We start from the raw sequence: 118845 nt of genomic DNA, 5'->3' as shown, positions 1-118845 counted from the left end.
AGTTGTAGAATTGGAGCTCCAAAAGACAGTATTGAACTTCCTGACCTTTTAGAAAAGGAAGGAGAGAAATATAAAGAGGAGCGCGCAGCTCTACAACCTCTACAAGAAACATCAACTACGTACAAGGCAGAAACAACAGATACAGCTCTTCAACAAGAGGAAGCAGTAGAGGTAGAACCTCAAAAGGAGATAGAGGTCCAACATGAAGAGCCTCAACTCCAGACACCTGAAATGACACCAGAGTGTTCAGAAGACAGTGTACGGAGACATGACGTCTACCTTGCAACCATTGCACACCCAGAAGCAAGGATAAGCCAGCACCAAGCTTTCATCGTTGGTACAGAGTTCCAGAAACGTAAGATACATCGTACGGAGCTCCCTGCTGCTCCGAAGTATTGGAACCAGCTTCAAACCACCCTCATAGGCTTGGTTTCAAAGCTGCAGCAGAAAAGGAAATAATAGACCTTCGGAAGCAAGACACCTTCAAATCGATGCCAGACAGCACTGTACGGAGTTTTGTCATTCCACTAATGTGGGTATTTACCTACAAATTTGACGATAATGGCTACCTTGTCAAATACAAGGCTAGACTTGTTGTAAGAGGGGACCTACAAAGCTATTCAATACATGATGAGACGTACGCAGCAACACTTGCTTCAAAGACCTTTTGAGCTTTAATGGCTATTACAGCCTACTTCGATTTGGATACTGAACAATTAGATGCAGTCACGCCTTTAGAAATGGCCGAATTGATGAGGAGCTCTACGTACGGTGTGCTGACAGTTTTGAGGAGCAAGGACAATGCTGGAAACTCAACAGGGCCTTATATGGACTCCGACGGTCACCACTCCTATGGTTCCGCGACTTTTCAGATACACTGAAGAAGCTAGGCCTCGTACAGGTCCCAGAAGCCCAGTGCCTATTCGTCTCATCTACAATCATTGTGTTCTTCTATGTAGATGATATCTGCATTCTAAGCCACCCCTACCATAAGTGTAATGGTGGGTGCACCAGATATGAGAATCTAGCCACCCAAGGAAGGGATGAATTTACTAAGACAACACACTGTCTTAGGAAACAGAGCCAAAGGGTTGTAGCTTAGACTATTCCACAACGCAGCAATCAGGTGTATGATGTGGTGAAGTGGTTTAGACAAGTTGCAACAAATGTTGAGTCTGAGAACTCAGGGGTAAGTCAGAGGTTAGCACCTCACTGACTTTTCAAAAACAGAGAATAACAAGATCAATGCTTGGAAGCTTGTAAAAGACGTGGAAGTATGTGCTAGTCGATTTACTGTATTGCCTGCTTGCCCTTTCTTAAGGAAAGGGCAATCCTATTTATGCCAAAGGAGTGTAGTTCTCTCATTTTCCATGACTTTCCATGACTAACCAGGCTTGGTAAATGTATTAGAAATCAAGTGCGACCCACAACTAGCTTGCTAATCATGTAGTGAACGTAAGAGAATCCCATAGAACCATCTCTTGGGTTCCTAGCCTATAGGAAGTGAAAAGGAGGTCCAAGGTCAGAGTACCTATAGACAAATTATGTCATAACTTAACCAATCTTGTGGGTAACTAAGGAGCGATGACGTGTAATGAATCATAGAGGGTTGTAGAAGCTTCTAGAGCTATCGTTCATGTTCCTAGGCCTCTAGTTGGTAGAGATATGCCATGTGGTAGTATTGACCCACCCCCTTAAGGAGGAGATTTTCTTAATAACTTGTTCAATGAGTGTCCAAATGATATGCCGTGATGTATGTAGCATAAACAGATGTAGTAGAAGAGTTTGCAGCAATCGTTGAGTAGTATTGCTTCTGTTGTTGGTGTGATAAGCCAAGATATGTATGGTGACTTGTAGGTTTGAGGAGGAGATTTCTAAGTTTGCTCTTGAGTTTGATAGCAAACTGAGTGCAACGAATGTCAGTATGACAATAAGGCAGAAGCAACAGAGTTCCGTATGAAACTCATGGAAGCCTATGAATTCTGCGAAATAGGAGAACTTGAATGGTTCTTAGGAATAAGAATTATAAGAGACCGGACAGAGAGAACACTCTGGCTATACCAGAACTCATACATCGACAAAATAACGACTACGTACGGAGTAACGCCATTGTCGAAAACAGTTAAGGTTCCAATGGTTAATGACAATCTCACTCCATACGATGGGCAAGCAGAGAAACAGCAAATCCACCTATATCAACAGAAAGTAGGATCTACCAACTACACTGCAGTGGTTACAAGACCAGATATATCCCGTACAGTGCAGAAACTATCCGAATACCTTGTTAACCCAGGACCATGTAATGGTGGGTGCACCAGATGTGAGAATCTAGCCACCCAAGGAAGGGATGAATTTACTAAGACAACACACTGTCTTAGAAAACAGAGCCAAAGGGTCGTAGCTTAGACTATTTCACAACGCAGCAATCAGGTGTGTGATGTAGTGAAGTGGTTCAGACAAGTTGCAACAAATGTTGAGTCTGGGAACTCAGGGGTAAGTCAGAGGTTAACACCTCACTGACTTTTCAGAAACAAGGAGTAACAAGATCAATGCTTGGAAGCTTGGAAAAGACGTGGAAGTATGTGATAGTCGATTTACTGTATTGTCTGCTTGCCCTTTCTTAAGGAAAGGGTAATCCTATTTATGCTAAAGGAGTATAGTTCTCTCATTTTCCAAGACTTTCCATGACTTACCAGGCTTGTAACTGTAGTCAACGTAAGAGAATCCCATAGAACCATATCCTAGGTTCCTAGCCTATAGGAAGTAAAAGGAGGTCCAAGGTCAGAGTACCCCTATAGACAAATTATGTCATAGACAAATTATGTCATAACTTAACCAATCTTGTGGGTAACTAAAGAGCGATGACGTGTAATGAATCATAGAGGTTTGTAGGAGCTTTTAGAGCTATCGTTGATGCTCCTAGGCCTCTAGTTGGTAGAGATATGTCATGTGGTAGTATGAGTGATGTCATGTAATGAATCATAGAGGGTTGTAGAGATATGCTATGTGGTAATATCAGCCCAGTAACTAAGGAGCGATGACGTGTAATGAATCATAGATGGTTGTAGCAATCATTGAGTAGTATTGCTCTTGTTGTTGGTGTGATAAGCCAGAATATGTATAGTGACTTGTAGGTTTGAGGAGGAGATTTCCAAGTTTGCTCTTGAGTTTGATAGCAAACTGAGTGCAACGAATGTCAGTATGACAGACCAGAGCACATGGCAGCAGTGGATCAACTTATACTCTATCTAAAGGAGACGAAACATCTAGCCCTCCAGTATGGACCAAAGATCAATACACCACGCTTCCAATGCTCTAGTGATGCTTTGTACGCAGATTGCGAAGCTACAAGAAAGAGTACAGAAGGGTATCTCTTCACACTCTTTGGAGGAGCAATTGACTGGCGCTGTACAAAGCAGAAAACCATATCAATCTCAACTACAGAAGCTGAGCTTCTACCTCTATCACATAGTGCAAAACAGCTCTATTGGTGGCAGCAATTTTTCTCAACTATCAAACTTGATCTTAATGAGAAGTTCACCCTACAATGTGACAATATGCAGACCGTACTGCCCTTACTCAAAGAGTCCCCGAAGCTAGTTACAAAGCTCAAGCATATTGATATTCACTCCCACTGGCTAAGACAGGAGGTAGAGAGACGCAATCGCGATATCAAGTGAATAGCTATGTACGAGATGCCAGCAGATGGGTTTACAAAAGCCCTACCACGACAAAGACACGAGGAGTTTATTAACCATTTAAACCTTGTGGACATAAAGCACCTCCTATAGGAGTGCTTACTTAAGAGCACAACTCCGTACGAAGCAGTGGCTACCTTTGTACCTCGGAAACGAGCCCCCTAGATCACAAGATCTAGATTTCTACTTCACCAACTGAAAAGTGAGGCAATACAAGAACAGGAGACTGATGAGCTCCGTATGAACATAGAACTCTCAGAATCACCAAGCCGCCTACAGTTACACCCAGTTTCACTATGCGTTCTTATTTCAACTTTCCCAATGGAATACCTTGGGACCTAACAAATATACACTCTTTTTCGACAGTTTCATAGATCTGTACGAGCTAGATACAACACTATGCATGCGGATTTCATCATATTTTTTTTTGAAATAGAAAACCCATTTCAACAAAAGGGGGGAAATCAGAGGTAACAAGGGAAATCCCTGACTTTTACCATATAAAAACAGGAAAATCCCTGACTTTTCATACATTTACACTTACGTACGGAACTGTCACAAGAATGGCACAAGAATCACCAAGAAATCCATTGCCATTTCTGTCTATCTATACAAGAAAAACCCAAGCACCACAAGTCCGTACATCCAAATCCCTACTTAAACAGCATTCCTACCACCATTTCTCTGCGCAGCCTCAAGCGCCAACTTCCGCGCATGGGCCCGAGTCCCAGCACGTTCTCCAGGACGAGGAGTGTCATCCTTCAGAGGAGGGGTGGGCTCCCGATCATCTTGGGACGAATCTATAAGTGTTAGCTCGTACGGACTCATAAGAATGCTAGAAGGTGCATAAGTCAACAGGGAAGGGAAGTACTCATGAAGAGAGCAGGCTGCGGCCTGGTGTTTCATGACACAGGAAGCAAAGGCACCACCCTGCACATTCCCAAAGGATATGCATACTGTAAAGAAGGGAATCTGCCGAGATCCCTCTTCTACGTACGCAGCATCACACTGCTCACAACCCATTGATCTCACCTGGGAGACCTGAGCGACATTCTCTCCCGCTGCCTGGATGTAGAACCCTGCAATTTCTTGCAGGTGTTCAAGGCGAACATTCCCAGGGGTCCCGTACGGGACAGTCGTGTAAACCCGAGTTGCCAACATAGGCAGAGGACGGGGCAGGGACTCCCGGGCAGCAGGAGGAAGGTAAATGTGGATGTTGGCATCCACAAAGACCTCACTTAGGTCTTCCACAAAGACCTGTCCAACAGCAGGCATCTTGTCTCGTACGGACTTGCCGACAAGAAGAGAGAAGTATGGTGGGGTGTGGGGATTCGTGGGAAAGGATAGGGTATGTGTGGTAGGCAGGGGCAGATGGAAGAAAGACGGAAGATCCGAACTGAAGTGGTCAATGTGTTTTCTGATTGGAAATGAGTCACTAGGCGTAGATGTGAATCATCAGGCGTACGTGACTCACATACTATTATCACCAGCCCAGGTATAACCACCCCTTTTTTTTCCCGAGTTCCTCATATTACAATTTGAGGCTCCTATGGGGATATGTGGGGTGGGGTGTGTTGTAATAGTCACATGATCTCATGTGATCTCCGTACGGATTATCTGTTGTAATACGGTCACGTGACCCAACTCAACTTCACCGTAATTTCAGGCAGCTACAATTAGACAGAACAATACACAGGTTACTCAACAGTTATGAGCCCGGAGCAACTCCAAGACGCATTTTGAAGCCTATAGAAACCCGTACGGACCTAATACCCCTCCTAGGAGTCGAAAAAACCATCATTATGGCGACCCTACAGAAGGCTGGGGTGGTCCCCACGAGCCCTAGAGACTGGGACGAGTGGATAGAGACTATCAAAACTGCTTCAATGAAGGCAGGAGTATGGGGGTATATCGATCCATCAATCGAGGACCCTCCTACACTCCTACAGCCCGTTCGACCTATTCCTGAGTTTGTACGGAGTGCCACGCAAGCTGGTGGTGGTGTTACTGCTCAAACAAGACCTGGAGTGTCAACAAGAGCTTCAGGTAGCCAGACCATCCAACCTTCAGTAGAAGGCCAACAGCAATTAACGCCAATTACGTACGCATCTCTTACAGAAGATCAGAAGGAACAGCTTCGAAACCTACAAGCTGATTTCCAATATGAGCGCAAGGTGTGGGAAAAGCAGGAGGAAGCAATTCAGGGGCTTTGCTCTAAGATCCAAGAAACCATCAAACGCGACTTCCTACCCTATACCTACAATTGCGATACTCCGTACGATATGCTTAGAAAGCTACGAGACCGATTCGCACCTACTCAAAGAGCTAGAATCGGAGAATGGAGACTAGAATGGCAAAAGGCTGCGAAAATGCAAAGAGGCAAGGACCTTGAAGACTGGCTCCTAAACTGGGAGAATCTATACACTCAAGGCCGTACGCTACAGGCAACAGAGGTTATTGACCCTCACGACGCTATCTATACCTTCCTTGATGCAATAGGACCTTGCGAATTCCGAGGACCATGGAAACACAAGCTAGAGAAGCAGACAAAGTCGTACGAATTTGAGGAGGTCCTACGACAGTATAGAACCAACCGTAGGCAATAGAGATTCACCCAGAAACCTAGGGGGGAACATGGAGTTTTCGCACTACAAAAGGATGACAATAGCGACCTACAGCCAACGCTCCAAGGCCGTACGAACAACGTACAACAAGGTCAGCAAGGTCAGAGAGGCAGAAAACAGAAAAATCAGGCTCGACTAGACTGCCCTTGCGGAACAACACACAAGTGGCGGGACTGCCTCTATGTGATGAAGTCAAAGCGTACGAGGCAATGGCGCCCAAATAAAGAGATTGAAGCTAAAGTAGAGGCCTATATAAGTGACAAACCAGGATTCCAGTACGTTATCCAAAAGGCAGAAGAACAGAACAATTTTAACAACCCGAATGGAGTACAATCCCGTATGAATACAGATCCACCTATGTCTTTCACTACAGTCTTCCAAGTCTCCCAAGGACTAAAGCTGAAAACCTCAGCCTATGAGCTCTCTAAAAGCATAATTCTCGACTCTGGAGCTACAATTCACGTCTGCAATGACCTTACGAGGTTCTACAATATCCAAGAATGTCAAGATAATAGCTACCTCTTAGCTGGAGACCAAAGGGTGAATATTGAAGCGTTTGGGTCTGTAGATATTACAGTCCAAAACGGGGAGGATAAGAAGTCTCTACGGACTATCACCCTTACAGATACAGCTCTCGTTTCATCCTTCCACAGTTCAGTCGCTTCTCTTAGATGATTCATCCAAAAGGGAGTTCATTGGAATACCGCCGCACAAGGACTTACGTACGGAGATCAACCATTCTGCAATACTCCAATGCTTCATGGACAATGGGTTCTTGAATACATCAAAAATGAGCCTACCCGAGCTGTTTATAGCACTCAGGATCAACAGGACAACGTTGTCCTATCTTCGTACGGACCTCGTAAGGACCTAAAAGGCACTTCAAAGGAATGGCATAACCGCATGGGACACCTAAACCAAAATGCCATTAGAAAACTCCAAGAGAAGACCGCCGGAGTTATCGTCACAGACCTAGACTCGTACGATACTCAGTGCGAAGTATGCCGACTTACGCATGCTACAAGGCAGCTTTCTAGAAGATCTACACCACGCTCAAAAGTGCCATATGAGAAGGTCCACCTTGACCTAATCCAAATGCCAGAGGCATACGATGGCAGCACACAAGCCTTACACTTCCTATGTGATAATTGCCACATGAACCACGTCTATACTATAAAGGATAAAACACAAGGAACGCTCCTACAGAAGATTAAGGACTTTGTGAGCTACGTACGGAGAAGATGGGGGTTCCAAATCCGCATATTACACCTAGATGGTGAAGCCTCACTTGGAAATGAATGGGAGGGTTGGATTAAGGACGAAGGATATGAAATCCACATCTCTCCACCCTATACAGCAGAGCCGAATGGAGGAATAGAGAGGTCAGGCCGTACGATAATCACACGATCATGCGCACTTAAAGAATCAGCCAACTTACCAGAAGGAATGTGGCCTGAGATTTTCAAAACAGCAGGGTACCTCATAAACCACTCACCATCGTCAGTCATAAACGATGAGACCCCGTACGGACTTCTACTCCAGTCCTTACCTACAGAGAGCCAAAAGCCAGAGCTACTTAAGCCATTACTCTCTCATATTCGCGCTTATGGCTGTAGAGCCTATGCCCTTATTCTAAACAAGCCAAAGCTTGAGAGGATACAGAGGAACGCCCAAATAGGCTACCTAGTTGGCTATAACTCTACAAACATATTCCGCATTTGGGTTCCGCAACTTAAAAGGGTTATAGTTACAAGAGACGTTACCTTTGATGAGACAAAGGCTTATGACCCTTCGTATGAGGCTCAGCTTGTCCAAACAGAGCTCGAAAAGACAGTTCAGGTCATTGAAATACCAGATATTCAAGATCAAGAAGATGACGAGTTTGAGGGGGAACAACAGCCTCAGAACGGGACAACAATTCCGTACAAATCAGAGGCAACAAACACCTCCTCTCCTCAAGAAGAGCCGCCTACTCAGAAGGACCACGGAGCTACAGAGCTACAGGAACAACTTCAAACGCCTGAAATGACACCGGAATGCCCTGAGAACACTGTACAAAGACACGACGTCTACCTAGCTACAATAGCGATACCAGAAGCAAAGCTAAGCTTACACCAAGCTTTCCTAGTAGGAACGGAGTTTAATCGACAGAGCATACACCGTACGGACCTACCAGCTGCTCCAAAGTTCTGGAATCAACTCCAAACTCATCCACATCGAATAGGATTCCAAGCTGCAGCTGCAAAGGAAATAGAAGACCTTCGAAAGCAAGGAACGTTCACATCTGTCAACGACAGCTCCGTACGGAACTTTGTGATACCCCTTATGTGGGTTTTCACATACAAATTCAATGACAATGGCTACCTTCTTAAATATAAGGCTAGACTTGTTGTAAGAGGCGACCTACAACGCTATTCTATCCATGATGAGACGTACGCAGCTACGCTTGCTTCGAAAACCTTCCGAGCCTTAATGGCAATCACAGCCTACTTTGATTTGGATACACAACAATTAGATGCTATAAACGCATTCACAAACAGCCGTATTGACGAGGAGGTCTACGTACGGTGTGCAGACGGCTACCAGGAGCAAGGAAAATGCTGGAAACTTAACAGGGCACTCTATGGACTTCGAAGGTCCCCCTTACTCTGGTTTCGAGACTTCTCAGAGACACTCAAGGCTCTAGGCCTCGTACAGGTCCCAGAAGCACAGTGCCTCTTTGTATCTTCAAAGATTATTGTCTTCTTCTATGTTGACGATATTTGCATCCTTAGCCATCCTAGCCACAAAATGGAGGCAACACAGTTCCGTACGAGACTGATGGAAGCGTATGAGTTTCGAGAAATAGGAGAACTTCAATGGTTCTTAGGCATAAGAATTGTGAGGGACCGCACCCAGAAAGCCCTATGGCTGTGCCAGGACTCCTATATCGACAAGATCACAACTACGTATGGAGTAGCCTCTATTCGATCCACCCGAACGCCAATGGTTACAGACAACCTAACCCAATTTGACGGTCAGGCAGATAAGCAACAAATCCATCTTTACCAACAGAAAGTAGGATCAGCAAACTATGCAGCAGTCGTAACGAGACCTGATATAGCCCGTACGACACAGAAACTATGAATTTCTCATCAATCCAGGCCCAGACCACATGGCTGCAGTCGACAGACTTCTACTCTACCTTAAGGATACTAAGACCCTAGCTCTTCAGTTTGGACCTAATATTCAAGAGGCTCGCTTTCAATGCTCTAGTGACGCTTCGTACGCAGACTGCAAATCAACAAGAAAGAGCACAGAGGGTTATTTGTTTACCTTATTTGGAGGGGCAATAGACTGGCGCTGCTCAAAGCAGAAGACTGTGTCAACCTCTACAACAGAGGCAGAGCTTCTAGCTTTGTCCCACAGTGCGAAACAGCTCTATTGGTGGCAGCGTTTCTTCAACACAATCAAACTCGATCTAAACGAGCAATACTCACTTAATTGTGATAATTTGCAGACCGTACGGATCTTACTTAAGGAGTCTCCAAAGCTAGTTACAAAGCTGAAGCATATTGACGTCCACTCACATTGGTTAAGACAGGAGGTTGAGCATCGGAACCTCAATATCAAATGGATAGCTACGTACGAAATGCCAGCAGATGGATTCACCAAAGCCCTACCACACCAGAAGCATAAGGAGTTCATTAAGCATCTTAACCTAGTGGACATTAAGCACCTCCTTTAGGAGTGTGCTACTATGAAAACAACTCCGTACGAAGCATTGGCAACCTTCTAAACTCGGACAGCAGCCCTCTAGATCGCTATCAACTAGCTAGATCTACAAATCTATTTCAGACGGCAGGTATTAGGACAACTCGAGTACTCGAAGCTATATAGCTCCGTACGAAGCTAGTACTCTCCAAATCAGCAGCCCCTATTACCATACGCTACGTTTTACTACGCATTCTTATTTCATAAAATCGTCAAGTTTCTCATAAAGATATTTTGAAGGGAAACCTTCTAACACTCATTTTTGCACAAGTAGTACTCCGTACGATACAGATACTACACTATGCACCAATATTTCACAGTCATTTTTCGAAATTTTAATTCCATTTCAAAAAAGGGGGAAGAAAGATGAAAACAGGAGAAATCCCCAACTTTTACTATACAAATCCAGGAAATTCTCACACTTCCTACTACGTACGGACATGTCACAACTAGAAAAGAAGAATCAAAGCGAAATCCATTGCCATTTATGACTATCTAAGCACCCAAGGTGCACAAACCAGATATCCACCAGTTAATCCACCACAACAGGGTTCTTAGCAGCCGTAGCTGCGGCCTCGCGGGCCAACTGGGCGGCGTGGGCATGGGTGCCAGCTCTCTTGCCAGCCTTTGGTGGCTGGGGGGGTGCTGGGGTGGCCGGGCACCAGGTCTTCGCGGTGCCTATCCAGAAAGTCAATTCAAGCTACGTACAATACTAGGAAAGGAAGACTTACTAAAGGAGCAACCCGCCGCGTTGTGCTTGAGCACACAAGAGCCACAGGCGCCGCCCTGAAGGGCGCCGGAGACGACACAGAAGAGGAAGAAGGGGCGCGCACGGTTACTACCGTTCGCGTGCACACACTGGTCGCACTCCAGGGAGGCGGTACGGCCTGAAGCTTGGATATACCAAGCCGCAAGCTCTTGGGGGTGTGTAACCACCACCTCGCCTGGGCCCTCGTAGCCCCGCTCCAATTCCACCTCCATAAGAACCTCATCCTCCGAGGAGGGAGCAGAGCCTAAGTCGTAGGCGGAGAGGGAGTCGTGTAAGTCCTCACAGACTTGAACCATCTTGAGGTTGCCCTCAGTAACTTTGCCAACGACTGGCATCTTGATTGATTAATTGAATGATTGATTGTGGGGGGTGGTGGGTGTCAGGGTGGAGGGGTCGGGTTCGGCGTGGTTGTGTAGGAAGAATGGAGCCGACGGGCCCGAAGCCGAAGCTCTATACCCGTACGGTCTTGCCGGGTAGCTTGGGGAGCAACCTTTCTCCTAATTCCCCTTTAATTTACTACTGTAGAGCTGGGATACGTGGGGGGTGTGTTGTAATACGGTCACGTGACCCAACTCAACTTCACCGTAATTTCAGGCAGCTACAATTAGACAGAACAATACACAGGTTACTCAACATTATCGGTAAAGCCAAGTATAGGTTACATAGTTAGGAATACATACATTTATTACTCAACAAAATATAAAGGCAAAATACGGCAGTCTTAACTGAATTTCTACAACTTTGACAAGACAGGCTTTATGATGGGTGTAATTTGCCTAGCCATGGTTGTTACATGCGCCAACTGACGTGGTAGAGGCAAGGCAGTCTAGCTAGGCAATTGAGAATGGGCTATAGCAATTGCTTATATTAATAGCGAAGATTAGAGTGTGCTGTTTTTGGTAGTTTAAGGGAACACTTTTCTTGCGAATTGGTACATAGATGGTGGCATTCCACAGGACTAGGTTATTAAACCTACAAGTAACAGATGGACAAATAATGATTTGGGTCTAGAATGGATACAACACTTTAATAAGCACACTACTACTTAATCAAAGGGTCTCTATCAAATGCTAGTCCTTAATAGGCATAAGAGCTATGAATCAGCTGAATTCCAAGCGTATTGCAAGGCAGACAACATTATTACTCTTTGTTTACCTCCTCACTCTTCTCATCTAACTTAGCCACTTGATGTTAGATGTTTTAGTGTGTTAAAGCAGCCCTATAGTTGTTAGATTAAGACCTTTATTGAGACTTATATCAATCATATTACTAAGGTTGAGTTCTTTCTAGCCTTCAAAGCAGTGTACATACAATTAATGACAGCCTAAAATGCACAGGCTAGATTCCGTAGGGCTGGGCTAGTGCCCTTTGATCCATAGGCTGTGATTTCAAAGCTTAATGTAAGGTTGCGGACTCCAACTCCTTGTCGACTTATGTTAGATGCTCTCTTACGTAGAACTTTGGTTAAACATATTGCTTGTTACTAAGGAAGCTCATTACTAAGGAAGCTCGTTACTAAGGAAGCTCGTTACTAAGGAAGCTCGTTACTAAGGAAGCTCGTTACTAAGGAAGCTCGCTAACCCTGATTTTTACAACAGTTAATGCATTAGCAAAGGGTATAGAGCTATTAGCTTACTAATTAACTCTTGTGACTACTAAAGTCTATACTCTTCACAAGGCAAACGAAGCCCTTAGCAAATGCCGTAGGGCTAAAAAGGATCATATCTGCCAAGGAGGTGCACTTACTATAGAGGATAGTAATTCTGTGTGGACGCTGTCATGGTGGCCAGATCCGTATCCAAACGGTGTTCTTAGCGAAGCCGTGGTGGCAAGTTCACGGTGGTCAAAGTAGAGGTGCGACTATTCCAAAGCTGCACCAACCACCAACCAGCCCCAGACGTCCACTGCCTCCTCCAGCCTATCGCTCCAGGCGTTGATCCTATCCCGAATCCAATGTCAGCTCCCAGCTCCCAGCCCTCGCCGTATCCTCTAGTGTATGTGTTTATGGCTGGAAGTTACATATCCAGCCAAGTCCGCTGGCCCAAGATTGCTCTGTCAGGGGTGATATTCAAGGTATTGCTGAGCTATTGTGTTTGTTTCGTATCACCAGTCTTCGGTAAGGATGTGGTTCTTAGTCGGAGACAGAAGAGCATCGAAAGCCTGTTGGTACGGAGTCGATTTCAGCTGTCCATATGGCAAGTGCCTATTGGATTTTGATTTGCTGCAAATGTCGCACTCTCTTACTACCGTTTCCACCTGCTTCCTCATACATGGGAAGTAGTAGTGTCGGGTGATTCGTTCGAAGGTGCATGTTACTCCCTGATGGCCGTGTGCTGGTAGCGAGTGTTGTTCTTGCACTAGCGGGCATCTCATTTTGTTGGGACATACACTAATCCTTTGAATCGGATCAATCCTTGTTCATCGATGGTGAAGTCGCCTTCAGTTTTTATGAAGACTCGCTTTACACATTCGTCTGTTGCATAAACTTTCTTGAGACTTTCTTCCAACTCCGAGTTCTCCACAGTGGCAATCGTGGCTAGCAACTCATTGCATTGCATTCCTGCATCTGTCTTCTTCAATATGGCTCTAGGTCTTTCCTCTTTAGGCACAGAGGTTTCTTGCATAAGATTGACTTGACAGAGAAGGCAGGGGATTAAACACAAAGGCTTTCCAAGTAACATGTTACAGTATTGTAAAGAATACTATATTGAGTTGAGCATGAAGCTCCTATCTAAGGAAATACTATCTACTTATATAGTGGCGTCGTGCCAAAGGGATATCTGTGGATAACATGGATAACATAATATCCATGATATCCAATGTTATTCATCACCTGATATTCCGTGGATCCCTGTGGATAACATGGATAACATAATATCCATGATATCCAATGTTATCCATCACGTGAGGTTGCAGCCGTAAGCGCTAGCCATAGCACTAGCACTTAGCCATAACAATGATGTCTAGGCTTAAAGGAACAAGCCCAGCTGCCTTAAATCCTGCCTAAACGTTGCTTTTTTGTTAAAGTGTGAGAGCTTCACACTAGGATTTAAGATACTAGCAAATGCGAAGATAGATCCAGTATTTGTGTATAGCTTGTTATAATACTTCCTAATCTTCTTCTCTGCAGCATCGATTGCTAAAGTCATCTTTGCTGCCCATGGATATGTCTTATGCCGTAGCCGGTGCCGAGTTCCTTCAAGCGTTGATAAGAGTTTTTGATATACTCCAAGTGTATAGCAGACAGTAGGTCCGGCTGACGATCCAATGTTTGTTGTAAAGAAGTTGAATGGCCTTGTAAGATCAATGATGTATTCGATGTGCTTCCATTCTAGCTCGCTAAGTCTGAACATGTGAGCACCATGATCGCCTCGAGTATATTGATTGATTGTTGACTTGAGTTGCTGTGCTCGCAGAAGCATATGGCATGTCGAATCCCATCGAGTTGATACATCTTGAATAAGTCGAAGAAGCCTCTGAGATGATTGACCCCGGTTCATGTTTGCCTTTTGCAAAGTCATAAACCTGTTCCTTCGAGTTTGACTTGAATTAACAAAGATAGTGAGCTTCCGGAGCTATGAGATATTAGAAAAGACTACCAGAAGTTTACCAGAACTAACAAGAGAATATATACCTTTCCAAGTGTAAATCCAATACCCTTGTCCTTCTGCAACTTTGCAAGGCCCTCCATCTGATTCTCTTCTTCCCAGTTCATTAAGATCTCTTGATTTGTTGGCGTAATCCGGATTCGACCAAGGAGAGCACTAAGGGCAAGTTGAATAACGTGAGCTAGGCAGGGTATGTGTTGTACTTTTCCTCCAATGAAATGCTCGTTGTCTGCAATACTATCAAGCATTATTTCCACATCTCTCATCATTGAAGTGTTGTTTGACGCATTATCAGTCGTAATGGATATAATTCGTCCTTCTAAATGCTGCCTTGTGATAACTTTTTCAAGTATTCCACATAACTCAGCACCAGTATGCTCTGTATATATAGGTTCAAACCCAATCAAGACCTCTTGCATTTTCCAATGACGGTCGATAAATGATGCAATAACACCCATAAATGAAAGTCGAGTAACACTTGACCAACAGTCGAGCGATAATGCAATCTTTGAACCAGGAACAACATCTTGTAGCATCTCTTCTTCGATTTGTGTGAGCTTTGTTGTTAAGAGGTTTCGAATAGTTGTTGCTGAGGGTAGTGGATAGTGAGGATTCTGTAAGATAGCAAGCCTTTTCCATTCAGGATCCTCGACTGAGCGGAACGAGCTATGAGTTGAGATAACTGTGTATAGAACTTGTTCGTAAAATGCCTCTTGTGTGAGAATATGATCCTATTATAGATATTAGCCTATATAATTCTGGTAATAATCTGGTAATCCTTACCTGTTGAGGTCGCATCTGATTGATTCGCATTTGATAGAGACTATCCTTACCCATCCGTGACTTCTTTTTGCAAATGTCTGATGCAAGATGTGTTGCCATAGACTTTGGGCCAGCAGACTTGATTGCAGGATGCGTAAGGGCCTTCGAACAATAGGTACAAATGACACATGGTTCTCCAGAAAGCCGGTCTGCTCCTTGGTGATAAATTCTCCAGTATTGAGAACTCCGGTTGGTTGAATCCCATGCAATCTTCGTAAGGAGTTTTGTAGTATGATCTGAGTGTTGTTCATACCATCGTGATAGCTTCCACCACTCAATGAATACATCGTGTGTATCCTTAGTCCATTTGATGAATTGGTTTAATTTGCCAGTATATTCGAGGCCCGCAGGGATTTGATTTAATGAAGGTAGTCGTTGAGAAGAGGGAAGAGAGTCTGAGAATATATTAGAAATAGGATTGTCAGAGTCAAACAACTCTGAATATTGCGATGACATTTGGCAAGTAGCAAATTGTTTGATTATCAGAAGATTACCAGAAGTCTGGCTACGATGAAATACTTAAATCTCTATAGCCCCTATTCGCGTCGGAAAATCAAATACTCCATTTCTCTCCTCTACTCTAACTCCAGAAACAACATATCCTGTGCAGCTGATACCTTAGCCCACTTTTCCTTATCAAATTTCTTAGAGTAGACAAGTAAGAACGCCTCTTTGAAGCTAAAACTATGAGTGGAGACTTGTAACCATCCGTTGTCGACAAGATTGTAAGACTTTGGGTACCACTGCGCAGGTCCTGGTAATTGGGCCCACTTTCCAAACTTCCAAGCTGTAAAGTTTGTCCAAACTGCCTGCTCGTACAAACATAAATATTTATGTGGTGGGATAACGTTGTGAAAAGTGCTATAATAAACAATTAGTATCTCTAGAAGATTGCTAGAATGATCAGAGACGTACCCTTCTTCTACATAAATCCATGGCATATATTCAAAGAGATGCTCAGGCTTCTTTCTCAGCTTTCCAGCCTTTCTCGTATATGAGCGGATACAGCTATCCCAGAAATGTTGCCACTTGCGGAAATTGGACTCTTCATGGGCCTATCAACCGTTAGTATTACCAGAAGATTACCAGAAGATTACCAGACTATGAGGTACCAACATCAATGCGTGCTTGAGTTAAGAGAGCCTGGATGCTAGCGATCTCTTCATCAGAAAGCTCATCTGGTAGAACAGCCTCGTCATTTAAAATATCGTCGCGCCGTAACATAAGCTCCAACTCTAAATCGTCTTCAACCTCAGTATCCTCCCATTCGCTGTTATGATCGTCATCGATTGGGATACTGGTGATACCCTCAAATGCAGCAAGCTCAGACAGAAGTTGTGGCGGAGTAGATGGTGGGGCTTGTGGAGAAGAAGAAGGGGCGCTAGTATTCTTGACTTTCTGATTCGCAATGCAAGATGCATGGGTGCCCTTTTCAGTCCTGTTTATAGTTAGATTAAGGCTACCAGAGATTACCAGAAGGAACTTACCGAACACGAATACGCTCAACCTTCAATTCATTCTGTAGACGTGTCTTGTCTTCAGCAGAGGCAGCGATATACTTTGCAGACTTGTATAACTTCTTTAAGTAGTAGCTCAGATCGCCATGGTCAGCCTTGAGTGCTAAATGAACAGCCTTCTCATCTTCAGTAAGGTTGGAGACGCGGTTGCGAGCTTTGATAGTATTCAAATTAGTGGAGAGTTCTTCAGGTGCCTTGCGTTTCGCCATGCTAAACACGTGATTAGCAGAAGATCATCAGAAGTTCTGACTGTAGAATCAAGATAATAAACTTACTTGAGGTCCTAGTGAAGAGGTAAAGCGCAAAAGAGAAGAAGAATGTGTAGATCGGAACGTAACCAAGGAAGGTGGTTGGTTGTAAGGTTGTTGTTTTTTTAAAGTTGCAAACAATTATATTCGTCAAGGAATATTCACCTGCAAATAATTACTGTTCTAAACAACACTACAACGCGTACCTTCAAATAAAACACATACCTTTCAACCTCTACCTCTTTCTTTACTCTTTCTACAACATCCTTGCTACAAACTCACTGTAAGTACATATATCTTTTGATCTACTTCTTTGTCTTGTGTATACTTCACTAACTCATCTTAATGTTAGCAAATGGCTCGTATTAAGCAAACTGCTAGGAGATCAACTGGCGGCACAGCACCAAGGATGCCACTTGGATTACAGGCTGGCTCTAGGCTTGGTGGAAAGGGAAAGGGAAAGGAAAAGGCTGTGCGCACAGCAAGAAAAGCTCCAGTTCGCTCATCTCAAGCTTGCAACAATCATGCTCAGAAGGCCATGCGCCGTGCAAAGTCTGGTAAGAGGATTACCAGAGGATTACCAGAACTCTCTAATAAACATATAGGCACCAAGGCTCTCCGCGATATCAGAAGACAGCAACTTGATACTCGCCTGATTATTCCAAAGCTCTCATTCCAGCGTCTTGTTAGGGAAATCGCACAAGACTTCAAGTCCAATCTTCGCTTCCAGCAATCTGCTATCCTAGCTCTCCAGGAAGCTGCCGAATGCTTCCTCATTCGAGAATTTGAGAGTATGATACTTGAACATAGTGACAGGGACATACTAACAGTTATAGTGACAAATCTCCTTGCTATTCATGCGAAGAGAGTGACAATTCAGGCAAAGGATATGGTATTGGTTCGGCGTTTGCGGGATATGATGTTTAATCATGGAGCTGTAGGCTTAATCGATGGAAATGTCTCTCACCCAGGAATGAAGGTTAGATAAGTTCTGGCAACCTTCTGGTAACCTGGTACCTAAAGGCAAAGGTTATAGTGTGGAATAGGATATCAACGACATGGGAATGGAGTTATTGAGTTATGGCGTTTTACGATATCGATATCAATGTGAAGTCACGATCACACCCCCTTTTCAATGACTAATCAAACACGTGATATAACTGGGTTGCCAAGACCTATACTAGGTACCCGGCAAGTGAGTAATCCTCATTCAACAATACTCGGGATATGAGTGAGTAACTCAGCTGGGTGAGTAGAAATTCTACTACTCGACTCATGAGTACCCAGTGCGCAGCCTACCGATGATTTGGACAGCCGTCAGCGCAGGTTGAAGATCATTTAAGTAAACGCACCCGTCTTCTAATAAAAAGTCAACTACTACCTCTAGCGATATATTGTCCTGAAGCCACGGAAGGAACTAACCAAGATTCATCCCGGGATCCATCAGGTACGGCATCCGTACCCCAGAATGACATCATCACCTCAAATGCCAAGAATATTTCCACCAGCCCTTGTGATAACTTTCTCACCCCGAAGGTTTTTGAGAAGCTGAAGCGGAGTGTCTCTTGCAAGTCTGACGATACTTGGCCTTTGTCTAATGACGAGAACGTGCTATGCGGCAGCACTATCAAAGGAAACAGTGATCTTCTGAGGGATGGCGGTGACCTGGGTGTCAGATTCTCAAACGACATCACTGATCATGCAATACGGATACAGCTTCCTCGGACAAAGAATTTAAACTACCACGATCTAACTATAGCCGTGCCTATAACTTTAAGTCCCAGCTCGGCTCATAAATTGAGTCATCAAGCAACGGCTGATTTTAAAAAAAGTCTGATCATTTGTAAAACAAAGAGTAAGAGTAATCAGACTCATCATCAGAGCTCCAAAGACAGCCCAATATCACCGCTAGATATAGGCTCGGACTGGGACCTTATGGGAAGTGACGATGACAGCGGATGTATCTTTTCTCTTAGCCCACAAGCAAGCAATGATACGATGGGTAGCAGCTCTGACACAGAATTGTTCAGTAAAACTACTAAATAATTTAAAATATAAGGGAAAGGGTGGTTTACAACGGCTTAGATAGGCGGTTTGAGGCTGGGGCTGAGGACAGTTTTTGTTGCGGGCAAAGGGTATTTAATTCTAGGAGACACTTTAGTCGAGCGACGAAAACATCAAATAATTTGGGCCTTTTAAAATTAAGAATGAATTCCACACTATTTACAAATCTTATGTGCTCTGAAGACTGAAAATTCGGCCATGTACACATCAGCCTTTATATCGTAACTATCCGCCTTTGTTGTCTTACGGGTCAACAGTGGCTGCTTTACTCTTGTCAGTGGAAAATCTGTGATTGATGCTGAACTTCCTACCTGTCTTAATTCATCGATTGAATGCGCAGATTCAGCACTTTGAACAAATTTCGAGGCATCATTGTCTAGTGGCCAAAGGATGGGGTCGCGAGTATTCATAGGTCCGGTATATATAGCGACTTTACTCATAAGTTCCATTGTCACATAACCGACTCCTCTAATATCCTTGATCGAGTCGCGATTTGACACGAGTCTGCGACAGCATTCTTGGCCCGCTACTTACTGTTAGTTGACACCCATGACATAGATTGACGGCCTACCTATTCTTATAGATCCCCTAGTACTTATAAGGATGTTCTTGCATGTTACTTCGCCATGCTCCAGACCCTTTGATGCAAGGTATTCAAGGCCGTTAAGGATCTGATTATATATTAAGATGTGGAAGGCAGCCCAGGGTTAGACTCACTTGTCGAAGTATTACAGCAAGCTGTGACTCGGTAGGATAGGTTACAAGTGTAGCATAGTGGCTGAGACAGATAGGCAGCTTTTCGCCACTGGCGAGTTCATGCTCAAAGACAGCATATTGAGATCCTTCAAAGCTGAAGCTTTCTAAAAACTTCAGAAAATTCTCGTTTCGAATTCAACTCAGCATGTCTAGTTTCTTCTCCGCATCTGGACCAGAGAATTTTCTCACAGCAACTAAGAGGCTGTCCTTTTGAGTCGCAATTATAACTGGTTCATTTAATGACAGGTTAAATCGCATTTGAAGGCGCTCCCAGGGTGACGAATCCTCAGGTTGAATTGCTTCCGGAGCACGGAATCTGCTTCTACCCCGACCGCTCTCCCCTGATCGCCGACGACTCCTCTTCATTAGCTTATTTGGCGGGGGATCATTGTCGGATGACTCTTCTGTGGTGCTTCGTCTTTTTGTATCCTCTTCGTCAGCTTGTTTGGCGGGAGGGGATGCCGTGCCATTCGACCCGTTTTCGTCAGAGTCAAGGGTGGCTCTAAGAAACCCAAACCGGGTGTTACTCCTTTTCAAGCTCATATTTGCAATAACTTAGTGCGGGCGCAGTTTTTTCAATGGTTGAAAGAGCTACAAGGCTTTTAATACTGATATAGAAGAGCCAAATATTGCACGAAGCCAGTTTTGGCTGCTGCACTCAGATAACCCATGTGAAAAGCGGGAATATTCCCAGAGCATAGACTACCATACCTCAACATGAAAGCGCAAGTACATGCGGAAGACATAAGGTTTGAGACAGAGCGGCGCCTCTTCTGCAAAGGCTCCGCCCTTGTCAAGCTTGAAAGCCTAAATTGGGAAGAGAGTAAAATTCGCCAACATGACCCGAAGAATGTACTATGGCTTAAAAAGATTTTTGAGGAGGATGGATGCCGTTCGCTAAAGGTGGGAAACCACATACCTGCTATTGTCGATCAACACCATCTCGACACTGCCATAGAGAATGCGAAACAGAAAGAACTGTGGAATGCGGGTGTTTTGCCAAGTATTTACGCCACGATCGACTCAGAAAACGGATACCCAGAGCTTGAGTTTCCAGGCGGAATTATCTGTCTCCATGGATTCCATAGAATACAAGCGGGGAAAGCATTGCGCCCGGCTGAGAAATGGTGGATAGTGGATCTATACCTTTCAGGAATCAGCTACGAGATGAGGACAATTCTAGACGAAGAGTATTCTAATGAAGATAGGCCTTGTGATGGTCAAATATATCGCAAAATCCGTGAATACCAGTATCTGCCCTTGAAAGCCGATGCCCTAGTATTACCAGCTACCCGTTTAAGCTTCGAAATGCGTTGGTGGTCTCGTTTTAATGAAAGTAGACAGAAGAGACTCCACAGCCTCTTCGGACACCGCTTGGTTGCCACTGGATTTGATGCTCTTACTAAGATTCCGGCTCTCTTTGACGCTGGAATGAAGGTCACTACAATGAATACAGTGCTGGCAACGAGGTGCTATGAGGTAAGTCGAATGCTATCCCAGCCAATTCTTTACTTATATTACATGTAGGAAATATATCATTACCTTAATCATATTTTCACAGCTTTCGTTGGGTTTTTTAACGGGATTGAAAACAGGATTCAGAGACTAGATAAGGCCACCGTTAAGGCTATCGAACGCAGGGCACCTGCAGTATCAACCTCGGATTCTCAGGAGCTATCCATTGCTATTTTTAATGGCACCATCTTCAGTGGCTTCAGCAGCCAAGAACGCAGCATTATATGGGGTAACATCCTCAAGTTTAGAGGCATTATACCTTCTCTATCAACCTTTTTTGAAGACATGCACTTGTTGGAAGCTTGCGTTAACTGCATCAGGTGGCTAGTTACAGTTACTACGGATCCGACGGATCGGACAAATCAGACAGTATTCACAGCACTAGACAGTGCGTTCCAATCCCAAGAAGGCACCCAATGCACTCAGGTAGTCCAGACAACTGAAACTACCTTCCGTTTAGTCAAGGGAAGCCGGACATACTGTATGAAGCTTGGGTATTTGCAAATAATTGCTTTTGCAATGAAAGACTACAGACATTTACCAAAGCAGTCTGTGAGAAAAAATCTGATAGAAATTGCAAGGCCAAAGGCCGATAGTGAAGTGCTCCAAAAGGGTGCTTCCTTTGCGAATCAATTAGGATTTAGCATCCCTCAGATAGAGAGGCTAAAAGGGATGGAGCCTTTAACATTCTCGGAGGTGGAAGCACTAGTTCCCGTACCTAAAACAGCTGTGGTTAAAATTAAGCGCAGGTCTGGGATGCCACATACTGATAGCTTTGAGGAAGACAGACGGCATATATTTTTACATAACCTATTCCAAAGCGACGAGGAAGACAAAGGTATCACGTCGTTTTTTATTCTCAAGTCTTGGTTCAATGCTTTTTTTGGTACATGGGCGATACCAGTTCCAAACACTGACAGCAACATGCCACCACCAAAAGATGAAGAGGTTGAAAAGGAGAGTGTTAATTTACGAAGGACTCAGCTACGACCATTAGGTCCGCAGCATAGTGCGCGCATAATGAAAGATACTAAGTTGGGCAAGCCAAAAAATGGCGTCAAACACAGCTCAGCTCTAAAGATGGAGATAGATGCCCCCCCTGGTAAGATAACTCGTCCATTGTGGCCGCTAAAAGCAATGTCTAACATTTCTAGACTGTACGCCTAGAGAGCTCATACGCTTTGTAGAACAAGACGGTAATGTGACTGAAACCCTAGACCAGTTACTAGAATCTAATGGAGTATTCCAACTCTGGGTTGATAGTGGCGACCCTAATTCTCTTGTTAAGCAAGAAGTCATAGAGCTCAAAGATAAAGGAAAGAGAACTTGTGATAAACACAAGAGACACATAGCAGCTGACGAATGCTACCACGTGGCGACTATGGCGGGCAATAACAATACGCTTTTCGTAATCTCAGAAATAAAACCTGAGGAAGACAAACATCGGGGCGAAGACTTTGACACATCAGCTATGGATGGGGTAGAACTCGAACGCGAGGAAATCAAGCCAGAGAAACAAGCCCATCTAGATTTATACGGCATTCCTGAACATGTACCTACCCAAGAAGTAGAGGATACCTCCGAGCCAGCTTTACACAAAACCACTCTAAAAGTAGAGCGAGCGAAGGCGAAGCGTAAAACTCCTTACACACGTAAGGACATAAAGCCACAAAAACAAGATCGAATGGATCTATATAGCTTTCTGAAGGATGTACCTACCCAAAAGGTAAAAGATGACGACCAGTTAGCATTATACAACATTCCTATATACGAGTCTGCGCTAGAAATAAAACCGAGAGACGAGGAAAGTCTAAGTGTAATTGTCCAGAAACGCCAGGAAATTAAGCCAGAGGAGCAAGACCGCCTGGATTTATACAGCCCCAAGCACGTACCTACCCAAGAAATAGATGATACCTCTGAGCCAGCTTTACACACTACTATAAAAGTAGAACGAAAGAAGGGGAAGAATGAGACTAAAACTCCTTACACACATACGGACATAAAGCCACAAAAACAAGACCAAATAGATCTATGCGGCATTCCTGAGTATATTCCTACCCAGGAGGTAAAGGTAGAAGATGACGACCAGTTAGCATTACACAACATTCCTACATACGAGTCTACGCTAGAAATAAAACCAAGAGACAAGGAAAGTCCAAGTGTAATTGTCCAGAAACGCCAGGAAATTAAGCCAGAGGAACAAGACCGTCTGGATTTATCCAGCATTCCCCTATATAGGCCTACTAAGGGTGTGAAGTTAGAGGATGATACCCAGCTAGCTTTACACGACATTCCAGCATTTCAAGGGCAGCCTAGTGAAGAGGAAGTTGGATCGGACTGCCTACTTGATATAGAAAGTGAGAACGCGGCTAATGCTCAGATTCTTGCTCAAAACACCGTTATAATTCACGTAAAAAAATCCTTTAAAAATTCACACTGGGTATCTAAGCCAGCTAAAGACTTACCGTTCGACCAACTAGACTCAATAGTAGTGCCTACTGAAGACCCACAAAACGTAGTCAGAGAAAAAATGCTTTTATATAAAGAAGAGGGGCTACTACCTCACAATGGTATGGGTCGAAAAGTAAACGAAGAAGATTGTTATGCAGTTGCTATGGAGGCTGACGATCATACGTTGTACATGATAGAGGAAGAGTATTGACTAGATATAGAAAGCATGATTTGAAAGGGATAACCCAGCAACTAACAAGCATGTCCTAGACCTTCTGCATTTATCTAACTCTACACTTAGCTATCCTGCGCTAGTGTTATATTATTGGATGTATACGTGATATAGTGCTGCCTAATAATTTCTAGGCCTGTGTCGCATACCTCTGAAGATGTGTCGCATCCATATACGCAATACTTAGTCGTAGTGCCGTAATATCAAAATTCCGTACCATAATACGTTTACAGTATTAGCTTCTGCACTTGCCACTTAGTTTTGACGTTTGGCCACTACTTTTAATGCCAGCCTTTATGACTGCATGAGAGCATGACCCAATTGGAGCCGTAGTACCCATGCTGTTGCGCGTGATATCTGGACCTGGATCCGGAAATTCAAGATCAATGGATTCGAGGGTACTGCAGCCTTTGCCAACATTAGCGACAAAGGTGTCTGGTCGGGAGTTAAACGCTGTATCCACAGGGCTGGATCTTGACCCTGCACTTATGGTGACACTTGCGCAGTTCATATACATCTCGCGGTTGCCAACCGTATTAAACCACGTCCAGGAAAACACAGCTGGACCGGTGGGAGTATCACTGGGGACCGTAAAAGGAAAGTCAGAAATGAGAGGGCAGTTGCCAATGTAGGAATGTATGACCGTGAATGTTATGCCACCATCTGTGGACAGACTGGCTTGGCAAGATCCACCCTTGTGGGTAATACTTCCAATGACGGTGAACTTCTGTAATGTGTAACGCTGACTTCTAAACGATAGAAGACACAGAGGTTCTCTTGCGTAAAGGTTTACTTATCAGAGGAGGCAGGGGATCAGACACAAAGGCTTCAAGTAACACGTTACTAGTATATAACAAATACTGTATTGAGTTGAGCACGAAGCTCCTATCTAAGGAAATACTATCTACTTATATAGTGGCGTCGTGCCTCATGGGTAATCTGGATAGTTGGCGGATAGCTAGATATTCAGGATAGTTCGTGGATAGCTCAACTATCCAATATCCACTAGTTTCTGCAACTATCCATTAGCCCCGTCACATGGCAGCCTACCCCGCTTCCCACTGTGACTCACACGTCACGTTATGTGACTCACACGTCACGTTACTAGGCCCTGGCCCTGTAACCATGACATCATGTTACTATAGCCGTAACATAATGACCCAGCAGCCCAAGTCGCAACAGAAGCACCTTCAGGAGTTTTTAGATCGGGTAGATAGCCTTTACAAGGATAATCATTATTAGTGCCTAAAGGTGAGGTCATACTATAATCAATGTTGCTTGTGAAGTGGTTATACTTGCTACGGAGTGGTGGTGGATATAATAACTCCATATGGCCTAAGGTTATAGTGGCAACTACAACCAAGGGTAAAAGGGTGGAGAACAACATGTCAGAAAGCCAGCAATATCCAGAATGTTTAAAATCATGGAAGTTTTCAAATATGACCATGAATATTAGTAGCAGTGCATTTTAAACTATGGGCTAGGGAAACGTTTGTATCAGCTTCTACTAGTTACAGTTATAGGCTACAAATAAGGCATTTTTGAAAGCAGGAGCCACTTCTGAATGCTGACTAGCCTATAGATCATTTCTATAACATACTAGGAGGCGCCAACGGTTATGCACCATGAAAAACCTTACTCAAAATGCAGATAATCAAGAATATCACCCTTTTCTTCGCTGGAATAGCTCTGTCCGTCGCCCAGCCTGGGGTTGCTCCCCAGCATAAAAACGGAGAAGCTATCGTGGTGAATAAATGCGACGTTCCTGTGTTTTATGCATCTATAGGTGATTCCGGAACTGTTCACTCTCCCTCCAGGCGGAATTTATCGGGAACGATTTAGGTTAAGGTACCTTGGCGAAGATCATGATGGAGAAGCGATATACGGCGGCATCAGTATTAAGCTCTCACCTAATCAGACAATCGCTGGTGATAAGCAAGCCTTTTTCCAGAGCACAATTACGCAGTTTGAGTACACATACCATCCTCTAAACGCGCCTGGTCTTTGGTACAGTGTCTCAAATGTAAATGGCTATGTCTTTGATTCAGATAATGGCTGGAATGGGATACTGCCCTGGCCTTTTCAGAAGGACGGCCTGATCGTTGAAGGGACAAGTAGCGATTGCGCTACTATAACCTGCCCCGGTGGTAACCCGAATGGCAATTCTACATGCATTCAAGCCTATACACATTCTAAAGATGACTGGTCATCTCATGGATGTAGAAATAGTAATTCTATTGCTTTGACACTGTGTGCAAATTTAAACTTCTCAAAGAATGTTGATACTGCTAAGATTCCCCCTGACGGCTCGCAAAGCTGTCCGTAGAGGGTTTTAGTAGCTATTTTTTATAATTTAGTTCTGGATAATAAGTTATGACTTACTTCAAAAGTGGCTGTTATCTAGAACAAGTATAAGATGTAAGGCTTAATATAGAATACTAATTATTCTCTGGTACCATTTACGGATGCCAATTATGGCAGCCATTATAGCACCCATTAATGCCATATAAATTAAAGCCACTGTGTGACGATAAATCGAAATAATCTGTAACGCAAAATGATAATGCTTTGTGGGTGCTTCTCCATATCAAAAATTACTTCTGACGGTCGTGGAATAAACACAGAAGAACTGCGTAGGTATAATTGGTCTGGCACGCCATCACCACCAGAAAGAAGAAGTCAAAGCACCAGATACTGTTATTTAGCAACTCCGGGGAGAGATATTATTATGGAGCCAAGCGCTAGATCGCTACTTTACACTCTGGAGATAATTGATCAAATAATTACTAAGCCCTTAATTTAACAAATATAACATTTCAGTCAGTGCTGCCCAAAGAAATACCTGAGACCACAAAGAGACTTGCCCCTGACCCAACAACAAAGCTGCTATGAGGCCCTGAAGTGGTCGACCCCATCTGACTCTTGCTTTATATACCGCCTAAACTAGCTTATTGCAAAATCTATAAGAATTCCCTATTTTCTCCAGGAACGCTATCTATTTTTTTGCTTTTCGATAAAGCATTACTCTCTTATACCTCTAACAACGATACATAAGGGAATCATGTCGCTAAGCGATGCTATTGCAAAGCGTGAACAGAGACTGCTAAAAAGGAAATCTTTAGACGATTGTTACGATATCAAGTGCGCCTTGCAGCTCGAGTGGGGGTTCAGGGGTGTGGGGAGCTTTCCGGGGTTGGAGCGAAGTTTTCAGTTGTGGAGTGAATTCTCAGAACTGGTCTCGCTAAAGAGAATTCACTCCACAATAGCTGTATATAGATCGAGCCACTGCTCGAGTGCTCCTCTTCTCTTTCCTTTCTTCTCTAGATTGAGTTTAATTCATAATACCTAACTGGCGCCCTATGCCTTGGTGAACCGTGACAATGATCAACTGCCTGCACTTAAACCAAGGAGCAAGGAAACAGAAAGGATTATTGTAGAGAAAAAAATCTCTGATCTTGATAAAGAGATTCAGAAAGATAATTTAGAGATAAAAAAGTTAGAAATAGAAGATGCAGAAAAGCAGAAAAAGTTAGCAGAAAAAGCCGCAGAGAGAGCTGCAGAAGAAGTTGCGAAAGAAGCAGCAGCAAATGCTGCGGAAGAAGAAGCGAGAAAGGCCGCAGAAGAAAAGGCAGCAAAAGAAGCCGCAGATAAGAAAAATCAACAGATGGCCGCAGAAGAAGAAGCAGCGAAAAAGACCGCAGAAGAAGAAGCAGCAAAAGACGCAGATAATGAAAATCCACAGATGACCGAGGAAGAAAAAGCAGCAAAAAAAGCCGCAGACGAAGAAGCAGCAAAAAAGGCCGCAGAAGAAAAGGCAGCAAAAGATGCAGATAATGAAAATCCACAGATGACCGAGGAAGAAAAAGCAGCAAAAAAAGCCGCAGAAGAAGAAGCAGCGAAAAAGGCCGCAGAAGACAAGGCAGCCAAGGAGCCGCCTTCCGATAACGAGAATGACGATATAGTTAGTAGACTTCGAAAGGGGCAGCCTATCAGCAAATTAAAGAAGCCTATTTCCATATCAGTAGAGGCTCTTTTGTCACCAAAGCAGCATGTTGTTGGCCATAAGAACGGGTTTGGGAAACCAGTTATTATTCTTGATAACAAATTTCCCCATGCAAGAATTTGCAGAATCAGAACGGCATTGCACATGACAAGAGTAGTCCCAACATTATGCTGCAGAGACGTGGTGGAGAGCTAAAACCTAACTCTGTGGAGAAATGGGGAGTTGACGACCTTGCCGCGGTTAAACTGATTGCAATAGATGTCCCACTTGATTATGCTTCATCTCCAGTAAACCTGGTCAAGCTAATTCCTAAGATGACGGGTACAGAAAAGGATGCATTCAAAGCAAATAATGAGACAATTCCCAGACAGCCGGATGTACAACTCTACTGCGAATGGAATGAGCCGTTGATATTAGACACCGGTGAAGAAATTTTCTCAAGTTGGGAAAGTAGGGCAACGTGTCGTCTTATTTGGAAGAAGAATGCAGATGCTTACTTGCTTTATGTCGCCAAATTCATTGAAGAATGGTATCAAAAGGTTTCTGGTGGGCAGTATGCAGACAAACCAATGCCAACTATAGAGATATTTCGGGCAGGACGTTCAATGTCGCCGGGGACGGAGGCGACACCTACACCTAAGAATACACCAAGACAAACACCTGAGCCCAAAGTAACACCAGTCCCGTTCAGAATGAAGCCTCCGCCGGGTACAGGAAATAAGTCTCCAAGTATTCTGTCGAGTGATGACGACAAAGAAACTGAAGAAGAAGATGAGGAAGAAGAGGAAGAAGAAGAGGAAGAAAGAGAGCAGGAGCTTCGGGAAAAACGCATCCGGGAAATTGAAGGCCAATACCGAGCTAAACACAATATATCGCCAAAAGCTAGACTAACGCCGAAGCAAGAAAAAGCTATAATAAAGAAATTCACTAGCACTTACGGCGCAATTGAGCAAGAAGAGGAAGAAACAGAGCAGGAGTTTCAGGAAAAACGCATTCGGGAAATTGAAGGCCAATACCGAGCTAAACACAATATATCGCCAAAAGCTAGACTAACGCCGAAGCAAGAAAAAGCTATAATAAAGAAATTCACTAGCACTTACGGCGCAATTGAGCAAGAAGAGGAAGAAACAGAGCAGGAGTTTCAGGAAAAACGCATTCGGGAAATTGAAGGCCAATACCGAGCTAAACACAATATATCGCCAAAAGATAGACTAATGCCAAAACAAGAAAAAGCTATAAAGAAGAAATTTACTAGCACTTACGGCGTAATTTAATAGTAAGACTTTGTTTTTGCTTTTATGTTTGGAGTTTCAAGAGGCTTAGTTTATTCTTTCTGCTTTGTTTCAGTCTGATCATCAGTCTGCCGTACTAATTCTACTCTCCATTATTTCGTTTAAATCTGTCATTAACCCCTTAGATTGGTTGATTCATTGTTTTTGCTAGCAGTTTAAGTTGTCGAAACTTCTGACAAGTTTTGGTCATATCTGTTCCGGCCCAGTCGCGAATAATTCATATTCGCGAATGGGCCAGCCCAACCACGAATATGAACCTCCGCGAGCGGGCCGGCCTATTCGCGAATGGGCCGGCCCAACCGCGAATGATGCCCAACCTATGCGGGGTAATATAGTATAGATATTGTAGATAGATCTATTATATCAACTTCATCAATATGAAAGACCCTACTATTGCACAGATTAATCCATTTCCTCAGGATGTGCGCACTGCTTTTCAAACCTATATTCATAGCTTTAGCTATAGTAATAGAGAGCGGATAGACTACTTAAAATACCGTCAATTACTCCTCTATCTTCAGAACCCATCGATGAAACCTGCAAATCCTATTGAATCACGACTTAAGCATCGTGCGCAAACAGAGTTTATGCTTCTACATAATAAGCTCTACTAATTATAAGCCTACTACTAGGTTTCAAAACCCACGATGTGTAATTCTTGAGAGCGATGCATTTGATACTATTATCAACGAACACCTACAACTCCTACACGCAGGCCGTACAAAAACATGGAATATCATACAACAAAAGTTCTATGGACTAAAGAGAGAAGAAGTAGAGTTCATTATAAAGCGGTGTAAGAACTGTACTCTAAATCGACCATCTACTACAAAAGCTCCTTTAGTCCCTATTATAAGTGAGCGAGCGTAGGAGCGGGTTCAAATTAATCTAATTGATATGCGCCATGAGCCTTCAGGGCAATATAAATAGATTCTGCATATAAAAGATCATTTCTCAAAGTATACACAGCTATACCCATTAAAGAGCAAGCACGCAGGGCCAATTGCAGACTGCTTTGCTCAATTTATCGCAGCTTTCTTACCTCCAAAGATTATGCAAGCTGATAACGGAAAGGAATTCAAGGGAGCCCTACTTATCCTACTACGCAAGTATGGAATTCAAGTGATAAATGGAGCGCCACGGTCACCACAGACACAAGGCCTAGTTGAGCAAGCCAATGGGGTTGTTGAAGCAAAGCTACGAGCATGGAAAATGGATCATGGATCTATGGAGTGGAAGGATGGGCTACTCGAGGTTATGCTTGCAATGAATACTCAAATCCACTCGACAATTGGATGTGCACCAGCTGAGCTACTATTCCGAGATAGGAGCTCTCATATTAACTGGCTTAATAGCCAGGCGCGGAAGGATCTCTCAATTGGAGTTGAGCAGGAAGACCCAACGATGGCAACCAATTCTTGAGAGTGAGCTCCAGCAAGAGCGAGAGCTCTCGATCAATTCTGAGCTGGCACCCTCGATCAATTCTGAGCTACTTCTCTCGCTCAATTCTGAGCTGGCGCTCCTACCCAATTCCGAGCGAGCATTCTCACTCAATTCTAAGCTAGCGCTCTCACCCAATTCCGAGCGAGCATTCTCACTCAATTCTAAGCTAGCGCTCTCACCCAATTCCGAGCGAGCACTCTCACTCTCACTCAATTCTGAGCTGGCAGAATCGATCAATTCCGAGCAAGCGCAAGAGCAGCTTCATTCTGAGCTCCGGCGTGGGAGCCGGAGTCGAGTAGCAGCCCAGCCTAGAACTAAGCTTAGAGCTCCCATTGATTCTATAATTGAGCGGGCTACAGTAGCAACTCAAAAGGCAAGGGTTCTTATGATACAAAAGTATAGTAAGAGGCATAATATCCAACACTTCGATATTGGAGCTATAGTCTCTATCAAGGTTCCTCGAGAGGATAGAACCTCAACTGATAATAAGAGGCTCTTTGCACACATTTTAGAAGAGCCCTATCCACACCGGTATCAGGTTATAACACTCTCTGGTATTATACAACGCCTTATACCTACAAAATCACTTCAAGCTGTAGAGCAAGCTCTTTGGTCTGATATTACTATTCCTACTTCTACAAAGCAAGTAACACTTGCACTTGCAGCTAGAGAGGCTTCTACAAGTGCACGGGTTGGAATATCATGTCAATGTAAGAGTCAATGCAATTCAAAGAGGTGTCGGTGTTATAAGAAAGTAAAGGGGTGTAGCGTACACTGTCATAATGATGACCACGACTGTGGTAATTTATCAGGTCTAGCTACTCGTACGGAAATAGCTTTAGTTGAGAGGCCACGAAGGAAGCGAGCAAGAGCAGACACTGTTGGTAATAGTATATAGATTCTTAATTACTACTTTACTATTACTATTATTCGCGACTGGGCCGGAACATATCTAATACGAGCCATGCTATCGCCCTTGCTGCCATACTGGAATGCTGAGGCTTGTAGCTTAGATAATATTTAATTAGTTCTCTAAGTTAGCCTATTAATATCCAAATTTGCTTACAAAGTTTATGCAACTCCTAAGCTCAGCAGATTTTGACATCCAAGCTAGGCAGCTTGTTTTGCACCCTCCATTGTAAGCCACGAGTACTTTTTGGCTCCTCTAGCTTAATTTGGTCTATAAGTACAAATTGCAGGTATGACTTGCTACCAATCTGCAGTAGGCGACGCTATTGGCTTGTCAACATTGAAATACTACAAGAGTATTAATACGACGCTGAACAGTTTTTTTTGTCAAATCTACATGATTCCAACGATGCAAATCACTTTAGCATATGCCATCGCCTTAGGCAGCTTCCTTCTCATTCCAGTTCTTATAAATTTACTTCCTTTTCCCTCACTTGTTATACCACCAAAATGGCGTTATGTCCATAAGGGAATAAGGTACCTGGCATACCCTTACTATATTTACCGGCATCGATTTATAGGCCCTTGGACAAGAGCAGATATTCTGGTCCACCTTGTATACATAGCTGCCAACTCCTTCTGTCTTGTGTTCCAGCCTCCCGTTCCGACTATTATGCAGGCTGGCCTACGAGCTGGTAATCTTTCACTAATAAACTTGATCCCTTTATTTCTAGGCCCGCATATAAGTTTTCTTGCTGATATATTTGGTGTCTCATTGACTGCCTTTCGCGCAGTACATCGCTCCGCTGGGCTAATGTCATGCGCAATGGTAATTTTTCATGCAGTTGCCATGGTTTTGTCACCTAAAAAGTTCATATTACGCGGTATGAAGGGGGTTTCTGCAGTAGTTGTAAGTCTGCCTCAATGGTTAGGTGTTGTGTTGCTCACTATACGCTATAGGGCGGGTCCTCACTTGTGTTGATTAGTTTACTGTCTTGGCATCCTCTCCGCAGGCGATGTTACGAGATGTTTCTCTGGTTGCACCAGACACTGGCAGCTGTACTTGTTGTCTCTGCTCTCCTGCATGTTCCGTCAGAACTGGTTCCTAGGATATACATCTACGTCGGCCTAGGAATCTTTGCAACAACCCTAACAGCCGAAGCGCTGCTTTTGGGATGCCGCAATGGAATATTCATAGGAATATTTACGAATGTCAGGTGGGCAAGATTGCCCAGAGTTGGAGAGATATTTAAATATCCAGTTGGCACCATTTCAGATGGCGACAAAAATCCGGTCCAGTTTATGATACATTGCCTGGAGCCATTGCAAATAGATGCGGGGCAATACATTAATGTCTGGCTTGGCTTACTTGGAATTATGCAGACCCATCCATTTGTAGTAGCATCCTGGACAGGTAACCAGCAGACAAAGTTAATGCTCATCATTGAGCCTCGCCGTGGTTGGACTAAACGGCTTCACTCGAAGGCCATAGCTGTGAGTGGGCAGACTACAGGACTAGGACGAGTCCTATTTACTGGGCCACATGGTGCTTCCATACCAGTGGGAGATTACGAGTATCTCTTCATGGTCGCAAGTGGTTACGGCATTGTAGCACAGTTGCCGCTGTTGGAACGACTGGTCCATGGTGTGCTTGCGCGTAAAGCTCGAGCCCTTCGAATATGCCTCGTTTGGGAATTTGAAGACGCAGGTGAGTTTGCCTTACAATTTGATTACTTGTCTCACTCTATGTATTAGATCTCTATGATGCAGTGGTTCCGATATTTAACTGGGTTTTGGATGAGCCTCAGAAATTAGGCAAAAATTGCGTACGTTTAACAGTATGTATTTGTGCTTTATCTTACTAAGTCTGCTAGGCACTTACAATCTCACTCTACTCAAAGCAATAGGGAGGTGGTAAACTTGGCCAGAGAGCAATAATTCATGACACATGCCTCCCACTTAAAAGTGCACTTGATGCCGAAATATCGCTGATGGACGCTATAAAAATGGGAGAAAATAAGGCCGCACAAAGAGCGATGGAGAAAAGAGCTCAGAAGATAGAAAGGGGACGAGAAGAAATCATGAAGAAGAGAGCAGGGCAAATTAGAAGAGGGCAAGGCGACGTCACGAATGAGGTTCGACAACCAGATGAGGAAATTGACGAGTTAGAAACCTTAGCAGTGCGTACGAAATCACCTAGAATGCTTATTACAGGTAAGTCTGCAATGCCATAAGGTAGCTTTTTGCTTACAGCATATAGTATCTGCGTCGACAAAGATTCGCGATGAGCTGAGATTGAAGCTACGTACGTCTCTTAGCAAAGACATTACTTTAAGAGAGCTAGATTATCAGCCGTCAGATTAACGCTAGCCTATCGTCAGTTTCTGTAAAATTGTAATCCATTAACAGAGTAAGGCTGTTTTTGAAGCCGTGAATTCCACAATGAGGCGCCAAAACGGGCTGCGGGGCATTAGATAGTAATAACTCGCAATAAAACAAATCAAGTCTCCTGATCGTTATGTCATAATCGCATAACCGCTAAACACTAAAAAAAACATGGTATTAGAAGTTGACATTAGCTCCGTACCAGATTATGTGGCGCATGTGGAGCTGCGTCCATTGATTGATATATTTCGCCAGAAAAAGAGAATTGTAATCATTGCAGGAGCTGGAATCTCGGCGTCCGCAGGAAGTAGGTAGCCCCTCCCTTCTATCTACAGTCACTAATCAATGTAGTCGCTAGATTCCAAGATTTACCAGTGAAAGGCAGAGACGTGTTTAGCATGAACTCATACAATGACGATGCATCTACAACGCTTCTTAACGAGACAATGTGCAGAATGTACAGCAGTATAAGGTCTGCAAGCCCAACTTAGTTTCACCACGTTATTGAGGAGCTTGCTAAAGAAGGCCGCTTGCAACGTTTGTACACTCAAAATATTGACGGATTAGACACGCAGCTACCGTCCTTAGGAACTAAGATACCACTGCCAGAAAAGAAGCCATGGCCTACAACGATTCAGCTACATGGAGACCTAAGGACTGTTAAATGTCAAGGAAATCCAACACATCTAGGCTCGTTTAACCCAGAACTTTTCAAGGAGGGAGCTCTGCCATGTTGCGCTATATGCAAAAACAATGCAGAAGAAAGAACCAGGCATATTCCTCTCATGAGACCTAGAGTTTGGCTCTATGATGACTATGACTATGCAGATACGACAGCTATTGCCATGGTTAGTGCCTCAGATCTTAGATCAAAACCTGATGCGGTGATTGTTGTAGGAACTGCACTTAAAGTCGAGTCAAGAAGAAAATTTGCAATAGATATGTGCGCAGCAGTTCGAAAATGCGGTGGTTTAAGTCCCTGGATTAACCTTGAGCCTCCTTCACAGCCACTTAAATGCTTCGACATAGTCATAAAAGGCGACTCTGACTCCATAGCAGTGCATGTGTCTAGCTGGTGGTTGAAGGATTGTCGCCCTCACCCCGTCGCGCCACCATACCCAAATGAACCCAACACCACCACAACCTCCTCGCACCATCGTGCCCTCGCCCGTCGTGTTTCGTCGTGAGTCGATTCCCGGACTCGGTAAGCCCCCTATGATACCCCCCCCATCTCCAAAAAATCGTACCATTCCTTACAGTCATCGCAGCCGTCTCACCCCAACGCCCCCCAAGCGAAAGACGAGCGCAGATATAAAAATGGCCACCGCCGAGGTCCTTACCACCACCCACGCGATGCACACTCCCTCCGTTGACCCCCCCACCCTCGCGCTCTACCCAGGAGGCGCCATCGATGCCACCTCGAGCGCCCGAGGTGCTGGAGAGCAGCGGCTAAGCTGGGGATGAGAAGTGGCGCACGCGGCAGGTCGCTGGTGGCGCCGTAGTGGGCGCTCGAGGTGGCATCGATGGCGCCTCCTGGGTAGAGCGCGAGGGTGGGGGGGGTCAATGGTCTTCCGCAGTCTTGATCTCATCGATATCGCCGAACATGCGACGGATTTCCTTACAGAATCCTTTCCAACCGCCAAACATGCCTTGGGTAGTTGCCATGCTTCCATTGGTACTTTCATATTTGAAATAATCCTTGAGGAATGGTTCGACCCATCGCAGGGCTTCGCCCCTAAGGTAGGACGCAGTCCACAGGGCATAGCTCTCCTGGGTGGGAAACTTCTCGTCATTGAAGTGCTGGTACAGTTCGACCTGTAGCAAAAACACCTCGAGTTCCTTTCGGTTGCCGGAGTAAGTGTCGGGCAACTTGAAGCGTAGAGTTTCCTTGAGTTCGTTGACGGTGGGTGCGTCGGGCATCTCTTCATTCTCAGGCTTAGACCTCTGAGACGAAGTTGGCGAGGTGGGGGTTTTCCCCTTCGAACTGACGACAGACATGTTGCTTTGTGTATGAGCCAGTGCCTCGTAGAAGTGGTGCTCAAAGTGTAACGCTGACTTCTAAACGATAGAAGACACAGAGGTTCTCTTGCGTAAAGGTTTACTTATCAGAGGAGGCAGGGGATCAGACACAAAGGCTTCAAGTAACACGTTACTAGTATATAACAAATACTGTATTGAGTTGAGCACGAAGCTCCTATCTAAGGAAATACTATCTACTTATATAGTGGCGTCATGCCTAGTGGACTCCTGGGAACTCACTCGAGTCCTCGGAGTCCTGGACTCTTAGGATTCTTCTCATCATCCTGCGAGTCCGTCACGTGATACTTTCGGAACTACTATTCCCCGCTGCCCCTCCAGGTACCAGGGCCGGTCTCATGCGACCTCCCTCCTTCCTGTCCTGTAGTTGGCCAGCCTTCTTGTTCCGTCGTAACAGCTAGCCCCATAACCATGATGTCACATTATCATAGCCATAACACTTTTATTGTTGAAGATGGTAAGTGCACATTGAATGCTGTAATGTGCCTTTTATCAAGAGCCTAGTAATTAGCTTTAAGGCTTCCTTTTCATTAGAGGCATGGCTGACATGCGTTAGTGGATCATTAAATCTACTTAGAGTGGCAAGCGATTGTATTTGCCCCTCATTAGGTATTACTTTTAGTATTAGCCTGTAATTAGAGTTGACAATTGATCTCATCTTAATCATCATTTTCATCTATTATAGGGGGTTGTAAGATGGGTCTTCTTCTTTAGACAATAATAGTGTCTTGGTTAATGGGTCTTACGTTAGGATTTGGTGATTCCCTGTCATTTTCGTGTGTAATTGCTATGGGATCTCCTATAGTTGCTTTAGGGAGTTTGGCTTCAACTGTAATAGTTGTAGGTGATAGGGGCTATGCGGCTTCACCATTAGCATTTTGTTTCTAGGGTTCTGAGTCAGAATCATCACTCTTAACAGCAGTAAGGATCGCTAATGTAGAGTCTTCTTAAAAGACAACTGCTGATGCTTAAGTCACTCTACTGTCTAGGTCGTAAATCCAATATATTGTATTACCTTCATATCTAATAAGAATTCTAATATTAGATTGATTTCTGAATTTGGTGCTCTGTACCTGTTTTTCTTTATGAATATGGTAGTGAGCATTACAGCTAATAACTCTCATATGTAAGAGATTGGGCCGTCCCTTGCTTAGAGTGAAGATGCTCTAGCAGGGTGGCTTTTGAATTAAGAGTAGCTATGTAGTTCGTAATATAGACTGCAGTTTTGATAATCTCTAGCTAAATAGCCTTTAATTGTTCATTAGTAAGAAAAGCAACAACTAGGTGCGCTTTCCGTTCTATAATTTCGATAATCATAGTTGTAGTCTTCTTAATAATTGTGTGGTTAGTCCTTTCTAAGACTCCGTCTTGTTTAGGGGTATATGGAACTGTAAATTGGATTAATATCCCTTTTCTATAGCAGTAAGCTTTAAGAGCCTTCACCCTGTATTCATATTATGGCTACAGTAGTGTGACGTCAGTTTTAGGGCTAGTAGGACTAGGCTCTAGTAACGTGACCTATGAGTCATGAGGCTAGTAGGGCTAGGCTGTAGTGTGACTAGGCTAGTGGATAGTTGTAGAAACTAGTGGATATTAGATAGTTGAGCCATCTATTAGCTATCTCTACAACCCTCTATGATTCATTACATGACATCACTCCTTAGTTACTGGGCTAATACTACACATGACATATCTCTATCAACTAGAGGCCTAGGAACATGAACGATAGCTCCAAAAGCTTCTACAACCATCTATGATTCATTACACGTCATCGCTCCTTAGTTACCCACAAGATTGGTTAAGTTATGACATAATCTGTCTATAGGGGTACTCTGACCTTGGACCTCCTTTCATTTCCTATAGGCTAGGAACCTAGGAGATGGTTCTATGGGATTCTCTTACATCGACTACAGTAACAAGCCTGGTTAGTCATGGAAAGTCTTGGAAAATGAGAGAACTACACTCCTTTAGCATAAATAGGATTGCCCTTTCCTTAAGAAAGGGCAAGCAGACAATACAGTAAATCGGCTATCACATACTTCCACATCTTTTCCAAGCTTCCAAGCATTAATCTTGTTATTCTTTGTTTCTGAAAAGTCAGTGAGGTGCTAACCTCTGGCTTACCCCTGAGTTCTCAGACTCAACATTTGTTACAACTTGTCTAAACCACTTCACTACATCATACACCTGATTGCTGTGTTGTGGAATAGTCTAAGCTACAACCCTTTGGCTCTGTTTCCTAAGACAGTGTGTTGTCTTAGTAAAATCATCCCTTCCTTGGGTGGCTAGATTCTCACATCTGGTGCACCCACCATTACAAAAGAAGTCTATGGTGCTTGCTATCGTAATCAATTTGGTACTCGTTCTTGAGATCTAGATATGTAATTAGATTTGATTTAATTGGTCTAATAATCTTAAATGAATGTACTTTGTGACAAATGTTTCATAAGGGTATCGTTATTTGAAGCGTTATCAAGCATTATTGTAATGGTGGGTGCACCAGATGTGAGAATCTAGCCACCCAAGGAAGACTATTCAATTGACCAGCGATATAGTTGCTAGAACCTAAGTTTAATGTTTAATCTTACTTATTAATTTGATGTCACTTGAGCATGCTTCTAGACAGTTTCATTTGTTGTGGACAAGATAGACATAGACCAGCATTATAAACGATTGTAAGAGCAGCATTTCGGGTCGATGCTAAAGGACCGGTCAGTCGGCTTGGAGTCTATCTTGTAGAGGAGTTATACGGTAAGATGGTTTGGTTTCAGAGAATAGTGTCGGATGAAAATAATATTGCTACAGCCTAATAACGGCACCAGAAATGGCTCTGGTCACTGACAGAGGCAAAAAACCCAAAGTATTTTAACATTCTTTTGATCAACCTAGATACGTAGTGTCAAACCTTATAACTCGCTGGTATACTCCGAAAAAGGGCCCTTTATCAAAACAGGAAGATAAATTCAGATCGCACCCTTTGCTGTTGCTGTATGATCCCATGGAGCCTTCTGTCTCGATCACGCCGCATCCCCACATACCAGCGTCCCAGCTCTTCTGACAAAGTTGAGCGTTATTTACAAGTGTATCTCTACGCTGACGCTCCACCAGGCCCGTATTATATTTTGTTCAAGGAGACTATATTTGGTATATTATTTAGCACGCAGTTTCATTCCCGTCAGTGCAGTAGATTATCCGCCACCCCTTCAAAATACCCAACTTCCAAAGTATTACATTATTTCACACCACCCCCAACACCTGCGGTCCGCCTCCTCTCATTTTCCATTTCTGCAGCGCCCATATCAGCCAGGCCGTACCAGGAGATCACAGAGATGCCGAGTATAGCAGCAAGCACGGAGAAGGTCATGGCTACTATGCCCTTAGCGGTGAATCTGGTGTCATATATTAGCAGATACTCCACAAGGATTGAGGCCAATTAAACTGACAAAGGGACTTACCCTTCAGGAAGGGGATTGGGGGGCTGGTTCTGACCCGAGAGGTCGAGCAAATCCACGATTTTCCCAGCTGCATTGCCCTTGATAGGGGTCTTCGAAGCATCACAGACCCTGAGGTGATCAGCAGGGATAGTGAGGGACTTCTGCATTTCAGCAGGAGCCTCTATCATCGTCGCAATAAGGCCAGAGTCAACGTGCCACTCAATATGACAATGGAAAAGCCAGACTCCGGGATTATCAGCCTTAAAGCGAAGCACAATATTCCCATTCGGACGCACTACAAAGGTATCCCTGCGAACCGGGGTGGCTGGGAGCTCAGATTCGGCAGTGGGGTTCTCAGTCGTGTTAAAGTATCCCGCTTCCTCATTGGTACGCCAGACGGCCTGAAATGCGTGGCCGTGGAGATGGAAGGGGTGTTTGCCGGGGTCGTTGTTGTTGATGATTATTTCGATGACTTCGTCTTTGGCGAGGACGAAGGGGTGGGAGTATTCGCCGTAGATGGCGGGGTTGGTGGCGTGCTCGCCGGAGGACAGGACGGTGTATAGGGTTGGTACCTTGGGTGAGGTGTACGTGATGTTGTTGAAGAATGCACTGGGGTTGTGTTAGTGTCTGGTAATGAGCTTGGGGAGGTCAGGATTTACTAGTTGGCGCCATCGTCGAGATTGTCCATGACAACCTCCAGAGCTATGGATTGGTTGGGGTTTGTGTATAGTTCCTGCTTGTCGTATGGAACCAGAGTGAAGTCGTCATATTCATTATCAAAGTCGTCGAGGAGGACAGCTGGGAGGAACGCAGCTTTCTCATCGTAAGTAAGCCACCCGGTAACATTATAGTCCAAGTCCGGCGAAAAGGCATCGAAAAGAGACTTTATAATCGTTAGTAAGGCTCATTCTAAAGTTTTATAGTGTCATGCGTACTGTGTCCATGCTTCCAACAAATGCATAGTTAGTAGAAGTCTCATTTTTTGTAGTAATGAGGAAGCTACAGCGTTGCGCGGCGGAGAGATAAATCAGCTCGGCCTCCGCTTTCTCAGTGTAGACTCCATCGACCTCAACAATGGTCATATTGTGCCCCTCGAACCATATGTACTGCCCAGCAAAAGCACCTATGTTAACCACACGAAACAAGTACGTCTTTCCTGGAGTGATCTTCACTTTCAGATCTTGGGTATCATTGAAGAGCGCAGAGTCTGGTACCGGCTCGGCGCCCGTTGGGTTGGCACGGTTCATGAAGACGGGAATTAAGTCTTGCATCTGGTCGTGGTACCAATCTGATACTGACAGTACATACTCCTCGTCGTATTCGTCCTTGTATGGCGACTCTGGATCGTGTATTATGAGTGGTGCGCGGAGACCATCGGGGTATTGGCCTTTCGCATGTGAGTGGTACCAGTAAGTCCCTGGTTGAGTAATCTGTGGAAGTTTAGCTATGGACTAATTTGTAAAGAGAATGTATATACAGTAAAGTTGTAAGTAAACTTGTGGCCATCAGGAATGCCACATTGGGAAACCTGCATAGGGCCATCCATATGCGTAGTGCCATTCATATACAATCCGTGGAAGTGAAGTGTGGTCGTCTGGTTTCCTAGTTGATTCTCAACGTTGACAATGATAGTATCATTGACATTGGCCGTGATGATTGGCAACGGCCAAGCCCCATTGATGCCAATTGTTGGTCTGTCAAATTGGCCATCGGGATTTGCAGTGACCCAAGTGATGTTGAAGTCATAGGTAACAGTTGCTGCTTGAACTAGAGGTGGCAACGCAACGAGCAACGCTGGTAAAGCAGATAATTGACGCCACGAAGAAATCATCTTTCTGTTCAAGATTTCTCTCAGTAATTTTAATGCTGTGTATCCGTTAAGATGGCATCTGCTCCAACGAAGAAATCGTTTTCAGCACGGTGATAGCCTTGGGTGGGGGGGAGGGAAGAGGCTTTGGCGATATGGCTGCAAAATGACGATTTCTCAAGGTGTTGCAGTGCAATTCTCCTTATTTTGTGTTGCAAAAACCGAGGGAGATGGCTCACAACTAGGCGTCATAGCGGGTGGACTTGTGAGTGTATGGTTTTGAAAAATGGAGCCAAGAATTATTGAAAACACCTGCCTAGATAAGTACAGTATATTGGAAGCTCGGCAAGCAATGCGAAGCCTTCTTTTAGCGCACGCCACCATTTTTTTGTGAGGAATGCTATAGGCCAGGTGACTTATTTCCCATCCGAGCTGACATGGTACTACATTGGATATGGTTAAAGTGGGATACGAGGTTATGGCGGCTGTGGGCCAGCGATTGCGGAGACGCCACCATTCAGAAAACATGCGTGGTAGGAATGAAAGCCAATAGCGGCCAGCATGAGTTAGAGTTGTTGGTTTTTCTATGTCCGACCATTTGCTAAGACGGCTTACGGACGAACTGCACTTTGCGGTCAAGTGTGTCTTACTGCCACATGGGCCCGATGCCAAAGCCACACTGTGAAAATGCCATCCCGCGTGCTATGGCACACTTTTGAGCTAACGAAAAGCGCTGTGGCGGAGAAAGGACGATGCAGGATGCGGAACCAGACTCGAGCTCAAGAGCAGGTTCAAAGCAAACTCGGAAAAAACGTCCATCCTAATGGCTAGTCAAACCATTTATTTAACGTCCAATACAATCCGGAACCTCCGGTCACACATGAAGAGAAGCCTTTAGCTTAGCACGCTTATCATCGGCGATGACAGGCCGCGGCAAATGATGTGCGGGGCCAGTGGGGACAGGATTCGTTTCATTCAGAGAAGATCAACAAGGGGCCGTATGTATTATCAGCGGATCTGATTATAATCCCTGTGCTGTCCAACGCCGCTTTTCCCTTTTCGATGCAGGCGACCGTCAGTTCGCTAAGATCTTCGCTCGAGGATATTCTACTTTTCTCAGGGTTTTCCAGCAGACTTCTCCGGTCAAACTCTGATCCTCTTCTCGACCGCCTTCTACATCTGGTTAGACGATGAGCTCCTGGCGTGTGGTCTCAAGGGTCCGACTATCGGCACCCTTGCTCGTTTACCCTAGATATCCCGGATATCCACGTAGAGAAGACATACTTACATCCACAAACCAGCCACCCCCTATGGCTTAGTGCTGTATTAAGATACCCTCGTCCACTACCTGCCAAGCACGCAGAAAAAGGTTTAATGACAGTCCGCAGTATCATGTCTTGATACTTTTTCTTGATCAGATTCAAGCTCTTTTGCTCTCGCCCATTCTCCTCATTGCTACGACATATAATTTGCCTGTTGGCATTGATTGTCATATCTTTCTAGTCAAGTCTCTTATTGACTCGGATTTCAGTCATGACGGTCAACGTATTTGCCGTGCCGGTGTTTTTCATAGTCTTCAGAGAATCTCTCGAGGCTGTTATAATCATCTCAGTTCTACTAGCCTTTTTGAAGCAGACTCTTGACGGCCCGGAAGGCGATATTGTCACACACAAAAGGCTTGTCAGACAGGTATGTCCTAGCACCGGTGTTCACACTACATAACCTCGCATACTTACCTTATTCTCAGGTATGGGCTGGGGGTGCTGCTGGCCTTCTGATCTGTTTAATCATCGGCGGTGGTATCGTCGGCGCCTTCTATGGCCTTGGTCGAGACAAATGGAGCAGCGCGGAATACTACTGGGAGGGATCGTTCTCCCTAGTTGCTGCAATAATCATCACTCTAATGGGCGCCGCACTCCTGCGCGTCTCGAAGATGCAGGATAAATGGCGTGTCAAGCTAGCAAAGTCTACTCAAGAGAAAGCCGACAGGGAAACTGGGAAGGGCTCGTTCAAGCGATGGGCGCAGAAGTATGCTATGTTCGTGCTGCCATTCGTTACTGTTCTTCGAGAGGGTCTAGAAGCGATTATCTTCGTTGCTGGTGTCTCTTTCTCGTCTCCCGCATCATCGGTTCCTCTACCGGTGTTTGTTGGTCTTGGTGCCGGTGCTGCTGTTGGATATATCATTTACAAGTAAGATACTAATCCCCCGAAGCAATCTCTGATAGATCTGACGGGCTCTAGGGGCGGTGCAACGTCGAAACTCCAATTCTTTTTGATTGCCTCAACATGTTTTCTATACCTCGTTGCCGCTGGCCTGTTTTCCAAGGCTGTCTGGTATTTTGAAGCACAAAAGTGGAATGATGCCGTTGGTGGTGATGCTGCGGAAGTGGGTGCTGGCCCAGGATCTTATGATATTTCAAAGAGTGTCTGGCACGTCAACGTAAGTAGTCACAATCCATCATTCTACCCTACACTCTAACAACATCCAGTACGGCAACCCAGAGCTAAACGGCGGTGGCGGCTGGGGGATCTTCAACGCCATCTTCGGATGGCAGAACTCGGCCACTTACGGATCTGTTATATCGTACAATGTGTACTGGATCTTTGTTATTCTGATGTTTCTGTCTATGAGATACCATGAGGTTGTAGGACACTGGCCGTTGATGAAGGCTAAGAAAGTATATGCTGATGAGGCTGGGGTATACGTCGACGAGGTGACGCAAGCGGGTTCCCTCAGCAGCGGACCTGTTGCCAATTGCTCAAATAGCCTTGAGAGGACCTCTGGGACGAGAGCTGGCACTGCGCAGGATATTCTTCCCTGAAATGTGCCAACGCTGGGAAAGATAACTCAAAGGCGACGAAGCGATACAGTTGAGTTGGTAAAGGTTATATTTTGTGCATCAATCCTGGACCGTCTCATAATAAGACACATTGGACGAACTTGAAGCTGGATACTATTAATCACGTCTTAAAAAACACAATCAAATTGATTTGAATAAATTATAATATCAGTTTACATTTTATATTGGCACTTCTCAATGAGCCATGAGTGCAAAGTTACTGTCACAGAATAACCCCTATTAAAATTCCCAAAGGAAGCACTGGTTCCCAGTAAAGAATACTAACAGTTCCCATTGAACATAAAGATCTCTGCGATAGCACCAGCACGTCAAAAACAATAATGAGGTGTCTTGGCTTGCCTCTCTGATTTCACGTCTCTTATGTGGCGTCCAACAAGTTCATTGTATCCCAGCACAAGAAAATAACGCAAACGGGGCGTGTATGCCAATCTCAAGGTTATCGAAGTTGCAGGTAAAGATTAGCCGAGCCGGTCCAAGCCGCAGAGCGAAGATCTCGATCCTATGGAAAAGTAAGACGGTGCCTGTATTCGACCGTAGTCGGTGATATATTGGAGGAAAGAGGGGCAAGCATGATGGGATGCAAGTCTGAGAATTCATTCGGCATAAAGCGGAGAAAAATCTTTATCAGATGGCTAGACTGGAGGAAATCTGCCGGATCTATCTATGGAAAGGAAATATTTCACATGGAGTTGTGTGGGTACATTAGGTAAAAGTGAGTCTTTGATGGATGTCAATCTAATCTTATCAGATCATCAGCTGAGCCGATTGGCTAATCCTTCAAGACTTAGCCGCAACCATCTTTCCAGATTAAAGAAACTTTCCATGTGCTTCTTTCTCAACTTCCCCAGGATCCCTTTGCTAGTCAAAATATAAGAGCCGACAAGGTGGCGTCCGGTACCGGAAGTAATTTGTTTTTACTGTAGCGGTGCCCAGGCTTGGCATTAATAGTGGACATGGTCTGCGAGTTAGGTCTGTGCGGTTTTCGTTTCTCATCCTTCCATTCCAGCTCTGATATGGTCGAGATTTTATGTTTACTCTTTTCAGTTTCTGTTTTCCTATAGACACTAGTGATCCTGATCAGCATGAAATTTCCTTTAATACATGCACACTTCTTCCTGTATACAGTATAATTGCCCTTTTCGAACACATGGACTCCACGTTTACTCTTCGGCCTTAAAACATTATTCGACTCTGCAAGATGAAGATATTTCTTCTACTTCTCGGTGCACTACTTTCCTACGGTGTGGCAGGGGACGATCAGAGTCCCTCACGTACTCTCTGTGTTGATGGCATCCGGACTGCTGTCACCTTGTTCACATTTGCCGATGCCTCATCGTACTATGTAAATATTTGCGCTGGGAACTTAACAACTCTCTCAATATGGGCCGCCGCAAAAACATACTGTACGCCTCTTGAGATCGAAGCTGGAAGCCGCTCGTTCAGCGATTATTGCCTCCAATATGCCGGGTTCGAACTTGCCTCCTACGCTGAGACAGAGAGGAACTTCACTGATGAGTATATGAAAAACCTGAAAGTAGTTGAGTATGAAGATATTGCTAAAGCAAAACTTTGGAACGAGACTATAGTCATCTCTAAACCTCTATGGGAGACTTCGAAGAGGACCATCGTATGTTCCCATGATCCGCATTTGTTCCCACGAGATTATTAAACATACATAGTCTGCCTTCAACAATCAATATGCTACCCACACAAGATATGGGTATGTCAATCATCCTAGGTAGTAGATCTCAGAAACTGACTTCAACGCAGTTGGTCCGCGTATGGATTCTGGGGCGGCCTCCTCCTCCTAGGGATGACCAGCCGCTTTTTATCTTTTGTCGTCGAATCTCGCACAGGACGAAAGTCACGCGATATTGAGAATACCACACTTCCCCATTCATCCGTGGCCCCGCGTTCCAAACTTGCGTCATTCTTAGCCGAAAAGTATTACTGGTTCAGGGCCAATTTGATTATTCCTGCGGCCTTTAACTCTTACCACCAACGACTCTTTTGGCAGTGCACGATTCCGACAAGGATAGAATTTGTAATAGTTATAGCATACTATGTTGTCAGTTTCATCCTATGTGCTGTCTCATATGAAATCTTCACCCCGAATCTTTAGTAAGTTTACCTGTCATTTGGAGATGAGCAATCACTGACTCATTCACAGCTACTCTTACTCGGGGCAGCTTCAGCGTTATATCGCAGACCGTACTGGAACAATCGCTTATGCGAATCTCCCTGTATTATGGATGTTCTCCGGGCGAAACAACGTCTTCCTCTGGGCAACCGGTTGGAGCTTCTCGACGTTCAACATCTTTCACCGACATATTGCGAGGATTGCAACGATACAGGCAATTGTTCACTCTGTGGCGTATTCGATTCTTCAAGCTAATTGTATGCTATCGATTCATTGTTTAATACTACAGTGCTGATAATATTTCAAGCTGGGTCACTAAAAAAGTCGTGGACAAAGGAGTATTGGTTTATGGGTGGCATGGCGAGTTTTATTTATCCTGGTTCGTTGATCTGGAGAGCCAAGCTAATAAAAGCATAGGCCACTGTAACCATGAGTCTCCTGCTGGCTTTCTCCTCAATATTCATACGCCAAATGTGCTACGAGGTCTTCCTTATCATCCACATCTGTCTCTCTGTCGCCACAATCGTGGGTTTGTTTTAGTATGAAGGCCACCTCGATGAGATGCACCATGCTGACTGCTCCTAGCCATACTAAGATTTTAGATAAAGCTTACGATGGTTACTTATGGCCTCTAGTAGCGATATGGGTACTTGACCGGCTTGTCAGGATCGTCCGACAAGTATACTGCAATATCCATGTCAGTCGATCTCTGGATATCTTCCGCACCATGTCCACAGCAACATATAGCAAAGAGGCCGATTTGATTAGACTCGAAGTCGTCCCGGGCTCGGAGAGCCTCAAGCCGAAACCAAATCAGCATTACTACCTTTACCAACCACTAAAATGGAGAGGGTGGGAGAATCATCCTTTCACTCTGGCTGGCTGGGAAACAATTGAATGCGATAAACCAAATATTTCAAATATCGAATTTTTGCCAACGACTAAAACAAGTACTGATGACGACTTCTTGCCAGCAAGCGCATCATTAGATTCCTCCTCCAACTCTGAATCCGTGTTAACTAATTCCGCCCAATCGCAGCCTCAAGGCCGCTACAAATTTCTCTTCTATATCCGCCCCTCCACAGGTTGGACCAAACGCCTCCGTGACGAATGCATCAAAAACCCCTCCGGGCCGCTCGAAACTCGCGTACTCCTAGAAGGCCCTTACGGCGAGACCACGCCCTTGCATCACTTTGAGAACATCGTCCTTCTCGCGGGTGGAACGGGCATTGCTGGTGCTCTGCCGTATCTTAATGAGCATATTGCTCGTTTGGCACAAGGCACAACGGTTACGCATAGCATCACTCTCGTCTGGGCTGCCAAGCAAGCGGCTATGCTCCATGACTTGGCGGCGAGGGAGTTAGCAGCGGTGTTAAAACGAGAGGATATTAAAGTCTCATTCCATGCTACCTCGAATCGCAAGTTTGGTCGTGTGGGTGGAAACGTAAATGATACGGCTAAGGAAGTAAGGGATGATTTGGCAGTGGAGGTGCGTGTTGATTACAGTAGACCGGATATCAGAGGCAAGGTGCTAGAAGTCATTCAGGAGGTTAGGGAGGCAGGGAGCCAAGGCGGGCGGATCGCGGTGCTTGTTTGTGGCCCGGCTGGGATGGCGGATGAAGCAAGGGGCGCGGTGCATGTGGCGTTAAAGAGCGGGATGAGAGGGGTGGAGTATATCGAGGAGTCTTTCGGGTGGTAAGGTAGTGGTAAACACAGCGCCTTCTCGTCGTCGGGATTATACTGCTATTCGCAAAATCGTAAGACATCTATATCTAACTAATCAGCTTATTACCACTGGCTTAGAATAGGCACGCAATTATCACCCGGCAACTTGTCGAGCCCTATACAGTCAGCGCGAACAAACAGGGCATCGGCACACGTACATCCGTCCACCTCCTCGTTGACAGTGCGAGACTTTGAGCAGGCGTCCGCCGCGGTGATCGACTGCTCCGAGAGCACGGCGCAGGGCCCGGGCTGGCAGTTAGTATCCATAGCCTGTTGCAGCGACGTATCCTTCCAGCCAAAGACGTAATCGCCATGTGTCCCGTAGACTGTCGGGTCGCCAAAACTCCAGATGAAAAGCTGGCTGCCATCATCAGGCCAAAGGGATCTGTCGTTGTAGGGCGTCGTGTCCCAGATGACCTCGTAGAAGAGCTGTGGGAGCTTGACGGGGTGTGAAGCTGGGCAAGGGCCGTTGCTCTCGAATGTACCACTAGACGGGTAGGCGACATGCGAAGTATGGTCTGTGCTGTCAAGATGTACCCCATCCCAGCATCTAATTTGTTAGCTACGAAACTCAAGAGAAGGCATACTCACGTTGAAAATCGAATGTTGGACATGATACCAGCAGGACACGGCTCTACGAGGGGCATCGTTGCTATGGTGGTTGTCAAGTTTTTGGCTATGGATGTGAAGTTTGCGCAGCAGTTGGAAGTGGAGCTGGCGCCTGGAGGGGATATCAAGGTGGCGCCGCCATTTGGGGCCACGACTGTCAAGGGGGTATATGCGGCCGGAGACTATACGACGCCGATCAAGAGTGTCATGCAAGCGATGTATATGGGGACATTCGCGGGGTGGGGATTGCGCATGACTTAGGCCGAAGGACCGAAGTTGTAGGTGGACGAGGGACGAATGAAGGTATTGACTTGGTTGTTGATTTTATAGGCCATTGAGAGTGGTAAGTTGCGATGAGTTCACGGTAGATAGTTTCGAGAACAATATCTAGCATATTAGTCCCCACAGGAGAAAACAATTTTGATTCCACATCACCATATTCAGTGCCCGTAATTCCATTCATGTTATCTTTTGATTCGTATTTCTCTTCTTAGTTTCTACAAGTAACCCTATGCAATCCGCACATGAACTCTTTCATCCAAAACATGGTATGATATCCAACAGCACTTACAATAACCAACCCACTGGCAATACCAGTATGCATATAAACCCGATGCCCTCTTATCAAATCTATGCAACCCACCCATCAGACCCAACCATGAACCACACCGCTACACCAACGAGAGCACACATGCCTGCCGTCAGCATACCAGCCGCCGCTCTCCCCGCAGTTGTCACCTCGATCGACCCTCGAACCTTGGCCGCAGTATCCACCGAGTCACCATAATCACCTAACGATGTGCCACCCGTCTTGTTAGTAACTAGGTCCCTTGCACCAGTCACCAGCAGCGCACCCATGACATCCATGGCACCCATCTGCTGGCCGACTCCCTCACGGCCGTCCGTGGCACCCTCATACCAGCGCAGGCCGCATTCGGCCCCGACAGGCCCAGGTATGCATTGATTGGCAGCGGCGACGGCGGACGATTGGAGGAGACCCATGATTTTTGGGGCGAGGCTGGGAATGAGGCGGGAGGTGGCGCCAAGCCAGCGGGAGAGGTAGGCCTTGAAGGACATCTGATCGATGTTGCAGAGGGGCTCGCCTGGAGTGGCCTCACAAGGCTCGTACATGATACCTGTGTCTTTCCAGAAGAACTGGGTGCTTGCCTTGTTGAGGATGCGAGTAGAGCGCTCGAGCCACTTCTCGGAGTTGTTGGTCTGCGTGTATGTGTTAGCGGGGATGTTCGTTGGAAACGGATGGGGATGAGGCAGAACATACAAATTTATACATATTCGCAGCGCCGTGCAGCCAGATGCCTGCGTTATAGGACCACTGGGTGTGATCTAGCTCTGTGCAATTCAAGAGATCGCTGCTACCATCAAACACGTCTCCCTTGTCGTTGATGAGACCGATCGACTCGACCCAATCCCACGTCTTCTCCGCCCACTCCGCATATGTCGAGTTGCCGGTGTAGACCGCGAGCCTGCTCGCAATGTTGAACATGGCACCGTTGCTGATAGAGTTCTTATAGTCGTACCCCTTGTTGAAGACATAGACCTGCCACTTCAGGCCGCCGCCGCACGTTTCCGTGTCCCAGCGACCCGACTGCAAGCTAAAGACGGCTTGTGCTAGCGCGAGCCACTGCGGCTGGTCCTTGGGGGGGTTCTGAAAGTTGCGCTCAGCGGCCATCATAGCTGTCATACCCCAGAAACCTTGATCGTCGTTACCCATAGATTTGGATGCGTTGATGGGCATGTAGTTGCGGTCGTCGCCGGCCTGGTGCACCAAGGCTTGCTCGACAATGTCGTTATAGGTCGTGTCGTTTGTGTAGTACCAGTAGTCTATCATGGCTCCGAACATAGCTCCTGCTTCCCACCAGTAGTATGGATCCGGCAGGTAGCCTGGTGTGTCGCCGGGCTTGTTACCGGTGTAGAATGACATCAACTTCTTTGCCACCTCGCCCGTGGCAGATTTGATGGAAGCTGGAAGGACCGTTAGCACTGCGCAAGATATCGGAGACGTAGCAAAGAGCAGTACCAGGAGAGGCGGGGTCAAATTCGATGGCAGCGGCCAGTTGAGCGCCACCAAGGCAAGCTGCTGCCGCAAAGCGCGCGACGCTCCATAATCTCATGATGGGCGGATGCGCGAGTATATATGTTCAGAAGAGCTAAAAGGTACAGAAAGATCGAGGCCGTATGGGTCGGAAGATTCGAGTTCGCAGGCAGCTTCGATCAACACAGCATTGTCGTCACAGTACAGACTTGGGGTAAATGTCGGAAAGATATCGTACACCGAGCGAGTTCACGTAGTCGCAGGAGCAAGAGCCCACAGGAGACGGGGCATAAAGGAATGGGAAAACACAGGGAAAGACAGGAACGAGCGAGAGATGGTGAGATGACGTTGGTATAGCAATATGAAGTAACAGAGAGTAAGAGAGAGAGGTCCAAGTCCAAACCTGACGACTGACGACGACGACACAAACACACCCTTCGATCGCCAAGGCGCCGCGGCATTGCTGGGCTGGTGGTTGTGCCGCGTATGGGTAGGGCATCGCAAATAGCGATACGGCCTTGTATGGGCAGCACATTTGCGGTGCCCAGAGGCACAAGATGAACCATGGGAGCATTGTGCACGTACTGGAGTAAGGGGATGGGGTTGACGTTTGATGATGAGTGTGCAGGAATAGCGAGTGGATACGTGCCGTTGGTGGGAGTAATTGGAGTAATTGGTCTCACGGAGAGTAGCCAAGAAGGCCAAGAGATAGGGTGGACATTCGCCGGCCGAGACGGGTTAGAAGAAAGGGTTGTCTATGAAGAGAAGAAAGAGAAGAAGATGAGTTTTAGTAAATGCGTGGTTGTTATATTCTTTTGCAGAGTCGATTAGTGATACGATGTTGATCGATTGACGTCTGGAGAAGATCCGTGAGTGTCGGTGACAGGAAACTGGACTCGCTGTGGGAAGAAAAGATGTGCGGTGGCGACTTCCATAAACGCTCGCTTGGCGCTAATTGCCCAAAGCTGGGCAGTTCCATATCTGCGCCCACGGTAGCCAAGATCAAGAAAGATGATCACCGAGTCGTCGTGGGCAGCGAGGCTGAGCTACGATCCACCACTATCTTGTGAACTGAGGACATTAGAGGAGGCTGAGCCTCCTCTAATGTCCTCTAATGTATTTAGTTGGCGCTTAGTGCGTGTCCCCAACACGAATAAGGGCATGGGCATCGCTTCAGTGGAAACTGCGTTGAAGCTGAGAGAAAGTGATATGGGATCACGTGGACACCTCCATAACATTGATTTCGAACACAGGCTTCGAACAGGCTTTTAGAACACGGAGCAGAGTCCCTACGGATCACACCAAACTCCCCATAATGACATGACGTTGTGCTCATACCGCCAAGGTCGCTGAGAGACACCCCGTTGGAGACCAGCCAGAACGATCACGGGACAACACGGCACTAACACATGAAATGTAATACAAGATAGTAATGTCGTTTAGATACTAAGATTATAAACCTGCCCACATACATACACATCAATGCATACAATTACAGATACCCTCTCGCCTTTTAATCCGGGTATCACCAGAACCTCCCACTGCCCCTAACAAACTCTAACCAGTCTACAACTTCATCCCCAGCATCTCATGCACCTTCAGTGCCTGCCTGATGCTCAGATCCAACATGATCTCCTCGCTACCACCTGGGATGGCGTACGCGCGAACATCACGGTACAGACGCTCGATCTTGCCGCCCTGGCCACCACGGCTGTACGACAGACCACCGAAGATCTGACTGGCCTCGCGGGCGCAGTACTCAAAGGTGACGGTGCTCTGGGCCTTGAGACTGGCGATGGCGCCACCGAGCTTGAGCATGGCCTCGGTCTGGTCCATGCGCTGGCACTGGAAGATGAGGTTCTCCAGCCACGCGTACGAGGCCTCGATCTGGCGGGCCATGTGCGCGAGCTTGAGGCGGATGACGGGGTGCTTGATGAGGGGCACGCCGAAGGTGCGGCGCTTGTGGGCGTACGAGACGCACTCGGAGTAGCAGACACGCGAGAAGCGGATGCACTGGATGATGATGCCGATGCGCTCGTGGTTGAAGTTGGTCATGATGACCTTGAAGCCCTGGTTCTCCTTGCCGATCAGGTTCTCAACGGGGACCTTGACGTCCTCGAAGTTGATGTAGGTGGTTCCCGAGGACCACACACCCTGGCAGTCCATGCGGCGCGTCGTGACGCCGCCAGCCTCGCGCTCAATGAGCAGCACGCTGAGTCCGTTCATGCCGGGCTTGCCGGTGCGGACGGCAACGGTGAAGTAGTCGGACCAGATACCGTTGGTGATCCACTTCTTCTCACCGTTAACGATGTAGTGCTTGCCATCCTCGGAGAGCTTGGCCTCGCAGCCTAAGCTCGCAACGTCGGATCCTGCGTCGGGTTCGGTGATGGCGAGGCAGACGCGCTTGTCACCGTTGAGGATGCCAGGGAGAATGCGCTTCTTCAGGGCGTCTGAGCCGAAGTGCATGATAGGTGGGCAGCCGATACCGAAACCTCCAATGACATTCCAGACGAAACCTCCCGAGGCGGCGCGAGACAGCTCGTCCGTGACGATCAGCTCGTGGAAGAGATCCCACTGCTCAGGGGCCACGGAGGCGACGCGGTTGTTGGTGTATTCGGTGGGGAAGTTGTCCGAACCCATGAGGCCGGCCAGGTATCCGCGAGTGCCCATCTCCTTGTAGATGGCTTCGGGGACCTCCTTGGCCTCGTCCCATTCAGTCACGAATGGCTCAATCTTCTCCTCAACGAAGGCGCGGATCTCGGCGCGAAGAGCAACGTGGGTCTCATTGTGGTATGGGGAGTGATACTGTAGATTCTGTTAGTGTGTTGTTCGGGGCATGTGATGGGTGAGCGCAAGTACGTACAGTTTGGTACCACGATGGGTCAGCGTATGGGATCATGTCGCCGAACTCCTCCAACGGCTCGAATTGCGACTTGTCGACCTTAACTAGGGGAGCGGATGTGGCAACCGGCTTAGCAGCTGCTGCCGGTGCTGGAGGAGGTGGTGGGGGTGCTTCGGCCTTCTTGGTATCCAACGATCCAACCTGGAGCTTGGCCTTGTACTTCTTGAGAATACCGGCTGTTATTCGTCAGTATTTGCGCGATGGTGAAGAGGTGAGCTGGGTCATCATACCATTGTGATACTTCCAGAAGTGTTTTGAGGCGTCCTTTCCGGCAACCCTGCTGAGGATCTTCTTTCCACCTGGGTGGTCATCCTGGAACTTGGTCAGGTCGTAAACATCCTCGTCGACGATGATGAACAGGTCGCTAGGCGAGTTATGCGCCGCAACATCGGCGGTGGTGAAAGTTTTCGACATTGTGTCGTTGTGTGGGGTGTAATCGCTATAAAAAAATCTTTCCCAAAATGAAGGAAAGTCTATTAGAGAACAGATAGCGGTATAGTAAGAGGAGGAAGGAAAAAAGGAGCCGTTAGGAACGGGGTTTATTCATATAGAGGGCCTCGGCGGAAACACAAGGTAATCGTCAGCGCTGGTGTGGCTTTCACATGCTCTCATGACCCCACAATGCGGAGTTTTAATACAGGGATTCCCCCCAGCATTTAAGTTTTGCCGTCCCCGGATTCTGGTTCCATCACATGACATATTATGTCGTTGTGTTCACAGCTCCTTCGTCATGTGATCAGAATTAGCTTGTGGGCTGCACAAAAGTGAACTCGAGTGAAATAGCAGGCTTCTTATTGGCCCAGGATGAGTTTCATAAATAGAAATTTGATATTTATGCTTTGTGGGACCCTGCCACACAATTCTGGCATGTGAATGCTCTCTCTGTACCCAGGCCCGCTTGCGGACTGCGCTAAATCCGATGTGGACTAGTCCATCGTCAATGCCTCGGCAGACGCTGTATTTGAAATGCCTTTCCTCTCAACTGTTAACAAATGCCAACAAGTGTCACTGAATCGTGCAGACGAGGCTACGACTAAATCAAGCAACTCCCGCGAGATATATGGGGAACCTCTCCAGCCTTCATTTCCGTTAGAGTGCTTTGAACAATGCGGTTCCGTCGCTGAAAGGGGCATAGCGTCACCGAGTCCAGAGTTCGACGCGAAGCTCAACGCGTCTAATTGGTGTCTATTTTCTGTCTATTTAGGTTACTCCCCATCACGACCTGGGGTTAACAACGCGAATCCCATCGCCGCCACCACGAACAAGAGATGCCCAATCATGGCCCCAAAATTTAGCCAGCTACGCGTCCCCGCCCTCCCCGTCGCCATCACCACACCGCGCGCCGTCCTACGCGCCTCTCCGCCTCTCGCCGCACTCACGAAAGCCTCCCTCTCGAACCGTCACCACATGCGCGTGCTGCTCTCGCTGTTCGCGTCGCGAAACCTGCTCAAGTCGTTGCTCACATTCCGGCCGGTCAACCGCAAAACCCTAAAACCAGGAGTTCCAATCTGGAAAATGCTTCTCCAGGCGCTCTGGGTGGCTGTCTGGCCAGGTCTGTTCCAGGGTCTGGCGAAGCTCATCATAAAGGACCCGATAGGCGGGGGGGTTGAAGTGGAGGCCTTTCAGGAGGGTGTTAGCGGTGGGGATTGGGATGATGGTGTTGAAGTTGATGTTCCGATGGGATGACGGTATGGGCAGGAAGGAAGAAATTATACATACCATCGGAGAGCAACTCAGCAAAGGCAGGATTCTTATCCGTCTTCAAACTGCCCGGGAGCACGCCCTCGCCGCTCCACCCTGTCCGCGCCATCAACGCGCTCCACAGGTCACAAACGACAACTTCCCGTCCTTCTGCTCTCAGCGCCTCCCCGACGGCCTTCCCAGCTTCAGCGTATGCCCGGGCATTCTCGGCGCTGCGACTGCGGTCAACACGCCCATCTGAGCGGGTCTCCTCGGCGAGTTGATACTCATCCACGGGCGGGGTGGTGATAATGATGATGCGTGGGTTGTGCGCGAGGAGGAGCGGGTGGGAGAGGATAGCGAGGAGGTTCTCGCGGTAGGTTTGGAGGGGGACGTGTTGGTGGCTGACGCCGCCGATGTGGCAGGAGTCGTTGGCACCGAAGAAGAGGGTCTGTTGAGGGGTTAGTGGGGGTTGGGAGGGAAGGCGGGAGATATACCATGTAGTCGATTTTGGCGGTGGTTGGAGGAGGGAAGATGTATTCGATTATGGCGAGGGCCTGGTCGGTGTTGTATCCACTGGAGGTGTTGGCAAAGGATCGTCTAGTGATTAGGAGACATACCTAAGGCCGCGGTCCACAACGTCTAGGCGGCGCATATAATCTGTAGGGCAGGGTCAGCTGGGCTGATGGAAGTAACGTCTACTCGAGCGTCTAAGTTTGCTCCCACGCATGACTAGATCATGGGAGCGTACCATGAGCCAACTGAGCGCCTAGAGCAAACCCTTTAGTCTGATCAAAGGCGCCCTGGGTGATGGAGTCGCCAAAGAGGAGGAATTGCTTGTACGGCAGCTGCGATTTTATTAGCTCGTCAGTCTAATTTACAAGTGTGTTTCCTCGAACAAACCGTAGGAGCCGTAGCAAGAATATCCTTTTCGGGAGCCTTGAAAGCGATCATGTTGGCGATCTTAGATATGAGTGCAGGGAACGGGACAGATAAGCAAGCTGTGGGGAGCTGTGGGGTTTTTCAACGATACCAGAGGGCGAGAGGGATTAATGAAGAAGAGCAGGGTTAGCACAAATAATCATAATAATCATGACTAACGTGGTTGAACACCGAGTTGATCACTTTTCCCCACCCCACTACCTTTTGAAATCAAACCCAAGAAGCGCGAATCGTTCTAGCTATCAAGAAGATAGTGTCATATATAGGACTTTGTAGATTTTAGCAGTAGAGCAACAACTAAGTTTTTTTAATGAACAAATAACGATTCAGGCTTCTTAGGTTTGAATTTCTATTTATAGTTATAGAGAAAACGCATGTTAAAGTCAAAAGGGAGTAGGGTAGGGAAAAGTAATTAACGTAGTGTCATAACCAACTTAGTATACAACTATGTTAACTTATGAGTTTTTGATAATTATAACTAGTCATGATTATGTTGAGGAAAAGAGAATGGCAGCTTTTCCCAGTGCAATCGTCGGGCTCCCCAATTGGCGTTTGGCGTGAGCAGATTGCCTCGGAACTCCGACGCATTGGGTTTCAGGCCCAAACACTTCTGTTACTCAGGGCGTTTGGGTAGGCCCTCCGAATGACATAAATAATACGTAGGCTCCGTAGGTAATGTAGAAATTCAATTTAATTTATATTCATTCTATATACTGTAGTCTACTGTCGAGTTTTCCTGCCCGTTGCGCAAAAGCCCGAAGGTCCGGTCACCAAACACACTGCACGATTTGCCGCGCGGTCGCAATATTTCGGTCCTTCCTCCAACAGATTATAACTAGTCATGATTATCACGTGATGTTATAATCATGTAGCCTAAATAATTATCTAGTATAAGTTAACGTACATGTATAACGAACCGGCCAAACAAGCGAACCGGCCAAAATATCGCGACCACAATACCCCCCAACTAAATGCTAAATTACTCAACAACAAAACATGCCCCAGAAAAATGATGAAAGCCAGTTGATTCTAGCTATCCAAGCTATACAAAGCGACCCAAAGTTACGTCCTCAAGTTGCTGCTAAGATCTATTCTGTTGACCACCGCAAGCTAGGCCGTCGTTTATTAGGCATACCTTCACGACGCGATATTCAAGCCAACTTACGGAAATTAACTAACTTAGAGGAATCAGTCCTTGTTCAATATATACTCGACCTAGCTACCAAAGGGTTTCCTCCTCAGTTGTCTATTGTTGCAGATATGGCAAATCGACTACTTGAAACACGCGACGCGCCACGCGTTGGGTCGCGTTGGGCTTCAAACTTTGTTAAGCGGCGTGTAGAGCTCCGGACACGCTTCCAGCGCAAATACGACTACCAGAGGGCTAAGTGTGAAGATCCAGAACTTATACGTGGCTGGTTTGAGCTTGTGCGTAACACAATTGCGAAATATGGTATCCATGAAGCAGATATCTACAACTTTGATGAGACTGGGTTTATGATGGGTGTTATCTCAACTGCTACTGTTGTAACAAGCTCAGACGGGCGGGCAAAAGCAAAGAAGGTACAGCCTGGCAATCGGGAATGGGTTACAGTAATCCAAGGCGTTAGTTCTCAGGGTTGGGCAGTGCCGCCATTCGTCATTGTTGCAGGCAAAAACCACCTTGCATCTTGGTATGAGAATAGTGGATTTCCAAGCGATTGGGTAATTGCTGTTACTGAAAATGGCTGGACTACAAACGAGAGAGGTATGGATTGGATTCAGCATTTTGAGAAGCACACAAAGCCCCGGAGTGTTGGTGGTTATCGCTTGTTAATCCTTGATGGTCATGAGAGCCACCACTCAGACAAGTTTGAGGAGTACTGCAAAGAACACAACATTATTACGCTTTGTATGCCTGCTCACTCTTCCCATATACTCCAACCACTTGATGTTGGCTGTTTTAGCCCATTAAAAAGGGCTTATGGTCGGCAAATTGAAGATATGATGCGGGCTCATATTTCTCATATTACTAAGGATGACTTCTTTCCTGCCTTCTATGCTGCATTTAACATTGCAATGACAGAAAGCAACATTCAAGGAGGCTTCCGGGGTGCTGGACTTCTCCCATTCGACCCTGAGAGTGTGATCTCTACACTTGATCTTAAGTTAAAGACACCAACGCCTCCAAGCTCCCGCCCGGGTACTGCTCAACCTTGGGTTTCCCAAACACCAAACAACCCAATTGAAGCCTCATCACAGTCTACCTTCATTAAAAACCGAATTGCGCATCATCAAAATAGCTCTCCAACCTCAATCTATACAGCTGTTGACCAGTTTACAAAGGGTACATCGCAAATAATGCATCAATTAGCATTGTTGAAGGCGGAGAACCAAAACCTGCGACAGGCAAATGAAGTGCTAAGCAAGCGCCGGAGAGCTAAAAAAACACGATTACAGCAAGGAGGATCACTTAGTCAACAAGTAGCACAGGAGCTACAGGACGAGAGGGATGTTGTACAGCAAGTGGAGCAAGAAATAAGGGAGAGTAGTGGTCGGAAGCCAAGGGAAGAAACCCGCGCACGTCGCTGTAGCAAGTGTGGTGGGACTGGACATAATGCGCGCACTTGTCAGATTGTAATAGACACATCTGAGGAAGAGGACTCCGAGTAGTTTCAATTGATTTCTAGTGTTGTGGTGGATTTATCGCAATTCCTGTATTGTGGTCGCGATATTTTGGCCGGTTCGCTTGTTTGGCCGGTTCGTTATACATGTACGTTAGTAGAAAAGGAAACTAGATATATATTAATCTATCTAAATACTACTTAAAGTATTAATTTAGCTATAAATTCCTCTTCTAGATCCTCTTCTTCCTTTATAAAATCCCAACTCTTTAAACAAGCTATTACTCTAAAAACGTCTTTTAAAAGCCTATTTCTAGTCTTTGAAATAAGGGCAAAAGATCTATATACCCTGCACCACCCCTGTAAAGATTCATATACCCTGAGCTTTAATAAAAGATTTATATACCCTGCTGCCGCCTTCAGTTTTCTCAGTGACTCCATTGACCCTGATGTCCCATTTGACACCGCTGCTCCACTGACCTTGCTCTCACCATACTTGTGAAAGCGCCCTACTCATGCAGGCACCAGCAGCTTCTCATATTGTGGCCCTGCTCCCCACAGGTAGAGCAGCGCCCAACACCAGAAGCTCCCTCTCCCCCCCAACTCTCCTCCGTGGGTCCTCTTTCTAGAACCTTTCCTTTTTTGGCCTCCGCTGTGGGACCTATAGGTGGGAAACATGGTTGGCTACAGTGAGGCATGGGGCCAGCAATGCTGACTAAATGCGGCAGAATCTATTGATAGTTAGCATTGGGTATATAGATCTTTTGCCCTTGAAATAATCTGACATTCGTTGCACTCAGTTTGCTATCAAACTCAAGAGCAAACTTGGAAATCTCCTCCTCAAACCTACAAGTCACTATACATATTTTGGCTTATCACACCAACAACAAGAGCAATACTACTCAACGATTGCTACAACCATCTATGATTCATTACACGTCATCGCTCCTTAGTTACTGGGCCAATATTACCACATAGCATATCTCTACAACCCTCTATGATTCATTACATGACATCACTCATACTACCACATGACATATCTCTACCAACTAGAGGCCTAGGACCATGAACGATAGCTCTAAAAGCTCTTACGAACCTCTATGATTCATTACATGTCATCGCTCTTTAGTTACCCACAAGATTGGTTAAGTTATGACATAATTTGTCTGTGACATAATTTGTCTATGACATAATTTGTCTATGACATAATTTGTCTATCGGGGTACTCTGACCTTGGACCTTCTTTTACTTCCTATAGGCTACAAACCTAAGAGATGGTTCTATGGGATTCTCTTACGTCGACTACAGTTACCAAGCCTGGTAAGTCATGGAAAGTCTTGGAAAATGAGAGAACTACATTCCTTTAGCATAAATAGGATTGCCCTTTCCTTAAGAAAGGGCAAGCAGACAATACAGTAAATCGACTATCACATACTTCCACGTCTTTTCCAAGCTTCCAAGCATTCATCTTGTTACTCCTTGTTTCTGAAAAGTCAGTGAGGTGTTAACCTCTGCCTTACCCCTGAGTTCCCAGACTCAACATTTGTTGCAACATGTCTGAACCACTTCACTACATCATACACCTGATTGCTGCGTTGTGGAATAGTCTAAGCTACAACCCTTTGGCTCTGTTTCCTAAGACAGTGTGTTGTCTTAGTAAATTCATCCCTTACTTGGGTGGCTGGATTCTCACATCTGGTGCACCCACCATTACATATAGGAGCACTAGTAGAAATAGCGCCTAGCAATAGTAACTAGAATAGGAAATTGAGACGAGAACCCGGGTACGTGTTGCTATCTCCATAAATTAGATCCCAGCCGGATAATGCCAGCTCAGTAAGGGCGATATGTGGGATCCAATATTTGGGTGTGGTGTAACGCTGACTTCTAAACGATAGAAGACACAGAGGTTTCTTGCGTAAGGTTGACTTCACAGAGGAGGCAGGGGATTAGACACAAAGGCTTTCCAAGTAACACGTTACAGTATTGTAAAGAATACTATATTGAGTTGAGCATGAAGCTCCTATCTAAGGAAATACTATCTACTTATATAGTGGCGTCGTGCCTCATGGGTAATTGTAACGCTGACTTCTAAACGATAGAAGACACAGAGGTTCTCTTGCGTAAAGGTTTACTTATCAGAGGAGGCAGGGGATCAGACACAAAGGCTTCAAGTAACACGTTACTAGTATATAACAAATACTGTATTGAGTTGAGCACGAAGCTCCTATCTAAGGAAATACTATCTACTTATATAGTGGCGTCGTGCCTAGTGGACTCCTGGGAACTCACTCGAGTCCTCGGAGTCCTGGACTCTTAGGATTCTTCTCATCATCCTGCGAGTCCGTCACGTGCCTAGTGGACTCCTGGGAACTCACTCGAGTCCTCGGAGTCCTGGACTCTTAGGATTCTTCTCATCATCCTGCGAGTCCGTCACGTGATACTTTCGGAACTACTATTCCCCGCTGCCCCTCCAGGTACCAGGGCCGGTCTCATGCGACCTCCCTCCTTCCTGTCCTGTAGTTGGCCAGCCTTCTTGTTCCGTCGTAACAGTAATCTGGATAGTTGGCGGATAGCTAGATATTCAGGATAGTTTGTGGATAGCTCAACTGATAGCTCAACTATCCAATATCCACTAGTTTCTGCAACTATCCATAGTTGAGCTATCCACGAACTATCCTGAATATTGGATAGCTCAACTATCCAATATCCACTAGTTTCTGCAACTATCCATTAGCCCCGTCACATGGCAGCCTATCCCGCTTGCCCCCTGTGACTCACACCTATCCCGCTTGCCCCCTGTGACTCACACGTCACATTACTAGGCCCTGGTCCTGTAACCATGACGTCACGTTACTAGGCCCTGGTCCTGTAACCATGACGTCACGTTACCATAGCCGTAACAGGTGGATCCTGTTCTGTTGATATGGTTGCTGAAACCTGGTAGGATGAGTAGTAAGGTGTGCGGGAGGGGTCATGTGTTGGTGTTGGTGGGAGCAGTCTTACCGTTGGGTGGGAGCAGGTGGTGGTTACAAGAGGAGCGGTGGTAACCTGCATGCGGTGGTGGGAAGATAGCTGAGAAGAGCAAGCAAGCGTGTAGTGCCAGAGAGAAGATGAGAGGGTGTGTGGGTGGATGAGACAGGATCCAAACCAACCCCCTGTTGCTGCATTGTTGTTGTTCGTTTGGTGTTGGAGTGTTGTGGGTGAGGAAGGGGTGGGCTATATAAGTGTATTGAAGTGTATTGGGGGGCGAGGGGGAGATGGGGGGGGGGGGGGGGGTTCGGTTGGGGAGTGTTGGTGTGGGAAGAGAAACAGCATAAGGGACGGAACGCAGAAATTCAAGAACCCAGCTTATAAGATAGAAGCTCTGTGGTTGTGGCAGAAGGTGCGGTGGGGAGAAACCTCCTGGTTTCATAGTGGGTTCGATGGCGTATCGCTGATCTCTTCATAGTCGAAAGTTATCACTTTCATTTCCATCGAGCGTCCGCCTGCACAGTGTCTGTCTTCGCGGTGGATTGCAGAATCCTGGCGATTCGCATCCGACTGGTATGCAGGATGTTTAATGGACGTTTCGCTTGAGTGCTAGGGCAAGGTGATCTCCTTGCTCCAGCTAGGAGTCGGCGGGTACTCCTTTGGCCATACTAACCGGCTCTTTGCAGAGTCGAGTAGTATTCGGAAGCAGCTGAAAAGCTTCTTCCCAATTATCACATCTTGTGCTCCGAGGTCCAGGAGTACAAAAGGGCAGTTATATATCCGGCGTCCTTCGACTGTTAAGTGTAACCGAATATACTCCGATACGTGGCCTTGGATTTTGCGCTGAAATCCACGTATGGGTACAGAGTAGGGTAGTTTCCGTATGGGGCTCTGAAGCACTTTCGAGAGTCGTATTGCGAAAGGCTTGTTAATGACGAGGTAGCCATTTGCTCCTGTGTCTGCTAGGGACTTCGTTTGCACCCCGAGTCCATTCATACTCAGGGTCGTGTCGACTAAGAACTGGGTGCCTCCCCTCGAGGGACGCATCCGATTGAAGTTCCATGGCTTCTTCCCATTGTTCTTCGGCCTCAGGGTCGTTACGGTCCATTTCCTTGATAGTAGCGTTAAGGGTGCATTTGTCCTGGAAATGGCCTGTAATGGTGGGTGCACCAGATGTGAGAATCTAGCCACCCAAGGAAGGGATGATTTTACTAAGACAACACACTGTCTTAGAAAACAGAGCCAAAGGGTCATAGCTTAGACTATTCCAAAATGCAGCAATCAGGTGTATGATGTAGTGGAGTGGTTTAGACAAGTTGTAACAAATGTTGAGTCTGAGAACTCAGGGATAAGTCAGAGATTAGCACCTCACTGACTTTTCAGAAACAAGGAGTAACAAGATCAATGCTTGGAAGCTTGGAAAAGATGTGGAAGTATGTGATAGTCGATTTACTGTATTGTCTGCTTGCCCTTTCTTAAGGAAAGGGCAATCCTAAGTGTAGTTCTCTCATTGACTTTCCATGACTAACCAGGCTTGGTAACTGTAGTCGACGTAAGAGAATCCCATAGAACCATCTCCTAGGTTCCTAGCCTATAGGAAGTGAAAGGAGGTCCAAGGTCAGAGTACCACTATAGACAAATTATGTCATAACTTAACCAATCTTGTGGGTAACTAAGGAGCGATTACGTGTAATGAATCATAGAGGGTTGTAGAAGCTTTTGGAGCTATCGTTCATGTTACTGGGCTAATACTACACATGACATATAGAGATATGTCATGTGTAGTATTAGCCCAGTAACTAAGGAGTGATGTCATGTAATGAATCATAGAGGGTTGTAGAGATATGCTATGTGGTCATATCGGCCCAGTAACTAAGGAGCAATGACGTGTAATGAATCATAGATGGTTGTAGCAATCGTTGAGTAGTATTGCTCTTGTTGTTAGTGTGACAAGCCAAAATATGTATAGTGACTTGTAGGTTTGAGGAGGAGATTTCTAAGTTTGCTCTTGAGTTTGATAGCAAACTGAGTGCAACAAATGTCAGTATGACATTCCTAATCAGGCAATTTTGATGCTGGGACTGGTCAGGGGTCTACTTCTCATTACGGCTAATACAGGTGGGGCTGCTACATTTTGCTACAGTGTTACAGCACTTCTGAAGTGGCCTAGTGTAGGGTTGAAAAAATATCGTATACGGTATTTTGCACTATTTACTTCACTGGTCTGTGCCAATCACCTCGACAATATTAGTACATTTTTGATGACATAAAGCGGGTTGGTCTATACCTCCACGGAGGGGTACAGGTCCGCCATCTCAAGAGCCCATATTCCTCCACAAAAGGTTAGCATAACACATTCTGCAGTTACTGCATATATGCTGTGTTACCTGTCCCGGTACCCAGGTCGAGTATTCTCTGCGGCGATGGTCCAATCGGGCTCCAAAACAGCTTGCCATTGAGTAACATGGTTTGCATAGTATGCTGCATATCTAACCTCTCGAGCTCATGTTCGTCATTGGGAAAGGCGTATTCTTGCCATAGTCAGACCATCGGTGATTCTCGAAATGGATATTTATTGGTGCATACGGGATTCCCCATACGAATGATATCTTCGACCATTTTCGAATATGCCTCTAGTAACACTTGACGCAATAGAGGTCATGAAGCTTGAGCATCTAAATTAAAGCGCAACGAGCAAGTTAGCAATGCTCGTACAGTACAGCGTGTACCACGATGGAGAATATCATTTACGTTGATTCCGCATATGCCGAATCGTTCTCCTCAGACTTTATAGGAGCAAAAGGTTAGCATGACCTCAAAACGGAGTATTGAATAAGTGTCGCGATGTTTCGGCCCTACATACATCAACTTCAAGACCTGCATCCTCTGCAAGGTCTGGGCCCGCCAACTGTGGGGCTGAGGGTTCCTGGTCCGCTGACTGCATAGTTGGGGGCTCGTGGAAACTCCACAGGCTGATCCGGACAGAGTACGAGTCAATAGAGCAGCAAGAGGCATCTCGATACAGTCGACTAAAATATCAGAGATATGCCCGCTATATATGTGCACAGCATGAGGTATGTATTAGTTTGTTGCCATCCATAGTGTGCGCCACGGGTGTCATGACACTCCTTCGATATTTGTGTCACGACCCTTCGATTCGCTTTAGTCTCTAGTACTTATTTCACACTGTTATCCACTTCATCTGCTTCGCTCACTTCGCTCACTTTGCTTCACTTTGCTTCACTTGCTAACCTAGATCAGCCCAAATGTTGACTACTGGCTTAGGCTCTCTTGTTATTGGCTTGCTGCACTAGGGCTCGCTTAGCTAGGGTTCGGTTAATTAGTTCCTTCGCTTATTTGGCACTAGGGATTTTTACTGTTATATAAGCACTTATTGCTCATGTCTCTTATTGGTCTTTAGCTAGCAAATTATATACTACTTGGCCTTCTTGCAATTCCTCCTGCTTCGACTTGCTTTGGATTCCCTTACTTCGAGTCGAACCACTTGGCCAACCTGTTAGTCTCACCACTTGACCCCTGTGGTATAAAGTATATGCTTTGGAGCCTGAACTACTATACCTTGTCCTACTGCTTCGAGTATCGAAGTCTTCACATTATACTTCGGATACTTCTGCAGACTTGAAGGTCAGCCTCAGTTCGAACTGTCCTTACACTTTGCTAGCTCAAAGTTCCAGCTTCAAATCACATACTCTATATCTTCTTCAACTTCGACGTCTCCCACCTTCAGAAACATGAACCAAGAGAATCAACCCCAATACTCTGCTGCTGAGCAAGAAATTCTGAGGCTTCAGAGTATGGTGGAAACTATGGGAGCCACACTTCAAGAAATACAGTCCCATCAGCAAACCACTTTCACCTCTTCAGAAACCCCTACAACAGTTCGACCTTCAGAACCAAAGGTTAATCAACCTGACACCTTTTCTGGCACTAGAAATAAAGTGACTTCGTTCCTGAGCCAACTGGATATCTACTATACACTTCGACCTTCGCAATTCTCTTCAGATAGAGATAAAATCTTCTTTGCAGCCTCTTTCCTTCGTGACTCAGCCTTTCACTGGTTCAAACCTCAACTTCGAATTCTCACAGAACATGCTTCTGGATAGGTGACATTGATGAAGTTGCAACTGCTGAGAGGCAACTCAAAGCCCTTCGACAAACAACTTCGGCTTCATTCTACACTACTGAGTTTCAAAGGATAGTCTCTCACCTTCAATGGGACAAAGAGGCCCTAATCTTCTTTTATTATAATGGTTTGAAAGACAACCTCAAGGATGAACTTGCCAGAGATGAGAAGCCTTCAACTTTGAATGACCTCATTGAGAAATCCATTAAGATTGATAATTGACTTTTCGAACGAAGGCGCGAACGCAACTTCGGTCGAGCTTCGCAACCCTTCATTCCCCCTCAGCCTCGATTTACTCCTGAACCTATGGACTTAGATGCTTCAATGTCTTCAAAAACATCTACCTTCAACAAGCCTAGCAACCCACCTCCTAGGACAACAAATAGAGCAACTTCGAATTCTCAAAGAGCTTCAGGAAAGCTAACTCTCGAAGAATGAACTTATAGGTTCGAAAATAGACTTTGCCTCTATTGTGACCTAGCTGGCCACCAAGTCAAGCAATGTAACCTTGCTAGGCAGAAGAACTCAGTCTCTGCTTCAATCCCTTCAGAATTCCTCCAGACTGAGGATTCCCATGCCTATGACTATGAACTTGGGTCTTCGAAAAACGAAGAGACTCAGCAAAGCTAGAACCCTGTTTGAGTCCCTCACCAAGGTTAACAACTCACCAAGCTTCGACTGACCAAAACTTGGATATGTTCAACCCTTCGACCTGTGGAACCTTACTTGGCCTCTCCTTGTCTGCTTCGAAAACAGCAATTGGTGGCAACCAATCTAAACATTTTGTTATATCCCTTGGACTTCGCATCTCTTCGCCTTTCACCCTTCGGACCATAGCTATGATTGACTCTGGAGCTACTCGTAACTTTATGAGTAAGGACTTTGCTTCCTTAAAGAACATCCGACTGCTTCGGAAAGCAGTACCTCAACAACTATTTTTAATAGATGGAACACCCATCTCTTCGGGCTTCATTAGCCACACCACTTCGACATTAGACACTCAGATTTGAGCTTCGACACTTCGCAACTCTGCAACCCATTCAGAAAAACTTGCCTTCGACATAATTCCCATGACATACCCCATTATATTAGGGATGCCATGGCTTCGGAAACATGCCCCAGTCATAGACTGGGAGAACTTCGGCTTAAAATTAGATTCAGAATACTGCAAGGACAACTGCTTCACAAAATCAATTTCGAGTTCACCTTCGAGTTCTAGGGCTATCAACATTGCCAAAGTCTCTGCTTTGGAATTTGAAAAAGCTTATAACTCCCATGACATTCAAGCATGTTTTGCTATATACATCTCAGACAACTTGACTTCAGAATCCTCAGCTCTAGATATGGCTCAGGATGAAATTTCAGGCATTGCTATGCCACTTCGAGAACCTTCGGGCATTGACATGCCACTTCGAGAATCTCAGAACACCATAAACGGTAGTTTGTATAAAGATTGTACTCAAACTTTGACTTCGGACACAGTGATGTCAACTTCGGACACTATGCTGTCAACTTTGGACACTATGCTGTCACCTTCGGACACTATGCTGTCACCTTCGGAACACAGTGCTCTAGCCTCAGCTGAGGGAGCAAATACTGGTTCACCTTCAACTTCGAGTAAAGACATGAATATAGATATTCCCAAAGTCTACCTTCAGTACTTCGACCTATTTGATGAGCAAAAGGCTAAGAAGCTGCCAGCTCATAAACCCTATGACCATGAAATACCTTTAGCAGAAAACACCATGCCACCATTTGGACCAATCTATGGTCTTTCAGAACCTGAACTTCGAGTACTTCGAGAATATATTAATGAGAGCCTTCTAAGTGGTTTCATTCGACCTTCGACTAGCCCAGCTGGGGCACCCATCTTGTTTGTGAAGAAGAAAGATGGTTCACTTCGACTTTGTGTAGACTACAGAGGCTTGAATGATATTACTGTAAAGAACAGATATGCTTTACCTCTAATTGGGGAACTTCTCGATCGGCTTCGGACAGCTAAGATATTTACAAAACTCGATCTTCGAGGAGCTTATAACCTCCTTCGAATTACTTCTGGAGATGAATGGAAAACTGCATTCAGAACTCGGTATGGGCACTTCGAATACCAAGTCATGCCCTTCGGTCTTGTCAATGCACCTGCTTCATTTTTGGACATCTCTGTGGTTGTCTACTTAGATGACATTCTGGTCTTTTCAGATTCCGACGCTCAGCATAAGAATCATGTATGCCAGGTGCTAGATGCTCTAGCTAAGGCAAGCTTGTATGTTAAGCTTGAAAAGTGTGAATTCCACACCACTTCAACAGATTTCTTGGGTTTTGTCATATCAGCAGATGGCATCTCAATGGACAAGTCTAAAACAGACTCCATTGCTTCATGGCCTCAACCTTCGAGTGTTAAGGAAATTCAATCCTTCCTAGGATTAGCCAACTTCTATAGAAGATTTATTCATGACTTCTCAGGACTTGCTGTGGGACTTCACCTCTTGCTTCGGTAGAATGAGCCCTTCAAGTGGACATCACTTCAAGAGGACTCATTTAACAATTTAAAAGCTTCGTTCAAACTAGGACAAGTACTTTGACACTTTGACCCAGACCAACCTGCATTTTTGGAAACAGATTCCTCAGACAGAGCAATAGCTGGAATCCTATTGCAGAAGAATGGGAAAGGAAAACTTCAACCTGTTGCCTTCTTCTCTAGAAGTTTACAGCCTGCTGAGAGAAGTTATGAAATCTTTGATAAGGAGATGCTTGCAATTGTTGCTTCGCTTCGAGAATGGAGACCCTACCTCGAAGGTGCGAACCACCGAATTACCATCTTCACAGACCACAGCAACTTGACAACATTTACAACTTCGAAAAAGTTAAACCCTAGGCAAGCTAGGTGGTCAGAACTACTCAGTTCTTATGATTTTGTTATTAAGCATGTGTCTGGTACTTCGAATGCTCGAGCTGATGCTCTCTCTCGAAGATCAGACTATATGGCTTCAGAACCTTCGACCCTATCCCCACCTCTACTAAAGCCTCAGCAAATGGTTGCTTCGACATCAGTAGGAGGTGAACCCACTCTCGAGGACCAGATTCGGTCTGCTTCAACCCATGATGTGTTTGCTAGAAACACAATCGCTTCGCTTCGAGCCTTAGATTCCAGTAAACCTGCACAGCTTCGCTCATACTCGCTATCTTCAACAAACCTACTATTATGCAATGGATTATTATACATACCACAAGACAAACCCCTTCGACTTCGGATCATAAGACTACATCATGATCATCCAGCCTCTGGACATTTTGGCTTCGCAAAGACCTTCGCTTCAATAACTTGAGTTTATTATTGGCCTAAGCTTCAGCAATACCTCGAAGACTATATTCGAAGTTGCATACAGTGCAACTTGAATAAGCCTGCAAGACATAAACCTTATGGACAACTTCAATCACTACCTGTGCCACTAAGACCATGGACTTCGATTTCAGTAGACTTAATTGTCAAACTACACCTTCGACATCTTCGCTTTATGGGAAAACCTTTGACTCCATCATTGTATTTGTGGACAGGTTTTCAAAAATGGCACACTTTGTTCCTTGCAATGAATCTATGGATGCTATGCAATTCGCTCGAATCTTCTTCGAATTCATATTTAAGCTTCATGGCTTACCTTTTGATATAGTCTCAGATAGAGGCTCGCTTTTCACTTCGGCTTTCAGAGAACTTGCAAAGCTGCTCCAGATAATACAGAAACTCTCTACTGCATTCCATCCCCAGACTGATGGTCAGACTGAGATACTCAATTCGATCCTTGAACAATACCTTCGGATGTATGTTAATTACCCTCAGAATAACTGGGCAGACCTTCTGTGCTTTGCAGAATTTGCCTACAATGATTCGACTTCAGCTGCTACTAGAGAAACACCCTTCTTCGTTAATTCAGGCTATAACCCCCTTTGGATCACTTCGAGTTTGACTTCAGAGAGAAGTCCTGCTGCTTCGGAACATCACCTCTTTCTTCAAAGTCTACACAAGTACCTCAAAACTGAGTTGCTTAGAGCTCAAGACTCTCAGGCATCTGCCTTTAATAGGAGGGTGCTGGCTTCGCCTGTCTCCGAAACTGGAGACTCTGTATACTTGCTTCGAAAGCATATTAAGACAACTCGACCTTCGATAAACTAGACCACAAGAAACTTGGGCCCTTCAAGATCCTACAAGTAATCCCAAAGAATGCATACAAGCTAGAGCTGCCTTCGACTATGAACATACACAATGTGTTCCATGTCTCACTCCTTGAGAAAGTTCATCCTAATTCGATTCGACCTTCGGTTCAAGAACCTTCACCTGTAGAGGTAGAAGGAGAACATCAATGGGAAGTCGAAGCTATCCGAAGACATAAAGGAACTGGAAATCGAACTAGATACCTTGTTAAATGGCTTGGGTTTTCAGAACTAGAAAACACCTGGGAACCTGCTTCGAACTTTGAACATGCACAAGACCTTTTACAGAGTTACAAGTCACAACATTCAATTGCATAAAAAATTGTTGTTTGGTTCAGAGAACTCCCAAGAGGGTTCCCCTTTAATTTTTTGATTTTCTAGTGTTTTTGGGTTTTATATTTTATAAAGCATAACTCCAAACTCAGATAATAACAGAGAGGTTGAGGGAGGAAAACCCAAATTTGGGTGGGTGTTGTGTTCTGGGTGAACTGCTGGCTCGCTTGGCGAAATACTTGAGCTTCACCCATTATATCGTAATAGGCGTATTAAGTGAATTCTACCATAACAATACACAACAACAATAGGAATCCTAAGCTTCTGCCACCACCCCAAACTTCCTACTTCTGCCACCACCCCGAGCTTCCTACTTCTGCTACCACCCCGAGCTTCCTACTTCTGCTACCACCCTGAGCTTCCTTCTTCTGGATTTCCGAGCTTCTGCCACCATTCCGAGCTTCCTACTTCTGCTACCACATTCCTTCTTCTGGATTTCCGAGCTTCTACCACCACAGTCGCCTTCTTCTGTCCACCCACCCACCCTCCACCACCAAGGTAAATCTTTACTCCCTCCTACCATCAATTACTTTATAGTAACCATTATAGTAATCACCCATCACCCACCATGGTCAGAAAGCGCAAAGAATCAACTGAGAAGTCGACCAACGAGAACACCAAGCGTGTACAGAACCACTGCAACAACATGACGGAACAAGAACTCAAGGTCGACAATGCAAAGAGGGCTGATAAAGCAGCTACTGCATACGCTATCAAGAAAATCCAGAGACACAAGCTTTCAAAGCCCTTAGCCCAGTTGAACAACAAGAGAAGGTTCAGTCTAAGAAGGACGAGGTGCGACTCCGACGGTAAGCTCCCTTCACGTATAGTAATCATTATAGTAACCAGGAAATAGCATTCAGGACGGCAACCATGCTTCTATCATTCAACAACACCTTGGGATTGGAGAAGGTGGAGGAGCGTACGCAGTGTGGGACGACAACAACCATGCCTGGGAAACTGAAGATGAGGATGATGAAGTTGCCCAGGAAGCTATGTGGAGAGCTGACGAGTTGGCCAATGGTATTGGGATTAAAGAGATTGAGAAGGTCCAACTGGAAGTGGAGACCCAGACTGAAGCCTCAACTAAGGTATGATCAGCCCTACTATTAGGGGACTAATACTAATATAGACCCAGAGAGTGGAGCAGCTTGCCTTCACCATTTGGCGCCGCAAATGGTCGACGGCATACAAGTCAACTCTGAAGCTCATGAACAAAGTCAATACGGATCCCGACTTCCTCAAGAACCTTCCCCCAGCAATTGATGAGGAGACTGGGTAAGAGTCACTATAGTAATCACTATAGTAATCAGCTAACACATACGTACAGAATCTACTACGAGAAGATCCCTCCTCACCTATATCTCACGAAGCTTCAATTAGCTGTCTGGAGGAACTTCGCGTCATGGAACTTTGAGGATGGGCAGGTTTCTCTTCCCGGACCTGCTGATTGGTACCCTGATGGGTACGACACTACTCAGCATGGATTTCAATTGGATGAAGATGCTACTGGTGCATTTAAGGCTTGGGAGATGCTGAGGGAGAAGGATGAGCTGGTGGATTTCAAATGGGTCTTGCCATCTGACGAGAAGTTGGCTATGTTACCTCCTACTAAGGAATCAGACGAGCTTCTTGCCAAATGCTACAATATGTAGATCTAGTCATACTTTTAGAACAGTCCAGGTAGCTCAATCCACTACTTCTAATGCTATGGTTCTATAGCTTACTATAAATATTACCATAATTGGCTCTTGTTCTCAAAGACCCATATTACTGAAACTTGCTATTAAAATATACTCCATAAGTAATTTAAGATATTATAACTAAGTAAATTCAAGCGAAATAGAGAGGTACGTATAGGATAGATATATTTCCTAGGAAATATTCAGTTGTTTTATTTTCTTTGAAATAATATAATTATGATATAACGTGGTTGTACACCGAGTCGTGAATGTCACCGAGTCGTGAACTTTTCCCTACTTAGCTACCTACGAACTTCAACACGCGTTTCCTCCACAACTACCAATGGAAATCCAAACCCAAGAAGCGCGAATCATTCTAGCTATTGAGGCTCTTCAAACATGTAAATCGCTTAATCGCAGGTCTGCATCAATACTATATAAAGTGCCTTATTCTACGCTTACTGATAGAATGGCCGGCCGACCTTCTCGACGCGAAACCAAAGCCAATAGTCATAAATTGACTGAGCTAGAAGAGGAAGTGATTATTCGAAATATATTGGATATGGATGCAAGAGGATTTGCGCCTCGGCCTGCTAGTGTGGAGGATATGGCAAATTATATCCTTGAATCGCGTGGGGGAAAGCACGTTGGGACGCGGTGGGCATATCGATTTATACAACGCCGCCCCGAGTTAAAGACGCGTTTTAATCGCATTTATGACTTTCAAAGAGCCTTGTGCGAAGATCCTGAGCTTATTGGATCCAAGGGAAGCTTTCTACAGTTTTGTTCTTGAGACTGTGGTATCCCTAAACATATCATTCCGATCAGTTGAGAATCCTATATGGAGGGAGATGGCACTATGGCAGAACCAGAAATATCCACTTCCTTCACCAACAACCCTACGGCAACGCCTTGATGTTATGGTAGGTAATGCACAACAGATTGCCCTTCATGGTCTTGCTCCTGGGTCGAGATGTGCATTATCCCTTGACAATTGGTCTAGCCCTGGAACAAGACACTCCTTCATGGGTATTATGGCTACATTCATCACTGAGAAATGGGAATACCGTGAAGCTCTAATTGGATTTGAGTATCTCGATGGAGCCCATACTGGGAAAGACCTTGCAACTATTGTTCAGCGTGTTATATCTCAATATCACCTAGATGGTAGAGTTCATTGCATTACAACTGATAACAATACTTCAATGATGGCAATTATCAACGATATGATAGCTGAGTTATCATCTGAGCCAACAAGATACCATGACGGACGTATTCATCATATCCCATGCTTTGCACATATTGTTCAGCTTGCACAGAAGGCTCTCCTTGGGTCAATTCGATTAAACCCATCAAACTCAGAGCTACAGATTGACTGGGATGACAATTCAGTAGACGAACTCAAAGATCTAAGTAAGGAAAAGGGCCTTCCATGGACACTTGCCAAGGTATGTTTATAGTAATCATTATAGTAATCACAACTAATACTATACTAGCTTTGGAAGCTAGCTGTCTTTGTGAATTCTAGCTCACAGCGAAGAGAGCAATTTATGGGAATTCAAAGACAATGCATTAAAGATGGAGCAAAAGTCCTACGACTTATCCAAGATGTGTCAACCCGGTGGGATTCAACACTACATATGATGCTACGAGCGGTCCTACTCCAGGAAGCAGTGAATAAGTTTACAACTGAGTTTACTCCAGCTATTATCTTCCATATTACTTCGGAAGAGTGGAAACATATCACCTACCTTATTGATGTTACTCGCCAGTTTAGCTTCTGGACTTCAAATATAGGTATAGCAAGTGGTGCACGACTAGGCTTTGTTCTCCCAGCATATGATGAGCTATTTGAAGGGCTTGAGGAGTGTACCTGCCGGCTTAAACCATTACAAGATCCATGGATTCCAAAGCTCTTAAAAGCTATTGATAAAGCTGTACAAAAGCTTGATAAGTATTATAGCTTATCTTGTACAGGTATTGGTAACTTCTATGCTTTTGGTGCTATTCTATCTCCACGGTTAAAGATGGAAGTGTTTAACCCTGATTATTGTTGGTTGAATCCTAATAAAAACTGGCGGGGGCATTTTGAGAAGGAATTCCGGGCGTTATACACACAACATTATGCAAACCAAGAAAGATCGAAGCAGCACCAGTCAAACTACATGGAACTAGACAAGGACCCAATGGCTCTAATGTTAAATCGGAAGCGGAGCTATAATTCCATTAGTCAAAATGAAGATCAAGGAGGAGAGATTGAGCGATACCTTGCCCTCCGTAAGTTTATAGTAATAATTATAGTAATCACTACTAACTTTTATTAGCACCCTCCCATCAGCCACCATTAAAATGGTGGAAAGAGAACGAAAGACTATTCCCTGGACTTGCTGCTATGGCCCGGAATATACTTTGTATTCCTGCTTCAGAAGCTCTTGTTGAGCAAGTCTTTAGTACTGCCCGCGCTGTCTGTAATTATAAGCGCAATCAAATGACCCCTGATACAATACGGGGAATTATGCTTGTCTTCTACCACCAGAAGATGAACGGGAACAGCTATTTGAACACTACTCTGTTACAGATATCATTGATTCAACTTATATGAATGATGAGGAAATATTGTTTGAGTATCATGCTCTAATTGACAATATCCAAGAGAAGATGACGCTACAGTATATTCCAGACCGAAGCCCAAGGCAGCCAAATACCTATGATAGGACAAAGCGGAACCAGGACCGGTTTGATTTTATTCAATCGCGACGAGGCCGTCCATTACAAATGGTACAGCAATCACAGTCCTACCGCCAAGGGCAACGCCGCCAAGTTCGTTACCCAAGTCAGGCTAATACATCAACCTTTGACTTAATTGATTCAGAGCCAGAAGATGTAGAGGGGCTACCCCCAAGCCACGACGGGTATGATTGCACCCTACCTTCACTTACAAGGCCAAAGGAGGACAATAGGGCCCAGTCACCTTATAGGGAAATGGTCGAAACAATTGAGTTAAGCCAAGTCCGTAACAAGTCCCGGTCTGGTCGGGAAATCCGGGAGTCATGGCGTAATATAGATCTATAGTAATAATTATAGTAATTGCATCTACTACAAATTACACATGGAAAATAAGTCATTATATAGAATATTTACACGTCATTGTCAACTAACCCAGTCATCAGGTGATGACAGTCTTGGCAGACCGACGGGGAACCGCGGTTTATGAGCTTCAGACCGGACCGTGGTCCGGTCCGGTTTAGGTCCCCCGACGGGGTCGGTCCCCCGTGGCGCACACTAGCCATCCACACGGATCCGTCAGTGGGTCTCGCGGAGCCGGATCAACGTCCCGTGCCGCAAGACGTTGAACATCCTCAGGGTGTTGGTACTTACCGGAGTACTACTTTATGTATTATCCCTCTACCCATCTACCCCTCCTTTGCTGTCGTTTCGTATGTCCGTAAGACGATTTGAAAGAGGCGAGGAAATCCCTAGAACAATGTCTGAAGATGTACCCTTTCGACTGCTCGTGATTGGAGCTGGTGAGTCCGTTTAAGCGACATGTCAGTTTAAGCGACATGTCAGTTTGTGGTGACCCAAGATTTGACACCAGGAGCAGGTATTACTGGCCTGCTTATCGCCCAGGGTCTGAAGAAGGTACCATACAAACCAGATATTCGGGTCCCAATCACATATGCGTGTGCTAATACTCATCACCAGGAAGGCATTGCATGTATCGTCTTCGAGTCCGAGCCCTCTGCGTCGCATTATAGAGCGGCGGAATGGGGGGTGTCGATCCAGTGGGGGATCCCATTACTACGACAATGTCTTCCTGAAGCCCTCTTCGATCGTCTTCAGTCCGTCGCAAATGATCCGTACTTCACCCCGCCTGACCTAGGACTTCTGCCGACTCTAAATGGGAAAACTGGCGAGTTACTTAAGGATGCCGCTGTTGCGGATGTTCCGTGTATCCAGAAGGAAGTTCAGAAGCCTCTGTGCAGAGGGTATATCAGTTGAAGTACGTGCCGTATCTCGTGGACGAAATACTCGTGAAGCTCGCAGCCGCAATTTAGTACGGTAAGACTTTGAAGGATGTCGTATATGACGATGATAAAGACACTGTTAGGGCCGTTTTTGCGGATTCTTCGCGAGCAGTTGGCTCGTTGCTTGTGGGCGCAGACGGGGCTCATTCAGCCGTCCGAACCTGTATTTTTGGGCCGGAAAAGGGCCGTGCATCCAGTGTGCCATATTCAGCGGTGAACATATGCGTCAAGTATGATGATGCTAAAAAAGCCCGCTTCGTGCGCCAGCTGCATCCAATAATGGCTATGGGAATCCATCCTGATGGGCATTGGTTGTGGATATCTAGTGTGTTCTGTCCTAGATTCTTCCAGCATTTTAAAGTTGACAATCCTGGCAGTCCAGAATGTCCCTGATCCCAACGACCCAGCCACTTGGAGCTTTCAGCTACAGACAACCTCGCACAAGGGCAAAGATGATGTTATATCGCTCGAAAACCTAAAGAAAAAAGCAGCAACTTTCGCAGAACCATTCCGCTCTGCGAATCTCTGGATTCCGGAAGGCACATCTATACATGAGAATAAAATCTCATACTGGATGCCTATCCCTTGGGATGATCGTAATGGGAGGATCACCTTAGCTGGAGATGCCGCACATCCGATGACATTTCGTACGTTTCTCTTACTATCTATTATGTGCTTTCATCTGTCTGTTTTCTGTCATGAATTTCCTCTCACTGGGGTACTTCCAGTAAAAATAAGAATGCACAACTGACTTAAGCTATATAGAACGCGGTCAAGGTATGAATCACGGTATCACTGATGCCGCCAGCTTTGTCACAAAGTTAAAGTCTGCTCTGGACGATCACTCCAGCGTCAAAAATGCCGTCAAGGCGTACAATATCGAAATGATTGAACGTGCTGGTGACGAGGTGGCTACCTCAAAAGAAAATACTGAAATGCTTCGTGACTGGTCAAGGATGATGGATTCACCCATTATGCAGAAAGGGGGGCATCCCAGATCACAGCAGCCATCTACCGAGGCTTTGGGGAGAACAGACATGACATCAAAACGTGCTCCACGAGTTAGACCTAGCTGAGCCGCAAAATGACTGGCTTGGAAATGTTTCCCTTTCCCATCACCCTGCTGTGAGTCTACGACCAGGAAGAAACTTGAGAGCAACAGGATTCTCAGGACCGCTGCGTGGTTAGATATATAAAATAGAAGGGGTATATTATTATATCCACGGCTGTTCATAGAAGCTTCGTACTCAAGTCAACATATTATTTGCTATATACTCGTATATAGTATCTTGTTAGGTCTCTACAAGCCCAACTACTCTATTTATCTGGGCTATAACCCCCTCTCCTCCTATCCTATTCCCGGGCTCTCAAAAGTCACATGAGAACAGGAGATATTGTAAAACATACAGGTGGCTAAAATCCAGCGAAGTGCTCCATATGTATGAGACACATTCTCTGGCCGAGGTTCATTTTCCTTAACTGATTAGAATATCGCTATCGCCTTTGACTTCGGCGGCATGTTAGGGGGTTCTCGGAATATCGGCTTTTCGGTGGCGACAGGGGGCGAAGGTGAGACTGGTTCGGTGGTGAGAAGGATTGGTGGTGGGTACGGAGGCGGTGGGGTCGTTGGAACGGGAAGAGCGCCGTGTGTCTAGGCTCTGTGGTGGTGGTGCTACTTCCATCTTTGCATTATTACCTTTTTCGTCACTCTCAACCCTAGAGACTGTGAAGTAGTCCCAGACATGGCATCAGACACACCCGAGAGATTTCGTTGTGAGAGATGCTGAATAGCATTTATATATAGATATCTCTCCCAATTGTTTTCCTATCTGCCGCCAGTGGCTATTGTATCATACACTGTTTCTCCGTAAACGCCAAGCTATGCCATATATATCCCGTATACATATCACTTTCTTCTCGCCCCAGCCCCTCTCTCTATTAAAGCCTTATCCTAAGCCTGCATCGTACAGTTTACACAACCTGTATCGTACATCCCACCAGTCGCCGCTCCGCACCTATGAAAACCTCAACAACCCCGACAAGCGGTTTCTAATGCGTCCCCACATCCCGCGGCTCGGCGCGGCGTCAATCTCCTCGATGATATCGTTGTAGTGATCTGGGTTGCTCGCTGGGCGCATGAGCAGGTTCTTTCGGGGTTGGTACTGCTTTTGTTAGCTAATTGTTCACCACAGACCAGACCTTGCTCCGCTTCTTCCTGCCACCGCGAGCAAAATAACTTACTCTCAGTGCATAACGGTTGTCGAGGAGACTATATAACGCGTTCGCGTTCTCGAGCTCGGCTCTCTCGTTGATAGCGGGCGTGGGGGCGCCTGATGCGGAGGCGGCTGGGATGAAGGTCTTGTTTGCGCGCGCGAGGAGGATGTCTTGGAGCTGGCAGTCTGGGCGGAGACGGTCCTTGGGCCAGAGAGAGAGGGCGCGGACGAGGTGTTTGTAGGCGACCTAAGAGAGTTAGCTGAATTGAATGAGGAAGGCCAGAAGAGAGAGCGTACAGATTTAGACATTGTTGCGGCTGAATGAGAGACAGCTAAGGGTTCAAGCGAGGCTGATGGGATTGAATCTCGAGGCGTCGGAAATATCGAAGTGCGCTGGCCAATCAGCATCGTCAGAACGGAATATTGCTCGGTGGCGACACTCCGTCATGCATCCGCCTTCTGGAACCTAACACCAACCGGACGACGATACCTTTTTTTAACCGTTTGCCTGTTTCCAAATCTCCATTTGTCTTGACAATCCTTCGATACGACTTTCTTTTACTTTCTTTTATATATATACTTAGGTGGATAGAGAGGAGCGAGAGTGCCAGGACAAATGAGTTCCTCACGATATGAGCGGGTACGTCAGGACCCCCTTCATGGTCGAGACCATGAATCATTCACGATGTCGCTGCTGTAGTCATGACACTCTACTAACCAAACCTCAACCACAGGTAGCCGCAGCAGACGACGATTACCTCCCTACACCCACAACCCCCAACTCGCCACCCCCTTCCTTCCGCTCCCACGACTCATCTCCCACCCGCGCCCGATCCTCCAGCCACCCCGCCCTTGCAGACCAGAACCTCGCCGATGCCTTTGATGCCGACGGCTCAGATAGCGACGATGACAACGACGGCGACGACCGGCAGCGGCTGATGCGGGGGACCGCGACGGATTCGTCATCAGCACATGACACACCTACAGGAAGCGACTCCGATGCGCCACCCAGGACAGACGGTGCGATACAGCTCGCTGATACAAGGCCGGCACATACACCTGTTTTTGCGCCCACGATACAGGGGAGGGTTTTTGGAGGTGGAAGCGGTAGTGATGGCGTCTTTGCGAATCTGAGCGCCAAGCCGGAGAGAGGCGAGAAGGTGGAGGAACACCCTCCTGTACGTCCACAGTCCCTTTACCACCCTGCAGAGGGACATACTGACTATGACTAGACATACGAACAAGCCGCCGCAGATGCAGCGCCCCCATACTGGGAGACGACGATTGTCGCCCCCGGATCGTACGACCCGAACGAAGTGTACATCGACGGCCTCGCAGTCGGCTCCTTCTTCTCCTTCGCCTGGAACGGCATGATCAGCATGTCCTTCCAGCTCGTCGGTTTCCTCTTCACCTACCTCCTCCACACCACCCACGCCGCGAAGAACGGCTCCCGCGCTGGCCTCGGCGTCACCCTCATCCAGTACGGCTTCTACATGAAAGGCGCCGATGATGGGGACTCAGCGGTACCAGGAGACTCCTCTGGCAATGCACCGCATAATCCGGATGGCCATGATTTCGAGGCTGGAGATGGCGGGCTGAATGGCTATGACTGGGCGGCGTATATTCTGATGGTGGTGGGCTGGTTTATTCTCATAAGGGCTATTAGCGACTTTTTACGGGCGAGGAGGCATGAGCAGCTGGTCCTGCAGAGCCCCGATAGGGGGCTTGGGACGGCGGTGGTGGCGGAGGGCGAGGCCCCAACTACTGCTGTTTAAAGGCGTTCTTTTGTTTTTATTAGTGTGCGGCGATGTGGTTGGTGGGATAGGGGGGTACTTGTTCATAGATACCATGCCTTAACTGTGACTATTTATTTTGTGCTCGATAGCTTGTGATCTGCTGAGATTGTTGTTGAGGGGGTAAGAAGAAGTTGCGGGCTCGATCAGCTGAAGTCTGGTGCATACTCTGGTCTACAGCTATGGAGTCCCGGCTTGTCGCCCAACTTGGAGCCAAATCTATCTCTCTCAACCTTACCAGGGTGTACCAACGAAATCTATATAAATGTCGTCGTTTGCAGATGATGAGCTAACAAAGTAAACAAAGCATGTCCGACAAGTACACCCCCGTGTGCTGACCTCGAGTTAACTAAATTATATATTCTGGGCAATATTACCTGGATAGTTTCCAGTTTCTTGACCGGGGTTTCTCGCATCCTTCTCGCCGTGAAGATAAACTCGTGCTGTCACCGTGCCACTCTCACCACCGAGTGGCTCTTCATGTCATCCACCTGTCCCCCCCGGCCGTAGGACTTAGCGGGCTGACTCTGCTATTGAGCCTACAATACCGGATGAGGACTCACATAGGCAGAATAGAAAAGCGCACTTAGTTTAGACGACAGTGACGCAGAGTGGGCAGGCGAATTGCTCTATGGTGGGGGCGTCGAGGGGGGAAGGGGTCAATATATACTAATATCAATGCTAACTTAATGATGTTGTCTCGCGGCCTCGTAGATTTATCCAATCAGAACTAAAAATGAGTTTATACCAAGTGATATTGTCATTTAAACTGTGTCTGCTTCTCTCCCAGCGCCGGGTTTCGGTTTCTGTGTCTAGCAGCTGCCATGAGCAATAAATTATCGGATTTGGCAAGGGCTACGCCACAGTTTCAGAGAATAGAATTCTTTGTTCCAAACATTCCACAGTGTGAGTACAGATCCCTTTGTTCTTGTATGGGAGTATTTCGGTGTTGGGGTCTCCAGACAAGCAAGGGAGGATCCAAAATAAATTCGAACAATGGCCCCTGCCGCACCTTCGCCTCTCGACGCAGACGAGAACGGTCAATGCTTTCCAGTTCCCAACGACACACCTTGTCCCCGGTCCCCCTCACAATACTCTTTTTGTGCGCTGGGCCATTGGTCCCCGAGGCTCTTGGATCTTTGTTGGACGTTCTTTATTCTTGCGTATTTGGCTATTATAATTGTGCCCCCCCCCCGAGAATAGTAACTGGAAGTTGCGCATTCATTCTCCAGTGGCCCCGCCGGGTGCCAGCAGATCTTGCCTAGTCATTCTCGGATATCAGCGACAAACGAATGTGTAGGGAATAGAGGACTTCACTTTTACTTTTACTTTTTATTATACGAAATAAGTTCCACAAGGCTCAGGAAAGTGGTTCGCCTATATATGTGTTCACAATGCCTCCATGGATAACTGGCAAGTAAACTTACAACAGGCCAAACTGTTCCGCTATAAGCCACAGATATATATACTAACATGAAATTGCCTACAGAAGAAGACGACGAAGACGTCGAACATGGCTATATCACTCCACAACTGTCGTTTACACCGCCTTCCCCCCGTGGATCTGACGACGACTCGGAGCAGGATGATCCAAGCCCATCACCGGAGTTTCCTGTGGAAATATCCGATTTCTCCCCAGAGGATGACTCCCTCGTTGAACTAATTGATACTGCCCTTGATTTACAATCGAAACCTCAAAAGAAGATCCTCCACCACTTGCGGCAATCTGAATTCATATACCCGTTATCAGGTTACCAAGGCAATACACCACCACTTTCCTTGTCAAAAGAGTGGCAGGTGGTGAAGGACTTCCAGGAGTTGGTAAAGCAAGAGAATCCCTCTGGGCTCAATGCTTCTTATGGCGACGACAAATTCCTCGAGATTGAACTATCCCAGTTCTTCATCTATTTGCCAGGAACGAACGGCCACCACGCGTATGAGATGACTGGTCTGCAGGACCTGATAACTCGACCAGGAAACCCATTGTACTGTTTTGATGGTATATTGAGTGTTGGAGGACAGAAGAGATATGTGCAGGGCGTGCCATTCAAGCTTGTTTCGGTTGCGGGGTATGGGATAGAATTCGACGAGGTCGAACACGTATGGATTAAGTCATGCGCAAACTCCAGATCAAATGTCTATTACCGACTGAAAGAACCCCATCCACACTATAAGAGATATCACGATGGGTACTTGTGGCTGGCCAATCTTTCGAAACACTTTGTCGACTACGCTCTGGAGGTTGCTGAGGCGGGCCGTAAAGTGTCTATCCACAACTTCAGACGAGATTTTGCAGATCGGATGGGAAAAGAACACCGAGAGTCAGCCTCATTCCAAGAGTGGTTGAAAAAATACAATGGTCGAGATTTCCGGTCGGCGCTCACATCTAACATTGATTTCATCGCCAAAGACGCCATAGGAACATATATGTTGGACGACTTGGACATATGGGCTGAGGTAAAATACAAGACAGCCATTCCGTTTCACGAGCCGAAGGAAACGATGACAGCCGTCACCCCGTATGTGTATGACTGCTTTGAGCACATGAAATTCGGCAGTCACCTGAAGAAGGTCCATCCATCCATTCAAAGCCAGATTCGCCGCGAGTCCCAAGGAAATGCTCTACATCTCACCTTAGATGCGGAGTTCACTGAAGAGAACCCCGACTTGCAAACTCAAACGAGCATCACTCCGGCTGCCAAGTCTCGCAAAGTGAAAGGGTCATTACAACAGTTCTGTTCGCGGCCATTCGATGTTAAATCTATTTCGGTTGGCGATGTCCTCGGAGTGAAGACAGATGGAGTTGGTAGCAGCTGGAAAGATGAGGAAACTCACTGGAAAGAACCAGATGAGTGCTGGTATGTCTATGTGCAAGGGGTTCACACCACCCAGAGCGGAAACCGGTCATTCCATGTTCTTTGGCTATATAGGCCAGCGGATACAGCTTGCGCGCTTATGAAGTACCCCCACGGCGATGAGCTCTTTCTTTCCGATAATTGCAGTTGCAGCACTTCTCGAATATCCGAGGATGAAGTGCTCTGCAAGGTCTCTGTAGCCTGGGATGGCAACCCAGGCCAAACCGAAGCGGACTTCTTTATTCGGCAAACCTATGAGAGCGATAATTCGTTTGTTACGTTTAAGGAAGAGCACAAACTATGCGATCATTTGGTCGTCAATGTTACCACCCCGATACAAAAACTTGCAGAGCAATACAAAATTGGCGACACTGTCCTTGTTAATCCCAAAGGGTGCTTCAAGTCAAACTTTGGTCTCGAGCCATGTGAGATTATAGGGTTTGTGCAAGGGATAATAAGTTTTGTGAGAGTCCGGAGGCTGCTCCGGCGCCGTGAGATCGGAGATGATACTCCTGCAAGACCAAACGAACTGGTATATAGTGACGATATGGCCAGCATTGATGCCGACGAAGTTTATCGTCGGTGCTTCGTGCGCTTTTACAGCCAGAGCCAAATCATAAATAAAGAGGTCCCTGCCCCTTACTGTCGTGATGGCACTGGCGATATGTTCTATATCGCAAGTCGTCTAGTGAGGCTAGATGATAAAAATCATTTGAAAGAGATCGACTCGACCAGCCGCCCACAATCACTAATCCAAGGTTTTGATCCTACGCAGCCTCCACCATTTCGACGCTTGCGTGGGCTGGATATGTTCTGTGGCGGAGGAAATTTTGGCAGGGGCCTTGAAGAAGCAGGGGCTATCAAGTTTACCCATGCAGTCGATATGGCACCAAATGCGATTGCCACCTATTACGCCAACACCGAAGATCCAACGACAACCCAATTCTTCTGTGGCTCTGTTGACGACATGCTTATCAAAGCCTTGAGTGGTAATGTCGAAGGAGCACTTGAGATACCATTACCCGGAGACATCGATTTCATAGCAGCAGGAAGCCCCTGTGTCGGATATTCAATCCTCAACCCCAACAAAGACTCGGCTCAGGGCCTAAAAAACCAATCCCTCATTGCTGATGTGGCATCGATGATTGATTTTTACCGACCCAAATACGCATTGTTGGAAAATGTATTAACAATGGCGCAGAAAGGCAAGGGAAGAAATCATGATTCCCTGTCCCAGCTCATTTGCTGTATTGTTGGGATGGGATATCAGCTCCAGGTCTACGTTCTGGATGCATGGAGCTTCGGCAGTCCACAGGGTAGAAGCCGTCTTTTCGTCTCTGTTGCAGCCCCTGGATTTAAGCTGCCACCACGTCCCGACTGTTCCCATTCTCACCCGAATGGCACAAGTGATCGTGGTTTAGGGACAATGGCGAATGGAAAGGCCTTTGGTGAAAGGTTATTCGTGGAAACTCCGTTCAAGTTTGTTTCTGCGGCCGAAGCTACCGAGCACCTACCAGACATCGGTGATGGTCACCCAGGCCACTGCTCCCAGTATCCAGACCACCGCCCGTCGAGAAGTCCAAGAGATACGCTAAGACAACACATGAATATCATCCCCTTCAGCCCCCCCGGTATGAACTTCATCAAAACATGGAAGAACCGACATATCACCGGCATGACCAAGCACGACTACGAAAATTTCAATACCGTCACGAAGAAAGGGAAGCAGCGACATAATGCAATGGAATTTTCTAGAGCTTACGGCCGCATAGTTCCCACCTCCCTGTTTTCGACTATTGTCACCAACTGCTCTCCCGAAAATGCCCGCTCTGGCCGCGTCCTCCATTGGAGCCAGCCGCGCCTGCTTACCATTGAGGAAGCGAAAATAGCACAGGGGTTTGTGCAGGGGGACGCCTTGACTGGCACGCGTGGCGAGCAGTATAAAATTGCTGGTAATAGCGTTGCGCGCACTGTTGCACTGGCTCAGGGTCTTTCTTACAGAGAAGTTTGGCTTAAAAATGGTCCTGAAGAAGATGATACGGGTGAAGTTCCTGTTGCTGAACAGATTCAGAAGCAACTCTTTGCCGACATGATCACATCTGATGACCGAGGCGAATTTACGGCCATACCTGACTCAAACTCTTCCTCTGGGGATGTATCTGAAGATCGATACTGCCGAGCGTTGGACAAACTTAAGCTCAGCTCTCCTGCGAAAACAGACGACGACATTTCATCACTGAGCAGCTCTACTTCCGGGGCTCCCCAAACTACTCGCAAGCGCCACAAAACGCAAAATGACATCCCAATCAGCCCAACAAACCCACCTCCTTCCCTACCAAAATCCCGCTTTCCACCCACCGTCGCAGCGCGTCTCGGTGTTGACGTTGCTGCTGTACGTGCCGAGCACGCGATGGAGCAAGCCGCGAAACGGAAGGCTGAGCGAGTCGCAAGTGCATCGCGGTTTTCGATACGGAATGCTATAGAGGACGCGTTTGGGGCCGAAGGGGATAGTTCGCAGGAGGGGAAGGTATCCAAGGCTAAGCGCACGCCGTTACCGGTGAGAGCGCCGGCGAGGGCTACGGTGGTGGGGGAGAGCTCGCCGCTATCAGCGAGGAGAAGAAAGAAAATCGCTTGGTTGAAAGATCGTATGGGATCGACTGTGGAGGGTAGAAAACGCCCGGATGAAGCTTTCAACTTGTGGCCAACTCCACAGGTTACAAAAAGGGGAAATATACGGGGGCAGATACAAAGTACGGCTGGGAGCACTTTGCAACCAGCAAAGGCACAGGGCGGCGCCTCTGACGAGCAGATGTCTAAGAAGCGGAAGACAACGGCTAGTGATACTGCTTCTCCGAGCATGCCTCAAACTGGAATACAAACAGCAAAGACACCGGCCAGCACATCCGAAGAACAGAGCCCTAAAAGGAGGAGGACAGCCGCTAGTAGTACTAGTAATACTGCCACTGCGGGAGCATCGCACAGCCAAACACATACAGCAAGGCGAAGACCACCGAAGTCAAAAACCCAGTTTGTGATCGACCTAACGGGGGACAGCGACGTAGAGAGGAGGGGAGACCGACGGGTATATGTACCAGTTGATAACTCGATGTTTGGGGCTTATGAGATGACGTATAATTCATCTATGGTGGGGATGCGGGACCCGGCGGTTGTGGTGGATGGTGTGAATGGGCCGTTTGCGTATTGAGAGTTTGATTGTAGGGTGTTTTCGAAAATCATGTGCGGTGGTGGATATACCAAGGAAGAGAAGAGCTGGAGGAAGGGTCAAGTTAGGAATGAAATATACTCTGAGAGTCGCCATCGCCACAAGTCTATCTCTCTCGCATTTCTATCCCCCTTCCCACCATCTATTCACCTATCCATCCTTATCACGCCGCCTCCACCGCCCCCTCTCCCCTCCTCCCCTTCCAAAACCCCCTCACAGCCTCCCTACAATGCTCCTCCAAATCAACCCCCCAAATCTACCTAACCCTCCCATCCAACGCCCCCCTCAACTTCTCTAGGGATGCGAAGACTCAACACCTATACACGGTGCATCCTACGAACCTCCATCTCTCTTTTGAGAGTCTGCAGAGCCAAAATTGAGTCACGGTTGGAGCTAGGAGAGGGTTGCGCCTTAATTAGGAGAAATACTAGGTGTGAAGGTATTTACTAACCAACCTAGAACAGAGGACTACCAACCAAATGGAGATGAAAACCATCTAACGACAAGAACCTAACTTGGGTACAGGCCCATCTATAGAAGCATTGGTGTTGTTTTTGTATCCTCCGTAGAGGTAGAAGAGATATGTTGCCACCGGGAGCTTCATGGTGGAGTCGAACCACCGTTCCATCGCTCTTCTATTGTAGTGTTTCGGGTCAAGGGGGCTGATAGTTTCGGGACGTGGCCCCCGTATGTGCCCATTTGATTTCAATCATATTGTGACTGTAATAATGTTAGGGGGAGTTCGTCGGTGTGTCCCATTGCCCCTCCACATGGGTTTGTGTAGGGGCAAGTAGGTCCGTAGAATTAGGGGGTAGTTGGGTAGGTTCCTCGGAAAGTAGAGGGGGGAGGTCCTGGAGGCATTGCGGTCCGTGGAGGATGCGGATGCTACGGGGGTTCTCATTCCAAGTTCGCTCAAAGGATCCTTCATTGTGCGCAGCGTTACGGTACAGTTCCTTGGTACTAAGGCCTCTTTCCGATAGGATGCGTTGAAAAATCATGGCACGGTAGGCCGCTCTTGCTCTGTGCTCTGTCCAGAGGAACACAGGTTTCTCAAAGGAGTGTGAGAGGTATGCCTTCCACAGGCTCCATATGGCGGTCCGGCCCATCGACTGCCATTGTCTTCTGGAGACACGGTCGTGTGAGGGGCCGAAGGCCATTAGGGCTTTAAGTTCGTTCATAGAACGAGGGATCAGGGCGGGCGGGGTGAGATGCGGCGCCATATGTTGGCGACATCGTCCCATACTCCTTGGGATACGGAGCACGAGAGTCATATGTGATCTGCTGTGAAGTCTCAGTTATGGATCGGGCATTGCTGTAGGTTCGGCGTGAGCCATTCTAGAGAGCATCCTGTAAATACTTATTATGTAGGAGGCGCCATAGTAGGTCGCCTGCCTTATTATAACTATAGTCGTTTCGGACCGATTTCCATAGTGTAGCAGGGGAGTATGATATCCCAGTTATGGATCGGTAGGCCGTGAGGATATTGGTAGTAGCATCTGAGAAGTCTACCTTATGGAGGCGGCGTGCTCGCATAATCTTGTAGGCTTTCGTGAAGTTGAGCTTATGGATAGGGAGTTATTTCTTATTGTAGGCAATGAAGAACTCTTCCCTTGGGGGGTCGCTTGGGTCGTATAATGAGAACGCTCTAGAATGAAGGACTGCCTTCCGTGATGGTGGCATTTTGTCCACGAGTCGTTCTATCGCACGCCGGGCTTCCGAAGCTTTTTGTGGTGTGAGGGAGTGTGGGGTGATTGGGCTATCAACGTCAGGATCCCATATGTCGCCGAATTTTGTAGCTCCAGATTCCCATAGGGTCTTCCAGATGCCGCTTCCCCATCTGCGGGCTCCAGCTCTGATGACCCCGTCCTGGATATTCTTGTGATATAGTTTGCGCCACCGGATCCAAATTGAATTGAGCTCCGGTGGGACCTTGTGGACGGCTGAAAGCCACTGTAATCCTACATCCAGTTGCATTCTTCTTGAAAAAGATGGCACCTGCAGAATGCAATTACGAAATCTATGACTAGGAGTTACTTGCCATCATCAGATACTTCGAAGCATGGAGACCAGAAGTCGAGGGCACAGCAATGCCAGTCCAAGTTTTGTCAGATCACAAGAGTCTTAAATACTTCATGACAACAAAGAAGCTTACTCGAAGGCAAGCTTGATGGGCTGAGTTTCTGTCAAGATTTAACTTTCAAATTATATATCGACCTGGGAAACAGAACGGAAAAGCAGATGCATTAACTCGAAGACCAGGAGATAGACCAGAAGGGAACGAAGAAGATGACCACCAAAAACAACAACTTCAAACCCTGCTACCACTCAAGAGACTCCATCCAGACCTCCAAGAGATAAGGAAATTCGAAGATGCTAAGGTGAATCAAGACATCCAACTCGCGCCAGTCCACCTACAGGAAGCAAGTATTCTAGACAAAATCCAAACTGCGCAACTTCAAGACAGCTTATGCAAAGACACTATTCAGAAGCTGCAGAATGGAGAACGAAACAGTCCAGACATAGCTCTAGCATATTGCGAGGTGAAGGAAGGGCTCTTATACTATCATAATAGAGTCTGAGTTCCAGAAAGTGCTCATGTCGAACTCTTACAAGAAATTCATGACCAACCAGAAATGGGATACCCTGGCATTGGGAAGATGATTCGGGTCATCAAAAGACAGTATTACTGGCCCCAGATGGATAAGACAATTATACAATACATCAAGAACTACCATATCTGCAAAAGATCAAAACCTACAAGAGATGCTTATAACGGACTTCTTCAACCAGCCGTGGCAGGACATATTACTCAACTTTATTACAGGATTGCCATTGTCTGAAGGAAGCAATGCTATCCTTGTCGTAGCATGCCGACTTACAAAAGAATTTTATCCCATGCTTTGCAGGCCAAGAAGGCACAACTGCAGAAGCAACAGCACAGCTACTCTTTTGACATGTATGGAAACACCATGGTTTACCAAATTCGATCCTTTCAGACAGAGGCCCCCAGTTCGTGGCTGCAGTGTGGAAAATCCTCTGCAAAGTTTGGAAAGTTATAACAAAATTGTCTACTGCCTTCCACCCAGAAACGGATGGGCAAACTGAGAGGTTCAATGCAGAACTTGAACGATATTTACGAGCTCATGTTAACTATCTCCAAGACAACTGGGTCGAATATCTTTGCATGGCAGAATTTGCAGCAAATGCTCTACCTTCAGACTCTACAAAATCAGTCCATTATTTGCAAATAAAGGCTTCGAGCCAAGAATGAGTTTTGATATTAAGAACAGTGAGTTCCAAATAGCACCACAGGAACACAAGGATATGATACAAAGCATGAAAGATATTTGGGAGTTTCTGCAAGACCAAATCACACTCTCGCAAACTCGCATGGAGACATTCGCAAATCAACGCAGGAAAGCTGCACCAAGATATCAGGTTGGAGATCAAGTATGGCTATCTACACGAAATATCAGGATTCAGAGGCCATCGAAGAAACTCGATCACAAGCAAGTTGGTCCGTATAAGATTCTCGAACAAATTGGGCAAGTGGCATATCGATTAGAGCTACCACCAAGCATGAAGATACATCCTGTCTTTCACAGCAACCTCTTACGACTTGACTCAGATGATGCTTTACAAGGTCAGCACCATGAACCACCCCTGCCAATTATTATAGAAGATGAACTTGAATGGGAAGTTGAAGAAATCCTAGATTCTAAATTCCTACGGAAGAAGCTGTTCTATATGGCAGCATGGAAGAACCACCCACCAGACAACACTTGGTATCCTGCTACAAACTTCAACAATGCACCTGAACTCACACAAGCTTTCCACCGATAATACCCACATAAGCCACAATGATCTTACTCTTGATCAGGAGATCAATCTTAGTAGAGGGGAGGTAGTGTTACGATTATAGCTTACAGGTTTTTACGGTTGTTACAGTTGTTATGGTTATTACGGTTGTTATGGTTGTTATGGTTGTTATGGTTGTTATGGTTGTTATGGTTGTTATGGTTGTTATGTTGTTATGGTTGTTACAGGTGCAGCCTTAGCCACCAAGGCTACAACCGCTAAGCGGACAACTGTATATTATGAGGAATAGCCTCACCTTCCTTCCTTCTTCTTCTTCTTCTCTCTTTAGATTCAATCTAGCTTATTATTCTCCGGACTGGCTTCTTGACCTCCGTGACCATCGTAACAGCTACACCCTATAGCTTTAAGCTGTTTCGCGTTACCTTGCTAGATCTCTCCTCCCTATAAGGCCGACCGTGTCTCATAGGATTTACTACAGATCTATACCCTTATCTAAGTAGCATAGACCTAGCTTTCCTATCCTACTAACCAAAATGCTGTTACGTAGCCCGTCTACCTAGTGTATAATTTGTAATAGTAGGATTCGTTTAGGGGAGGTATTTGTGTCTAGCCTACATCTACGTAACCTTCCTCTAGTTTAGGTCTCTATAGGAACAGAACCTCTTAAGCTGTCTAGCTTATTCTTTCCTTTCCTACCCCTCCCTATGTACCTAAGAGTCACTCCCCTCTTAACTCACTTCCCTCCCTATGTCACTAGCCCTAAAAGGATACTCTTGCATTCCCTAGCCTCCTTAACAGCTGCTCCCCTCACTACCTATAATTCTTAGACTTAGGAGACCACGAGTCCTACGTGCTGTTAGTAGATGAGATAGAGAGCACTGTGGTGATCAGAGCCCTCTATTCAGAATCTAAATTGAGTGCCTCTACGTCAGAGATTCAATGGGACCAGTACGCACGCCGAAGAAGAAAGCATTTCCTACCTCTATTCTACGTCGCTGAAGCAAAATAACTCAATCCTTCACAGCGACTGCTCTCGTCCGAGCTCGGTTCAGCAGATAAAGCATGTTGAGGGAGACAACTATTATATTGGTAGAAGAAGGGCTCATAATGCGCTGGGATGCAGTACCTCCAGTAGTGCTTCGAGAGCTTCTTCACCGGTGAGGACCACTTGCTGAGCGAGTTTGCATCGCATTGCAGAGTGGTCCTTACCTTTGCAGAAGTTGCAGGGTGTGCGGGGTCAACTGCTCTAAATTTAATGACAAAGGATGAGATATATCCTTTAGACGGAGGTAATGGGAGGTCGAAGTGGTGCACGCCTGGAGCCTTCTCAAAAACTATCACTGCCTTATCACTTGTGATTCCTCAGTATTCATTGGTGCCCATCCAGAACCTGTTCCGGGCGAACTCCTTCATATTTGCAATTGCAGTAGCAATCAGGAAACTTGGTCTCTGCAGAGTGATTGGTGATGAATGCTGTAGGGCCTCCAGAGTGATATAGGGAGGCCCTAATTTCGTGTGATTCAAGGGTAAAGTTCTTCCCTGAAGCTCTTTGCACAGCTTCAGGGCTATTGCATTTAGCTAGCCATCCCTTTGCATCGTGTGATGATACTCGTTGCAAGTCTGTGACAGCTGTGGAACCAGTGCATCTACCATCTCAGGGAGGGTGAAGTTCCGGTCCCTTAGAGCGAGCAGCAGTTTGATATAGGGGTGGAGGCCGTCGGCGTATATGGACGGCGCTTCATCTCCTCGACCTGCTTCAGATCTTCTGGTAGGGAACGTTCTTGGCTGGAGCGTTTTGGGTTTTGGGCTCGGGGACGGGAGGGGAGTATGCGAGAGGTGGTGCTAGTAGAAGCAGATCTCTCTGAGGAGACTGATGAAGCACCAAGTGATTGTGTGACTTCATCCACCTGCTGTCGCAGTCTCTTTCGTGACCGAGGCGCTGATACTGTGCCATCGGTGACTATGCGCTTATGCTTTGCAGCATGGTTTGGTGCAGCATCCGGCATTAGTATATCGGGAGTTTCTTTGGGGGAGGAGTCGCCAGACCGGAGGACTTGAATGCTATCGAGGATAGTATCCTGAGGGGGATCACTCTGGGTGATCTTCGCTCTTCCTGTGGTCTTGGTTTTTTGCTTTGGGCAATCATCAGCCCAGTAATTGTCGCCGCATTTTTTGCACGGGTTTGGGGGTTCAGCCCCGAGTAACCTGGCGGCCGTCATCTGGGCTTTCATCTCTCGTTTTTCAGCTCGGGAGATCTTCTTGCATTTAAAGCATTGGCTGTGCTCTTCCAGCCTGTCTTCTTGGTCTATCGCATCCATTTCGAAGCCTCCGGGAAGAGAGAGGTTCAGGCAGTTGGGGATAAGTTTGGGTATAGGGTCCCTAATAGGGGAAGCCTGTATGTCTTCTTGATCAGAATTCTCCATGTCAGCGTCAGAGCTGGGGCCGCTACTGATAGACTGGGGTTTTCCTGTATTCTTACTTTGTAGCGGTGAGTGATTCCTTGGTTGGTCCTCAGCAGGCTGTCCACCAACGGGTTCAAGGGCTCTTCCACTAGACGGTTTGTTCTTTCATGTAGATACGGGCATGTAAAGATCTAGGTTATTAAATGCGGTGTCATGCAGACCTGTTACGGTGAAAGGTTCAGGGCTAGGGTTGGGCCCGTTTCGGGTACTTAAGGAAACAGACTCAACGGGGTTCCCCCTTCATCTTTTTTGTATCCTTCATAGTAGACCTATAGGATAGCATCCGTTTAGCCTCCGACTCGCACTCTCATATGCTATTACTGTGAGCTGGGTGCCCTGTGTCCTTACACTTAGCCCAAGAAGCAAATCTCACTTCTGACCTAGCTATCTATTATGAAACCCAGTATCCGCTCATATCCATCTGCGCGCACAAGCTCGATGGAACCTGCACTGGAGTTGCCGTAATCACTAATAATGATACTGTCAAATGGCCACCCACTGATCCCTTTAAGGACTCTACCGGTCGACTTATCATATGCACTATCACAGCCAAAGGTCGAGACATCACCTTGGCTAATATCTACGCCCCTGCACACAAGCCAGACCGGACCCCATGGTTCTCATCTATGAATGAGTACCTTTCGCTCCACCCCCTCCCACATTCAGTCGACCTCATCGCAGGCGATTGGAATATGGTAACAACCCGCATCGATGCAAGATCTCATGAAGTGGCTACCGCCCCCCTCCAACGAGAAGTGCGCCGCTTCATTGATCACTTGGGACAAAATATCACCGAATATACTAACGGCTGGCGAGACCGCCACCCTGATACAATTGCATACACATGATTCTCTGGAAACGAAGGTTGATCCCGACTTGACCGAATCTACCTTCGGCAAGACCTAATGCCCTCATCTAAAAAATGGGATACCACCCCTAGCGGCCTACCTACAGACCACTGGGTAGTCACAGTGATAATCGGCACTCCAACCCAAACCTCCTGCGGCCCTGGCTGATGGCGCATGAACCCCCCCCTCCTCAAATGCCAGAAGATTCGGGAACTATGCACTGAAGCGCTAGATATCCTCCCACACACAGCCCCTCTCACTGAGTGGCCTAAATATAAGGAGACGGTAAAGCAGCTCACGATTGAGTACAACCGGCTAGCCAACAAGGCAAAGAACTGACTCCATACCAATCTTGAACGCTGCTGAACCCACCTATGGAAAAAGAGAAGACCAAACTTCCTAGACGTTAGTCTGGAAGCTCAAATACAATCCATCGAGATACAGGAGAACTGCCTAGCTGAATGGCATTATCAAACCTATTCATACACAGCTATGGCCAAAAACTCCCTACTTAACGAAAAACCCTCTAAATGGTTCTACGCCCGCGCAAGCTCCCAGCTATATTCTAATATCAGCAAACTCTGCGACCCCAACACAGACCTACTTATCGAAGATACTCCTGGCATTTTACGATTGGCAACTGAATACTACACCCAGTTATACTCTGAAAAGCCATCGGCCCCCCAGCCCCGCCAAACCTTCCTTCACCAATTGAAAACTCAAATTACACGCAGCCAGGCTGCTCAGCTTATAAAGCCGATCACCATACATGAGGTCCTCTCATCAATCCGCCGCGCGGCTCTGGGAAAGTCACCAGGCACTGATGGATTACCCTCCGAGTTCTACAAAACTCTCCTCCAGCATGCTCCTAATTCAGGCGTGGCCCCCATCGCCACCCGCCTACACTCTCTATTCAACGCTATCCTCCAAGAAAACAAGACACCCCTTGATTGGACGAACGGAATTCTCACCCTCCTATACAAGGACAAAGGTGACATCGAAGATCTCAAGAATTACCGCCCACTATCAATCATGAACGTGGACTACAAAATCTTTACGGAAATCCTTATGAAAAGGCTCATCAACGCCCTCAGCACTGCGCTTGGTCCTCACCAGACAGCTTTCCTACCAGGATGCCTAATTGATGATAATATCCACACAATTCAATACCTAATTGGCAAGCACCGACAGCCACACCAAGCTGGCATCGCTATCCTATTCCTCGACCAAGAGAAAGCATACGATAGAGTTAGCCACGTTTTCCTATGGGAAGTTCTAGCCTACCTAGGCATCCCAGATCAATTTATACAATGGATGAAAACACTCTACCAGGACGCCACAGTCCGGGTGTTTATCAACGGCCATTTTGGACCAACCATTCATATCAGATGTGGGCTGCGCCAGGGCGACCCAATCAGTTGTACTCTCTTTATTGCAGTGATCGAATGCCTCGCCCAACGTCTCATACATGACGACCAACTGCTAGGCATCCTCGTAGGATCCCAAAAAATAGTCTGCTCAATGTATGCTGATGACACGGCCATTATCATTCGATCACAAGCTGAAGCAGACCACATGGGATGCATCCTCGAAGACTATGCTCTAGCTTCAGGATCTAGAATCAACTGGGGAAAATCCTACCTCCTACTCGTTGGCGATATTCCCCAAATCTCCATCCCCCAAGTCCAAATGATAACTCCGGCCAACCCATATACCCACCTCGGCATACCAGTCGGCAGCGATATCGATGACCAAGTGCACAATCACTGGGACACCATACTCCAAAAGTTCAAGAAGGTTTCGAATAGGTGGCTACGCTTCTACCTATCCCTTAAATGGAGAGTCCTCATAGCCAACTCCCTCATAATGGCGCTTCCTCGCTATTCCTTCCGATTTCTCGACATCCCACTCCAAGTCAAAAAGGAGCTCGATGCAGAATACTACCGGCTGGTATGGGATGACCAGAAGCACAAGAAAATTCAGAACCTCCAAACGTGCTGTAGCCTCTCTGACGGTGGTATAGGCTGCATCGATATGGAAAGCGTACTCAACGCTACTGTCCTCGCAATCATCGCACGATCAATCAAGCACCCCACCCTCCTATGGGCACAGCTTGCTCGAGAGATAATTGTTACGACGGAACAAGAAGGCTGGCCAACTACAGGACAGGAAGGAGGGAGGTCGCATGAGACCGGCCCTGGTACCTGGAGGGGCAGCGGGGAATAGTAGTTCCGAAAGTATCACGTGACGGACTCTCAGGATGATGAGAAGAGTCCTAAGAGTCCAGGACTCCGAGGACTCGAGTGAGTTCCCAAGAGTCCACTAGGCACGACGCCACTATATAAGTAGATAGTATTTCCTTAGATAGGAGCTTCATGCTCAACTCAATACAGTATTTGTTATATACTAGTAACGTGTTACTTGAAGCCTTTGTGTCTGATCCCCTGCCTCCTCTGATAAGTAAACCCTTACGCAAGAGAACCTCTGTGTCTTCTATCGTTTAGAAGTCAGCGTTACACTTTGAGCACCACTTCTACGAGGTACCGGCTTACACACAAAGCAACATGTCTGTCGTCAGTTCGAAGGGGAAAACCCCCACCACGCCAACTTCGTCTCAGAGGTCTAAGCCTGAGAATGAAGAGATGCCCGATGCACCCACCGTCAATGAACTCAAGGAAACTCTACGCGTCAAGTTGCCCGACACTTACTCCGGCAACCGAAAGGAACTTGAGGTGTTTTTGCTACAGGTCGAACTGTACCAGCACTTCAATGATGAGAAGTTTCCCACCCAGGAGAGCTATGCCCTGTGGACTGCGTCCTACCTTAGGGGGGAAGCCCTGCGATGGATCGAACCATTCCTCAAGGACTATTTCAAATATGAAAGTACCAATGGAAGCATGACAACTACGCAGACTATGTTTGGCAGCTGGAATGGATTCTGTAAGGAAATCCGACGCATGTTCGGAGACATCGATGAGATTAAGACCGCAGAAGACCATCTGTTTGCACTTAAGCAGACTGGCAGCGCCCTCACATACTCCACAGAATTCCAGAGATACGGCAATCAGACAGGATGGGACGCCAGCGCACTCATCAGCCACTACCGACGTGGGCTGAAGAGCCATATACGTATGGAACTTGCCCGTTTGGAACAACAACCAACGGACATGGTAGCGCTAATCGAACATACGGTCCGAATCGACAATCGACTATACGAATTCCAGAAGGAACGTCGGACCTATGACAAGCCCAAGAAAAGTTACCCCTACCGGGGAAACGAGGGCAGACGACGGGATCAACACCCGCGAGACAACCGTTGGTCGGACCCAATGGAACTCGATGCCACGTTCAAACCTGGACGACCCCGTGACCCTAAGAAAGACAGACAATTCAAGGAACGACTCTGTTTTAACTGCGACAAGCCAGGCCACATGGCCCGAGACTGCAGACAGCCAAAGAAAGGGAACGGCGGACGCAAAGTCGGCAAACAACTCAATGCTACCTGGCAAGGCCGGGGAGGTTACAACGCCTCGGGGATGCAGTTGAACGCCACATTTGTGAACAAACAGGACTGGGGAACTAATGGCGAAAGCACCCCAGAAGACGAGAGCTCAGACGAAGGGTCGGAGGCGGAATCGTTCACCGTCTCGGAACAGGAGACCTTCGATGAACTCGCACCTACGGAACCAATGAGTCCACGGTGCAAGAACGTAGTAAGACGCATGGCAAAACACGCCCACGCGAAGATTAGGGCCGAACGAGACAAGCCCAATGGCCAGAGGAAAATCCCCATGCTTAAAGACCTCTACGGGAACCTGTTACAGGGACTTCCGTTAAAATGCAAGGTGGACGACTGCAAGGATGACCTCTGGAGATACTACGACCAACTAACGAATACCCGCAGGCTGCTTGGCACGTCCCAAGACGTAGCTAAGTTGGAAGCCCAAGAAGCGGAAGAACTGGAGAAGGATGTCGAGCATATGGCTAAACTGAAGTATATGAAAAGCGTCGAACTTTACTACCAGGACCGCAGGAGAGCCCTGAAGAAGTACGACGAGAAAGCCAGAGATATGCTCCGACGGGAAAATGCGAGACCCACTCCACGCATCGAAAGGAGAGCCATGGAGCAACTAGACACGTTCTCCACGCCTCCGAGGGAAGATAGTGCATGGGTGAGAGGACAGCGGGAACTATCAACGACAGACGCAACAGAGACTGATCATCCCTGGCACGCGTATGTCTACTGGGAGTATTGCAGCGAAGATGACTGCAAGCTCCACTGGGAAAAGAAACACCAGAATCAGTTGTTTCCCCGATCCTCGCCCAGGATACACTTCAGAGACGCAGAGCAAGTTCACGCCCTCAGGCGAAGCCAGTCTGAAGGGGACTTGCCTATCAAAAGCGAACAGGTATACGAGAAATACCCACATCTGCTAGACGAAGCAGAAGAGCGAGGGAAACGATCTCCCCAAGGACCACCATTGGAAGCGGATGAATACTATCCTTCCTCGGACGAGTCAAAAAACTAGGAGTCCTCGACGGTAGGCCACCGGCGAGCGACACGAAGAGGCCTAGTACAGACCAGCTATGCGCCACGACGGGCAGCATGCAACTATATGTGGTTGCTAAGATACAACAGCGACACCTCCGAGCAATGATTGACTCAGGAGCGACGGGCAACTTTATGACAAAGAAAGTAGCAGACACGCAAGGTTTCAAGACGCAATTGAAAACCGAACCATACCCGTTAATGGTCGTAGATGGAGAGCCCATCTCGACTAATGAAGGAATGGTGACCCACGAAACGGTCCCATTGGAAATGGTCATGCTACACGGGCACAAGGAAACGATTCAGTTTGACATCGTGCACATGGACAACCATGCGTGCATCCTTGGTGTGCCATGGCTCAAGAAACACAACCCCCAGATCGACTGGTGGAACGAGAAAGTTGTGATGAGCCAGTGCGCGTGTGAACAACGGACGGACACGCGACAACGGGAGAAACCCTCCCAGGGCCGGAAGGAGTTATGTGCAACCTCCGAGCTCGATGACCTAGCCCAGGCATCCTCACCGACGAGTATACCGGTGGAGTACAAGGAATACGAGCGATTATTCCAGGAAGGCCCTAAGAACGAGGCGCTTCCTAAGCACCAACCATGGGATCACGAGATACCTTTGGAGAAAGACAAGAGTCCACCGTTCGGACCAATATATCAGCTATCGGAAAAGGAGCTGAAGGTACTTAAGGAGTACATCGATGATAACCTAGCGAAAGGATTCATCAGACCATCCACATCACCAGCAGGAAGTCCGGTGCTTTTCGTACCAAAGAAAGACGGCTCCCTACGGTTATGTGTGGACTATCGAGCGTTGAACAACATCACAATCAAGGACAGGTATGCCCTGCCGTTAATCAACGAACTACACGATAGATTTCAAGGAGCAAAGATCTTCAGTAAGCTAGATCTGCGAGGAGCATACAACCTGATCCGAATCAAGGCTGGGGAAGAGTGGAAAACAGCATTCCGCACCCGCTATGGCCTATTCGAGTATCAAGTCATGCCCTTTGGGCTAACAAACGCACCCGCATCTATGCAACGACTGATGAATGATGCTTTGCACGAATACTTAGACATCTTTACCATTGTCTACCTAGACGACGTCCTGGTGTATTCAGCAACCAAGGAGGAGCATGTCAAGCATGTCAAACTCGTCCTGAAGAAACTAAAGGAGTACAGCTTACTCCTCAAACCAGAGAAGTGCGAGTTCCATAAAAACCAAGTCGAATTCTTGGGTTACATTATTGGAACGCACGGCATCAAGATGGACCAAGCAAAAGTAACGGCAGTGTTGGAATGGCCAACACCGACCACGGTCAAGGAAGTGCAAGCCTTCCTAGGCTTCGCCAACTTCTACCGAAGATTCATCTCGGGATATTCCAAGGTAGCTCAACCACTCACGGAGCTTACCAGAAAGGATCTCGAATTCAAATGGACGGACAAGGCAGAGGCTGCTTTCCAGGAACTTAAGACGAAGTTCACGGAAGCACCTATCCTTGCTACATTTGACCCTGCAAAGAAGATCATCCTCGAAACGGACTCTTCTGACTTCGCAATTGGAGCATGTCTGAATCAACCAGACGAGAACGGTAAGTTCAAACCAATCGCGTACTACTCTAGGAAACTGTCACCCGCGGAACTTAATTACGACATCCACGACAAGGAGCTACTGGCTATTGTCGTTGCCTTTGAGCAGTGGCGAGTATATCTTGAGGGATCCACCTACCCTGTGCAGGTATGGACGGATCACAAGAACCTCATATACTTCACCACGACCAAGGTTTTAAACCGCAGACAAGTCCGCTGGGCAGAAACCCTCGCAGCCTACAACTTCACGATAACCTATCGCAAGGGCTCCGAGAATGCAAGAGCAGATGCTCTCAGCAGACGGACCGACTACGCCGGCCCAAAGGAAGAAAGACCTAGAGCAATTCTGAAGAAAACAGATGCAGGAATACAGTACAACGAGTTACTAGCGACGATCTCAGTCATCGAAGATACAGAACTCGAGGAAAGACTCAAGAAAGCTTACGCAACAGACGAATGCGCCAAGCGAGTCTTGTCCAAAGTCGAAGGCGACTTCACCATCGACGAACAAGGATTGATTCGATACAAAGGGTTAGTGTATGTCCCAAGTCAAATGAGACGCCCGCTGGTGCAAGAACAACACTCGTTACCAGCACACGGTCATCAGGGAGTAACACGAACCTTCGAACGAATCACCCGACACTACTACTTCCCAGGTATGAGGAAGCAGGTAGAGACAGTGGTAAGAGAGTGCGACATTTGCAGCAAGTCAAAATCCAATAGGCATCTGCCATACGGACAACTCAAGTCGACACCAGTACCAAAAGGAGCGTGGAAATCAATAGCTTTGGACTTCATCGTCAAGCTTCCACCCTCCAAGGACCCGTTAACAGGAATAGAATACGACTCTATCCTCGTCATCACGGAAAGACTCACGAAATATGGGAAGTTTATACCATATCTAGAAGCTAGCGACGCCGAGGCGCTCGCATATACCTTCATTCGAGTCATATTAGCCGATCATGGGATGCCAGAAGAAATCATCTCAGATAGAGACAAGCTCTTTACTTCGAAATTCTGGAAATCATTGATGGCGCTACTGGGAACAAATCATAAGCTATCAACAGCTTTTCATCCCCAGACAGACGGCCAAACAGAAAGATTAAATCAGACCCTTGAACAGTACCTGCGAAGCTATGTCAATCATCAACAGGACAACTGGGTTCAGATCTTACCCATCGCACAGTTTGCATATAACAGCGCGATGACAGAAGCAACGAAAGTCTCACCGTTCTTTGCCAATTATGGCTACCAGCCAGAAGCATATAGGCAACCAAGACCGGATGAATCACGAGCTGAACAAGCCCTGATCGTGGTGGAACAACTGAAATCGTTCCACGAACAACTTGCGACGGACATCCAATTCTTAAATGAACGATCCGCCGCATACGCAAACAAGAAGCGCAGTATGGAACCTGCCTTCAAGGAGGGGGATAAAGTATACCTACTCCGGAAACATATCAAAACGAAACGACCAAGCACAAAGTTGGACTTCAAGAAATTGGGACCATTCAAAATATTGAACAAAGTCAGCTCAGTTAATTACAGACTGCAGCTACCCAGGAAGTCTAGACTACACCCGGTATTTCATGTCTCACTACTGGAACCAGCAAGAGGAAATACCCCAGTTGCGACCGACACCGAACTCCAACCCGAGAATGAGATAATCGAATATGAGGTCGAAGCCATCCTAGACAGAAGGTTAGTAGGACGTCGAGAAGAGTTTTTGATAAAATGGGAAAATTACGAACCTACGGATAATTCGTGGGAACCAACAAGGAACATCAGCAAAGAACTGCTGGAGGAATATCGACGCCGCCATCCGCCAGCCATTGATCCCAAGATGCAGGGGAGTAGGCCAGTGGATCGGAGGAAGCGAGGGTCCCGGTCACAGACGAGGAGGCAGCGCTAACTGCCTGTTCCTCAGCCTCAACAGCATCACGCTTCTCAGCAGCCACACGTTCGGCCTCCTCTGCCGCATCAAGCTCGTCGAGGGTTTTCAAACCTCGCCGGAGCATATCTTTACCACGGGTTCGGATGAGGCGTTTCTGCTTCCGCAGACGAAGTAACTTCGAAAGGGTTTCTTCCTCTTCGCGATCCAGGCGATCCTCCTCCCGTTCGAGCTTCACCCAGTCAGGATGCTCAGGACCCATACAGTCACACTTTTCTTTCAAGTTGCGACGAACGCACTCGGCGCACCGCCGTGAATCATTTGGAGACGACACGCAAGTAATGTTTCGCCTCACGCAGTTCGAGCAAGAATCCATTTCGGGTAGTTCGTATCCGTGGTTCTTTATTCGACGGACAAGATCGTTGCGTTCCTGGAGTTTGCGGGCAGTGTCAGTAGGCATGTTGCATGTTGAAGGACTCGCTGAGGAGCAGCAGAGTCCCGGGGACATGGACGTACTTATAGGATTCGAGACGAATGCCCAGGGGAAGGGAGCGAGTGTTACGACGGAACAAGAAGGCTGGCCAACTACAGGACAGGAAGGAGGGAGGTCGCATGAGACCGGCCCTGGTACCTGGAGGGGCAGCGGGGAATAGTAGTTCCGAAAGTATCACGTGACGGACTCGCAGGATGATGAGAAGAGTCCTAAGAGTCCAGGACTCCGAGGACTCGAGTGAGTTCCCAAGAGTCCACTAGGCACGTGATGGACTCGCAGGATGATGAGAAGAGTCCTAAGAGTCCAGGACTCCGAGGACTCGAGTGAGTTCCCAAGAGTCCACTAGGCACGACGCCACTATATAAGTAGATAGTATTTCCTTAGATAGGAGCTTCGTGCTCAACTCAATACAGTATTTGTTATATACTAGTAACGTGTTACTTGAAGCCTTTGTGTCTGATCCCCTGCCTCCTCTGATAAGTAAACCCTTACGCAAGAGAACCTCTGTGTCTTCTATCGTTTAGAAGTCAGCGTTACAATAATCATCTCAAGCGCTACAGCCTCTTCAATTATCCTAAGTGCAATCCACTCACCATGTCCCTTGTCATCTTTCTGTGACAGTACCCCTGAGGAAATAAAATCTGAGGCATCAGTGTAATGCTGACTTCTGTCATACTGACATTCGTTGCATTTGCTATCAAACTCAAGAGCAAACTTGGAAATCTCCTCCTCAAACCTACAAGTCACTATACATATTTTGGCTTATCACACCAACAACAAGAGCAATACTACTCAACGATTGCTACAACCATCTATGATTCATTACACGTCATCGCTCCTTAGTTACTGGGCCGATATTACCACATAGCATATCTCTACAACCCTCTATGATTCATTACATGACATCACTCATACTACCACATGACATATCTCTACCAACTAGAGGCCTAGGAGCATGAACGATAGCTCTAAAAGCTCCTACGAACCTCTATGATTCATTACATGTCATCGCTCTTTAGTTACCCACAAGATTGGTTAAGTTATGACATAATTTGTCTATGACATAATTTGTCTATGACATAATTTGTTTATAGGGGTACTCTGACCTTGGACCTCCTTTTACTTCCTATAGGCTACAAACCTAAGAGATGGTTCTATGGGATTCTCTTACGTCAACTACAGTTACCAATCCTGGTTAGTCATGGAAAGTCTTGGAAAATGAGAGAACTACACTCCTTTAGCATAAATAGGATTGCCCTTTCCTTAAGAAAGGGCAAGCAGACAATACAGTAAATCGACTATCACATACTTCCACCTTTTTTCCAAGCTTCCAAGCATTGATCTTGTTACTCCTTGTTTCTGAAAAGTCAGTGAGGTGCTAACCTCTGACTTATCCCTGAGTTCTCAGACTCAACATTTGTTACAACTTGTCTAAACCACTCCACTATATCATACACCTGATTGCTGCGTTGTGGAATAGTCTAAGCTACGACCCTTTGGCTCTTTTTCTAAGACAGTGTGTTGTCTTAGTAAAATCATCCCTTCCTTGGGTGGCTAGATTCTCACATCTGGTGCACCCACCATTACATAGAACTAATCTAGCTTCACCATGTTGAACTTAATTAAGAATCTTATGATGTTGTTGAAACCTTATGACCTATCCTAAGCTAAACTCTACGCCTAGATCTGCTTTGCCTTCTCTTGCAAAATATAACCTATTATAACCTATCCTCTTTGTTCAATGAGCTTCTGCTAGTTAAAAAAGATAGCTTCTAGCTATAGCTAAGCTTCATTATGTCATCGTTGTAAGCTTCTTAATCGTCTGCTTATAAGGTGTCATTAAGGTAGGCAAATTGAGTGCTAAGAGATTTAGAGACAGTAGTGTAATGGTGGGTGCACCAGATGTGAGAATCTAGCCACCCAAGGAAAGGATGAATTTACTAAGATAACACACTGTCTTAGAAAAAGAGCCAAAGGGTCGTAGCTTAGACTATTCCACAACGCAGCAATCAGGTGTATGATATAGTGGAGTGGTTTAGACAAGTTGTAACAAATGTTGAGTCTGAGAACTCAGGGATAAGTCACAGGTTAGCACCTCACTGACTTTTCAGAAACAAGGAGTAACAAGATCAATGCTTGGAAGCTTGGAAAAAAAGGTGGAAGTATGTGATAGTCGATTTACTGTATTGTCTGCTTGCCCTTTCTTAAGGAAAGGGCAATCCTATTTATGCTAAAGGAGTGTAGTTCTCTCATTTTCCAAGACTTTCCATGACTAACCAGGATTGGTAACTGTAGTCGACGTAAGAGAATCCCATAGAACCATCTCTTAGGTTTGTAGCCTATAGGAAGTAAAAGGAGGTCCAAGGTCAGAGTACCCCTATAGACAAATTATGTCATAGACAAATTATGTCATATACAAATTATGTCATAACTTAACCAATCTTGTGGGTAACTAAAGAGCGATGACATGTAATGAATCATAGAGGTTCGTAGGAGCTTTTAGAGCTATCGTTCATGCTCCTAGGCCTCTAGTTGGTAGAGATATGTCATGTGGTAGTATGAGTGATGTCATGTAATGAATCATAGAGGGTTGTAGAGATATGCTATGTGGTAATATCGGCCCAGTAACTAAGGAGCGATGACGTGTAATGAATCATAGATGGTTGTAGCAATCGTTGAGTAGTATTGCTCTTGTTGTTGGTGTGATAAGCCAAAATATGTATAGTGACTTGTAGGTTTGAGGAGGAGATTTCCAAGTTTGCCCTTGAGTTTGATAGCAAACTGAGTGCAACGAATGTCAGTATGACAAGTAGATTAGCTAACTCAAGTCTAGTATTAGTCTTAGAACCATGTGATGTACAAATGTCACAGGTAGGTAGGAAGTAGGAAAGGTTAGTTATAAGTCTATGTTAGGAGCGCCCTACTCTAGCAACCTATGCTACCTAAGGCTGCCATTAGGCTATAAGACTAGAAGATGACTCCTAGCCCTAACTCAAAACTAAGACAGTAGGGGCCTAACCCTAAAAGAGTAGATAAGGTAGCTAAGCCCCCCTTAGGAAGGGCTTAGAGATTAGTCTGTTAAATAGCACACTTATTGCTTAGGCCTCTGGTTATAGCACGTTGCCTACCTAAACGCTTATAGCAAAGGTCAAAGGCATTATTTGTAGTACTAGCGCTAGAGAGTACTTTGTTAGTTAAGAGTCATTAAATTGAGCTTCTTTAGAGGCATCTATAAAGTGGAAAGAGGTTAGCTTGAGTTGATAATCTAAAAAGGATGGATCCTAGAAAATATATTAAGATATCATAAATACTTGTGTATTGACTTAACAGATCAGGTGGAGTGGCAGTAGTGGTGTAGTGGTGGAAGTAGTGGAGTGGCAGTAGTGGTAGTAGTGCAGTACTACGCCAACAGCGGTGGTGTGGGGGCTGCCAATTCCTTGCATACATAGTAGGTACATCCCCTCCCATACACTCTTCGCAGCAAAGTAAAGTACTCCCAATGCCAAACTTTCCCTACTTTACCTCTTCATTGGCCACGGGGGTTATCTGGTATAGAATATGGGCAAAAGTTTTATATACCCTGCAAGTTCAATAATAAGTTTTATATACCCTGCTGATTCTTACTAAGCAGGAAACCACTTAACGCGCTCGACGCGTTTGAGTCCGTCGCGTTGCCTCCCTTGCCCCCCTTTTCCGTCGCCTTCGCCGTGGCCCCTTTTGCCGTCGCCGTCGCCGTCGCCCGCCTTGCCCTCGCCGTCCCAGCTGACTCGCCAGCTGCTGCCCTCATTAAGGCACTCGACGACTCTTCGGAAGCCCTCGTCACGAGGCATCGGAAGTCCTGAGCTCGGCTCAGGCCCACGAGGATGGCTTCTCTTGGCGAGCTGACCGTTCCTATGAACGGTCAGCTCTACCTCGACCTAGACGCCTGGTCGAGAGCCCTTAACGACTGGGCCGAATGAGGCCGTCGAAAGGAGCGACAGCGAGGGGCCGACGGCGAGGGGGCTACGGGGGGCTACAGGGGAGGGGGATTGGGGCGTTTTTACTGGTTGAAAGATGTTTCATTTTTCGCAGGGTATATAAAACTTATCACGTAAATTGCAGGGTATATAAAACTTTTGCCCATAGAATATTAAAGAAGTTCCTTAATATTTCAATTGACGATCTCCGACCTGAGAATATTCTGCTCGATCGTGACCGCCTAAAGCTTGCAGACTTTGACTGTACGGCCAAGCTCGGGTCAGAATTTGAAGCGTGCATTTCTCCATACGGAAGAATACTTGGGAACGAAGGCGGCGTCGACAAAGGCACTGCTGGCAGTCTCGGTCCTCGAACGGAACAATTTGCACTTGGCTCGTTGTACATACTATCTAATCAATTATGGATTTGAAGTCTACGGTGACCGTTGCTTAGGCGACGATCCATCTGGGAAGGAGCATGGACCTACCGTTGTGGACCTGCTACAGAAGAAGATTTTCCCAGAGCTTTACGGAGACCCGATGATCGACTCTATCATCAAGAAGTGCTGGCACGGTGAATATAAAACAATCGGAGAGTTGGCAGAAAACACATCAAGGCTCTGTGGTCCTGATAACAGGGCTTCGGACGCGATGTCTTCAGACGACCTTGCAACAAAGAGGGAACTGTGCGAGGAATTAGTTGGACAGGGGGTCCTTGAGGCGCTTGGTTCGAATGATCCTCGACAACGCAGCCGGCAAATTGAGCGTAGGTGGGTTAGCTGGGAATTTTTGAATGCTTGATATAGAAAGATGGCTGTTCTCGCAGGTTATATAGCTGTTTAACCTGCAAAAAAGGGTTTGGGGAACGATATGATACCATGGAAGGTCGGTTGGTTACTCTCGCCTTGGGCATATATCGCAATGAGCTGATAATATGTAGTTCTAGAGAGTTGGCACTAAAACATGCTTAATTTGCAGGATTTCATGATTTCGTTGTTTTCGCGTCTTGTGAAGTTGAGTTTTGAAGGTCCCAACTATCGAACATAAGCGCAGTACCTTCCAGCAACTATAATCCAAACCAAGCTCTTTTGTGCAAAAAGTATGCGCATTCTTTGATGTAATCAAAAGAACTTATACGTAAGCCAATACGTCCGCGTGTTAAGGTCACTTTTACCCATCCCGACGGCTTATTCCTATTTAGGCCTAATTTATAAGCGTTTCGAGTCCTAATTTCTTTGCCTTGATGTTGGCTATTCGTTATCCGCCATGCCATACAAACTGAGATATGTTCGCATGGACAAGGACGACCTTGCATGGGAGAAAGGCGACGAGGAGGCCGAGACATGGGAGAGGTCACTCAGCAAGGCAGAGACATACGCCATCGCCAACCTCATCAAGAAGTACAGGCCTGGCGAGGCCTCGGAACTTCACAGGCCGATCAGAGGGGGCTACAACATTTTCTACCGCCTGGAGTATAAGGATGGGTCGTCGGCGGCTATGAGGATCCCTTGCAAAAGTACCTATATAGATAGCATTTATGTCCATGCAGGAATTTACTAAACTAGAGCAGGTATTGTCAAGTTCCCTGAGGAGAAGGTTCGCTATGAGGTGGCCACGATACGGTATATTGCGGCGAAGACCACTATTCCGGTGCCTAACATCTACCACTTTGGAACTGCAGCCGAGAATCCCACCGGGCTAGGGCCATTCATCATTATGGATTATATTGAACATGACAGGACAATGTCTGACGCCCTTAACGACCCCACCCTTACGCCTGATGAGTCTCACGTCCTAGATCCCACTATCAGTGAGCAAAAGCTAGAGTTTCTCTACAGGCAGATGGCCAACATTGTCCTACAGCTGTCTACCTTAACGTTTCTTCGAATAGGGTCCTTGGTCCAGGATAATGACGGACAGTTTTCCGTGTCTGGGAGGCCTCTCATCCAGAATATGAACTCCCTACTAGAGTTCACAGGGTTCACTCCAACCCTACTGCCATCCCAACAGTACTCTAGCTCCGACGAGTGGTATTCGGCCCTGGCCGATATACATCTAGCACAGCTAACGTTCCAGCATAACGATGCTGTTCTAGATGAGGACGATGCGCGGGACAAATACGTCGCTCGTCAGCTATTTCGGCGGCTCGCATCGGATGGGCGACTAGATTCCGGATTTGAGATGAAGGACAACCGTAACAGTGCATCCAAATTCCGACTGTACTCTGAAGACCTACGTCCGTCGAATGTCTTGATTGATAAGGACCTCTGCGTGGTCGGTGTCATAGACTGGGAGTTCGCCTACGCTGCACCAGAACAGTTTTCCTTCGATCCTCCTTGGTGGCTTCTGTTGAAGAGCCCAGAATACTGGCCCAGCGGTTACACACCCTGGATGGAAGCGTACGAACCTCGTCTCGAGACTTCCCTCCGCGTCTTGGAAGGCGAAGAGACGAAGATACGGGCTAGCTCCGAAATCGCCGGAGGTATGGCGAGTCTGTCCCTGTCTCTTTCACAGCGGATGCGAAAAAGCTGGGAGAGCAAGACGTGGATGATCAACTATGCAGCTAGGAACAGCTGGGCGTTCGATTTCATATTTTGGAGGTTCTTAGATGCCAGGTATTTTGGGCTCAATGAGGAGACGGATTACCACGCGAGACTGGGCCTTCTAACCCAGCAGGAAATAGAGGCGATGGAGCCTTTCGTCAAGATGAAGCTGGAGGAGGGTAAGGAACGGATTCTGGTTCTGTGGGATCATGAGAGCGCGGCAGACCAGTTAGCCAAAGTCATGGTCTGAAGTCGTGCTCAGTAGAAGCAAGCTGGTATGTCGGCTTTCCCGGGCAGTTGGGGTCCCGTTTGACTTAATCGGAATGCTAAAGGTCTTGGCCAGCCACGGAAGTATTGCATCAACCTTCTTGCCAGCTGGCTTGAACCGCTCTCATCACGATATGAGAAGGTAATGGCGAGGGTGCTGGCAAAAGTGCGTAGTCTGAATTGGAAGTCGAGGCACTAGAATGATTTAGTGCTGTCGGCAGGAAAATACAGTCATTGTCCTATCAGTTGTTGAGACAAAGGGCATGGGGAAATTCAACACAATTATATCAAAGATGCGAGTTGATGTTATAACAATTGTTCCTGTGGTTGAAAGCAAGGGGTTCGCTAAGCTGTGAACCTTCCATAACTTATGTTGAGGTCAATCCACCCTTTAAGCTTCAGCGCGCCTTGCCTTGGGGGGATCTTGGTCATATCAGATCCTCCCACTGACACATCTCTGGAATCGTCTTTAACTTCGAGGTCTCGCTCTTTCTTTTCTGGTCGTCGCAGCATATTTATCATGTCGTCGGCACACGCTCCTAACTTCTCTGATAATGCTGAGTCGACGGGGATGCTGTGGATTCATGTTGCGTTCCCGTTGACTTTCATTGCGGGCGTTCTTGTGGGAATTCGTTTCTGGTGGAGGTATAGCCAGACTGGTTCTGTTGGGAAGTCTGACTGGTGTGTTCTTGCTGCGCTGGTGAGAATTGCCCCCGAAAAGATTGTATAGACCTATCGTAACGAGTCTCTAGGTAAATGCATTTATCCAACTAGCTCTTGGAGCCGTTGGTTTGTTGCATCTTTCTCTTGCTTGCCGTTGAACGAAATCTGACAGCTCATTTAGCAATGCTTCGGTGGGGTTTTGGCCACCACGTTCAGTACCTGATCAAGCATAATGGCATCAAATATGTTCAGATGTCGGGCATGGTAAACAACCCTTCTTTTAATTCCGTAACCTCCCTCTGACAGCGCCAGTACTTCTACATCTACCAAATCTTCTACAAAATGCTCGTCTCCTTCACCAAGCTCTCCTTCCTCTACCTCTACCTCGACATCTTCACCGGCCACCCCCGCTTCCGCACCATCTGCCAGCTAACAATCTACTCCGTCTGGGCGGCCCTCATCGCCTTCACCCTCGCCACCACCTTCCAATGCGATCCCATCAAGTTCAACTGGAACAATACCATCAAGGGCGGGCACTGCTTCAAGGCCTCGCCCTTCTGCTACGCCCACGCTGGCTGGAACACCGCTTTTGACATCTTTGTCTTTCTGCTTCCCATTCCCGTCATCCGCAGTCTACAAATTGGACGGAACCAAAAAGCCGCCTTGATGGGCGTTTTCATCCTCGGAGCCTTGTACGTCCCCCTCCCAGCCCTACCCATCCCCCCACCCCCCTTTCAAAGCTCTAATAAACACCACACTAACCCCCCTCCCCACAGTGTCTGCATAACCTCCGTCATGCGCGTAATCTTCCTCGACATCGCCGCCAAAACCGTCGCCGACGATATAACCTTCAGCACCAACCGCGCCTTCCTCTGGACACACATCGAGTCCTGCGTCGGCATCATCAGCGCCTGCCTCCCCACCCTCAAAGCGCCCATCTGGCGCGTCCTCCCCAAACTCTTCCCCTCGTCCTGGCCCAGCCGCGACCGCTACAATCTCAAGGACGTGACGAAGGGGTCTGCGGCAGCGGCGGGGAATGGGGGGTTGAAGGATGGCAGTGTATTGGAGGGGAGTAGGGCGAGGGATTCGGATGGGGATACGCAGGGGAGTCAGGAGCAGATTATGGGGATTAAGAAGACGGTTGATGTGAGGGTTGTGAGGGGAGAGGGGGTGGAGGAGGAGGAGCAGCAGCGGAAGCGGAGGGTAAGGAGGGATCGGTTTGGGGAGGCGGTGTAGGGTCTCAGGGGCTGTGGCGCTGGTGCGTAAGACTTTGTTTCTTGGGCTGGTGGGGTAGGGCGGAGGTTTTTTGGATAGAACGGTTGAAAGGGGGGGTTTAGAGTGTATATCCCATAAATCGAAAAATGTCGATTGTGTAACTAGCAGGGAGAATACAATGGGTGTTTTATGCCATCTTCGAGCATTTTTTGCTGCGTCCCACTAACGATTCTATCTATCGTCTAAAGCTCCATCGCAAAGGCCCGTGATCTTCCCATTTCCCCCGAGATTACTATCATCCCGGCCTATGCACCAGCCTGTGCGTTGCTGCTACCTTCATCGCTTTGGCACTTTCTCTTGCAGCAGCGGAGTTCTAACTCGAGCAGGGCTCCTAGCCTTCGTGCCATCTCTGCCTTATTATTTCAAGTAATGTAAGGGATCCGTGTATCCTTTCCATGCACTTACGCAAACCCTCGGGGCACGCCACCTGGTTACGGCCACTCCTCTCGTAAACGTATTAGGACGTCCGACCCACGTCGTGGCCACGCGATGCATCCACTCCCCCCCAGGCTTCGTCGCAATGAAACCACATCCCCTGTACGACCTGGCCCCATCTCCTTCATCACCCCCACCCCCATCCTACCTCCCCAGCCCCCCAACCACCGCCCCAACCATAACAGCAACCTCCCTCTCCCACTCCGCCATCCGCCTCTCATCTCTCATCTTCCCCGCCCCACTCGGAACCTGACACCCCCTCGCCACCGCCTCCGCCACCATATCCCTAACCGCATTCCTATTACTCTTCAGCGTCCTCGCCTGCATGCCCCCCGCCTTAACCAGCTCCTGCACGCGCGGCGACAGCGCCGATGCAAGGCTACGCCAAAAATAGCTGGTGAGACTATTCGTCTCTAGCGCTGCTAGTACCGGGACGAGGAAATTTGGTGGCGTGGAGAGCGAGGGGAGGGTGGGGGCTTTGAGGGAGGAGAGCAGGAGTTCGAGGGCGACGAGGTTTTGGCACCGGGAGGAGACGAGGAGGAGTGCGTCGTCGAGGGTGCGGAGGACGCCGAGGGCGCGGATTATGGAGGTTGTGGAGGTGGTGAGGGCGACGCGGAGGTACTCTTGGATGGATTGTACCATCCACTCTGCTTCGAATCTTATGCTCTTCCCTCTCTTCGGTGGTTGTGGGGAGAGCAGGTAAAGCGTCTGTAAGGCGGAGGTGGCGCGGGACTTTGCGTCCTCAGCTTGTGCGTAGGTGCTGCCGGAGCCGGTGAGTGTTGACATGGAGAAATCCCGCACGACTTGCTGGGCTTTGGCGTGAAGTGATCGTTCAGCTGGTGCGATCAGTTCGCGCTGTAAGGCGGCGATGGCGTGGACTTTCTCTAGGTTCTCCCCCTCTTCGCCGGGGCCATTAGCGGCTAGCAGCGCGCGACAGGAGAGAATTGTGTTTGAAGCGCGGACAGTGGAGCGGTGGTCATCGCGGGACTGGGCGTTACGGGGCTGCTGCTCGGACATCTGGACTTCGAGCTGGCGACCTAGTTGGAGGGCGCGGCCGACAGAGCGACCTAGGCGGACAGTGTGCCATAGGCGCTCGGAGACGCGTTGGACTTCTTCAGCGGCTTCGTGGCGCGAGATGACTTCCTGCTCGAGGCGTTTGTAGGAGTCGTTTAGGGAGGCTGCTTGGGAGGAGAGTTCGCTGACGATGTGTTCTGAGGCGTGTGCTTGGGTTTCGGTGTGCGAGAGGAGGGGGAGGGCGGAAGCGGAGGTGAGGGTGTGGATGTGGGAGTCGACTTCTTGGATGTCGAAGAGGACGCTGGAGAGGGGGGTGGAGAGGTCGAGGGGGGAGTCGGTCGCGTTGTTGGTGGTGAGGACGAGGGTGTTGGCGAAGGCGGGGGCGGAGAAGGAGGGATCGAGGAAGAGCTCGTAGTCGATGTAGGAGGGGTCGGAGGCTTCGGCTGAGTTGTTGGAGGTGGTGGCCATTGCGACTGCTGGTTGTGGTAGTGGGATTATGCTACACTGGCTTTGGCATTATGGTGAAGTCGCAAATGGTGAGTGCGTTGATACTGTGACTGTGTTAACTAGCCACTAAGTTATATCAAAGATTTGTGAAGCCGTCACAGAGAGCACCGGATGGATTGTTTCGCCGCGATCCGTAAGTTTATGGGAAGCTTGGACCATGGATCGGTGCGTCATGGCTCAAGTCCAAATGGTTTTGTTAGTCCTTAACTAAAAACTGGGACTGTGTCCGAACCTTGCAACTTCATCAACAAATCCCTCCAGCATATCATTATCACCCATAGATCGGCCCCCAGCTCGAGAAATGTGCTCAATCGAGGAGTGAATGCGATTCTAAGCGCGAGCCGACACTCATCCGCGCCTCCGAAGCTCTCCCACCATCACGATGCCTCTCTTCGACGCACGCGACGTCCTCTCCTTCCCCGGCGGGAACAACGCCAGCGACACCGTCATCGCGGGTATAAACTTCAATCTCACAACTCTCCAGCACTGGAACTACACCCTCTACTCTAACGGCACGCTCTCGAATAATTCGAACTGCTTCCTGACCTTCGAGTCATACACCCCCCACCTCCTCCCCAACGGCACATTCCTCAACACAACATCATGCTATAGCCCCTTGAACGGACTCGGGAACCGTGCGAAGCCCGGTATTGCTCTAGGCGTTTTCTTTGGTCTCAGCCTTGTCTTCACAATGATCAACCTGCGCAAGCACGGCAGGCTCTTCCTGCCATCTGAGAAGAGGTTCCACGCCATCGGACGCCGCTGGCAATGGTACTGGATGCTCTGGGTGGCAGGGTGTGGGATGGCCAGCGGCTTCACCAGCGTCGATGTCGACCGCTACTACCTCCCCGAGTGGCCGCTAATCCTCAACTCCATATTCTGGTACCTGATGATTCCCAGCACACTGGCCATCGTGTGGGAAAGCGTGCGCCACTGGGGCAGTTGGCAAGAGCGCCAACTCATCGACCCAGACCCCTTCATACTAAGCCAAAACGATAAAAGAGGCCGGAGGGAATTCTATATGCCCCTCGTCTTCTACGGCTTCGGTTTCCTCGTGAGTCCCCTAACCTGACCCCTACACCCACCCACCCCCAAGTCGGAAAAAAACACCCCACTAACACCCCCCCCCAGCACTTCTTCATGGCCGTCCCCCGCAACTGGACACCAATCTCCTACCAACGCTCGCCCTCCCAATCCCTCCAAGTTGCCGCCCCCCAAGCCACAGACGGCCGCTTCAAAGCCGGCGCCATCTTCCTCTTCTTCGCGTGGCTCACGATCCTCTTCTCCCTCGCCCACTCCATGCACTACTACACCCCCCGCCCCTCCCTCCTGCGCACCCTCGCCTCCACCCCACCGGCTTTCCTCCTCACCCTCCCGCTCTCTCTCACGATCGTAGCGTACCAATTCCTCGCCGCTTTCTCGTTTGCGCATAGCCCGCTCAACCTCTCCGCTTCCCCGGCGATAATTTATTCCTTGGGCTGGGCGCCAATCGTGCTTATCTTCATCATCTACGAGGTGGCTGGGTACACGTACCCCAACGAGGACCGCGAGCTGATCCGCCAGCGCCGCCTCCGCGGCCAGGAACTCGATAGGGAGATGGGGTATAACCGCAAACCACCCTGGTGGCGCCGTCTCAACGGTAACCACAACCTGACTGTCCAGCAAGCCCTAGCGAGGAACGCGCAGGAAGTCAGCGGTGCCCCAAGGGCCGCAGATTGGTCAGCAAAGGACGACGTAGAAATGTCCCCCCTCCCCTCAAAACGCAATGCCGAACGCGAGGTGCGGATTGACAACACCCCCGCTGGCCGCGCCTTAGCGCGCCACGAGAGTCGCAGGGAGGCAGAGCTGGATGAGCGGGTGCGAGAGGCTGCTATGGCACTATTCACGCCGCCTGTAGAGAGGAAGAAGACGGATATTGCGTATTTGATGGGGGATGATATGGATGGGAGGGGGGGGCCGGGGGCGGGGACGGGGGTGGCGTGGGATGAGTGTGGAAGGAGTGGGAGTACGGGGAGTGTGGCGTCGGGGACGACGATTGTGGGGGGCGAAGCCGCAGGTTGTTAGGAGTATGTTGGATATTTAGGGTAAAGGTAAAAAAGGGGGGGGGGCGGGGGTGGGGTTTGGTTGGGATTGGTTTGGGGGTTGGATACTGGGATAATATGGTATATGGGATGGGAATAACTAGATACACCTCGGCGGTTACGGGCATGGGGCTCGAATTCGCTCTTTTAATATATATTTATGCACATACACCTGCACTTTCATCCTTCCGAGCAGTAGTTGTGTATATATTTCCTCTCTTCAAACAAAATCTAAGCTGTTTTGGATATGCTGAAAATAACTGAGTTATACCTCCCCCCTTTCTAAGTGTAAGAAACATCAACACCCACACCCATCACGTCCACATGTCCCCGCCCGCAGCGGTACAGTCTAAGCGCCCCCCTCAACACTCTCCATCCTCTCCCCGCCCCCCTCCCCCTCAACATCCCTCATCAACCATCCCATCATCCCCCACACAGCCCCCATAGCCTCAACCCTCTCCTCCGCACTAAAAAGATCCCACCACCTACTCCTCCACACCGTCACTCCCCCCCCTCCCCATCCCCCCCTTTACACCCTGGCCCAACCCCATCCCCCCCCTCGACCCCGTCAAGGCCCTCCAGCCCCACCAACACCCCCCTCCCAACCCGCAACCGCGAAATAGCAACATGGTGATTCAAACAGCTCACCAAGAAGACATCATCCCACTCCGCGCCGGGCTGCCGGCCGATACACTGATATCGCGCCTTCCGGTCCCAGGTCGTGGAGGGGGGGCGGAGCTGGCGGTATGCGTCGTACAGGGAGGCTGTTTTGCGGGTTGGGCGGCGTTTTGGGGGAGGGCGGGGGCCTGTAGAGGAGGGGGTAGGGAGGTCTAGTGCGGGTTTGGCAGCGGTTGTAGGGGTAGCGGCGGGAGTTAGAGCAACAGCCATACCCTCTTCCTTCCCGATTGGGCCGCCTGGTCCGCCGCCCCAGCGCGGTTTGAAACACCACCATTTCGCCGGGTCGGCGGGGTCGTGTTTTATTTCCTCCCTGCCTTCGCGGTTGCGCTGCTGAGCTGCTACGAAGAGCGCAGCAGTTTCGCGGGCGAGATCGAGGAGCTCATCGAGGGGTTTGTCGAAGGATGTAGCGTGGCGCGCGGACAGAGCGGCGAGGGGTCCCTCGATGATGCCGCCGCGGGCGGAGAGGCAGTCGGATGGGGTGCGGTAGATGAAGGAGATGTTTGTAGGAAACGAGGATGGCGGGGAGGAGTTGGGGAATGTCGAGTTTGGGGGGGGTGAGACGGAGGGACCGATGTGGAGACGTGGTTCGACGCGGGGGAGGGAGACATTGCAGCTGAAATCGTAGGCGACGAGTTTGACGAACGTGGCGAGCAGGGCGGCGCGGAAGTCGGGAGGGGTTTGGGAGCCGGTGCCGGAACGGATGTGGATGCGTTGGTGCGCGGGTTCGGGGTCGGCGAGCGGTTCGGGCCCGGAGAGGGAAGTGTCGACCCAGAATCCGGAGATGAGCTCGAGGTTCTTGAAGAACTCGTAGGCGTTGCCGAGGCGGGCCGGGGGGGTGGAGGGGAGGCGGCGCACGGTGCGGAAGGCTGCGGAGTTGGGGGTGGAGAGTTCTTTCATGCGCTCGTTGTAGGTGGCGCGGCCGGGGGCGGGGCGGCCGTTGTTGAGCGGGGGAGGTGGGATGGGGGGGGTGTCGTCGAGGTCGTCGGCGTCGGTGTCGGAGGAGGTGGGGAGCGGGGTGGACCAGGAGGAGGGGGGGAGGAAGGAGGGGTCGGGCAGGAGGGAGGTAAGGGGCGCGTTGGGGATGATGTGTAGCCCGAGGGCTTCGAAGTGTGTGAGTTTTATGTCGGCGGGCCGCTGGATGCCGCGGATGTAGGTGCGTAGCGGGATGTCTTTCCGGTGGGGGTGGCGCGGTGCCCGGGGCGCGAGGGAGGAGAGAGGGGAATCGGACGGGTGTCGGGGGGGGGATCTCATGCGGTTGGCTTGGTTCGGCTGGTGCTGCTCCTGGAGGACCTGTGGTATGAAACGTCAGATGGGTGCCAAGCGCGTTTTGAGGGAGCGCGGATGCAGTATGCCCGCTGTATCCGGTGGACGGATGCGGAATTGAGGCTATGCGACGGGGAATCCCGCCGGAGATGGAGAGGAGCGCTGCGCGATACTTCATGGAGACAGACGATGGGTGAGTGCCGCACGAACTGGAGGCCATGGGGGAAGGGAGGGGGCCAGGGCACACCAGAAGCCGGGCGAGCAAGCCACGAATAGATGGTCACAGAACGGATGAACTCTGGGGAGTACCCTTATGTCTATGAATGCTATGGACGCGCATTTATAGGCTGAAGGGCGGATGTAGAGACAGTAGACAGAGGTTGGTATGACATACCTGGAGCGGCTCTGGCTCCCGCGCTGGCAACTTGGAGTATAACCACCGCTGAACATGGCTGCCAGAGATTGGCTGGCAGGATGGAGAAAGATAAGAGAGGCAATAGAAATGTTTTGTCTATATCATGTCGAGTAGCTGTGAGTATATGGTATAACTATAGTATATATAGCTAGGGAAGAGACGTCGTTGAATGTTTTTGAGGGGGGGATGTTTGTTGTAGTTCGAGAGTGTGGGGTTGGGTGGCTGGCGTTGGTGTGGTATGGCCCCATAGACACTAAGGTGACAACACCTGTATAGTGGGACGATAGTGGAAGGATAGTAAAGGACCGTATAGGCACAGGACTGGATAGTTGGGGAGAATAACTCCGTCCGGGACACCGGTTCACATCCGGGGACGCACGAGAATGCCAGATAGGGCAATTTGGTGTAATATATGCTGTGCGATGTTGTGCTGTTCCGACGCGGTTGTAGACGGGGTATTAAGAATCGCACAAGCGCTTGCTTAGCACTTCATTTACCTGTCGTAGGTTTTAGTTCTCTGCTTTTAACAATGCTAATTAATGCATTATACAATGCACCCTTTGCAAACTAGTTAACAGCTGTATAGATTAAGGTTAGAGAGCTATTTTAATGATGCGCAATTGTGATGAGGCTTTAGTTGGGTTATTTAGTGTCTAAGAAACCTATGGTTAAGCGGTGTTTAGGTGAGAGGTTGGAGGTGTTAGCGTTCTAAACCTTAAGATCAAGTGTAGATATTACACCCTTAGGGTTGAATGGGAGAAGTCTAGCACCTTGGAAGCTTCCTTAAATGTTGCTTTCTGTCATTACAATGTTAAATGTAGCATGGAAGGCAGGAAAAGAAGTCATCCTTAGTAATGTGAATAATATAACGTACATGTATAGCGAAAGCGCCAAACAAGCGAAAGCGCCAAAATGATGCGGTGACCAAACCCCCAACTAAATGTTAAATTCCTCAACAACAAAACATGCCCCATAAAAACGATGAAAGCCAATTAGTGCTAGCTATCCAGGCTATGCAAAGCGACCCAAAGTTACGCCTTCGAGTTGCTGCTAGGATCTATTCTGTGGACCACCGCAAGCTAGGTCGTCGTCTAGAAGGTGTACCTTCACGACGCGATATCCAAGCCAACTCACGGAAATTAACTAACCTAGAGGAGTACGTCCTTGTTCAGTATATACTCGACCTAGCTGCCAAAGGGTTTCCTCCTCGGCTGTCTGTTGTTGAAGATGGCAAGTCGACTACTTGCAACACGCGACGCGTCACGCGTTGGGTCGCGTTGGGCTTCAAACTTTGTTAAGCGGCGTGTAGAGCTCCAGACACGCTTTCAGCGCAAATACGACTACCAGAGGGCTAAGTGCGAAGATCCAGAAGTTATTAATGGCTGGTTTGAGCTTGTGCGTAACACAATTGCGAAATATGGTATCGATGAAGCAGATATCTACAACTTTGATGAGACTGGGTTTATGATGGGCGTTATCTCAACTGCTATGGTTGTAACAAGCTCAGACGGGCGGGCAAAAGCAAAGAAGGTACAGCCTGGTAATCGGGAATGGGTTACAGTAATCCAAGGCGTTAGTTCTCAAGGTTGGGCAGTACCACCATTTATCATTGTTGCAGGCAAAAACCACCTTACATCTTGGTATGAGAATAGTGGATTTTCAAGCGATTGGGTGATTTCTGTTACTGAAAATGGCTGGACTACAAACGAGAGAGGCATGGATTGGATTCAGCACTTTGAGAAGCATACAAAGGCCC

At 47.2% G+C, this 118845-nt stretch overlaps 30 protein-coding genes across 30 annotated transcripts; 16 read left to right on the top strand and 14 right to left on the bottom strand.

The window, feature by feature from the left end:
• Nucleotides 1-4355: 4355 nt before the first annotated feature.
• Nucleotides 4356-4973, bottom strand: VC83_07157 (uncharacterized protein; the record flags this gene model as incomplete). Its single annotated transcript, XM_024470734.1, has 2 exons — nucleotides 4356-4498; nucleotides 4715-4973. The coding sequence occupies 2 exons, from the start codon at nucleotides 4971-4973 to the stop codon at nucleotides 4356-4358; spliced, it is 402 nt and encodes a 133-aa protein (XP_024321976.1).
• Nucleotides 4974-15849: 10876 nt separating this feature from the next.
• Nucleotides 15850-17000, bottom strand: VC83_07156 (uncharacterized protein; the record flags this gene model as incomplete). Its single annotated transcript, XM_024470733.1, has 4 exons — nucleotides 15850-16135; nucleotides 16190-16329; nucleotides 16391-16712; nucleotides 16762-17000. The coding sequence occupies 4 exons, from the start codon at nucleotides 16998-17000 to the stop codon at nucleotides 15850-15852; spliced, it is 987 nt and encodes a 328-aa protein (XP_024321975.1).
• Nucleotides 17001-17224: 224 nt separating this feature from the next.
• Nucleotides 17225-18162, top strand: VC83_09657 (uncharacterized protein). Its single transcript, XM_024473070.1, has 3 exons — nucleotides 17225-17596; nucleotides 17645-17830; nucleotides 17876-18162. The coding sequence occupies exons 1-3, from the start codon at nucleotides 17395-17397 to the stop codon at nucleotides 18025-18027; spliced, it is 540 nt and encodes a 179-aa protein (XP_024328838.1). The 5' UTR covers nucleotides 17225-17394; the 3' UTR covers nucleotides 18028-18162.
• Nucleotides 18163-19994: 1832 nt separating this feature from the next.
• On the bottom strand, nucleotides 19995-20402 carry VC83_07155 (uncharacterized protein; the record flags this gene model as incomplete). The annotated part of the gene is made up of 1 exon (XM_024470732.1): nucleotides 19995-20402. One exon carries the CDS (start codon nucleotides 20400-20402, stop codon nucleotides 19995-19997), a length of 408 nt encoding a protein of 135 aa, XP_024321978.1.
• Nucleotides 20403-20576: 174 nt separating this feature from the next.
• VC83_07154 (uncharacterized protein) lies at nucleotides 20577-24036 on the top strand (the record flags this gene model as incomplete). The annotated part of the gene is made up of 3 exons (XM_024470731.1): nucleotides 20577-21338; nucleotides 21387-22476; nucleotides 22529-24036. 3 exons carry the CDS (start codon nucleotides 20577-20579, stop codon nucleotides 24034-24036), a joined length of 3360 nt encoding a protein of 1119 aa, XP_024321977.1.
• Nucleotides 24037-27566: 3530 nt separating this feature from the next.
• Nucleotides 27567-29334, top strand: VC83_07153 (uncharacterized protein; the record flags this gene model as incomplete). Its single annotated transcript, XM_024470730.1, has 3 exons — nucleotides 27567-27585; nucleotides 27639-28018; nucleotides 28186-29334. The coding sequence occupies 3 exons, from the start codon at nucleotides 27567-27569 to the stop codon at nucleotides 29332-29334; spliced, it is 1548 nt and encodes a 515-aa protein (XP_024321980.1).
• Nucleotides 29335-33785: 4451 nt separating this feature from the next.
• Nucleotides 33786-34068, top strand: VC83_07152 (uncharacterized protein; the record flags this gene model as incomplete). Its single annotated transcript, XM_024470729.1, has 2 exons — nucleotides 33786-33918; nucleotides 33965-34068. The coding sequence occupies 2 exons, from the start codon at nucleotides 33786-33788 to the stop codon at nucleotides 34066-34068; spliced, it is 237 nt and encodes a 78-aa protein (XP_024321979.1).
• An 806-nt stretch (nucleotides 34069-34874) lies between these two features.
• On the top strand, nucleotides 34875-35553 carry VC83_07151 (uncharacterized protein; the record flags this gene model as incomplete). Its single annotated transcript, XM_024470728.1, has 2 exons — nucleotides 34875-35272; nucleotides 35358-35553. 2 exons carry the CDS (start codon nucleotides 34875-34877, stop codon nucleotides 35551-35553), a joined length of 594 nt encoding a protein of 197 aa, XP_024321982.1.
• A 3457-nt stretch (nucleotides 35554-39010) lies between these two features.
• On the bottom strand, nucleotides 39011-42468 carry VC83_07150 (uncharacterized protein). Its single transcript, XM_024470727.1, has 5 exons — nucleotides 41038-42468; nucleotides 40496-40990; nucleotides 40220-40443; nucleotides 39582-40169; nucleotides 39011-39515 (listed from the first exon to the last, which is right to left on the bottom strand). The coding sequence occupies exons 1-5, from the start codon at nucleotides 41389-41391 to the stop codon at nucleotides 39359-39361; spliced, it is 1818 nt and encodes a 605-aa protein (XP_024321981.1). The 5' UTR covers nucleotides 41392-42468; the 3' UTR covers nucleotides 39011-39358.
• Nucleotides 42469-42495: 27 nt separating this feature from the next.
• Nucleotides 42496-44390, top strand: VC83_07149 (uncharacterized protein). Its single transcript, XM_024470726.1, has 4 exons — nucleotides 42496-43056; nucleotides 43115-43557; nucleotides 43609-43807; nucleotides 43857-44390. Exons 1-4 carry the CDS (start codon nucleotides 42901-42903, stop codon nucleotides 44187-44189), a joined length of 1131 nt encoding a protein of 376 aa, XP_024321876.1. The 5' UTR covers nucleotides 42496-42900; the 3' UTR covers nucleotides 44190-44390.
• Nucleotides 44391-45224: 834 nt separating this feature from the next.
• On the top strand, nucleotides 45225-48160 carry VC83_07147 (uncharacterized protein). Its single transcript, XM_024470725.1, has 7 exons — nucleotides 45225-45855; nucleotides 45908-45948; nucleotides 45999-46349; nucleotides 46399-46625; nucleotides 46676-46728; nucleotides 46786-46907; nucleotides 46954-48160. Exons 1-7 carry the CDS (start codon nucleotides 45427-45429, stop codon nucleotides 48065-48067), a joined length of 2337 nt encoding a protein of 778 aa, XP_024321879.1. The 5' UTR covers nucleotides 45225-45426; the 3' UTR covers nucleotides 48068-48160.
• Nucleotides 48157-49113, bottom strand: VC83_07146 (uncharacterized protein; the record flags this gene model as incomplete). The annotated part of the gene is made up of 3 exons (XM_024470724.1): nucleotides 48685-49113; nucleotides 48252-48643; nucleotides 48157-48209 (listed from the first exon to the last, which is right to left on the bottom strand). Exons 1-3 carry the CDS (start codon nucleotides 48738-48740, stop codon nucleotides 48157-48159), a joined length of 501 nt encoding a protein of 166 aa, XP_024321880.1. The 5' UTR covers nucleotides 48741-49113.
• A 52-nt stretch (nucleotides 49114-49165) lies between these two features.
• Nucleotides 49166-51623, bottom strand: DCW1_3 (hydrolase 76 protein). The gene is made up of 3 exons (XM_024470723.1): nucleotides 50741-51623; nucleotides 49982-50685; nucleotides 49166-49920 (listed from the first exon to the last, which is right to left on the bottom strand). The coding sequence occupies exons 1-3, from the start codon at nucleotides 50832-50834 to the stop codon at nucleotides 49333-49335; spliced, it is 1386 nt and encodes a 461-aa protein (XP_024321877.1). The 5' UTR covers nucleotides 50835-51623; the 3' UTR covers nucleotides 49166-49332.
• A 535-nt stretch (nucleotides 51624-52158) lies between these two features.
• VC83_07144 (uncharacterized protein) lies at nucleotides 52159-54286 on the bottom strand. The gene is made up of 3 exons (XM_024470722.1): nucleotides 53888-54286; nucleotides 53619-53833; nucleotides 52159-53560 (listed from the first exon to the last, which is right to left on the bottom strand). The coding sequence occupies exons 1-3, from the start codon at nucleotides 54069-54071 to the stop codon at nucleotides 52322-52324; spliced, it is 1638 nt and encodes a 545-aa protein (XP_024321878.1). The 5' UTR covers nucleotides 54072-54286; the 3' UTR covers nucleotides 52159-52321.
• Nucleotides 54287-55014: 728 nt separating this feature from the next.
• VC83_07143 (uncharacterized protein) lies at nucleotides 55015-56380 on the bottom strand. The gene is made up of 6 exons (XM_024470721.1): nucleotides 56241-56380; nucleotides 56089-56185; nucleotides 55958-55997; nucleotides 55835-55913; nucleotides 55377-55788; nucleotides 55015-55276 (listed from the first exon to the last, which is right to left on the bottom strand). Exons 1-6 carry the CDS (start codon nucleotides 56289-56291, stop codon nucleotides 55146-55148), a joined length of 810 nt encoding a protein of 269 aa, XP_024321883.1. The 5' UTR covers nucleotides 56292-56380; the 3' UTR covers nucleotides 55015-55145.
• A 7691-nt stretch (nucleotides 56381-64071) lies between these two features.
• VC83_07142 (uncharacterized protein) lies at nucleotides 64072-64799 on the bottom strand (the record flags this gene model as incomplete). Its single annotated transcript, XM_024470720.1, has 6 exons — nucleotides 64072-64092; nucleotides 64143-64186; nucleotides 64243-64386; nucleotides 64442-64521; nucleotides 64607-64641; nucleotides 64719-64799. The coding sequence occupies 6 exons, from the start codon at nucleotides 64797-64799 to the stop codon at nucleotides 64072-64074; spliced, it is 405 nt and encodes a 134-aa protein (XP_024321884.1).
• Nucleotides 64800-74455: 9656 nt separating this feature from the next.
• VC83_07141 (uncharacterized protein) lies at nucleotides 74456-75107 on the top strand (the record flags this gene model as incomplete). The annotated part of the gene is made up of 4 exons (XM_024470719.1): nucleotides 74456-74497; nucleotides 74559-74688; nucleotides 74799-75040; nucleotides 75102-75107. 4 exons carry the CDS (start codon nucleotides 74456-74458, stop codon nucleotides 75105-75107), a joined length of 420 nt encoding a protein of 139 aa, XP_024321881.1.
• Nucleotides 75108-75704: 597 nt separating this feature from the next.
• VC83_07140 (uncharacterized protein) lies at nucleotides 75705-77324 on the top strand (the record flags this gene model as incomplete). Its single annotated transcript, XM_024470718.1, has 6 exons — nucleotides 75705-75747; nucleotides 75825-75862; nucleotides 75926-76186; nucleotides 76279-76573; nucleotides 76626-76895; nucleotides 77014-77324. 6 exons carry the CDS (start codon nucleotides 75705-75707, stop codon nucleotides 77322-77324), a joined length of 1218 nt encoding a protein of 405 aa, XP_024321882.1.
• Nucleotides 77325-77985: 661 nt separating this feature from the next.
• Nucleotides 77986-78909, bottom strand: VC83_07139 (uncharacterized protein). The gene is made up of 3 exons (XM_024470717.1): nucleotides 78759-78909; nucleotides 78490-78708; nucleotides 77986-78410 (listed from the first exon to the last, which is right to left on the bottom strand). Exons 1-3 carry the CDS (start codon nucleotides 78867-78869, stop codon nucleotides 78264-78266), a joined length of 477 nt encoding a protein of 158 aa, XP_024321963.1. The 5' UTR covers nucleotides 78870-78909; the 3' UTR covers nucleotides 77986-78263.
• Nucleotides 78910-80301, top strand: VC83_07138 (uncharacterized protein). The gene is made up of 3 exons (XM_024470716.1): nucleotides 78910-79101; nucleotides 79196-79639; nucleotides 79694-80301. The coding sequence occupies exons 1-3, from the start codon at nucleotides 79078-79080 to the stop codon at nucleotides 80234-80236; spliced, it is 1011 nt and encodes a 336-aa protein (XP_024321962.1). The 5' UTR covers nucleotides 78910-79077; the 3' UTR covers nucleotides 80237-80301.
• Nucleotides 80302-81322: 1021 nt separating this feature from the next.
• DIM-2 (DNA methyltransferase Dim-2) lies at nucleotides 81323-86557 on the top strand. The gene is made up of 2 exons (XM_024470715.1): nucleotides 81323-81667; nucleotides 81744-86557. The coding sequence occupies exons 1-2, from the start codon at nucleotides 81649-81651 to the stop codon at nucleotides 86312-86314; spliced, it is 4590 nt and encodes a 1529-aa protein (XP_024321957.1). The 5' UTR covers nucleotides 81323-81648; the 3' UTR covers nucleotides 86315-86557.
• Nucleotides 86558-87907: 1350 nt separating this feature from the next.
• VC83_07136 (uncharacterized protein) lies at nucleotides 87908-88306 on the bottom strand (the record flags this gene model as incomplete). Its single annotated transcript, XM_024470714.1, has 1 exon — nucleotides 87908-88306. One exon carries the CDS (start codon nucleotides 88304-88306, stop codon nucleotides 87908-87910), a length of 399 nt encoding a protein of 132 aa, XP_024321956.1.
• Nucleotides 88307-91830: 3524 nt separating this feature from the next.
• VC83_07135 (uncharacterized protein) lies at nucleotides 91831-92574 on the bottom strand (the record flags this gene model as incomplete). Its single annotated transcript, XM_024470713.1, has 1 exon — nucleotides 91831-92574. The coding sequence occupies one exon, from the start codon at nucleotides 92572-92574 to the stop codon at nucleotides 91831-91833; it is 744 nt and encodes a 247-aa protein (XP_024321955.1).
• Nucleotides 92575-105491: 12917 nt separating this feature from the next.
• Nucleotides 105492-105834, top strand: VC83_07134 (uncharacterized protein; the record flags this gene model as incomplete). The annotated part of the gene is made up of 2 exons (XM_024470712.1): nucleotides 105492-105541; nucleotides 105624-105834. The coding sequence occupies 2 exons, from the start codon at nucleotides 105492-105494 to the stop codon at nucleotides 105832-105834; spliced, it is 261 nt and encodes an 86-aa protein (XP_024321954.1).
• A 21-nt stretch (nucleotides 105835-105855) lies between these two features.
• Nucleotides 105856-106749, top strand: VC83_07133 (uncharacterized protein; the record flags this gene model as incomplete). The annotated part of the gene is made up of 2 exons (XM_024470711.1): nucleotides 105856-105920; nucleotides 106197-106749. 2 exons carry the CDS (start codon nucleotides 105856-105858, stop codon nucleotides 106747-106749), a joined length of 618 nt encoding a protein of 205 aa, XP_024321961.1.
• Nucleotides 106750-107013: 264 nt separating this feature from the next.
• Nucleotides 107014-108766, top strand: VC83_07132 (uncharacterized protein). Its single transcript, XM_024470710.1, has 4 exons — nucleotides 107014-107085; nucleotides 107150-107464; nucleotides 107519-108563; nucleotides 108632-108766. Exons 2-4 carry the CDS (start codon nucleotides 107215-107217, stop codon nucleotides 108672-108674), a joined length of 1338 nt encoding a protein of 445 aa, XP_024321960.1. The 5' UTR covers nucleotides 107014-107085; nucleotides 107150-107214; the 3' UTR covers nucleotides 108675-108766.
• A 362-nt stretch (nucleotides 108767-109128) lies between these two features.
• Nucleotides 109129-110657, top strand: VC83_07131 (uncharacterized protein; the record flags this gene model as incomplete). Its single annotated transcript, XM_024470709.1, has 5 exons — nucleotides 109129-109458; nucleotides 109511-109547; nucleotides 109603-109685; nucleotides 109734-110113; nucleotides 110198-110657. The coding sequence occupies 5 exons, from the start codon at nucleotides 109129-109131 to the stop codon at nucleotides 110655-110657; spliced, it is 1290 nt and encodes a 429-aa protein (XP_024321959.1).
• A 618-nt stretch (nucleotides 110658-111275) lies between these two features.
• Nucleotides 111276-112613, bottom strand: VC83_07130 (uncharacterized protein; the record flags this gene model as incomplete). The annotated part of the gene is made up of 2 exons (XM_024470708.1): nucleotides 111276-111479; nucleotides 111561-112613. The coding sequence occupies 2 exons, from the start codon at nucleotides 112611-112613 to the stop codon at nucleotides 111276-111278; spliced, it is 1257 nt and encodes a 418-aa protein (XP_024321958.1).
• Nucleotides 112614-112735: 122 nt separating this feature from the next.
• VC83_07129 (uncharacterized protein) lies at nucleotides 112736-114716 on the top strand (the record flags this gene model as incomplete). The annotated part of the gene is made up of 2 exons (XM_024470707.1): nucleotides 112736-113706; nucleotides 113784-114716. Exons 1-2 carry the CDS (start codon nucleotides 113035-113037, stop codon nucleotides 114714-114716), a joined length of 1605 nt encoding a protein of 534 aa, XP_024321865.1. The 5' UTR covers nucleotides 112736-113034.
• Nucleotides 114717-115234: 518 nt separating this feature from the next.
• VC83_07128 (uncharacterized protein) lies at nucleotides 115235-116662 on the bottom strand (the record flags this gene model as incomplete). The annotated part of the gene is made up of 1 exon (XM_024470706.1): nucleotides 115235-116662. The coding sequence occupies one exon, from the start codon at nucleotides 116660-116662 to the stop codon at nucleotides 115235-115237; it is 1428 nt and encodes a 475-aa protein (XP_024321866.1).
• Between the last annotated feature and the right edge of the window lie 2183 nt (nucleotides 116663-118845).

The sequence above is a fragment of the Pseudogymnoascus destructans genome (genome assembly GCF_001641265.1).
Source record: "Pseudogymnoascus destructans isolate 20631-21 unplaced genomic scaffold scaffold_18, whole genome shotgun sequence".
Lineage (NCBI taxonomy): Eukaryota > Fungi > Ascomycota > Leotiomycetes > Thelebolales > Thelebolaceae > Pseudogymnoascus > Pseudogymnoascus destructans.
The sequence above is the reverse complement of the archived record's forward strand: the minus strand, read 5'-3'. Positions and strand labels throughout refer to the sequence as shown.

What these genes read in the sequence shown, in the direction of transcription:
- VC83_09657 (XM_024473070.1), top strand. Translation starts at nt 17,395, where the DNA reads ATGGCTCGTATTAAGCAAACTGCTAGGAGATCAACTGGCGGCACAGCA. An exon ending in CATGCGCCGTGCAAAGTCTG is followed by an intron (nt 17,597 to 17,644) that starts GTAAGAGGATTA and finishes ATAAACATATAG; the next exon opens with GCACCAAGGCTCTCCGCGAT. An exon ending in CCTCATTCGAGAATTTGAGA is followed by an intron (nt 17,831 to 17,875) that starts GTATGATACTTG and finishes TAACAGTTATAG; the next exon opens with TGACAAATCTCCTTGCTATT.
- VC83_07150 (XM_024470727.1), bottom strand. Translation starts at nt 41,391, where the DNA reads ATGATTTCTTCGTGGCGTCAATTATCTGCTTTACCAGCGTTGCTCGTT. An exon ending in CTCGACGATGGCGCCAACTA is followed by an intron (nt 40,170 to 40,219) that starts GTAAATCCTGAC and finishes ACACAACCCCAG; the next exon opens with TGCATTCTTCAACAACATCA. An exon ending in CCCAATCCCCTTCCTGAAGG is followed by an intron (nt 39,516 to 39,581) that starts GTAAGTCCCTTT and finishes ATATGACACCAG; the next exon opens with ATTCACCGCTAAGGGCATAG.
- VC83_07149 (XM_024470726.1), top strand. Translation starts at nt 42,901, where the DNA reads ATGACGGTCAACGTATTTGCCGTGCCGGTGTTTTTCATAGTCTTCAGA. An exon ending in GTTGGATATATCATTTACAA is followed by an intron (nt 43,558 to 43,608) that starts GTAAGATACTAA and finishes GACGGGCTCTAG; the next exon opens with GGGCGGTGCAACGTCGAAAC. An exon ending in AGAGTGTCTGGCACGTCAAC is followed by an intron (nt 43,808 to 43,856) that starts GTAAGTAGTCAC and finishes AACAACATCCAG; the next exon opens with TACGGCAACCCAGAGCTAAA.
- VC83_07147 (XM_024470725.1), top strand. Translation starts at nt 45,427, where the DNA reads ATGAAGATATTTCTTCTACTTCTCGGTGCACTACTTTCCTACGGTGTG. An exon ending in GCTACCCACACAAGATATGG is followed by an intron (nt 45,949 to 45,998) that starts GTATGTCAATCA and finishes ACTTCAACGCAG; the next exon opens with TTGGTCCGCGTATGGATTCT. An exon ending in ACAATCGTGGGTTTGTTTTA is followed by an intron (nt 46,908 to 46,953) that starts GTATGAAGGCCA and finishes GACTGCTCCTAG; the next exon opens with CCATACTAAGATTTTAGATA.
- DCW1_3 (XM_024470723.1), bottom strand. Translation starts at nt 50,834, where the DNA reads ATGAGATTATGGAGCGTCGCGCGCTTTGCGGCAGCAGCTTGCCTTGGT. An exon ending in ATTTGACCCCGCCTCTCCTG is followed by an intron (nt 50,686 to 50,740) that starts GTACTGCTCTTT and finishes CGGTCCTTCCAG; the next exon opens with CTTCCATCAAATCTGCCACG. An exon ending in CTGCGAATATGTATAAATTT is followed by an intron (nt 49,921 to 49,981) that starts GTATGTTCTGCC and finishes ACATACACGCAG; the next exon opens with ACCAACAACTCCGAGAAGTG.
- VC83_07144 (XM_024470722.1), bottom strand. Translation starts at nt 54,071, where the DNA reads ATGTCGAAAACTTTCACCACCGCCGATGTTGCGGCGCATAACTCGCCT. An exon ending in CTTCTGGAAGTATCACAATG is followed by an intron (nt 53,834 to 53,887) that starts GTATGATGACCC and finishes GACGAATAACAG; the next exon opens with CCGGTATTCTCAAGAAGTAC. An exon ending in ACCCATCGTGGTACCAAACT is followed by an intron (nt 53,561 to 53,618) that starts GTACGTACTTGC and finishes CAGAATCTACAG; the next exon opens with TATCACTCCCCATACCACAA.
- VC83_07143 (XM_024470721.1), bottom strand. Translation starts at nt 56,291, where the DNA reads ATGATCGCTTTCAAGGCTCCCGAAAAGGATATTCTTGCTACGGCTCCT. An exon ending in TTCTTGCTACGGCTCCTACG is followed by an intron (nt 56,186 to 56,240) that starts GTTTGTTCGAGG and finishes ATAAAATCGCAG; the next exon opens with CTGCCGTACAAGCAATTCCT. An exon ending in TGCTGAGTTGCTCTCCGATG is followed by an intron (nt 55,277 to 55,376) that starts GTATGTATAATT and finishes CCCTCCTGAAAG; the next exon opens with GCCTCCACTTCAACCCCCCC.
- VC83_07139 (XM_024470717.1), bottom strand. Translation starts at nt 78,869, where the DNA reads ATGCTGATTGGCCAGCGCACTTCGATATTTCCGACGCCTCGAGATTCA. An exon ending in CCGCAACAATGTCTAAATCT is followed by an intron (nt 78,709 to 78,758) that starts GTACGCTCTCTC and finishes TAACTCTCTTAG; the next exon opens with GTCGCCTACAAACACCTCGT. An exon ending in ACAACCGTTATGCACTGAGA is followed by an intron (nt 78,411 to 78,489) that starts GTAAGTTATTTT and finishes TAACAAAAGCAG; the next exon opens with TACCAACCCCGAAAGAACCT.
- VC83_07138 (XM_024470716.1), top strand. Translation starts at nt 79,078, where the DNA reads ATGAGTTCCTCACGATATGAGCGG. An exon ending in GTTCCTCACGATATGAGCGG is followed by an intron (nt 79,102 to 79,195) that starts GTACGTCAGGAC and finishes CCTCAACCACAG; the next exon opens with GTAGCCGCAGCAGACGACGA. An exon ending in AGGTGGAGGAACACCCTCCT is followed by an intron (nt 79,640 to 79,693) that starts GTACGTCCACAG and finishes GACTATGACTAG; the next exon opens with ACATACGAACAAGCCGCCGC.
- VC83_07132 (XM_024470710.1), top strand. Translation starts at nt 107,215, where the DNA reads ATGCCATACAAACTGAGATATGTTCGCATGGACAAGGACGACCTTGCA. An exon ending in TATGAGGATCCCTTGCAAAA is followed by an intron (nt 107,465 to 107,518) that starts GTACCTATATAG and finishes AAACTAGAGCAG; the next exon opens with GTATTGTCAAGTTCCCTGAG. An exon ending in TGGAGGTTCTTAGATGCCAG is followed by an intron (nt 108,564 to 108,631) that starts GTATTTTGGGCT and finishes AGCAGGAAATAG; the next exon opens with AGGCGATGGAGCCTTTCGTC.